The 122,283-nt window shown below is 47.1% G+C and overlaps 1 protein-coding gene across 1 annotated transcript; it reads left to right on the forward strand.

Annotated features, from left to right (window-relative positions):
* The first annotated feature begins 38,261 nt into the window (after window positions 1-38,261).
* Window positions 38,262-99,248, forward strand: COL13A1 (collagen type XIII alpha 1 chain). Its single transcript, XM_086467308.1, has 43 exons — window positions 38,262-38,282; window positions 38,911-38,937; window positions 40,696-40,746; window positions 44,780-44,815; window positions 46,253-46,279; window positions 47,374-47,400; window positions 48,495-48,521; window positions 48,626-48,652; window positions 48,938-48,964; window positions 51,077-51,133; window positions 52,835-52,900; window positions 56,521-56,637; window positions 57,123-57,164; window positions 58,014-58,040; window positions 58,770-58,805; window positions 60,153-60,215; window positions 60,845-60,871; window positions 64,740-64,784; window positions 66,520-66,552; window positions 67,368-67,394; window positions 67,998-68,060; window positions 70,109-70,162; window positions 71,256-71,342; window positions 72,290-72,352; window positions 72,550-72,594; window positions 73,226-73,294; window positions 73,807-73,830; window positions 74,894-74,947; window positions 75,465-75,509; window positions 75,843-75,995; window positions 76,838-76,936; window positions 77,340-77,384; window positions 78,211-78,252; window positions 78,780-78,806; window positions 80,603-80,683; window positions 83,192-83,227; window positions 85,751-85,804; window positions 86,096-86,149; window positions 86,948-86,983; window positions 91,124-91,210; window positions 92,158-92,235; window positions 98,448-98,486; window positions 99,135-99,248. Exons 1-43 carry the CDS (start codon window positions 38,262-38,264, stop codon window positions 99,246-99,248), a joined length of 2,259 nt encoding a protein of 752 aa, XP_086323434.1.
* Window positions 99,249-122,283: the final 23,035 nt, after the last annotated feature.

Below are 122,283 nucleotides of genomic sequence, written 5' to 3' on the forward strand. Positions count from 1 at the left end.
GCTCTGACCGAACCTCTGTAGGAGCTGCTGGTGGCCGGGCTGCGCTCCTTCCCCTGGCGCAGCTCAGCTCTGCTCAGTTGTTCTCACAGAGCTCTGGGGGCAGGTTCCCACCACTGTGGCTGCAATGAAGCTGGTTTGGCTTTTATGGGAGTGAGGCAACAATGAACTTGGACATTTTAGAGTTATGAAAATATAAAGCCCCAACCAGATACTACTAGCTTTGCTTCTTCCTTTCTGCCCTTGCTGTTGTCAAGGCTAGGAGTTTATATTGTGCAGTGAGCTCTTTTGTTTTGTAGGAGACCAAGTGATTGAAAACAGCCATGATATTACTATGCGTGGACAGTACATTTTTTCCATGTATTTTCATAACCCTTTTCCCAAAGGATCAAATGTGTCTTTATTCTATAACTCCACAATGGGTTAGAGCAGCTCCTCAGGCAGGAATTGTTCTGCTCCATAGGCTACTTAATACTTCCTATAAACAACTGCCAAATTAGGTAGGTAATACTCAATATTCCTGACCTGACCAGCAAAGTATTTGTAGCTGCGTATCAGAGGAGAGGCGGGGCTGGAGATGTCAGAGGTGAACCTGGAGTTAAAGACGACAAAATACTGGTTGGTGGGTGGTTTGTTTTGGTTTTTTTTTTTTTAAAAAAGCAAGCGTATGTGTGTTGGTGCAACTGCATTTCCCTTAAAAGAAATGCAGATTTCAGACCTCTCTTGTACTGTAGGCATCTCTGGCACCTAAGCCAAAGTGTATCTAGTTGAGAATGGAGTTTCACCAATAATGTCATGGGATATATTTTTAAGTATGCATGGGCCTGCTTGCCTTTTGTCCCCAGTAACACTATGTAATTCTCTAAATCTTCTTTAAACTTGAGTTATGGCATCATTGAGACTCCAAGTCAGAGCAGGACCCCTTGGTCCTTCACAGTCCTCAAGATGGGAGGTTTCCACCCCACTAGCCCTTTGGCCGTTCCTCAGAAGGGCCCTGAAAGCAGACATGATTTTTTTTTCTACTGCCCTATTTCTGTTTCTCTCAAATGTGTCCCCCTGAGATGTCCTGCTCTTGCTGCCTTGTCTAGGAGGGATGTGGCTGCACCAGCCTCGCCCTTCGCAATGCTCCTTCTAAGCAGCATTTTGCAAAGGGATTGTCTGTAGACCCATGCACTTCCATTTCAAGAGTCCTTCCCCTGGCCCCCTTGGTTTTTTTTCCTCTCCTCCCTCCTCTCCTTTGCACTCAGAAAACATCTGTTTCCAGATGTTGTTCTTGAGTCTAATAAATGCAGCGAAAGGCCTTGAGTTAATATTTTTACAATAGCTGGAGATATCGGCTGCTAGTTAATGGCTCATTTGAGCACATCAAGACCCCCACATTTCCTGAGACAGGGGAAAAAAAAAGAACAGAAAGAACAAGAGAAGTGGGGTGGGGTTTTTCTCCCTAGTAATGGCCTAAAAAGCAGAAGGTGTTCTCAGGCAGTTTTGGAGATGTTACTGGTGGGAATGAGTGCATGGCCATCTCCATGCCGTTGGTGTCAACTTCCAGTTAGTGACAGGAATGGCACTTTTTTTAATGAAAGGCTCCAAGTGAAGGAAAGTGAGGAAGGCCTGCTGCTGTTGCCCACCCTCTTCAAGCCCAAATGAAGACCTGCTGTAGATATCTTGCTGTCTTGAGCCATGCACGTAGAAGTCAGAACCTCATCCATGCCTGGCTCTTCCATTTCTGGCCTGCGGCATGGAGTGGTTCATACCCAAGGTACCTGTCCGTGCTCAGAGAGGGTTTCTGGTCTCTTGCAATGAGACCGCATTGAGCCCTGTGAGGAATCCCCACACACATCATGCCCCTTTGTGAGCATTGCGTGTCTGTTGCAGAGCAGCACTGGGCAACCTCTCTGTAAGGCATTTCGCCTGCGTACAAATGCGCCCGAGAAGGACAAAGTGTCAGTACCAGCTACAGGCTGACAAACCTGGAGGCTTGCATACCTGTATGTAGCCATGTCCAGCACGTCAATTGACCCAATGCCACATGCCAGACGCGAAATGCTTTCTTTCATTGTACAAAGGGGTTCAGCTGCTTTGGGAGGTATCTATTGTGTTATATTTGCTTCAGATTTCATTTCATGTTTGTGCTGAGGTCCATAACTGCCCCAGAGGACCTGTTAGAAGCAGTGGGAGCATGTGGTTACTGTCCTTGTAAGGAATTGCATCAACCTCCCTGAGGAGAGAGGGATATAGCCTCAATCTTGGCGTATCAAGGGCAGTCTAGCGTGCTCCAAGAGTCACTGGTCACTGAAATCACTCCCTTTGATTGCAACTGAGCATCTGCTTCTACTTGACTAGCCTCAAGAGCCACAAACTTGCAGGAGGACTGGTTTCAGGCCAGCACCCACCTCCTCTGAGGCTGCTGAGAGAGCTGAAGGGTCATGCTCAACTCAAGGAGCGATAAGATGACTCCACGTGCTGGGGCCCGTCTCTGGAGGCAGCTTGTTTGACGAGCAGTACCGCAGACTTGACATGCGCAGTTGGCTCAGGTTTGTGGCTAAATTAGACCATTTGTATTGGCATGGGATGAATGGACTCCTTAATGCCTCCCAGATAGAAAAATTACCCTCCTGCACATCTGCAGCTAAAGCTTCTGCATGAAACTCGGCTGAGTGTGGCTCCCCAGCCTGCAGCAGCTATGACATACCCACTAAATGAACTGATCAGCTGGAGAGGGGCTGGCAGGGAGGCAGGAAAAGGCACTTATAGAGTCATTCAGGCGATGCTTGTGTCTGGACAGCAGGATCTCTATCACAAATCAGAGCGAAAGAGCAGAGAGCTCTCCCCAGTCAGTGTGGGGAAATGAAATGTAGACACCCAGCAAATTTCCGTTTTCAGCTTAGAGGGTGCATTTTTATCATTTTAATGCTTGGGCTGGTGTAAAGGAGAAGAGAGAGAGAGCCCTTGGTGAAACTGGTGTAATGCAGGCAGGTAGCTTCAGTCATCAGTATTTCAACCCCAGTCTTTAAGTAGTGCACTTCAGACTCTCTAGGATGCCCAGCATCGCAGTTGCCAACTGTTATTTCCCTGCATAGGTCTCCACTTTCCAAACACCATATCATCATCTGCTATGCACGTCTCCTTCATCTCTCACTGTCTGCTTATTTGCTGTGATGGCAGATGGCATCTTGGGTAACTCCATGGACTTCTCTGGCAGAGAAGCCACAGCCTCAAAGACTCCTTTTCCTTTTGCCAAGAAATAGGCTGCTAACACAGGCATAGCTGGGAGGAGACCAAGCAAGGGATAGGAGACTGGGGCGGCTGTGCCTTCCAAACAGACACCCTGTGTGCTCTGGGTCTGCGGGTTACATGGCTCTGCCCTGCTCATATGAGAAACTGTTGAAAGGCTGCAGCCATCAGAGGGGTGTTTTCCATGCATGCCAGAGCAGCAACAAGAATTTGAACAGTAAGATGACAAGAAACCTGCTAAAAGAAATAAATAAAGGATTTCCTGCCTTGCAGACGCCAAAACCCCATTTCGGGAAACCAGTGGCTGTGAAAGGCACGAGGCCATTCAAAGAATTGGGGCTGTGTGCTACCGGGCCCTCCGAGGCTTTGTCCAGTGGCGAAGAAACAGCTCGTGCTTGCTTTAACCTGCTCCCACAAGGTCTATTTCTTCCAGCCCTCTGAAACGGAGACCAGGCGAGAGATGAATATGAGTGTTCTCTGACAGTAATTTCCAGCGCAGACTGCACGCAAAATCTTCATTTAAAACGTGTAAATGACAGCGAAAGAGCCACAAGGGAGCCAGATTTTAAGAGACCAATTTGCTGCCCAGGTTTTGATGACTGCACCACAGCGGGCCCTGTGCTGCTTTGCCGCTGTGTGTGCTAAAGAAGGGGATCAAAGGACAGACAGACAGATGGACAGGCAGGGGCTCAGCAGAGGCTCAGCAGAGCCTGCATGTCACCCTGGAGGATAAAATATTGTATGTCATGCTCAGAAAAATTGGAAGAGGTGGGCCTCTTGCTCCTGAAGAACAGAAAGAGGCTTTGTTTCCCAGATGCGTGGCTCGGAGCTGCCCTACAGCACATATTGGGGAGACTGCTCCTTACCAAGGGGGTTTTCTGTCCAGTGCCTTGTGCCCAGCTGGACACGGAGGAGGTGATGGGAAGCTCTGCTTCACTAGAGGGCCTCATCAGATTAGTCACTTTGAATGCCCTTGGTGCTCCCCAGGCTTGGCAGGTTGTATGCCCAAATGGAGCCACTAAGGTTCCCCCTCGCACTGCAGCTTGCCCGCCTGGGATGTTGCTCTCTGCTGCCCTTTTCTTGTTTTTTGCAGAGCCCTCAGCTGCCAGCTGTTGTTTCCAGATGTTTCTCTCTGGTTATCACCCTGCCTGGCTGCTCTTCTCAAAATATCAGGGTCAAAATCCCCCACCTCTGGTGCCTCAGGGCAGCCCCAGGGTCTGCGCCGGGGATGCAACAGCCCATTTGTACCACCCTGTGGAGTGCCCTTTGGCTGCGGGGAGGAAAGAAATGCAGGCTGGTGTGAGCCCAGCCTCTGCTTTACAATCTCTTTCCTGCCACTATAAATAACCCCGTCGAGAATCACTTCAAAGGGAAGGGCTGGCGGCGGAGAGGTGGTTTGGGGACCCAGCGGGACAGGGGCGTCCCACTGCCCGATCCCACCCCAGTGCTTTGCATAAATAAATAAATCATGCAGCAAGGGAGAGGTGGAGAGAGAGGGCGAGCAGAGGAGGTTACTTTGGGAAGCCGTGTAGCTCTCTCATCCCAGCCCCGTAGTTCGAAGGCAGTGTGTCATGTTACAGGGGAGCTACGATCAGCCAGAGCACAACGTCGCCGGAGCAGCTGAGAATTATCTCTTTCTAATGGGGACTTTCATGTGCGAGCTCCTGGCCGGTCTGCAAAGGAACTGAAACTGGCAGCTTAGAAGGAAACAAAAACCTACCAGGGAACCAAAAAGACTGAAACGTAGAAGAAAAGAAAAAAATCCTGATCAAAATCCCCCCCCCCCCCCCCCGCCCTTTGCTGCAGTTGGATCCTTTTTTTTCTGCACCCCTTTCATGTGTGTGTAGTTTGGTTTTATTTTTTAAAGAACTCCCCCCATCCACTTTTGCCATTATTGCTGTTATTTGTCATTTGCTGGCACTGGGATCCTCTTGGATGCTCTTTTTCTATGCCTTCTGGATTGTGCTTTTTGGAGTAGGAGTGAGGCTTTATTTATTCTATTTATTTATTTATTGTTTCTCAGGACAGGGAGGGAATGTTGGAGGAGAAGAGCTGGAAAGGCGTCGGTGAAGCAGCTTTTGACAGGGGGTGTGTGGCTCCCCCCAGGACCGGCGACGGAGAGAGATGCTGCCGCCTCCCTCTCCTGCTGGGCTCAGGGCTGCCCGGCATCTCCCTGCTTTCTCTGGTGCTGAGCCTCCTGCTGTACTTTCGGACCTCCGATCTGCAGTCCCGGGTGTCCCATTTGGAAGCGGACAGACCCACACAGCTCCCTGCCTGGCTTTCAGCAGACCAAATGGAGACAGCTATTTTGGGAAGAGTTGACCAACTGCTTGATGAGGTCAGTTGCATGTGTAGTTTGCAGCACTATAGATTTTAGGCACATGCATGCTTTCATAGTCATGTTATCCATGCTTTTTCCTCCCTTAAAAATGTATTTCTGTACAAGTGATGCTGCTAGGTTGAATTTCCATGCCTTTGGGTCCCTCCCACCTCTCAAACCTACCTGGCATTTACTTCCCTCTGTCCCAGCCCATGCTGTGGCTGAGCCCCAGCACTTTGTAAAGGGGGAAACCTCATCCCTGCTCCTGGCAAGGAGGGAAAAGCCTCCAGTCCTCTCTGTTTGGTGACTGCTGGCATTGTCTGCCAAAAGAGCTAGAGCTAGAGCTTAAACTTGGGAATTCAGTGTGGGTTTGAGCCCTGGGAGAGGGACAGGCAAGGCACACCACAGCTGGCGTGGCTATGGGAGGAGGTAACTCTGAACACACCGATGTTGTGATGGGCTGGCTTTGCCACTGTGCCAGCCCTGACCCTTTCCATGGCTCCTGGCTCAGGAAAATGAGACATGCTGGTACTGCCAGGTAGTTTCTGGTACTGCCAGAGCATCAGAGGAGAGCGTATGGCTGTGCTATACGTGCTTGATCCCCATCCAAACTGTAGTGGAGCCAGTGGGCTCTTCCTCTGAGGATGCGGGAGAGCTGCTGCTGAAGATGCCTGAGCTTCAGCAGGTCAATAAAGAGGGGCTAAAAGTGAAGATTTTTGTTTCTGACACCTTCTACTTTGCTGTGCTGATGCTGCTGGGGGCTGCCTGGGCTCCTCTGCCCTGGGCGGGATGGGTACCCTGCAGGATTCCCCACCTTGTCGGGCCTTTGAGGCATGTGTCAGGGAGCAGACAGTGGCTCACATCTCTGAACTCTCCAGGCAGGACCACACTGACCTGTTCCCACAGCTCTAGGGGAGGCTCAGGGCTGAGATTCAGGATTGGGGATGTTTCCACCCCCTTCTCCTTTTCTCTGTTTACTCCAGCCTTGGCTTGAGACAGGCTGGAGAGATCCCTGGGGCTAGCCGAAAAACTGTTTGTGTCTGAAAAAATCTCATGTGCTGCTTTTTTTTGCCAAATGAGGCAAGGAATGGGATGATCAGAGTGGTAGCTATTGGGACCTGCCTCGAGGCAGTGCTGCTTGGCACCCAGGGGGACCTGAGGACATGCCCCCCCCCCATGCTTTCTGGGAGCAGTGAAGGTCTGTGGTAAGGAGTTTAAACATACAGCTGACAGGCTCAGCTACCATTTACAGGTCCGTGGGATCAGTCCCTGGATTGTCTGGGGTTTGCAGCCAAAAGCTGTAAACCTCGAGTTAGCAAACACCATAGGAGCTGAAGGATGTGATTTTGAGTGGCCTCTTTGGACGAGGAATGAGGGGGAGACAAGGTCCATGGGGCGATGCCACACAGACAGAAGATTTTTGGGGAAGCAGAAGTGTTCCAAGTGGCTGGATCTGTGCCCCGCAGTTGCACCCTTGTGCAGGGACTCCTTCCCCAGTACTGCCAGGGAATAACATCCCCTCGTTGCTGATGGCACAAGTCTCATGGGAAGTCACAGTTTATCTCTACCAAGTGATTTGAGACGTGCCACAGGACGCCTCCCTGGGAGCGGTGCCCGGGACCGGATGGCCCCCTCTGTCCTGCTGGCTCTGCTGGCTGCAGCGTCTTGCCACCTTTTTATAGCCTGGCTTAGCAAGGAAATGGGGCTTTCATGATGCCCACATGCCCAGCAGCACCCCTGTTTTCTGAGCAGCCCGTACTGAGCCCCTGGGTGTGGCCCCAGTCCCCCTTGCAGCCGGTGTGGGGAGTGGCTGTGGGACAGGAGCCGTTGCTTGAGGGGCCAGCACTTGCTTCCTGATACCACCAGGGTTACCAGCTCCCCACTGGGCCACAGCTTCAAAAATAACTTAGAGAAAGGTGCTGGAGCCTATGGAGGAGCAGGGATGCCTGGCCCAGTTCTCCTGTCCCTTTACACCTGGGAAAGTCTCCTGCCCACAGGAGGAGGAGGGCTCTGCCCCCTGGGGAGGAGACCCTCTGTGGCTCTGCTGCCCCGTTCAGCTAAGCTCCTAAAACAGCTACTTCAGACCTGTGGCCGAAGGTGCAGGGCAGGAGTCTGCTGGTGGACAGATGGTGGGGTGGCATATGGGGCTTTTGCTTAGGAAAGAAAAACAAATCCCCCTGGTCCTCCTTTTCATTAGGTCTGAAGTGGGGCTAAGTTGAATGAGTTTCCCAGACTGGCTGGTGAGGCACAAGAAGGACAGAGAAAAACAGGGAAGATAAAGGGGAGCAGGGAAAGGATGGGAGAAGAAAAATGAGGAAAACAAGAGACAGTGCCAGCGTGACTGGGGGAGAGGGGCTGTGGCTGAGCTTGCTGTGATGGACATGAAAGCGGAATATTCATTCCCCCCTGCTCAGACCCTCACTGCCACGTCCTTACAGAATTTCCTGGTGTTTTGACCTTAATGGGTTTCACAGCTGCCAGCTCAGTGTTATGCATCACAAAATAAAATAGCAAAGCTTTAAAGAAACCATGGCTTTGGAAAGAGCTGGTCTGAGCCTGGCAGGGAGGTGGGGGATGAGGAGAGCCACGGGCACAGGAGTACGTTACCAGCTCTGGTGGTTGTGAAGATCAGCTGGAAGGATGTTAAGAAGCAAAGTCAGTGAGGGCTGATAGAGGAGCTCTAACGTTATGCTCAAAACCCATACTGCTCTGTGCTCCAAGCTGGAGCGTGTGGTGCCTTCCAGACTGTGGCACATTTGTGCCCAGGTCTGTCCCAGAGGTTCCCGAGGGTTTGCAAGCAGCCATGGAGTCACTGTACAGATTGCACTGAAAAGTGCAAAATGCCAAAGGCCTGTTAGGTGCCCTTCTTCCAGACAAGCGAAAATCAAGCAATCTGGCAGGGAAAGAAGCAGCGTTGCTCTGTTTAAAACATTAATTTTAAGCCAGCTGGTGGGGATGTTTTCCTGCTCTTGGAGCCCAGTTTTGGAGCACCCGTGGCTGGCTGTTGGCAATGTTTCCATCTCAGTTCAGGATGAGCAAGGAGAGGGTGGCAGATGCTTTTCCAGAAGCAGCCCGACCAGTACTGCTTCACTTGCTACTGTGTAAACCTCTGCCTGGCGTTTGTGAATACCAGAGGGGAATTTTCTACCAGACACAAATTGACTAAGATTTCCCACAAAAACACCTGTGCAGAATGGGCCAGGTAGTTCAGGGAGAACTTCAGCTCCACGTAGGAATTCCTCTGCATTTATGTGACTTCATAAAATCATACAAAGAACAAAAATAAACTCACTACTGGCATTTGCAGAAGAGGCAAAGCTTTCCAAAGAAGAAAACAAGGTTCTTTCGCATGCTGGGTAACATTTGGTACTATTTCCTTTGCCAAAAGCTCATCAGAGTGGAGAGCAGGATGGATTCAGTGATGCTGCTGGGAAAAAAAAAAAACATAGAATTTGTGTGCTTGTAGAGATAGAAGAGTGTCTGTGTGTAACATAACAGCGGTTACCCTGTAAAGCCTGGGGGAAGATCAGCTGCCCCTCTGCACCACGATGAGTGCGCTCGGCCTCTCAGGGGCTTGTGTTGAAGGTATTTGTTGTGTCTTTAGTGATGCTGAAGGGATTCAGGTGCTGTGGCGTGGATGGGGAGGGAGCATTGATCGTCACTGCTTTCCTGGTGGGCTCATTTCCCTGGCACTTTCCTTACTTATGCGAGCAAATGAAAGACACCTGAAAATTCCCTTTCCCTCCTGGCTTAAAGCTTTTTTTCCTCCTTTTGCTTCAATGTCTCAAAGCATACTGTTCAATTCTGCTTCCCAGGGCCAGCAAGATTGCTCCAATCATCCCCTGCCTTGAACTTTAGCTTAGTGTTTTCCACCCCAAAATCACGCAATCTTTTTTTTTCTTTCCAGTTTCTCTGGTAGCTAAGTCCCACTTCCTTTCAGCTGCTTGCGATCCTTGAATCTAGATGGTATTATTTCCAAGCTCTTTGCTCCATCTGGGGGGGCTTGCTGCTTGCTTTTGCTGTATGCCATATGGTCCTGCAATTACAAGAGCTGGGCCTTTAAGAAGAAACAGCGAAATTGGAGATAAAACAATAAGAGTTAACAAAACCACCCGCCCTTGAAATCCTCCTGATGGTTGTAATAGATTATCTATTTGAGACATGTTTCTTTTAGCTGTTGGAGATAGTGGTGGGAAATGATTTCACCTCCCCGGGTGACTGCAAACAACTACGTCTGCTAAAGAGCTATTAATCTGCCCCCTTTGAAGAAGTGCCCTCTCTTTCACCTAATCTCAAGTGCCCATCCAAAATAGACAGGCACTTGCAAGGTTTAGGAGGCCACAGCCATGGTCCTTTAACGTCAGAATAGGTCTTGCTTTCACTGCTCTGTCCACCCAAGCCAGCCCTGTCCAGTCGCACTAGCAGTGAGTTAACAAAAGCCCCTTTCTGACTTTATTGCCCATTTCCAGCACGTGTTTCAGCCCAACACTCCTGGCCTTGCCCTCTTGCAGAGGGTTTTTCTGCTTTCCTCTGCACTGAGCGGCGTGCAATGGCTCCCTAAATACACACAGGTGCACAGTCCCTATGTTGGAGCCATTCAGCTGTGGCCTCAGTGCTGGCAAAGGCTTTTTCAGCCACTTTCACATGCATAGGGGGAAGGTGCAGCTGTTGTGTCACCAGAAAACATGACAGGCAAGAGCAAGGAGGCTGTGCTGACAAGCCAATTCTCTCTCTAAGAAGTATTTTCAGCTTTTCTGCCATGGCAAGAGGTAGCCAGTTGCTGCTCTGATGTTTCATGTTCTAGGTGTCCCCCAGGTGGAAAAGCAAACCCCAGATCCCAGAAGGGAGATCACAAATGTTAGATTCCCAGAGACAATATTCTTTTACTTTTGCTTACAGAAGTCAACCTTGCCCTGAAACCGAATGGTTTTCTGTTGCTGGGAATGGAAGTTTTGTCTTGGAAAGGCCAGTTTTAGAGGAAAGCTCTTTCTTTTTTGCTCTCCTGAGCAAAGCCGACTTCTCGTGTTGGACCAGGTGGTATTTTGCACAGTGGGGGAATGAGGGAAGCAGAAAAGGCCAGGAGTTCATTTTGTTTTGCCATCTCAACCCAAAGTTGAACTGAGGTCTTCAGAAGCCAAGGATCTTTTCTGTTGCAGTCAGTGCTTGTTTAATAGATTGTGCAGGAAACAACTCCAGGCGCTCCTAAATTCCTGGTAGGTTTTGCCTCACGCTGAAGGGGGGCAATCCCATGGCATCACTGCCCTTTGCATTCCCCAGGGATGTGCAGAAACTCCCCCTGGGTTTCAGGGAGACACTGTGATGGTCAGGGATGGGGAAAATGTCTAGCGCCTGATGGCTGCACAGTACCGGTGCTTGGTCTCAGCCCTGGCCAGCAGCACCTGCACCTCCCTCCCAAGGGGCCCCTGTCCTTCAGAAGGCTATTTCAGTTGTCCCAGGTGTTTCTGCTACGCAGACCCCACAAATAAAGTCGTGGTGAAATGCTATCACTCCTGTTCCTCTCATGGTCACACTCAAGTCCTGCTGAGTCATCGCTTCCTTGACAATCCAATTATGCTGCTCTTCTCCTTATGCGCTGGCAGAACAGCCTAGCCAAGGCTTCTTGCAGCAAGTCCTAACTCAGCTTTGCCCCCCAGCTGTTTCCCCTTGACCCCTGGGATGTCTCTGCACTTGGTGGGGCAGGGATCTGTTGCATGTTTCCTTGCAGATTTCTGGCCTATAAAGGGCCCTGCTGCAGTCAGGGTATTCAGACCCTCACTGGTTAGGAAATGACCTTCTGCTCCTGTTTGCATGAACTACCACCCCTCCCCTGTGCTAAGCCCAATTCCCAAATGTGGGAACACCACCCGAATGTGGCAGTCTTGTGTTCAGACATTTTGGTTGGCACATGTGTAGATGGAAATGGGAACGCATATGTCTACATACCAGTCTGAGTATCCAAATAAAGGCTCTGCTGTTGTATTTGTGCCCATGTTTGACCATTAGCACAAAGTGTTTGAAGCCAGGCAGCACTGCAGAGCAGATCCATGCCATCTGGGGGTGGCAGCTAGATGGGAATGTGCCCAAATGTGAAGATTCACATATCTGTGCTTTTAAACTGAGAAGGTAAACACAGATAAAATGCTGTATGGGAACTGGCAATTCTTGCGTGAAACCCCCTTCTCACCCTCATAGCAAATCAACTCACTATTAAAACACTTCAGTCTATCATGCAAAAAAACCCTCTGAAAATATTCAGTTTCTAGTCAGTCACAACAACCCTTATAGATTTTGACTTGCAATAAGGAAGGCAGTCCTTTCAAAGTGAAAAATGGAAGTGTTCCAGCCAGTTCTGCCTTCCTTCATCCCAGGCAGAAATATGTTGCTTTATTTATTTTCCTCTCTAAAAGAAATTTCCCTAAACTGATGCATCCTTGCAGGAAGGTGCTCATTTACTTGTGAAAATAAAGTCATTTCTGTATGATCCTGGGCATGAGCCCAACGTAAGGCTATTTCTTTCAAAATGTTGGCCCCAGTTATGAAGTAGGTTGATCAATAAGAAGGTGCAACCAGGATGAACAGCTGTGCTTGAGGGTTAGAAAGGAAGAGGGAATGACTCATTCGCACAGGCACCCCAGCAGCTCAGTCTTGTCAAATCTGAAATCATTAACCAAGTGTGGTTTACAGGCATTAATGAATAACTTATTTGGATTGATTTGCATTTTCTTCACTGAATCAGTTATTTTAATGAAGTCTATAATGGGTGGTGTGAATGCTGTCCCTAAAGTACATTTCGCTCAGGACATGGGTCAATTTTAATGACATTTACAGTGAAGGAAGGTGCGGTGGCCTCAGATGGACACTACTGATCCTTTAAGAGATACACAGATGGGGCCAGAAAGTAGGAGACTGACATGCTGGCACTATTAGAATCCACACTCATTGGGAATTAACATTTTGACATGATTCCACCTTGTGGAAGCTCTTAATAGGTTTTGTCTTGTTCTGCCATTGGAGAAGAATTAAGCTTCACAGCCTCTGAAGGTTTCAGAAAATGCTGCTGCTGTTTTCAGGCCACTTTCAGCTGCAATTTTTCACTGGGATCCTTCCATCCATCCAGGTGTCTCCATGAGCGGAGAGAGACTGCTGCAGGGGGCAATAGTACCTGCTTCAGATCTCCATTTTTCATTTGCTGAGTGGGTCTTCTGAGAAATGCAGCTTTCTCATGAGGACACAGTCACCTCTTTATTCGCCACTGCTGGGTCTTGATTTTGTAATGCCTGTCAGGAGGACCACATTTGGAGGCCATTACGAAACTCCCTCAGCCTGCTTCCAATCAAACCCCACATTTCTAGTTAAACACTATGAACTTTAATGCCTTTCTTTGCTCCCAAACTGTTCTGCTCTGTCTCTCCCATCTCTACTTGGGCAGCATCCCCCAGTCCCACTCTTCCAAGGATTCAAGGTTTTGGTTTCAATGGTATTAATTAATTATTTTGCTCTTTTTCCTCCCTTGACAGAAACTAAAGTTTCACTTGCCGAGACATCGAGAAGTTCGAGACACACACCAGCGATGCAACTGCCCGGCAGGTAGGGATTTGGGATAGCTAGCACTTTGGAAAGGCCTTTTTCATCTACATTTTGTTGAAAGCTTTTTTAATGCCATGTGGTATATGAATGCAAAGTAATGCATACTTGTGTAGCAGTGTTCTTTTGAAGTATAGGAAATCAATATGAAGATGTGTGTCACAAGTCAGGAACATATGTAAATACTAACTCCGTGTATGTCAGAAACAGCCGGAAAAGTAGACATCTAGGTAGTCAATAAAGAGAGAAAGTTACATCTATAGGATGAATGTTCCCATTCATTTTAGACGTTTTGAAGTGGGCAGAATGGCTCTTGGGTGCTGAATCTTTCTTGTCTGATTTGAGAAGGTTTGAGACACATAGCCTAGACCCAACTCCAAAGCTGAACAGCTAAATTTTGGTGAGCCAAAATGCCTGTGGGGTGAGAAGATTTGAATTCCTTGGTGTTATACAACTATCTGAGGCATCTTGCAGAGTAACAGCCTTCTGTTAAAAGCGGCCATTTATCAGGAGGTTGAATGAAGCGGTCACTCAAGGTCCTGTTCATTTAACATACAGAAATATTATGGGGTTGCTTAACTGCATTATGTTTTTAATCATGCTAATATCAAAAGGCTCTTTGAGACACATCTTCTGAAGTGGTTTCAATACAATAAGTGACAAATTGCTATGGAAAAAACATTTGTGAATGGCATTTCATTCCATTACTATGAATCATCCAGCTGTCCTCATTGTCTTTTGATGCATTTGACTGTGTAGAAAAAAATAGAGACGTGCCAGCTACTACTCACATCCAAAGACAAAGTTTTGGGAGAGTATCAATGTGTATGTCCAAACTGAGTAGCTGAAGCTCATCTTGAAAAGAAAGAGGCAGGGAAAGTTGTGTCTGGATGAGCATCTGAAAGCTGCATTTCCATTTTCTGTGGTTTCTTCTTTGGTTCTCTTTGGCGCCCAATGTGAGGTGTTTGACAGTGTCTGGTAGTATCCATACCAGTGTATTTAAGTATGGTCAACAGTGGGATAATGGTGGATGAAATGACAAAGGGAAATGTGTTTGCTGTAGGTAATGCTGTCTTGAAATCAGTGTATTTAGACCTGTGTACAGATACAGGAAGTAGTCTCTTGTCAGATTAAAATGTATTTGTAAGGTAGCAGCTCATAAAAGCAAGAGGTAAATCTATACAGGTTTGTGATGGAAAATAACTAAAATCCAGGATCCAGACTTGTAGAACATTGAAAAATGCCTGATTTGATTAGTCCAAATCAGGACTGTTGGACTTTATTTTTAGTCCTAGAAAGAAACAACAGGGACTACTTTGGTTTAAATGTAAAAGACAATACAAATTAAATGTTTTCTAAGTATCTTTTCTCCAATGATCAGATCAAAACTGAGTTAGACTGTTTTTAAATTTCAACATTTTCCCTTCAATGGGAACAGAAATCATAGCACTACTCCATTTTCAAGTTCCTGCCTAGACTTGACATATAAATGCCATAAAACCACAGGAATGAATATCCTCCTGGTGTTTCTGAGCCAGCTTGGAGAAGGAAACTCAGAACTTGAATGCAGAACAGAGCAAAAAGAAATTCACTGATTTTTGAGACCATCTGAATGTGACCCCCTACACCATGTGTGTGATAGATGAATCTCCCAAATGTTTCAGCATCAAGGTCATAATACTTGGTTACAGGTACCCACACCCCTTGTGAAGCCTCAGCGGCAGTCGGTGCTGGATTTCTCATAACACTTAGGTATCCGTTCATTCTCTTAGGTTCATAGTATTTTTGAAGGACAGCTTTGATTCAGGACAACAATAATAATAAATGTCTCATAAAGGTTCAGGCTTCCTTTTTACCTGTCGAAACTTGCTTGTCTCCATCAAATATCCTATGGATGCAGAAACTATTTGTAAAAATTTCTCCGATCCTGCCAGCTAATCTGTTGAGGGAAATGAATCTATGGTCCAAAGCTGATGTTGTGGTAGGTGAAGTCTTCATGAGCTTTGGGCAGTGCAGAAATGAAGGCACTTTCAGCCAACCCTTATCTCATCTGAGACCCTTTGCTCTGGGGTGTTTCGCTTTGGTCTCCAGGCTGATGCAATGCAGGACACCTGAAAGCACTGCCGTACTGTTTCAACATGGTCTCCCTTCCAGCCTGAGACCTTGGTAATTCTTTTCCCCAGTGCATTTTTTTCCCCGGTGTTTAAAATGCCCTAAGGACCAGATAAAGTGACCCTTGTGGGAGACCAAGGTATTCAGAAGCACTGAGAAGTATCAAGATGTTGCAAGACTTGGTGCATGCCTGTTGCTTCTCATTGGCCCACTCCACTGCCTATAAACACATCATGTTCCTCACCAGAAATAACTGTTCATAAGAAGTGACATTTGAATTCATCCCTAACTGTGAGCCCACTCCCTGCATGGCAAAGAAGGGGAAAAGGAAGAAAAGTTCATTTGCTGACCTGTTCAGTATGAATGTGGAGGCCCTGGGCAGGGTCACCCATTGCCATAGAAGAGCTTTAGGACACAGGGGGTTGTGAACCTAAATGGTTTGGAAAAGCTCGGAATAGGGGAGCAAGAAGACTGAAGTGTGTGACTGTGATGTAGCTATCTGAGCGTGTGAGATAAGGACCATAGGAATAACACAGTCAGGAAAACAGCACAGTTGTATTTATAACAAATGATAAGGAAATATAAGTTTCCTTCGGCTGGGAAGCTGCTACTTCAAATCACTTGGGCTGGGGCTGGGTGTGACTACCTGTGAGCGAGATGTTGCTCCTTGGCATTATGTTTTTTCAGCTCAGAGGTCGCTATAGTCTTCTCTAGGGTGTCTCAATAGGGAGGACACAACTCCCAAGGTTAGCACAACCTTCCTGGGTAATTGATGATTCAGTTCCCTTCATCTGATAGTTAACGTATGTGATTCCTTCTGTTGCCACTGTCTGCCAGACTGATCTGGAACAGCCTCATAGAGGTTGGGAAAGGGCCCCAAAGCTGCAAGAGCAGCAATGACTGCACTATACCAGGGCCCAGTGTGGAGAGGGAGCTCAGCACAGGTTTTGATCTGAGGTCACTGCTTGCTAGGATGAGACTCGGGGAGTTTTTCTGGGGCTGAGCAGATGCTGATGGGACCATGGGTCTGATTTCTAGAAGTGAGCCTCCCCTCATGACTTGCTCCGATGAGGGCAATGTTTCTTTTACGTGTGGGATCTGGATATGGCTGATAGCTCAGGAGAGCTACCTGAGGCTGGAGGATCCTCTCATGGCCAACCAATCTCCCTTGATTTCTGCCACGTAATAACAAAATGCTGCAAGGAAAAAGCATTGTGTTTCAGGTTGACAGGACGAAAACCTAAGCTTTCTTGGTCTAATAGAGAATCAGTTACATATCCAGACCCTGTCTGCCTGGACAGTCTCAAACAGCCAGAGATTACCACCAAAACCCCGTCCCACAGCCTTCCTGGTAGAAGTGGGGGCTTGTGTATTTTTTATACTGTGATTCTCTTTATTACACCTTTCCCATCTTCCACTCTTCAGCTCCTATTTTCACAGTCCCCATGTGGTTGTTTTTCATTCTACTGGCTCTCTGTTTCAGTCTTCAATATCCCTTACAAAAAAAAAAAAAAAAGGCTGGCTCCTTTCCCTCTGCCCCCGCAATGCTTGTTTTGGTCCGGTTTCTCCTTGAGCATGTTGGGAACCCACAGTGCTGGAGGCCGTCAGCCATGCAAGTAGGGAAGAGGCTAGGAGCGATGCTGAATGGCTTTTCCATCCCTCCCTGTGGCAGCACTTGGGGGCAGAGGAGGGAGCTGGGCTGCGGGACGAGGCAGCTCCAGCCCCGTGAGGTCCTGGTCAGAGGGAGATTGCACAACCCTGCCACAAACCAATATGCCTTCTGCCGTTACAGGGGCTTGGAGGCTGGTGTGGGGCAGCTGCAAGGATTTTGGCATTGGTCAGGAGCTGGGGTCCTCTTGGGAATGTCTTTGAGGGTTTGCAAGGGAATGTCCCCTGGGCATTTCTTCTTTACAAAACCTCACTCAATGTCCTCTATCTGCCCCAGCCTGGGGCACAGGGAAAGCCACTTGGCCGCTCTCTTCAGCTCTGATTGACCTTACAGAAATACCAGCAGGAGCTGCCACAACTCAAAAACGTTGCTGCTGTTTCCGTTCTTGTAGGGTGGCCCATGAGAGCAAAGGTGCAGCAGTGGCCCCAGTTGCACCCCGGGGTGTGGGCCACATGGTGTGCACACTCAGTCCAGGCATCCTGCTTGCACCTGTACCCCTCCTGTTCAGGCTGGACCCCTCTGCACAGCAGCAACTGCTGGAGGAGGCGAGCAAGAAAAGGCGCGGGGCTGCCCTGGGGCTTTGGCTCCTACCCGGGATGTGTCACCCAGAGCCAGCAGGGCCAGATGGCGGGAGGCAGCAGGATTTCCCACATCCCGACCCCTGCCTGGCCCCACAAGCAGCTGCAGGGAGAGGAAACATGGGGAAGGGCAGAACCTGGGCTGGAGGACAAGGGGGTGGCGGAAATGGCTGCAGCAGAGGCAGGCCCCTGGGTAGTGCAGGCTGAGCCCTGGCCCCACAGCACCCAGGCAGGATATTGCATCCAAGCGGATGCATCCATTTCTGCCTTGGGATTCTTATCATCTTCCCAGATGCTTCTAGGGAGGTGAGACAAAAAGGGGCCCAGTGCCCGAGTCCTGCCCCGAGTTGCTGGGGTGCTCTGCCTCTTGCCAGGTTGTTTTTGCAGCTTTTATGTTTTCTTGCTATCGTTTTTAATGTGATCCTTCTCCAGGTTGCTGGGGCTTCTCGGACAGATCCGAGGGCTCCTGTGAGATTAAAAGCCTAAACACACTGGTGAGCCCCGAGAGGTGGAGTAGATGTTTGGGATCCCTGGCATGGGGCGAGGGTGTGGAAAGGTCATGCCGGCTATTTAAATGCCAGCAGCCACGAGCCGTGTCTGTGGCTCTGGCTGAGAGCCATGAGGAACATGAGGTGGGAATGTACAATGAAACACCTGTCCCTCTGGCCCTCCTGACAGGAGGTGCATTGAACTAATTGAAATGCTATGGTTTTGCTTTTGACCCCTTTTCAGGATGATAAGTCAGCATAGTTTTCTGTGCTGACTGTGAAAAGATTGTGTTCTGCTTTAAAAGTGTCTAAATGCAGCATTTTGACCAAAAAAATCAGAAAAAAAAAAGACGTTTGTCTCAAGCAGCCACTCCTTGCCGAAAGCTTTGAGCTTTCTAAATTGCCTTTTTCCCTTGAATGCACTGGCGAAGCCCTTGTGGCTGGGCTAGCTGGACAGCCGAGCCCTGGAGGGAGCAGTGCCTGGGCTGCTGCGGGCGGGCATCCGGCACCACTGCAGCCAGACCAGCACGTTGCCGTGTCAGAAAATGTGATTCGCTGACATGGCATCCCCAAGGCATGGCACATCTGGAAGAAAAATTGCAGCATAATCATTGCTTAAATACTTCTTCTCCTTCCCCTGCCCCCCCCCCCCGCAAGAAATCTCTAGGGGAATTCTATTATTCCCTGAAATTTAAATATGTTCTCCCCATCCACATTTTTTGGGCCCTCCAGAGTATACACACACTTCAGCCTCAAAGGTTGCTCATGCGCCCTGGCCTACTGGCTGTATTTTGGGTTGGGGTTTGTTTGGTTTAGACATACTGTTGTTTCATTTGTTTTGAAGATGCAAACCACACAACGAATTCCACAAATTCTGTGAGCAGTTATGAATAGACGGGGATGAACAATTCAGGAAAAAAAGAAACAGTTTGTTTGGTCGCTTAACTCTCTTTCTCTGAACATGTAGGCAGCTGTCTTATACAACTGCCCGGAGCAGCTCAAGGAGTCACCCCTGTCTTGGCTTTTGTCACCTGGAGGTTGCCACATCCATGAGTAAGGGATGGTAAAAGGGAGCAAAGATGCTCCTTATACCTCTAAGTATCAACTCATCCGGCTTAGTCTGTATTTGGGATTAAAACTGACTTTATTAAGGAGTATTTAATTGATTTTAATGAAGCTGCTGTTGTTGTCAAAGTGCAAACTAGGAGGGCTCACGTAAGCCATTAATACAGCTGTGAGCGCTGCCCAGAATGCAAAATGGCTTGAGGGCTAACGCATCCTTATGGTGCTACCATGCCGATAGAGTTAGGAAGGCAAAAACCTCTCCCTTTCCCTCTTTATCCAACATATGGTTAGAAACAGTCAACGCATTAAAAAGAGGAGATGCTGAGGCATGATAATGGGCACAAGCGGTCTGCAAGAGGGTGGCCTGTTTATTTACGCCCGTCTGCTTGTTTGTGTAATTCCTTCTTGCCATGTCCAGGCCTGTCCCCTGGACACTCTGGGCTCCTCTCTTTGTCCTTTGATGTACTGTCTTATTTTAAACTTTTTATTTTAAGCTTTTTTTATTTTAAACTGGCTGGAAGGTGGAAGGAAATTCCCCCAAACACACATAATTGCTGCAGGTCTTTTTCTCTGGAGGCTGAGCTCTCCCCAAAGGTGCAAAGAAGTGAGCATTTGTGTCCTGGTGGCACAAGCATTAACGTTACTCGTTCTTATATATTACATCTCAAATGTTATATCCCAGCCATGGATAAGCCTTGGCTGTTTGGTACAGGCATCCTCCATCCGAAACAGGGATAAACTAACCTCTTCCCCAAACAAGAGTATGGTGCAGAGAAAGATGTTGAGGGTTAAATGTGTGGGAAAGACAGCAACTTTGGAGGGAGGAACAGATGCACAGCACTGCATAGGAGCAGATACCCGCCATGGCAGACGCCAGCCCGAAGCACAGATTGACACAGGAGAAAAGCATTGTGGCTGTGTTGATTTATATCAGGTAACGATCCCACCATGACCTTTACTGTCCCTGCCAGTCTGCATCCGAATAACAGGTCCAGTGGCGAATGGCACCCTGCATGCAGACTGGGGCCTGACAGGTTGCCTGTGGGGTGCCTGGGATGCATGTCGAGGGCTGCAGCAGGGAGCTTCTGCGTATTTGATGGGTTTGTGTACAGATGTTTGGTAGAAGTGTTTACACCATTGCGTGCCTGTGCTTACAATGTATATGGTACATATGGGCATAAATCAGCGCCTTGACAAAGCAAGGCAAAAACATCCCAGCTGGCTGGGGAAATCCGAAGAGCACATTGCACTGCTACTGTATGGCGACGGCTTTGATTCAGTGCGAGCGTGCTACCGGGGTGGAGGATTTTTCCCAGGCCTGGGCTGTGTGCACATGGCCGGGCTGGTTTGCGTCAGCTGCTGACGCACGTCCGGGCCCTGCGACGTGGGTCTTGCGTGTGCTGCCCATCCTGGCAGCTTTGCGGCAGCTGGAAGAATGAGGGCGAGTTGCACCAGCCGCCAGGCTCAACGGTGGGGCATGGTGCCCAGCAGCGTCCAAGCCCCTTGCGCAAAAGCATGGGCGCCCGCCAGCCGGCGAAGAGCACCAAAAATACCCAGGACGGGCCAAGGGAGATGCTGCAGGTGCCAAGTGGCTCGCTTCAAAGCTGTTTGCAAGGGAACTTTGCTCTGGTGCTAAAGTTAACTGCTGCCGTGTGCTCAAGGGCAACAGGGAGGTAAAAAGCAGGCTGCTGGCCCAGCCAATGGCAGGAATGGCTCTCTTTGGTGTCTCTGCAGTGGGGTGAAGAGTGGGGGTTAGCAGCAGGGCTGCAGAGGCCCAGCAGGAGCCTTCTTCTCTGGAGCATTGGGTTTCGGTGTGGTGATACCTGATTCCCTCTTGGCTCTTCCGGGCTTCTGCCCACACAGTCGCCCCGTGGGGACCAAGGGCCAGGCTGATCCACTGGTGCTCAAAGGGTGTCCCAGGGTGCAGATCAACAGGAAGAGCAGAGGGGCATCTTTCCTCCGCCCAGATCACCTTTCAGCCCCTATGCCAGGCTGGGGCCATAGGTACAGCTGATGGGACAGGGGGAGAGGCAGCGGTTTAAAAAGGAGAGGTTGCATCATGTGGGGCTGGGCAGGCTTCGGGAGGCAGAAACCTCATCTGTTAAACACATACCACCCGCCCCACACCCCCGCTAGGGAACATTCAATCCTCTCTTTGATGGACGTCCAAGAAAATACTTCTTCCACATCCTAAACTTGTTAGCACCAGTTAATCATCTTAACCTTCTTCCCCTCTGAACACACACTCCAATGAGTTTCCCATCACTAGTAGCCATTAAAGGTGCAGCAACGCTTTTCATGCTGGCCTTTGCAGGCAAGCATACAGCCATTAATTATTAAACATCCTGGCTGTCTCCCAGGTGGGAGAACTGAAACCCACGTCTCATGCTGAAGCTGCTTCAAAGTGACTGTCCAGTGAGTTGCTTTGAGGGTGGATGCACTTGACGCAGCTCTCCCCTTCCAGGAGCTGGACCAGGTCTCTCCCCCTCTCTGCACTGCCTCTTTGACATTCATAAGCATCGTGAAACCTAAACCCTGGAAAATATTTGCCTGCATTGGAGTGATGCTCCAATGCATCCCAGATTAACATTGCAAAATGCCAGTGGCATGACAATCGAAGGGCTGGACAGATGTGTTCACATGCGGGGTATGTGCTGTGCAGCAGGTGATGGGAGGGGGCTGTGGCTTGCCTGCTAACTGAGCATCTCCATTTCATCTGGCTATTTTTCTCCTCTCCTATCTGGAAACCCCCTTGTTGCTCCTTGCACTTCTTTGATGTGTTTCCCCCAAAATAAGTTTGTGTTTCAAATAGGAGAAGGGCAACTCCTTGATACATCCATCCCCTCTGCAGTGCCCATGGCTCTGGTAGGGCCATGATATGCCCTTTGATGCTATCTACCTCTGGTACATACGGGTTTGGGAGGCAGCCTGCTTGTACAGCCTCCCCAGACCATTTCATGCCTTTGCTTCCCCAACCAGGGCCGGGGTGATTCCTGCTCTTCTTGGCAATCCCATTCCAACCTGGCTGCTGAGGCTCAGTGTCTGTTTTCTTCCTCATGTGATGTCTTGGGTGAACAGCATTGCAGCCGGACTGTGCAAGCAGGAGGTAATTAAATCAGCGTATTCCCCAGGCGGGCAGCTGATTAACAGCACATTTTCCCCACACCGGGGGGCTGAGACACACATGGGCAGTATCAATCTGTTGCTTGCCTCACTCCTCTCCCTTAGGATGTCTGTTTTTTTCTTTTTGCTTTTCTTTTTCCTTTCTTTCAAAGGGAAGATGAAGATTATATCAACTGAACTGGAATCTGAACTGACAGAGCTTTGTGAGAGGGACTTGTTTATTATGATTTGGTATTGCTTGGGGCAGCATGTGCACTACGCTGGGGACCACCCAGCAATCCCATCTACACCAGGCTCCCGTTGCTGTGCAACTTGGCCAGCAGCAGGTAGAGGACTGCAGGGCCACGGACTGTGCTTTGCCTTTGGGAGGGGGTCTTCCTGAGGCCAAACCTGATACTGGGATGTGGCGCTGGGTGGATGCGGCTGGATCCCAGTGGCTGCCCTTTGCTTCTCCGCCTCCTCTATTGGCAGCCACTGCTGTCCAAGGGAAGAGATGCTGCTAGAGCCGACGGCAGCTGCTGGGAGTTTTGTGTTGGCCTTATCCCTAATGGAGCTGAAGCACACAATGGGCTGGGATTTTTTTTTTTTTTAATTTAGTTTCTTAATATTAGCTCCTTATTAGAGGGATTTGGGCAGCAAAGAGGGAATAGTTATGTCTCCCAAAATGGCAGCCACTGCCTATGGATTAACTCCCCCTTAAACCCTACTATGTACAAGTGCAACAGATGAAAGAGGGGTTGAAACCTGAAAAACACCCCACAGAGCTTATGGGTCTGTGGCACAGCTATGGCCACACATCTCAGCCCTCTGCTCACCAGGGAGTGATGTACCTGGCCCCGACCTGTCCGAAACCTAGGAAGAAGCTGTGGTATTGTGAGGCTGTTTGGAATCCCCTGTGCAATGTGGTTTAACGGGCTTAAAACAGAAGGAAAGGAGTGGGGAAAGAAGTGTAGTTTTTTGAAAGATGTAGCCTTGTGTTTCTTAGTTTACCCACATTCATGTGTGTGGTGATTTCTTGCTTATGGATGACCTGTGTGCTTATAGCAAATGTTTTTTTTTTTTTCTGGGAAAACAACAGATGGGGATTATTGAGTATAGTGGAGAATATGTCTCTTCCTGAATTTCAAAGTCATTCTGGATAGATCCCTATGGCCTGCTATTGCATTAACCTGACTCTCAATGAGCAGGGGTCATGGAGTTTCTAGGGACAGTAATGGGAAGCGGCTCTCAGGCTCTTTAGGAAGGGAAGCTACAAACATGTGACTCTTGGATTGAGGGCTGGTGTGGGGCATGTGCTGTCTCCGTCCCCTTGTGGTTTGACATGCATTCAGACATCGCCGCCTCCTTCTCCACATGGGTTTTTCCACATGCCTTTCCCATGCAGCAAACTGCTGCAGACCTCATCCCTCTTTCCTCCTCTTTGCTCTTTTTTGCCTAGAACAGCAAGGGCTTGCTGTCTTGGTAGGGCTTGGGGCTCTTTAGCAGTGGCTGAGCAGCTCCAACAACTTTTTGCCAGGTGTGCATCCCTGCAACACATGCTCACCACCCACCCCATGTACTTCGGAGAAGTTTCTCTCTAAATATAAGGCCCTTGTGCCCTCAGGGCATTTCCTTTTGGCTGGGACGAAGAGCTTCAGAGGAACTAGTTTCTAAACTTGGTTGGTTTTCCTCCAAGTTGTTTTTTCTGTTCTGGGGCCAGGGAAAAATATCTCTTTTTCCATCTTCATTGCACTCTCTTTTCTTCTTGAGATTATCATGGGATCTCTCACTACCTTAGAAAATAATGACCTGGATCCCTAAATAAGAAGAATCTTTCAGTCACAAACAAGGCGGAGGTCCTGACAGAGTTTAGCAAATTCATTCATGAAGTCAAATTTGCCACAGTGAGAAGACAAGAGGATACAGGTGCTTTCCAGACCATGCTCAACAGGGTGGCAGCAGTTGGTTGGGGTTATATTTTCCTTTCAAGTCTGATGGCTCTCTAGTGTATCCTGTGCAAAGTGTCTGGTTTGGGCACCAGAGGTGACAAGGAAGGGATCTGCACACTCAGTTCATTCTAGGTAAGGAAAGCCAGGAATCCTTTTATCCCTGTTAGCCAACATGGGTTGTCTCCATACGTGCATGCTGCCCCAGCCTGGCTCCTACTGGGCAGAGCCCTGCGTGGGGGTAACCAAGCTAAGCAAACCTCTTGGAGGTCAAGACATGTTAAGAAAGCATCAGCTAGATTTGGATGAATGAATGTATACTCTCTCCTTCCTGTGCAGTAAAACATGCTGAGCAAACCCACTTGGGCTCAGAAACCCCATCGCATTTTTCCTTTTGAAAGGACTAGCATTGGCCCTCGTCTCCTCCACATGCACTACTTGGAAACAAGGCAGTGCATTAGGCAAGAGCCTGAAGGAAGAGTTTATGGTGTCTCTAATTAGTCAGTTTGTTCCATCCTTGAAGAAGAGGATAACGAGCGACAGGGATGCATTCCTGGCCTCTGGAGGAAGAGCACTGTGGCTAGGCTTATGTCCAACTGCTGATAGGGTAATTAGTGGTAACTGGGAGCTATCAATCATCGCTGGTGGAAAAATGTCTCGGTTAAAGGAAAGACCCTCCCAAACATTTTCATAACTCAAAAGGGTGTGAGACGGGGTCTGGAAGACAGTACTGGCAGTCCATGAAGTATTTGAGGAAGGAGTCTATTAAAAGATAAATTGAACACAATGGTCTTTTGTTCCTCCCTGGGTAGGTGACAGAATTTGCTGTCATAAAAGTTGCGAAGTATTTTGGAAGAAGGAAGGAAGGAGAAAGGAAGAAGAAAAGAGTTAACAGATGGAAAAGAGGGAAGAACAACAAGAATCAGGGGGGAGAAAAAGGAACTCCACTAGATATTAAAATCAGCTGCTAATTGCAAATGTTACATAGGAAGAAAATGAACCTATGCGATTTGGCAAGTGAGTGAAATGCATGGTTTGCATTTTAAGTGCACAATCAGGTTATTTATTTAAATAATCATTAGCTATGGAAAGTTCTAATTTCTACTTTTCACAAACAACAGTATTATGAGAGGGACTGGAATTTTCAGCAGGAAGTAAAAGTGCTGTGGATTTTGGGGAGGGGTTTTTTGGGTTTTTGTTTGGTTGTGGTTTTATTTGCTTTACTCAGACATAATTTACTTTGGCCAGTCTTTCCCTGTGGTTGCTTCCTAATTCTGCAGCTCTCTGAGGAACAGTACTTGTGCAGGGCCTGACTGAGTGCTGAAGAAGCGGTCAGCTCCTTAATGGAGGAATGTCAGACCTCATGAATAACCAGCTGCAGTACTCAAACCAGTTTGGATCTCCAGAGCTTTCAGACACCACCTTCCATATTCCTGGCATGGAAAAGGATGTGTTAGAGGGTGTAGGGTGGGAGCTGCAGAGAGACTATCAAATGTCTACTCTGCTAAGAGTAGGGTTTTATTGGAGTGGTAGCTTGTTGCATTGGCATGTGTGTCTTCAGACTAAGAGTTGCAAGGTTCTTGTGGAAATGTCCAGTTGTTTGAGGTGGACTTCAAAAACACAGAAGGAGCTGGAGAATTAGTGGGGTACTGGCCCTGGAAAGCAAGAGCTGGGGAAGAATTTGAGGCAACTTGGCAGTCTGGCAGGGAAACTCTGTTAAAGGCATGAGCTTAAACCATCACAGTGCAAAGGAGTTATAGGAAGGGATCAACTAAAGATCTTAGCGAGCTGAAATTCGAGACAGAAGTAAAACTGGAAGGATTTAAAATGAATGACTATGCAAGATGAAAATCTGAAAGCCTAGGATGAGGTGGGACTATCAAAGACACCAAGAAAATGCTGAAGAAATTAATTGCGAGTAAGGAGGAGACCTTCCTCCTTGCTGGAGTGTGACAGCCAGTCACACCAGAGAACAAGGACACCAGCTTCTTAGAGAAATGCTGCGAGAAATCTCCAAGTCTTTGAGGGCTTGTGGAGGACAAGAGACACTTTAGAAAATATGGGCAAGGCAGAGGTGGTGACAGGGAGGAACTCAGTTTCCCTTTGTGATTAAGACCCTGTGGATAAGGTAAATAGACACCATGTCTTCTGCCTTCAGCAAGTGGTCTGCTCTTGACTCATACAGTGAGCTGGAGAGCAGGTTGCTATTTGAGAACTACACTTCAGGAGGCAAACAGGCTGCTGAGGGGGAGCGATGAGAACAACCAGAGGTCCAGAAAACACAGTCTCTGCAGAAAGACTGGAAGAATTAGGTTTTGTTTAGTCTAAAGACAAGAGGAGACTGTGGGGAACGGGACAGCAGACTTCAAATTCGTAAAAGGTAACCGCAAAAAGGGAAGAAATAAAAAAAAGCTGTTCTTCAAGTTTGCTGTGCATCAGAGGTCATTGACTGACTTAAACAACAACACTGGAAATTTTGGGTAGTCTCCAAGAAAGATAATAAATATGGCCTTATGAGTCAGGGCATGGGTATCGCCTGGGCCGGATCACTAGAGAAGAGTACAGTGTCTCCATCCCCACAGGACAGCAACAGGTTAGAGAAATATTTGCCCAAATGGGCTAGGTAGAGACGTTTTTTTCCTCTGATTGCTTTGAAGATGTTCCCTCCTCAATTTCATGTCCCTCTCATTCCCCAGGAATCCTTTAATCCCTGTTTGGTTTGCTCAGGGGAGGCAGAAGGGGAAGAGAAAGGGGATCATAAAGAGCAGTGGTTTTCAGCATAAGCCTGGGGACATGCTCGCTCTTTGGCAGAAGGTGGTGGAGCAGAGTGAGCTGGCCACCATTCGGTTTCAATTTACCATCCTGGGGACTGCACTGCTACTGGAAAACCCTGAGGAGGCCTCCAGATCCAAAGCGTGAAAACCCACTGGGCAAGCTGACCCCAGAGGCCTTTCCCAGGACTGTTTTCTCTGCTTTCTGTGATAAGTGCTTCGGCATGGTAGGGACAAATGCAATTATTTGCTGCTTGGAAAGAACTTGCTGACCCATGGATGTCTGCCTGAAACGAGCATTGTTGTGTCCTGTGTCAGCCGTCCCACCATCTCTGCCCCAGCGGTGACAGAGGTGCTATGTTCGTCCCAGGGGCAGCTGGCACAGTGTGGGCCATCTGCTCTTGGCCCTTTCTTGCTCTTTGTTTTCACAGGGGGCTCTCCCAAATGTTTGTCAGAATATTTCTGTTTGTCTGTAGTTGAACCCTTGTCTTCAAGCACTTTAATGTGCCTAACAGGCTTGCTGTGATTATGCCAATGGCCCAGATTTTCCTCATCAGATTCCTCTGCCTCCAGAGGCTGACTGGCTCCTGTTATCCTTATAGACGCTTCTTGAAAGAAGTGGGTGCTTGGAGATGCGGTTAGAGTCTGTGGCTTAACTCCACTATCAGACCCTCTATTTTATTTTTAAGACTGCTGGTTAATCATGTTAATTTTTCTGTGAGGCTCCTCCTCCTTGTTCGCTTTGGGCATGTCTTCCCATGGACTTCTCTTGGTTCTTTGCTTAAGGCCTTCTCCTTGGCAGGGGCTGATGGTGGTGCGCTGGGATGCTCAGAGTGCCTGAACAGTGACTTTTATCCTCAACAGCTGCTGATATTAACTGCCAAGTCTCGGTGATGTCATGGGTTTGATTTCGGAGGCGAGATTGAGTGATTGACATAACCTGGTGCCTCAGCTTAGTGTTAATCACACTTTTTGGCAGTGAAATCCTGATAGCCTTTTCACTGTCCAACATTTCTGTGATTCTTTGAAGAACGTCTCGCCACTCTGCAAGGGTATAGCTGAGAGGTGGAAGTTTTGGGGACAGAGGGGCCTGGCCTTTGCAAGAGGCTCGTCCTCTTGGCGGGGAGTTATGCACTCAGATTGTCTACTATTGCTGACAAGACCTGAAGCAAAATTTCTGGAGAGTGTCTTTTGGGTAATCGCTGTTGTTTAAAATTTTTCTTACTATTTTGAAGATTTCTGTTGTCTTTAATTTCACCTACAGCTAATAATATTGAATTATGGCAAGGCGCATAGCATTTTTGCCTTTTTGTTTGCAGCTCTCTGAGTTAATGCTCCTTCCACCTCCCATTGTATCATTTATTCCCTGATGGAGGTAGGGAAGATGTCTCTAAAAGACTATGAGTACTCTGGATCTGTTGTGTGAAACTGCAGCATGGCCAGTCTTTAAAAAAGGCTAAACACAGCATCTGGGCTCCACGGACCCAACGGGGGTCTGCCTGCTCTGAAATGGGGCCACACTGCACAGTACGCCTGTGGGGGCTGCGAGCAAGGGGATCCCTACCACCCTGGGTATGGTTATGCTTGGGCTGCTGACATTTTGATCAGCATTTCATAACTAATTTCCTGGCCATAGCTATCTTATCAATTAACGTAGTCCTGAATGTCAGGAAGTAACTGTATCTCTCTAACTCGCTAAGGCTGCCTTCTGGGTCTGTGAAATGGCTGGATTTCCTCACAGGGATGGATTACATGTTTACATCTCCCCTTCTGTTGGAGTGTGCAGTGAGGATGACCCAAGGAAACAACAATAACGTCTTTATGCTCCCTCTCTGTCCTCCTTGTCCTGTGTATGCTGTAGAGCAGAAAAAAAATCCCTTGTATGTGAGCGTTCGGAGCGGGCTGGAAGACACCCACATTGCAGACACTGGTCTGCCTGAATCCAAGAAGTTAGAGAAAAAAAAAAATAAGCAACAGCATTTGAGAGCCTTTTAAGAACGGATACTTTTCCAGATGTCAGGAAATGCCCTTAAATGGATGGGATCGTTTCAATGATCCTATCAGTCCAGAGAGCATTGCTGTCTCTGAAGCTGGAGGATATCTCTGCCATCAGCAGAAGGTCTCGCACCACACTGACCTGCTCTAATACTGTCCAGTTTTTAAGATCTGATATTCTGGGACGTGGGACTTTCCAGATTAGGATAAATATGACCCACTTACAAAACCAAGCATCCCCTCTTCTGAGCCCAAAGAGGCTACAGCGTGGAGGGTGGCTTTTTCTCTCTTCATGTGGGTGAGGGAAAAGAGGTCATTGCAGTTCTGTTTTAGATAGTCACTGGTTGAGTGAGCCACAGGGAAGGACAAGTGAGCAGAGGGCTCTGTGGCATGGCCGTGCTGGTCGTGTGTGCACCCTCTATATATGGAATAAAGTGGACTCATCCTGTCTGCAGACCGTGGCTGCTCATTTGCTCACTTGGGCTACAGGAAAGGCAGAGCTTCTTTAAGGAAATTTTCTACCTGCAAAAAGCCAGAGCAGCTGAGAAGGAACAGTGCAGATGGTGCTAATTTCCAGAGGCCATATGTTTAGAGGGACCCCAGGAACCCCCCCAACAATTCTTTGTTTTCTCAATGTTCATTTTCAAAGGTGCTCTGGGGGCCTCCTCTTTGCAGGAGGCTGCTGCTTCCTCCCACTCATCCACTCCCAGCACATTTGCTCTGTCCCCTCCTCCGTCCCCCGCTGCTCAACAAGCCCCGCAGCTGGATAAACAGCGATCACAGTTGCTTACAGCCCTCCAGTGCCTTTCAGTGAGACTCTGTCATGGAGAGATGCTTCCTGAGCTGCCCGTCGTGGGTGGACAGTCGTGCTGCAGCCCGCATGCCAGCACCAACATTGTTCTGGTTCCTAGCAAGATCATGTTCAAAACACAGGATTTGGAGGTGCTAATTACAAATGTGGGCTCCCTGTCCTGTGTAAGGCTGAGGAATTTGGTGATCTGGGAGCTCTGGATCTGTCTGCTGGCTCGGCTTAGCTATGAAACGGGCTTAGAAATGTTCACAGTAGCTTTGATCCCTGCTCTGTTGACTCGTCATCCCCTCTCTGTGGGCTGTTTATGGAAAGAGGATCTAGCTCATCTCCTAAGCAGCACTGCCTCTGTCTCACCCCAAAACAGCCTGCTGTGAACATGGGAGAGGAGGAACAGCCATAGGTGCAATTTGCACTTGTGGCTCTTGAGGTGGTTGGCTCTTGGCTGTTTGTGAAGCTCTTTGGAGTTCACCACCATCAAGGCCTGGCCCACCCAGGTACAATCAGGCCTCTTTCTACATGGCTGCCCCAGTCTGTCTGGGACTGCAGGAGCTAGGGAGCATGGGGAACAGCAGGCAGCAGTGGTGTTGTGGTGACTCTGTTGCAGTACATGTTGCTCTCATGAAGGGTCCCATGCAGCCTGGTCAACTTGTAGGCTTGCTCCCTTGGCTTACAGGGCTGCCAGCATTCCTGAGCAGGCCAGGGCAGCTCTACCAGACCCCTGGCCAGGGGCAAGCCCGGTGCATTGCACACGGTGTGGCCGGTGATGCTCGGAAGACGTTGGCTCAGCCTGGCTGCTAGCAGTTGGAGTGGTTGAGAGCAGAGGCTCCTTTGCCTGCTCTTTCCCCTAATGTGCGTTAGATTACTTCTTGTTATATTAAAGACTGAGCCTCTTTAGAAGCTCTGCTTGGCCTTCTCATTAATCACCATGACAGAACATGACAAATCTACTTTGCTGAAGCATTATTTCACTTTGTAAAATCCCCAGTGCTTTGCAACAGCTTATCCAGCAGCACCTCCTCCCTCCCCACTGTCCTTGGGGCATCTTCCCTCCTCCTCCAGCCCTTGCAAGATGATGTTGCTTTTAGAAGTGACTGTATGTGAGGGCTTTGCTTTCTCCTGGGTCACATGGACGGTCCCAGAATCTGAAGCCCAGTCCCTGGATGGGACTTAGAGCAGCCAAGACTGTGTCCCAGCAGCTGACTGATGTGTGTTTACACAAGACTGCGCAACCCCCCCTTCACATAACCATTAATTTTATAGAGGGCATATAACAAAGATGGGCCTCCAATATGCCTCCTGCCTTTGATCTGTGTGGGGTGTGCAGCCTGATGGGCCCAGAGCTGCCGGCATTGCTGATTTACACTGCTCTGCGGACATAGCTTCTGGAGCAAACAAAAGCTTATGTTTTTTCTCAGCGGTATTGCAATACCATTACAGGCTGTGCTGCTGTCTGGTTGTGTTTGGTCTGGAAGGGCAGGGATGGTTCAGGATTTGCTTGCCTTTAAATATTTCTTTCAATGTCAGCTAAACTGTTTTGTTCATGCAGTCCACAAGTGCCCTAAACCTGTGCAGACGGGTAGGCATGTTATTAAGGGTCTATAGTGTTGCTGATGGAAATAAAGTCCGTGTGTTGGCAAGCTATAAGCATTGACCTTGTGACAGGGCACTCACTCTGAAACAAAATCTCTCCAAAACAGTTCTCTCACAGAACTTTATTGTCATCCAAGCCAGATTCAGAAAACTTTATTTTTTTTCCTCCTAGTTTGGTGTAAATTAGTATTCTTGGATCTGAGTCTGACCTTGCCCTCCAACATGAACTCTCCGATCAGAAGCTCTTTTGTTATTTAGACTTGGCGTACCAAGTAGGATAGCAACCGCAACACCAACACCGGTGGTGGGCAATTGACAAATAAATCTGGGTTCCCCCTGAGCTCCTGTCCTAATTTTAGGTGGAGTTGTTCTGAGTTGTTGAGCCTTCTGGCTGTGAATGTTGACCTTATCTCTGTCTGTCAGTCACCATGAAGGTGCTAAACTTTAAATTTTTTTTTTTGTTTTAACCAAAAGGTACCCTTTAGAAGTAGCCTTTTTTGATCAACTGTGATGAAAGCTGAGCAAAAATCTAAGAGGCATTTGACAGTGCAATTTTAAGTCACTGAAGCTTAATAGACAAACCATTTGCCAAATGGTATGAAAGAGTCATGCTGAGAGATTTCCAGTGCGGAAAATATTTGTTCATCCAAAGTCTCTGATTTCTTTTATGGACTTTCAGCCAGGGGCATTTTCAGGATGACGATGTATTCTGTAGGTGCTCACTGTGACTTCCGCCTCCCATGCAAAGAGAGGTTGCTGCCTGTTATCTGTCAGCTTGCCTGTTATACTGCTTAGTCTTTACTTCTTGGCTCTTAATGTAAAGAAAAAAAAAAGAAACAAAACAGAGTGTCTATGAAGTATGGAAAATGTAGAAACCCCTGACAGTTGTATGGTGTGTCTTGCTTCTCCCACAGAGAGGAAACCACAAAATAGTGAGTCCAGGGGTTTCTTTCCCCAAACACAATATCTGTCAGGATTTTGAGGAATTTTCTGGGAACTGATGAAAGAAATGTGCTGTTTAAGCCCTGATATATACTGTACAGCAGTTCTGTACAAGGGAAATGCAGTGCTCCACACTGGCAGGTTCCAAAAAGCTTTCCAAAATTAAAGAAACCCAAAGGATTTCGGGGGATTCCTTCCAAGAGGGCAGATTGGCTCCTATGGGAGCAGAGGCAGAAGCAAAGGGGAAAATTAGCTTGTACTGAAGAGAAAAGGTACTTAATGTGTTTAGTATTGTAGTTTCCTTGTTAGCCTTTTCACGCCTTTGCAAGGTCACCGTTGCTGGTGGAAAATGTGTAGGCATTTTAGCGGTAAAGGGGCTCCCACCTCTCCAGATTCAATTTTCTCAACCCAAAGGGGTGGGTAGGATGTGAGGGGGAGTCACACAAGTAACGAGTCCCCCGTGCCCAACGGTGTCATGCTCATGGAGGAAAGCCCTGTGTGCTAAAGGAACAAAAATGAGAGCAACAGTGTCAAAAGCCTGACTTATGTGGCCTTCCCAACACAGAGCTTTCAGAGGCTGCCCTGCACTCGTGGTGACCGTAAGCAGTGTTGCTAATGGTAGAGATACCTTAATTAATGAGCAGGGAGTTGGTCAAAGTGCATCAGCAAATGGGAGCAGCAACAAGATCAACGCCAAAAGATGGTACACTGTGTTTGTCTAGCCCTTCTTGTTAGGATTCGTTGCATTAAAAAAATTAATTATTGTTTATTTTTCTTTTCTCTTTCAGGTCCACCTGTAAGTACCATACCTCTATGGTTTTAGAAGGTGTTGAAACAGAGTTTGCGGGGTATGAACTAGCAAAGTCTCCTGTCTGTCGTGCTGGTGTGGTAGCTGCCTTTGCAGTCATGGCATGCTAGGATCTCGCAAACAGCAAGTACTGCGGGTGCTCAGGACCCGTATCTGGGTAGGATTGCTCTTGGCTGCATTGCAGCTTCTGAGGTTGAGACCGAGGGAGTGTGGGGATAGGGGCATGGCAAACGTGAGGGGTACAGATATCTGTGTGTTACCAGTTGGCCCCACATACGCCAGGGGAATCGGCTGTATGCGCTTCACATGTGTTGGATGCCACACGCTGAACGAGACGTCTTTGTGAAAAAGCATGGCTAACATATGGCGGGAGCTGAGCTGTAGGGACTTGTTCCCTGCTACTCACCCGGGTTTACTGAACTGTTGGGCCTTCAAGTATCACTGCACAACCATCAATTTCAGAGGAAAAATTGTGTTGACAGCTTCCTTTTCAAATATTAGCTAATGCAAAACCTCAGCGCAGACGATTTAGGCTTCAGAAAAATAGCTAGGTTATTGCAGAAGTTTTCTTACAGCTATTAAGAGACCCATAGTGAACCAGAAGGAGCAATGCAAAGAATGAGGCCACGTATCGACATCTCTCAGGATTATAAAGAAACGTTATTTTGTCTCTAGCAGTTCTTCCAGAGGAAATGGTTTATATTCGTGTACAATAGAATAACTGTGCTGGGTTTCTGAGAAGCAACATGAGAAGTTAAACATACGGTAGTCATCTTTTGTCTGTTCACACAAAAATGTCTTAAACAGTTTGCAGATGACGTTCTGAGGAGAAGTAGTTGCTGCACAACCTATTTTCCCCTTTCATCAAGTTGAAATGCTATAGACTGAACTCCCACAGATATATGAGCACAGCCTGATTTAATGACAACAAACTTCCAAAAAGTTGCACCTTCCAGGCCAAAAGGTCTGAAAGCATTTTACAGCTGGAAACCCTGATCCACACAAACCTTCAGTGATAACTTATCCCAGGGGCTTTCAGGACTGGCCGCTGAAGTGGCTGTATTTCAGTGTTAGTTTTGGGTTATTGGGAGGAAAGCACTGATCTGGAGGGGGCTGCAAGCGGAGTCCATTCAGGGCTGTCCCTGCCTCTCCACCTGAGGCAGGCATATGTTGGCGTGAAACAGATGGGGCGGGTAAAAAATTCGTGATGGTGTTGGCATTTCTGTTATTGCTGTGACACAGGTCAACACAGACATCTCCCAGAAAGCAGTCTTTGCCTTTGCAGGATGAGGAAGACACGTGCTCCAGGCTTTCTCTGCAGCAATAAGGGTTAGAAACTTAATATTGTAATGAAAGATTGAAGCCTGGCAGAAACACATGGGACCACCAGAGAAGTGCTGACAATATATGCTACCGTATCCTAGCTTGGTGCGCCCCCTGAACTTGTCTCCCACACACAGACTTTCAGGGCAAGCAGGGAGGAATGCTACAGCCAATGGAAATAACAAGAGGAAGTCAGGCAGACTGAGTGTCATTAGCCAAAGTGGAATTTGTCTTGGGCTAACAGCACCCTCATCTCATCAGGACCTCTGGGGTTTCTGATCAGCTGGCAAGCGAGAGCGGTTCAGTCACCGCGAGCAAAAGTTCACTGCTGAGGAGTCAAGCAGAGTCCTCCATGTTGCCATAGGAAATATTTTCCCCCTTCATATTTCTTATGATTAAAACCGCATGGAAACTCAAGTTTATGAGCAATAGACCTGGGGTCCTGCCTGGCTGGTTGTCATACACATCGTTCTGGATAGTGACACCAAAGTGCTGATGACCTTATATCTCTCTTCTGGATTTCTTTCCCAGCTTGCAAAATAACATACTGGGCAGCAGGGCCAAGCCCCTGGTGTTGGCTTGAGTGTGGGGATGGGCAGCAACATGCGTTGGAAATGTACTGAGCCCTGCTTGTCGTCTAGATCGACCAGGAGAAAAACCAGTGAAATGGATAAGCAATACCCCAGCAGCAAAAGAGGCCTTCATGCTCTCCTCTTGCCCAACAGATGCTCCCACTCTTATTCTTGAAGTCAGTCGAGGCTTTGGTGAAGGCAAGGGCAACCCGCGGTCATGTAAGAAATTTAGTGAGATTGGCACTAAAAGGGGCAAAGGAAGGGAGGAAATGATGAAATCGTGCAATAGTCCTGAGATTCCTGGACTCTTTTGCCGTCTGGACCACATCCAAAGGAAAAGATCCTCTCGCGTTTTTTCTCCCGTTTCTGAACATGCAACATTTCTGTGGCAACTGCAGCAATTCCATACATGAAAAAGTAATATTTAGCAGATGGAAACTAAGGAAGAAAATCAGAGCCCTGTAATTAGCTCATTCTCTGTGGACTTGCAGACACCTTCAGAACCCATGTGGAGAGCTGTGGGTAGAGCCATGCCAAAATGAGAGAAAACGTCACAAACAGGAGATTAGGAAACTGAAGAAATCAGAGCTGATGGTCAAGGGGCTGTGGAGAGTTTTTTAACCACTCTGTTTCTTAAACCCTTACATGTGATTTCATCTCTTTATCAAGCCCTCCTTTCAGAGTTTGAAGCTAACTTTCGCCGTTTCAGTGTATTTTGTTTCAGGGCCTTACAGGAAGACTGGGGCTCCTGGTAAATACTTCATTCTTTCTCTTTCATTCCCTTGTGCTCTCTGTCTGGCAGTACTTTCATCAGTAGGACTCCAGGGTTTGTAAGCTGGGAGGAGGTAGCGATCTCTTATAGCAAACCTGATGTGGAATAGCGTATTGCAAACAGGACGTGGCTCGTAACAGAGTAGGGACCACAGGAGCTTTGTAGGACCAAACTTGAGGTAACATAATCCCTATGAATCCTCCTGCATGTGGGAAAGACACTACTTTTGAAGATGCCTTTGTCATCGTGAAAGTCTGGATGAAGAGGCACAGCATACAGTATTCTTGCTGATAGGGCTTGCTAATTGCAGCAGGATTTAAAAGGCTTAAGTCGCTCTGGGACAAATGCAGAAGTCCGTAATAACAGTATCTGCATCTGAGATAGATAGTCATGAAGGAGGAGCGTGGGTTTTGGGGTTACAGCTGCGTGCTTTTCTGGCAATGGCTCCCTGATCCCCAGACTGCTGCTCACCTGGAGACTGCAACAACCATAACGGGTAGTTTCCTAATGAACAAAATGCAAACTGTGCTTCTGGCTCTCCCCCTGACTCAAGAAAGAGGCTGCTTGTTGCCTTTCATGCTCCTCTAGCTTCAAAGTGGGAGCTGCAGGCAGCTTTACATGACTTCGTAACTAACCTACATGGTATCATCCACCTGTGAGTGCTCTTTCCTGCCTCCCTGTCACAGACAACCTTTCCTTATAAACATCTGGCATTTATTTGCTGTCCTACCGGGAGCTCCCCCTCTGCTATTATTGCTTGGAGGGCTGTTACACTGCGCTGTCAAATACCAGACATGGTGCCGTCATGTACCACTACAACACCAGGTGCTCGCTGGAGACCTGACATGGCTCAGCCTGAACCTCGGCCTCTTCCTGCTCGGGCACCAGCCACAGCAGAACCAGGAGGAACAAAATCAGATTTTACCTCAAACCATGAGTGAGATCAGCCTGAGCTCATCTCTGGAGGAAAGCAACAATTAAGGGACTAAAAGCATGGGAAAACTCAGCATTATGTTCTCCAGCAGCCACAAAGTAATCCCAGGGTAAGATGTTGACACTTTGTGCTGCACACAAAGATAGGCAAATATTAGCAGGACTGAAAACCCACCTAAAACAGCAGAAGAAAGCAGTTTCCCATAATATATCATCTAAAAAATTTAAAATCAAGCAGCTGTTTAGCATTTAATCCATCTGCAAGGGATGCTTTTGCAAAGCATATATTGCTTTTCAATTTATCAAAACATGCGCTGCATGGAAAGGAATGCCCTCAATACTGAAAGGCCCTCCAGCTCTGCAGAGGGAAGCTCCTAAACTTTCACCCAGGCAATAATGTCCGAGTTTGGCATGCACAGCCAAAGGAGCCTCTGTGTACACCTGGCAAAATAAATAGAGTTAAGTGCATTCGCCTTCCAGAGATTTCAGACTACATTCACACATGTTGGGACTGAACATGGGGGAAGGCACAAAGATGTGGCACCGACAGGGCTGGTGTCTCCAGCTGAAGAAACAAGAAAACCAGGTTTACATCTACAGACACAGGCAGCCAGGGGCAGGGATGCTCTGTTTTACATAAGGAAACCCCAAACATTGCTGGAAACAGAACCGAGAGATTATTATCACATAATTTTTGCAAAATATAGAGCAAAAGCTACATGACTGCTGAAGCCATAATCATCAAGATCCTTTAGCAATCAGCTGCTGTCTTCCAAATCTGCACAACCTTCAGTTTTGGTGACCAGGAATGCAGCAGGGAGGGGGGTATGTGTGTGTGTGTTTGTTCTTTCTTCCTTTTTTTTTAAATTGTGTTGTTAAATTTAACTGTAAGAGACAGAAAACTGCCTTGTAGGTAAGTGGCTGAAGAAAATTGCCACCGGTTTTGTGTTCATGGGTTTACAAGGCTCTGTTCAGTGTTGCCTGACCTAAAGTCATTCCCAAAAATACTGTTAGGATCGTTCACACCCGAACAAGGCACTGGGAACTATCTCAGAGGAGTAGAGGACACTGAACACAGCTGCTCATATGTCTTCTTCCAGACATGCTTTTTCCTGTGTCAGCTTGTTTTTCCACATTTTTCTCTTGCTTCTGGACAGGACCGTATTTTCAAGTCTAAGAGAATCCTGTTTTAAAGTGATAACTCTATGAATAAATAGCTAACACCTAGATGACTTTGGTAAAGAAAGAGAAAAATGTGACTGTTGGCTACTGCAGGAAGCCAGTTCCCAGGAACTGGATTTTATGAAGTGTTGGAAATTGGGATTATACTTTGTTACGCTGAAAACTCTTGCCCTTGTTTTGCTGCCTAAATCACTGTGTGTAATTTCTGTGAGATGTGCTGGTATGTCATATGAACAAGTGAACTGGTGGCTTACGCATATTCTTAAAGATGGGTTTGGGCACACGCAAACACACTTTCATCTCTCTCTAACTTGCTTTCTCCCTCTCTCAAAATTGCTGGACACTTGCACCACAGTGCGAAGCCACATCCGTGGCACAGCTCATTTGTGCTATTTTATAACCTTGCTTTTTGGCCAGTTTCCAATTGCCTCTGATTTTGCCTTAATTGCCAGGGAGACAAAGGCGCAATGGGGATCCCTGGGCGGCCGGTAAGTCGAAAACCTCTTGCATATGCCTTGTCCTTCCTATCCTCTTCCAACCCCCAAGATTTTGGGGGGTTTTCAGGATGATCCTTGGCAGGTGCTAGTATGAGCAAAGCCACCCTCCCTGAGCCCCACGCCTGAGGGGCTCTCGTTGTTGCACCAGGGTAGCCAGCCCTTGAAACTGCATACATGCCGGGGGCGGGGTGTGTTTCCATCCCCTCTGCTGTATCACTCAGGCCCTCCTCTGGTTCAGCATCAGTTGGGTGCCTCCTGCTGCCACCTTATGCGCCAGCTGGGCTTGTTAACCAGGGGCTTGCTAACATGCACCCCTGCCTGCCATCGGCAGCTGCCCTTTCCAAATAACTCTGCCCTGAACAAAGAGGGCCATCCCCTGCCTGGCTGAGCGCTGTGTTTTGGAACTGCTCCTTGCTCGGGCATCCCAGGGTGAGGATGGGGAAGAGGGCTGGGGCAGGAGCTGAGGCCACCCTAATCATCCCAGCTGTATAGCCAGTGTTTTGGGCCAGGGGAGCGTGCCCTTGCTGCTGACGCTTGTGTTTGTGTCTCTTTCTCTCTCTCTCTCCCTCTCTCCCCTGCACCCTCTTGCATGTGACTGTGATGGGTGCCACTGACCCAGGGACTAAAAGGGCAACCTGGAGAGAAGGTGAGTCAGCTCCTCGCAGCCCATAGCATCCCTGACTGTCATCCTCTAGGGCCAGCCCAAGCCCCTTGCTCACAGTCATGGACACTGCAGCCATGTTTGGGCTTTCACTCCCTCAGGCTTCCCCCTGTTCCCCATCAGTGTCAGTTTATCTCCCAAATTCCTTCTAAGCTACTCAGCCTCCAAAGACACTGTGTTTCTTGTTTGTGACAGTTTACTAACAGCATAAGAGCCAGTGGGCACACGCAGGGCTCCCCTCGAGGCTCCCTGGGTTTTAACTGTTGAGTTTCTTCCCCACTGGCAGCTCTGCTTGCCCTAATCAACCTGCAGCTCCACTTCACCTCCCACATTAGCCCGATCCCTGGTGCAAGCCACAACAAGGAAGAAAATGGCATGGCATGGTCCTGTTTCTGACATGGTAGGACCTCTTGCTCCTAAGGAAAACTGATGGTGTAGTTTAAGTCTGTGGGATGCCACCTTGCAAACTGTTTGCTGTTTGCAGTGAATTGGTGTTTTGTACCTGCAAAGAAGTGGTAGTTTGCAAAGCATCCTACTGCTGGCCCCTGTGTTTTGAAGTGTTTGACATTTCAGTGTTACTGTATTTTCCACAGAGAGGTGAGTACCTCCCACCTGTGAGAACAGTGAAATGGATGTGTTTAGGGTCTGTGAATAACTGAATGACAACGTGTAGAAACTAGGAAAGAGATGAGTATTCAACTGATAGAGGAATCATCCCTGCACTGCCAAACCAGGCTCATTTGCTCCTCTTCATAGGAGACAGAGAGAAAAACAGAGAAAGGAAAGGCAAGGTACAACAGATTCTCCTTCCTTGTTTTCAAGATACTGCTTGCTCGTTGGAGCCAACCAACATTATCTAACAGACCAAGATTTCACTGCCTGAAGCCATCCTGCTTTTTCACTGTGTGTCTTTGCACTTCTCTCTGACCAAAGCTTTCAACATGAAAGGACAGCAGATAGATACAAACAAACAAGGGAAAAAATCACTCGTGGTTGCCCATGTTTTCCCAAAGACCTTCGTGAGAGTCCTAGGTCCTCGGCAGGCCCTGGCTTTGTTTTGCAGAGAGCTCTGCTTGCTCACAGGCTGCTTGGTTTATGGGATGCTCCATCCCAAAACTCCCCAGCCCTGGGCACTTCGGGAGCTGCCTCTCAGGAATACACCATGTTTTCCAAAGACAGGGACATGTCCTGCCCATCGCACATTGTGGGTGGCTAGGAGCTGGAGAGGCAGCTGTTTTCTTTTCCAGCAAGGACTTTACTGTTTTTATCCACATCCCAAGTGAGTTTGAGAAGCACACAAGTGAGGCATTTCTGGAGGCAGCCAGTGAGCTGCCCGCAGATCCCATTTCCCTATAGCCCAGCACATCGCTCCTTTTCTTTCTTTTGCTGGATGCAGTCCTCCTGGACTTGCAGGAAGGGAACGGCAAGGGTTTCAGGCCATCTTTCACATGTGTAATGGGGCAGAATCTCTGTTTTGCCAGAAAGTGTTTTATGTGTTTATAGTTTTCCTTGCTGTGCAGCTTCCATGTTCTGGCATATCTGAGTAGCCCCAAATGACATCTTTTCTCCCAAACTGTGGGGTAAGAGCTGGGGGAGGCCAGACCAGCAGCTGCCCCATAAGCCCTGAAGGTCTCACACTTTGAGCACCCTCATTTAACCCCGATCTTGATGGAGATATAATTGTCTTTGTATTTTCCTCTCCTCCTTTTCTCACCGCTTTTCCTCTCCCTTGTGTCTCTTCAGGGTGCTCCAGGAGAAGCAGGCATGTCTATCATTGGGCCCCGTGGTCCACCTGTAAGTGGCTTTTCTCTCTGTTTTTGACTGATGCAGGATGTGGGCAAGTTACAGGGAAAGACTTAGGAGGGGCGGTAAGACAAAGCATCAGCTGGAGAGAGCAAAAACCCTTATAATGTGGTTCCCATGCTGAGCCAGGCTTGGTTTTATACTAGTATTATGTACTATATATAATGAAAATACAGCTCATACTCCACAACAAATGAGGAAACCCTTTCCCTTGCAAGGAAACAATATTCCTGTGTTCAAAAGGAAGAGGCGTATTTCCTTCTTGCAACAGGGCTGCTACTGCTTTTGGAGAAAATACGCTCTTTGCCTGGCTGATCTCAGTCTTTGGTTTTATTAGCAGAGGACAAACCCCCTGATTTTGCAGAAGAGTGGGATCAGAGCTAGGCTGGTGACTGGGGAACTCACAAAGATGAATAGTTCAGAGTTGTTCAGAGGTCCTTGTCAAGTACCCCAAATCTTGGAAACTCTTCAACAGCCCAGTTACTTCTGTCTGAAAAGTCCCTTAGCTGGCTGGGGAGCTGAGGAAAGCGTAGGCAGGATTTTGCACCCTCTTCCAGCAAAAGTGTCTCTGCAACATGCAATGAGTCAGCCAGGCAAAGCTTTTTGCAAGGATAGGGTCATAAAAAAAAGACCAACATGAAGGGTTGGAGCATTTACGTGCCCTAAATGCTCAATGTTTCTTGCACTATGGATTCAGCCATCAAGCCTCTGCTTTTGTCCAGATGCAGCCTGTCCTCTCCACTCCATCCCTGCACAGCCTCCACTGGAGATTTCCATGAAAAAAGACCCGGAGGCTCAATTCTTTCCCTCCCAGTGGGCACTTCCGATTTTGATTAACCTGTGAAGAGCGCCGTCCTTGACCTGCAGAGAGGATGGGCTGCCGGCAACTTTTGTTTCACAGTGGAGGTCAAGAGAGAGAGACCTAGGCAGTGCAAACACTTGGCGACATCTGGCTTTCCAATTAACTTTCCAAAAGCCCCATGATAAGTGTTTCTAATAAGAAACAGCTTTGCTGGTTCCCAGGCCCACCTGCCTGGCACGCTGGAGTTTGAGAAGTGAGAGAACTGAAGCCCATGGGGGCTGAAGCTACAAATGGGTCTCCTCAAGTGCTTTATACCCAGCAGATGGTCCCTGGCCATGTCGTCAGGTGAGGAGGAAGGGCTGGCAGGTGTCTCCATGCCAAGCTCTGAGCGAGACCACCCTGCTCCAAAACCAGCAGATTTTGGAGGGTAAATGCTCCATTGCTTTTGCTGTTTCTCACAAGCTGCAGCTCTCGGCATTCTGGATAGTGTGGTTATAGGAATTGGAGAGAAAAGCCATCAGTCCCTGTCACTGTAGGTCCTGCAGGGAGAGGCACCACTCTTTTTTTGAAGGACACATGTGTGGTCTGCGGGACAATTTTTAATGCCTGCTTTGGTGCTGCTGCTTTGCCTCATTGCCTTTGCTGCTGTTCGGGAAAGTGCAGAACATGTTGCATCTCCAAAGCAGCAGAAAACCTAGATGGCAAATGATATTTAAAATTTGCCTACACTACTCAAAGCCCCGAGGTGCCAGGGCTGGCATAACTCCACACTTCCACCCCCAAAGCCTACTGTGAAGACAATCCAGTTTCCCGGGGAGCTGGTGATAGGTCAAAAGGATGGCTGAGCACTGAGGACAGACACGGAAACCCTAGCCAAGGGGCCACTCAGAAAGATGTGGGATGACAAATAGTTTCCAGATTTTTGTTTGGAGGTTAAAGTTTTCACTTGAGCTCAGAGCTGCTTGACTTCTGGCCAGAGAGGGACAGTGTGCTGATAGTGGCAGAAACAGACAGTCTCCATGATTTGGCAGCTCCCAGGATTACATACTTCATACAATCAACATTTTAAAAAGAAGACAAGGAAAACCAGCCACCCAACAAAAACAGTCTCTTGGAATCACTCACTGCTGAACTGTTGTTTTGGCCTGATACCATGCAAATCACTCTGCCGTCCTCCAAGGAGAAAGAGGCAGGAGTCTGTAGTCTACAGAGGAAGCCAAATTGCACTATTTCCAGGTTTTCTCCCTAATTCTTTTTTTAGCGCTTCTTGTCCAGGGAAGTGTCCAACAGGGAACTAAAATTAATGAGTTGTGGCTAGGCTCTTCTTGGTTCTTGCCTTTTCAGAAACTGGCAGTGGGCAGATCCATTAATTTATAGCCTATCTTCCCTGCTGGTCACTGGCCAACAGGACCAGGTGGTTTTATATGTATCTTACAAAGCAAAGCTGACCAAGTTCAACTTTGCAGAACTAAAAAAAACCAGTGCAAATGTGATTAGGTCCTGCTAGTATTGTGTATAAAACCAGAACTGTTCAGTGCAACATGAGGGATTTTGTGGTGGGGGCATTCCTCAAACTCTGCAAAGAGGTTATTTGGCCCCGTATTCTGAAGGGGTAAACCTTCACTGAGTCTCTGCAGGCAGAGGGAAGCTGGAGGAGACATAACCTGAAGGTGAAGGTTTTCACTGCCAACGTTGCTTTGAGCTTTCTCCCAAGGGATTATCTTTGCTTCACTGTGGTAAACTTCAGCCTTGCAGCCCAGCAGGCCCATCCCCTTCTTCCCCTCCCCTCCCCTCCCTTCCCCTCCCTTCCCCTCCCTTCCCCTTCCCCTTCCCCTTCCCCTTCCCCTTCCCCTTCCCCTTCCCCTTCCCCTTCCCCTTCCCCTTCCCCTTCCCCTTCCCCTTCCCCTTCCCCTTCCCCTTCCCCTTCCCCTTCCCCTTCCCCTTCCCCTTCCCCTTCCCCTTCCCCTTCCCCTTCCCCTTCCCCTTCCCCTTCCCCTTCCCCTTCCCCTTCCCCTTCCCCTTCCCCTTCCCCTTCCCTTTTTTTTTTTGGAAGCAAATACTTGTTTATACTCAGCTCTTTCCTAGGAAACCTATGTGGGACTTGAACAGTCTGGCCATGGTATCTCAAATTGCCTAAGAAAGCATTTTCTTTCCCAAAATGAAGCATGAGAACACATAAGAAATCTAGGCTTTTTGGCATCATAGCATGGCTTTCAGGGAAGCAAGATGCCACAGTGGTCACTTGATGAGCATGGTACAGGGTTACCTCATCCTGCTGTTTCCGTCTGCATAGGTGTGCTTCCAGACCTGCTGAAGTCTGGTCCATATTGCTTTCTGACCTGGCTCACACATTTTTTGGGAAATTGAGATTAAAACATCCATGATTAAAGTGGTATGTTTACTGCATATCCATAAATCTAGGCTAACTGTGATCTGGGGTGTCACAGGTCCCAGAAACAGAAGAACTATGAAAAATTAACAGCCAGGACATTTTTTTTTCCCAGTATTTTTAAGTGGATGAAGAAGCTGTCAAACACATCCCAAGCCAGTGTTTGCTGCACCTGATCCCAAACTGGTAGCCAACGCTGGCTAGCCAGAAAGAGGCGGGGCAAAAGACTTGGTGCTTTTGTTCCTCTCATCACACTACCTAATTCTCCTTTGTCTCTCAGCTCTGAGAGGAAGAAAACAGAAAAAAAAAAAAAAAACATTCATCCCTTCTCCAGGATTATTTGTGAGGAAAATGAATGCACTGGGACATGAGATTAGGGGAGGAGGAGAAGTGGGCTGTCTGTATTTAGACACCAGTGATCTGCAAGGTTTGTCTTGCACAGAATAGCACCCTGCATTAAACGCCTCTGGTTTATGACAGCAAGAATTGCCATAAAGTGAGCTCAGACTCTGGAATATACTCCAAAAGCCTAGCATATGGGCTAGGGACACCCATTTAATTAATGTAGAAACTTCAAGGAAACTGCTTGCAGTCCAAATTGGACCTGCTCCAGCATTTTCTTGGCCCTGTACAAACTGTAGTGGGGATGAGAGATTTCCCCTCCTTCCCAAGATGCTTTCCCCTTGGAGGGGAATTTGGTCTTGGGTAACTCTTCAGAGAGTTGCAGGTTAAATGGGCAGAGGCTGGAAGAAAGGCTCCATAGAGAGGACTCAGGGTCCATCAAAATCCACTTCAGCACCTCTAAACTGTTGTCTCTGTTTTGTCCTTCCCAGGGACAACCTGGAACAAGAGGTTTTCCTGGATTCCCAGTAAGTGTAACTGCTAATTTATGAGGTATGGGTATGCGATATTACTAGGAAGCCTCATTAGTGCTTGCTATATCTCATCCTTTCTGTCTGAAACCAAGGACCTGATCTGATATCACTGGAAAAAGTAATTTTTTCTTCATTTGCTTTTCTTCTTCTTTTTTTTTCTTTTAAATGATACTTCAGGAAAAAAAGAGCAAACCACACAATTCCAAAAGGAAATTAATTTTTAAAAAACCCCTAAGTGTTAAAATAACATAGTTGCAGTCAGATCTGTTCAGTAAAAGAAAAACATCCTAAGAAATACACCAAACAAAGATAATAAACCCTAGGTAGGTGAAATTCCAACCTTAATTGAGCCTTTAGGTGATATTGCAATAGCAGCAAGTGTCTGTGATCCAAATGGGGCCCTGTGCGATGCAGGTCAGCTGGGGACCATGCTAGGCTGAACACCCTGGTCATGCCAACGGAAAGGACAAAAAGTATGAGGGGGGATTCTTCTCCAGCACTGTTTCAGATGGGCAAGGGAATGGAAAACAAGCCGAAGAGAGGACAAAGCAAATTTCATTTCAGTTCTACAGTTGCTGGCAATACTCTCTGAAGCATTGAGGCTGCTGGAGAACTCAGCAGTTGCTATTTATTCTTATGCACTTATCCTGGATGACTAGAAAGCCTAAGGCAAACACAAACACCCCCTGCATCCCCGCTCCCACCAGGCAGCTCAGCTGCTCCTCCAGGACACGCGATGTGCCAGAGCAGGTCTGCGGGGAAGACTCTTATGCCTGGAAAATGGGAGGAATTGGCAGCCTCCGAGCCCTCTGACCAGGCTTTGTGGCTCTGCCCTTTGCAGAAAGGGGGGCCGTGAGCTGCTCCTGGACTGAGGAGAAGCAGATCTCTCCAGGCCTTTGTGGTCTTTGGCTTTCGGAGGAGCAGAAAACAAATCAGCCCAGTTCATGAGAAACTGCTGGGTGGGACAGCGCTCTGTGGAGCCTGTTTCTCATCAAATAGTACCTTCAACACGTTGCTAAGCTGTATGTCACCTCTTCCCTGGGACACTTTTATTATTCTATCGTTTGCAAAAATTCCTCTTCCCCCAAAAGTGGGTGCCTTTTAAAATCAAAGTCTTGAGAAAACTGCTGATTTTCAACTAGTTTACAGGACGCTGCAAAATTTGAAATGCTGAGGGTTTTTGCAAATTGCCCATGAATCATTCCTCCCTTCCCTTCTTGCGTCCATTGTTGCTGCTGAAAAAGGCTGACAGTGAGCAGGTCCCTGCAGAAGCAATCAAGAAGCTGGGCTGGTACCCAGTGGGCCAAGGACCAGCCAGGTGGGATCCTTTTCCCCGGTCCAGGCAATCTTGTGACACACAGTGCTTGCTGGGGCAGATGGACAGACACCCTAGTGAAAGCATTTCCCATCATTTCTCCTTTTTTATTTCAGGGCCCTATTGGCTTGGACGGCAAACCGGTAAGCGAATAGCTTCTCTGAAGGCTTTCTGCCCTGCCTACTGCTAGATCCCACTGTCCTGCCAGCCTGCATGTTATAGAGTGTGTTTTTAAGAGTATTATTTTGCAGTGTCATATACATGCATGGATTAAAAGAAAATTAGAAGGTTGGCAGGCAGGAGGATACCACAGATACCTTGGGGGAGATGCAGGAGTCACGAGATTAGGGAAGGCAGAGTGTAGCTGCTTCCTTTCTAGGCAAATCTATAAAATAGCACTTCACAAGTCCAACAGCCTGGCTGCTGCAGGGAAAGCCTTAGCAGGCACTCCCACCCGGAATCAGACAGACAGAACAGGTCCCCTAGGCACCGGCCTTCTGCCTTAGACGTCTGACAGCTTCATTTGAAATTGACCCTTCAGCTTCTTTCTCTTTGCTGCTGTGCTGCAAAGAGTTGCAGCAGCAGAAGAAAGGACCCTGAAGACCTCCATGCTGTCCTTAGGCCTCCTTATAATCCAGCTTTGTAGTAGAGAGAGAGAGACCTAAGTTATTCCCATCCTTCAGAGAGCTAGGCAGAAATATAGGTACTTCCCTGTGAAGCCAGCTGACATGAAACACATAGCTCCAGGCATTCACTTAGCCGAAGTTCCCCACCACACTTCCTCTAGCCATGCTGTAGTGGAGAAGGAGCTGGTAGCACATACCTCTGGCACCTAATTGCCCACAGCAGGACCCTGTTTTTGCCATGAGGAACATCACCCTCAAGAGAGACCCAGCAGCATCTCTCTTGTACTACTCTAGGGACACACACACACACGAGCCCCAGCAAGGCGTGGCACACTGCACTCAGCTGAAGCTGCCCTGCCAACCCGAGAGGGGCTTAACCATGTCTCAGCCATGCCCCGCAGAGCCTTTGCACCCCATATTCATCCTCCAGAGCTTTGTCCTCAGCATTTTGGGTAGCAGGGAGTGGTGTCCTATTAGGTGTGTGAGCAAAGCTCCCTTGGCAAGATGTAGTACCTGTGGGCACCTCTTGAGGCAAGGGGTAAGTGGGTTAAGTCAACATCTTCTAGAGACTGCAGTGGCCAAAGCTGATACATGTTTTCTTTCTTTTGCAGGGTCATCCTGGACAGAAGGGGGAGATGGTAAAAAAAAACATATGTTTGTCTGTGGGTGACATCTCGGTTTGAAATTACGTTGCCTCTCAGCTGGAAACAAGCTCATAGGCAGGGTGGCGATCTTAGTTCAGCTAATGCACTAGCTGGGTCCCTAATTCTGTAACTTCATAATGGCAGCACTGGGATGCACGTCTGTAATTTTTACATAATGGCTATCAGAATCACCATGTCACAACAGCAACTCTCTAGTTACGCATGAGATATGTTTTCCTTGCAATTAGCAATTATGTTCTTTAAATATACTCTGGCAGCTCACATTTTTTGTGGTTGGCCTCATAGCAGAAGTAAAAGTTGATGGAAAGATTTCTTAAAACCCATCTGGCAGCTTTCAACTTATCTAACAACAACAAAAATAGCATATTTTTTGTATTAAATGTGCCGCCCCCCCCCCCCCCGAAGCTCTGTTTCATGTGTGCATCGTACTAAAATGCTTTTCGTTGAAAATTATAAACTTAAGCTGCACTTGATGGAAATCCAAATGAGATCTTGTTCCCCTCGACATCTCTGATAATGAAATCCCAAACCAAGAGTATACCAAGCTAGCAGCTCTGTAGTCACCTTCGTTCACTGAAGTGCTGAATGTTTTCTTCTGCTAATTTTGGTTTTTGAGCTTGAGTGTCCATATAACCCTCTGGCAAGCACATGTTGAAGATCCCCCCTCCCTGCTCCTCAGTGGAGGGGTGAGCTGACATTCCCCTGTTGCACAACTCTAGCTCAGGCAGTTGCAGCTCAGGCTTCAGTCCTGGCTGCTTCTGGTTTGATCCCAGCACCTCGACCGAGGAGACGTGCTGTCAACTGAGGTCCTGGGAACAATAAGGGTGTGTTTTCCTGATGATTTTTTTCCCTTTCCTTTTAATAATCCCCCCCCCAGTGCATCCAGAACATGTGTGCATTTTCACTCCTCCAGAGTGACAAAGGGAACCCAGATCTCTCTTGGGAATTTTCTCCACAATTGTTTTTAAAAAGCTGAGTTTCCACCTACTCCATACACTGAGTGTTTTTGTCTTCTTGTCACTGTAAACGGCAATCCATCTTGCATTCATGACTGTGTTTCTTTAAAGGGTGCTTCGGGTCCCAGGGGAGAACCCGTAAGTATCCCATCTCTTGTGATCACACCTCCTCCTAATCTCTTTCCCCTTGCTTGCACTGAACTTCATTTGCTGAGGGCTTTTTTGTCACTTTTCTTTTATAGGGACCCCCAGGACAAAAAGGAGAAAAGGTAATTTTAATGGGAGACGTGTTGAAAATTAAATGTAAAAAGTGAGCAGGGAAGGGACTTGGTGGATTTGCTGCTGCTCTAACTTTGAGTGGCTGAGAAATACAACAAGAACAGAGGGCTCTGGGGATAGGGGACAGGGTGCTCGTCGGGTGTAAATTGCTGTAGCTGCACTGGGTTCAATATAGTCACAGTGACTTACACTTTCTGGATCTGACTCCGTGTGTCTATTTTGGTCCTCTCTGTTCATGGTTTAAACTCTTTCCTTTTAATCCCCTTATTTCACAGGGTCAGTGTGTAGAGTACCCACACAGGGTAAGTCATTGGTGTTATTATCATCTGTCCCATGCCTTCCTGCATGTTAATCCTCCTTCGTTTGAATGGCTTTTTGTTGGAAATATGGATCGTTTCATTAACAAGATGCGTCATCTGGGCTCCAAGGGCAGCGCTCAGCTGATTGATGTGTTTCGCAGAAAAGCAGCAGATAAGGTTTTCCAGGAGGGATGTTGGTTCTCCGGTCTGTTCCTGTCCACCAGGGCTGACCCCCAGCTAAATGCTGTCACTGCTGCTTCCTAGAGACCCTCCCATGCTCTATGCTGGAGCAGGAAATGTCCATGTCCTCACCCCAAAACCAACTAAACCTGAGGTTTCTGGAGGAGTAGAGATCACCCACTCACACCTTGTGCTGCTGCACCAGCTCTGTCCTGCTCCCCCAGCCTCCACTGCAGTTGCATGGCCAGGAGCAGTGTAGGATTTGCAGACCTTGGGGAAACTCTATCGTCATTCCTCCCTTCTTCTCCCTTGTGCTGGTCTCATCCCCACATAGAGACAAGGGGAAGGGTTGTGCTCCCTGCCCAAAAGTAACCCTGACCAACCCTGGCCGTGGTGTTCTGGCTGGGCACTGGTGAGCTGGTCCCCATGCTGGTCCCTCAGCCTGGTGAGCTTTCTGCCCACGAAGAAGCAGAGAGAGAGGGTTGATTCCAGCAACTGTTTAATGAAAGCCAGGATGTTGCCCCACTTGCCTTTCTGTCCTGGCCTGGCTGGCATGTACCATAGCCAAGAGAGGAGAGAGTACATCATGGGGTTTGAGGGTATTACAGCGGCAAAATTTAACCAGCTCTAAAAACAACCAGAGTGCTGAAAATCCACTCGAAAGGCATTGGAACAACATCATATGAAGTGGCTGGAATTTATAATCTGGGTGTACAGGGAGACAGGCTTAAGGGATTTCTGTTTGTTTTTGACGGGCCTCTAGACAATTAGCTGGGCTCTGGTCCTTGGCCCCGAGGGAGCAGGTTCCTGGATGCTCTGCACAGCAGAGGCAGGAGAGAGAGCTGGGCTGGCAGCAAGGGACAAGGGGGCCGGCGGTATGTGCCAGTCTCCGCACAATAATAGTCAGCCAGCTGCGTTTATTTAGACGAGCTGGCTCACTAGATTGTTATGTTAAAAAGAAGCTAACAACAGTGTTCACCCGAGCGATGTCCTGGGTTCCTGTTACAACCCTTGGCTCCGACTGTCCTCAGCGCTCAAGGTGAAAAGCAGCAGGAGGACCTGCAGCAACACTGGGAATCAGAGATGCAGATTGTGCATCACTGGGAGCAGCCTGGGCTCAGACCTAGGGGCAAAGGCACACTGGTTTGGTGTGTCAGGGTTGTAGGCACCCCAGGGGTGACACACTGCATGACTGTGACAGCAGGGAAAGGGAGGGCGCAAAGCCTCACATCCCAGCAAAGCCTAGCGATGTTTCCTTGGCTCTCATGGAGGTACTTCTGGTCTCATGAGGGCAGCAAGTTCGACGTTTTAAAACGCCCATGAGTCATTCCAGTGAAGAAACATGCTCATGGAAAGAGTGACTGTCCTCAGATCAGCTCAAGGGTGGGCTGTCTTGAAGCATCTGGTTACAGACTACAAGTTCAGGGGGCTGGAAGCACAAATCAGCCAACAGAGGTGCAGTTGTCTCTCTTCCTTCCAAAAAGAAAATTAGGATGAGCCTTATAAAAATGCTACACATTTGACTGAATTGCAGTTTGCTTTTGCTTTACTCGTTGACAAGATCCTTTGTCAGACACTCTGGGAGAGAAAATGAAAACCAGTATCCTGAAAAAACAGAGATATTGTTTCAGTTTTGTTCATCTTTGTTTTCTTAGGAAGGAAATGTAAGGTTGGGATGTATGCCTTGTCTCATGTTGTAGTTTCTGATTTTTTTTTCTGTATGAGTCTGTATGGCCTGCAGTGCTGTGAGGGACAAGCTCAGGTGTGGGGCTACTCATTTGGTGTGAGCTGGCTGTTTGAGCTGTTCCAAAATGCTGCCCTGGGGAAGGGCACTCAGCTCAGAGAAGGGGGGGACCAGCCGTGCTCCGTCTGCTCTCAGAAATGCCACGTGTCTAACTGACCCCGTTTGTGTCATGTGTCTTCACTGTCCCATAGGAATACCTAAGTACCACCCTTGCAGCCCTGCGCTCTAACCAGATCCTTACGCTGAAGGTTTGTGTGGGTAACCATCTGACTGGGACCCAGTTCTGATGCAAAAAGCACGAAGATGTGGATCCAATATTGCATTCTGCCTTCTGAAAAAAACTTGCCATTGGGACACAGAGGGGGCAAGGGCAGGATCTGGATGGAAAAGCCTTCAGGTTTTTTCTCTAAACTCCCACTTGCACCTGAATCCATTGCTGGGTCTTGTCCTCTCTCTGCTTCCTTGCAAGCTGCATAATTTCAGATACGCTTCAGCACTTGAGGAGCCAGGCAAAGCCAGCTCAGCTGGGTCTGGGTCACTCATACAGACATGCTAAGTACAACTAGTGTGTGGATTTACAGCAACATCCCTCTTGAGAAGATCAGTGCAGTCTCCTGAGCTATGAGGCCTCCTGCACTGTCTTTTAGAAAGAGAAGGATTTCCTTCAGATAAAATCAGCCTAGCTGATTTTCCAGCAGCCCTGCTTTTGTTGCGATAGCTTGTGGCTGTCTGGATCAGTGCATCCGAATACAACTGCCTGATCACAGGGTGGCGATGCCGCAGTATTGGGTTGCGACTTCCCTTTGCAACAGGACTGGATCCTTGCTTTCACTGCAAACATGAAGACCAAAGCTTAAAGGGATTGAAGTGTGCTGGTTGGATGTGTACAGTTATTGTGGTGGGAGACCTATGGGCACATCTCTCAGATCTGAGCACACAGCTCACATGGGGAAATGTTGCACACGGGGGCACATTTTTGCGTCTGAGCACAGAAAGCCTCTTTCTCTTCTCCTTGTGTAAATCAAGAGCAGCTTCAATGGAAAACTGATAGGAACAGGAAGGTGGATCAGGCCAGAGGAGCATTCCTGGGCCTGGAGCCGGCACAGTGGGTGCCAGGGTGACAGCAGCGTGCATGCAAGTGGAAACTGGATACAGCAGAAGGGTGAACAAATGCTCCTGAGCTTTAGTGCATTTGATTTCTGTGTGTCCGGGTCAGCTTTGTGCCCTAAGGCAGCATTCCTGGCTATAAGCAGTCAGAGGCTGATGTTACTGTTAAACAAGGAAAAGCAAAGCACAGGTCTTCTCCCTAGGCCATGATGGTTGTGCCTACCTAACTAAATGAACCACACCAGGACCTCTTATCTGGCCCTGATGCCTGCTGCTGACCCCAGCTAGCCTCTCTCCACTCCCTTCCATACCCCAAGGAAGGATGAGGCCCAGAGATACACTGTGTTTCTTGTAAGGGAAGATGGATAGAACTAGGAAACTGCACTTGGAGAAAATTGTCATTTTGATAGTTGCCTCAAATCTGGTGATGAATAGCAGTCCTGTCACCAGAGAGCTTAGCAGAGGTAGTGGGGGGATGTCTTGCAGTATATATTGCCTGAGGAGATCAGTGGAGCTGAGTCAAAAATTCCCCCGGGTGAATTTTATTTCCGAGCAGAGAAAGTGGTAAAAGCTCTGTGCAGTGCAAACATCAGGTTGGCGAGTGGCCACCCTGCCCATGCCGTGGCACGTCCCCCTGTGAGCAACGCACAGTGCAGAGGAGCTCAAAGGTCTGCCGACAGGTACCTGTGCTGCGCATCCTCCATGTGCAGCTCTCACATGGGGGTTTATTTTCATGGCAATCTCTCTGTTCCCCTCTTCTCTGTTCTGTACCCTGGCTGCTCTCTGACTCTCGGTGCCCTAACGGCCTCCTTTGCCCTGCGACCTTCTGGTTTGATCTTCAGCTGTTACCTCTCCTCAATTCAGTACGGCTGGCTCCACCTCCGGTCATAAAGAGACGCACTTTCCAGGTAGACTTCTCCTTATTGCCTGTTTCTAAGCTTACCCCAATGCTTGCAATTAATCAGCTTGCTACCTGTCTTTCTTCCCCCACAAAGGGGTTTCCAAGAGGTTTGGGCAGAGCTGAGGGACTTTCTTAGAAGTGGAGGAAATCTTTGATGTGATAATGTGGCTAAAAAGAAATGCAGCTAAACCAGTTTTTTAAACTAAAAGAATTGAGAAATGAAACTGTTCTCAGTACTGTCAATAAGCAGTCTCCTACCTTAAGGAATCAGTTCCTGCATATTCAATCTCCAGAAGAGGTTAGAAACCTCTTGCTGAAATGCAGCTACTGCCTGTGAAATTTAACTGAGATGAATGACTAGGCAAATGCTTCTTCTAAGGACTAGTCACTTGGGAAAATGTGTTTGAATAAGCTCTTATAATGGTTTAATTAAATTGCATTAAATCTTTGTGTAAACACATTTATTTTGGTTTCCAGGACCATAATTCGTGTTTAGTTTAGTTTAGTTTGGGAATGAATTCATAAAAGGAATTATGGACATATGAATAGTGAGTAAGAGTGTCCATAATCAGAGTTCACGTGGCTTTTAATGAGCCCACTTTAAGCTCCCTCATTCCATCACTTGGGACTAACTTTCCCGTGTGGATGAACTGCTGTAATTACTGTAAAAGTGTGCTGGGCACCCTCTATTAAGTGGCAGGGTTTTGTCACCCTGCTGCCTGTCTAGACAGTTAGATGCTAGCAGGGAACTGCAGTCTGCACTACAGACCTTTACCATGAGGTGCCTGGTCCTTGCCCAGTGCTGGCAAAATCCTGAACTTATCACTGGAGCCCGTGGTCTCAATTCAGTTTCTATCGATTCAGCATTTGCAGCACACAAAGCCCCACAGCTTGCACTGGTTGCCCTTCAAAGTGACAGTCTGGAGAGCGAGGCCAAGGACTGACCTCTTGAGAAGGATTTGAAAGCTGAAGTTTGTATCCAGGATGAAGTGGGAAACTTGAATATCTGCCCTGTGTCTTGTCGTCAGCCAGGGCTGCAAATTCCCTCTGTCCCCGGAGGCTAACTTCACCAGAGAATTTTGCCATGATTGGTTTTGCCGTTGCTGTATTCACTCTCTAAGTGCAACAAAGTGCAATCCACTCCTACAGATCTGCCAGCACCAGGCAATTCCAGGAGCCCAGCGTATGAATGAATACTGAGAAAAAACATGAGGCTGCAAAATAAATGTTAGCACCAGCGCCTGAGAGAGGAAAAGCCTGCTGCAGCCTCTGAGCACATCAGCAAGAGCACTTTGCCCAAGGGCTTGGGCTTAGCAGAGACATGGGTTGAGCGGAGACCTGTGTTAGGTGGCTGAACAAGCATTGCATTCCTGGGGCACAGTCAGGGTGGCTAACTGGTGTTTAAAAGAACTGAAAAATTAGCTCCAGTCAACAGCTAAAAATACAGAATGACATCTGATGAAAATGACACCTGATCTCCAACTTACCGTATCCACTTACTGTTCAGTTAGATCTGTGGGGGTCTTTTTGTGCTGAACGCATTAATAAGACAATAATGATGTGATAATAACATTTTGCATGTTTAGGGATCTGCATGGATGGGCGTTCGCTTAGACAAAGCACTCTCTGTCCAAGGCAGCAAAGCGGAGGCAATGCGAATGGGAATTTGGATGAACTCCTTCCAGCCACTCCCCATGCTGGGGCAGGGCTTCTGCTCTCCCCATCTCCCTGTCCCCTGCTGGGGTGCCAGCACCCATTCCCTGCACCATGCTGCATTTTAGTGCCCTAAATCTGGGGCGCGGACTGGGGTGACAGAGAGAAGCTGAGGTGGCAATAGAGGAGGGAGAGACAAAGGGAGACAGGCAAAGACCCCTTTGCCTTCTCATGGTGTGCCCATGGTAGGAGTGCTGTAAGATGCAATGGGAGGGAAGTCTCTGAAGCTGGGCTGAGAGGTCAGGGCAAGAGGAAATCTAGAAATATACTCCAGTGTCCTCCAAACCTGTTGTCTTCATTGGGTCCAAATTCCCTCCCAAATTTAAAAGCTATGAGACCATTTACAGGATGGTTAAATAGCACTGATTATGGAGGACAGGGAAGCTCAGGAAGGATCCTGTGTTACCTTGCACGGGCTACAGGGTGAGCCAGGATCCACTTGCAAAATGGGGAAAAGGGAGGGAACCTTCCCTGCCTGGCCCAGCAGGCTTTCCAGTGTGGGCTGCCAGTCAGGCGGCGAGGTGGTGGCTCTCTTGAGGAGAAGGGCTCTTTCTCCGCACATGACTGAGCTTCCTGTGAGCCTGGCCCGCATGTTGGAAATTTTCTTTTAAATAGCGCTCATGGCAGAAGGGATGAAAGTTGCAGCTTATTACTTTCATTTATTATTCTAAATAAAGCAAACATCCCTCTATCTGCATGTTTTACTGAAGGCAGACAGGATAAACAGCAAACTTGGTAGGAACACATGCAGGGGCCAGATTTTGTGCATTCTCCTGCACACACAAGTGTGTGAGAGCAGACTTAGTTTTAGCCAGCAGCAGTGTATACGGCTGTACAGAGGATAAATGCAGCAGAGACCCAAATGCACACTGATTTATAATTGAGAAATGACTATGTTTGATTTCTACCTTCCTGTGAATTCACCAAGGAGAGTTTTTCAAATTTAAATAATTGGGTTGCTGACAGTAGGATGTCATGATATTTTATCTAGGGAGAGGGAATGTGAGGGGAGCCCATGAGACTAACAGCTTAGCGTGGGTGCCACGGCACCTAAGGAGTTTGCTGGATTCATCAATTATATATCAGCAGTCTGGTATTCAAACATGGTGCTTCCAACCCACTGTCTCCTCAGCGCTGCTTGGTCCCAAGTCCAGGTCCTCTGGGCCAGATGACATTGCTGAGGCATGAGCCACAGCTGCCGAATGGCTACTGAGGGGCCTGGGGAGGAACCGGCTGAAACGGCTTCGTTCAGAGAGCTTAAAATGGCAGGTGGCTCCGCACGCACCAGCTTGTTAAATCTTGCAAAAGCAGGCTCTGCCTGGCGTACATAGGCCTGTTTTGGGTGGGCTCCAGAAATGCCATGATGATCGTGTTATTTTCTTTCAGTTTTGTGGCGTTTCTACTTTTGGTCCGTGGCAAAACAGAGGGAGTGTTGTCCAACAAATATAGCAGAGGGGAAAAAATAGGCTGAGGTAATACACTGTGGCTCTGCCTGGAAGCGCCAGTGTGGTCACAGGAGGCTTCACTTCACATATGACTGTCAAGTGCTTTGGAAAGCCTCCTCAGAAGCTCAGGAGATGTTGGTGCTTGACATATAAATTGTACTTCTCTGACTCACGAAGAAAAAGATCTCTTTCAACTGCTCAGTCATCTGTAGATCCCTTTTAAAGAGAGCTCTGACAAGGTGGCCTCAGATGACTTTGCAAACTGCGGGGTGCTGGCTCCTGCTGCCCAGGCAGCCCAGTCATCCTCAGCAGGGCTCTGCCTCACTCTTGGAAACCTCTCCTGGCACTAACCTGGGACTTGCTTCTACCTCTTCTGCTTCAGCCAGGCTGATCTGCCTTCAGCCTTTGGGGTGGTGGTGTGAAGGGTTTGCTCTGCCCGTCGACAACCCCTTGTTTTAATGAACCCCAGGGTGAACAAGGACAAGCGGGAATCCAAGGTCCCCCGGGGCCCCCTGGCCCACCAGGGCCCACTGGACCAGCTGGACCTGAAGGAACCCCAGGACAGCCTGGGCCAACTGGGCCACCTGTAAGTCCGATTACAAAAAAACCCTTCTGCTTCCTCTTTCTCTAGGGCACATTTTCCTCTGGCCTTTGTTGCCTCTTCTGAAGCCACGATAGCCACAGACAGGAGATTTGCAGGGGATGTGTATGTGTGGGGAGGAAGAAGTTCCCAGGAAGGAGGGGAGCGGGAGGGACGTGCGCCTGCGTTGTTGCTATCAGGACACTCACATGTGAGTGGGTGACAGCATGCCCATTTCCTCCTCCTTAGCCTCTGTAGACAGCCACGGGGAGGAAGTAGCACACAGGGTGTAATTGTCCTGCTCACAGCAGAAACCTGACTGATAAGAATCCCTGCGACCCCTTTGAAGTCTTGCCCACGTCCTGTACTCAGGCTGGCAGCAAGCAGCCAAGAAGGGTGAAAACAGAAACACCATTTAAAATAATAACATTGCTAAATGTCAGGGGACAGGGCAGAAAATCCTGTTAATGTACCTCTCTCTTTTGCAACAGGGCAGAGCGGGAGAACCTGGGAAGCCTGGCAGAGATGGAAAGGTGGGTACTAGAAACCAGCTCCATTCCTGGGAGCTACAGGGAGAAACACAGCACGCTGGTCCTGCTGCAGGACCATCTCCAAGAGTTTTCAAGGCCTGCTAGCAGGACAAGCAAGCCTTGCCCCCTGAGGCAAAAGCACCTCTCCACACATGATAGAGGGGTCAGTTGGGTGTCCTGCCAGCATCCTCATCTCTCTTTGAGCTCTGAAGAGCCAAGGATGCGATGACTAAGCATTTGAATTACCATAAGCAGGCAACATCAAGGGTGGTATAGATATCAGAGCGTGTCTAGAGTAGTTTTCTCCTGTCTGCTCACATCAGGAAGGCAGCTCCTGCATGGATATTTGTGTATGTAAATATAAGTAAGCGACATATCTGGTATGCTTCATGGTTCATATCAGGTAAATTGTTTGGTTATTTCTCATTTAGAAATACAAGTGGTTTGTTTGTTAATATATTCTCTCTATTTAGCTTGTCAGAGGAAGCTGCAAATGCCTGATTTACTTCAGAGCTGCACAGTGGGCTGGGAACAAGTTTCCTAAGCAAAGCCAGAGAAACAGAAAAGATTCTGGAGCACAATAAAGCAAAACAGCTTTTTGGTCTTCACAGTCAGCAAGACCAGACCTAGGGGCATGGAGTGCTATGGGCATGTATTTCTTTGGGTGTGGGGGTTAAGATAGCATTCATCTATATGAAGAATAGATCAGGGTTATTTTTGCTCACCAGTGCAAATTGTCTCTGTAAAGGGGCATTTCAAACCAAAGCAGCCAGCATCTCCCATCACCTTGCAGTGCATGTAATGTTGTCTACATTTGCCAACTCCAGTGTCTGTTTTGATTTTTGTCTACAGGGTTCACCTGGGCCTCCTGGACCAAAGGTGAGACATCTTGCCTCACTTAGAGGTAGCAAGGTGATAAACAGAGGTGGACACTCCTGGCAAGGAGAGATGTGTACCTTTTGACAGGTAGAGGAGGGGGAAAGGAGGTTACATCAAATAGCTGAGAAAGATTTCTAATGCAGCTCAGTATTGCCTTTGGGGCCTGGCCCATGTGCTGACTCATGGGTTTTGTCCAGGCGACATGTCTGAGTTGCATCTTGACTGAGCAAGGCACGCCTCATCAGCCCCTCTTGCAAAATTCTTTGCCACACACAGCTTTATTGGCTTCTTCCATTCTCAAAGCATTTACCAGCGCTTCAGGAACTGATTTTGCAATGCTATTGTTAAGTCCACCGCAGTTTCCCATTTACTCACTTGCCAAAGTGTGAGTAGGGGAGTGGTTGTTGTTGTTGTTGTTTTTCAGCTGCAACCACCCACCTCCATTTGTTTTTATTTGAGGTATGTAGCCAGGGTGAGGAGATAGGAGCCGCAGAGCTGGCATGCATTATCCAGCTGCTAGTGCTTATTGCACCTTTCCTGCTAGGGCTCAGTCCAGTGCAGGTAACAGTGACCCATGGGCCTGAAGGGTCAGGAACTCAGTGGAATCACTGAGCAAAAGGCGGATTTTCCCCGTGGAATGTCCTTCATTCCCAGCATCGCTCCAAGGAAAAGTGCAGGGATTTGTCCTTCTCACATCAAGTCTCACTTTTGTCTTTTTGCCTTTTTCAGGGAGACCCTGGGATTCAGGGATACCCTGGCAGAAAGGTAAGTAGGGATGCTTCTGTATTGTTAAATGAATTAAGCTGCACGGAAGCCTTGTGGGATCTCAGCTGCAAATCTGTGGACTCCTCTGGAGCCCTCTGCTGAGCTCTGCTCTCGCCCAACATGGGGCTTCGACAGGCCCACAGATCCCCTGCCATCACCCGCAAAAGGAGAGGCTGGACCCAGAGATACCTTTATCTCTCGAGTAGCTATGGTACAGACATCTCCCCAGTCTGTGTGCCTCTCTACACCCATTTCCAGGTTGAAATATACCTCTTGCGCATCCAGACCTGAACAGGAGGGTGGAAAGGGCCAAATCTCTGGCTATGTATTGCTGTCTGGAATAAAGCAGAAAAGAGTCAATCCTGCTCCAGGTTAAAAGGCAGAAGCTGGCAATGTCCGAATGCCTTCAGCAGCAGCTAGTTAACAGCAGGGTTGTCAAGCCCGGAGGGTGTAATGAGGAGACAGAAAGAGAGAGAGGGGAAAGACACAAAGCAAGATCAAAGGGGAGAGAGGGAATGAGGAGATACTGCTAAAGAGATGTCAACTGGAGAAGGGGAAGGCAGACGTTCCCAGCAGGCAGGAGCCCTATGTCCCGCGTTATCCCCACATTGCTTTATGGGTGCTCTGCAAGCAAAATGGCAAGACCTGAGAGCTTTTTAATTAGTTCTGTATAAACTGAGGAGTTTTTGTTGTGTCAGGAAGTGGAAATTATAGCCCCCGTGGACCACAGCCCACTCCTGCAGACAGATGCAATTTATTGCCTCTTCTTCCAGTGAACTGTCGGTTTTTCCATTAAGAGCCCATCCTGTTCTGTGTGCGCCGGGCGGGTGGCTCTCAGCATGCAGGAGCAGTGAGGGGGTCCCTGCAATGACCTCGCAGTGAGGGCCTCTCCTACAAGCTCCTCTTACATGAAACAACTTGTCTGACTAATTTACTTACCAAGCAAAGAGCCTGCACTGATCTCCGAGGAATGAGCCTGAGGTTGTGACCTTTCTCTGGGAAAGGTGGACAGAATGGATGAAAGTTGGGGAGAAAATCCTCCCTGGAGAGTGGGTCAGGGGAAAGGGAAAAGAGGGCAAAGAGTTAAGCAAAGATATTAGCTCTGATATGATACAGAATCTTGGGACTGCTCCCTTCAATCCTTTGTATCCTGAATATCTTTCTTGATGCAGAATGGTGCTCCTCTCCCAGAGGAGAGACCCAGATGGTAGATTGGTGCGTGGTTGGCACCTCTGTGCGGGACATCCCTCTCACATCTTTGCTGACCTTTCAGGCAACCCCCAGGCTCCTTTTCTTGCTGCTCACTGTGTTTCCTTCTTCCTCCATTTTCTTTCCTCTCTTCCTTAGGGTGAGGTGGGCGAGTCAGGCCTGCCCGGTGCACATGGCCTCCCTGGAGCTACTGGCCCCAAGGTAACCCTTAAACTCAGAGTCAGTGGGGCCATCTCCCAAGGGCAGATAATTGGTACCCAAGCCTAAGATGCGCTAAAGGAATACAGACGGTGAGGTGCAGGAGGCAGTTCTAAAGTCTGGTATAAGCCATGTAAACAGAAAAACTCACTCCTCTGTAAAGGGCTTGGGCAATTTTTGGCCAGAGTGATTCCTTGCTGTCCTGAACCAGGGCCCAGTGCAGCCCTGCACAGGCCCCCATTAAAGCATAAAACTAGCTCAGCTTATAGAGGCTTTTGCATTAAGGCTGGGAGTATGAGAGTACTCTGGTCCATGAAACAGTTTGATGGTTTGTCTACACCCAAAACATGTGGGAAAGCATCAGTACGGGCGACCTCCAGCATCCACTCCAGTGAAATAAACTGCCTTGTATTCCCAGGGAGGGGTGGGCTGCAGGCAGTGTTCAGGCTGGTACCATGTTATTATCAGGAGCCATTCCTCTCTGGAGGCCTGGGCTTGCATTTATCTTGCACTCCCTCTTTTGGCTAATTTCTGTTTGGCCCTTGCTGTTATGATTGTACTGCTTGCTCGATTTCTCTTTACATTCACTGTTCCTCTCTCTGTTCCCCCCCCCTCTCTCCTTTGCTGGGCAGGGTGAAAAAGGGGACACTGGCATAAAGGTAGGCATGAGAAATATGTTTTTTTAATGCAGTAGATCATCTGGGAGATGCTGCTCCTTGGGCTGATGGATTGTAAGAGGAAGTTGGGTCTGAGGCAGCTCTGTGGGGTATTTAATGGAGTACACATCTGTGCTCTGATTAACCACAGACAGACACTCCCAGCTCAGGCAATAAAAGCAGCCTTTATCCATTTGGTGGAATTTGATTCTTACCAAAGGCATTTCTCTGACTATGAATCTGGCTAATGATTTGTTACATCTCTCCATTTGATGGGATAGGTTGGGGTTTCCTTATAAAATCTGGTTAGCTGACACATCAAATCCACTCAAACCCTGCAACTCAGGCTGAGGTTTGGCACCAGGCTTTTCTGTCTGTTTCTGGACATGTTACAGGCTCATATGGTCTATTCCCAGATGTTACCTATTTGACTGAAAATTACTGTACCCATATATTTAAAGTGTATTACTCAATGTAGGCTGAGCTTAAAACATTACAACATTGGCAAGTGTTCATGACAGTCAGAGCATACTCTGTCATGCCATACATCTTAAACATCGTGAGAAAAGACTGGTCCTGTAATATTTTAAAAGGCATTAACAGTGACACATACATTTCAAGTATTTAGTATGTGGCATGCATCTCATTTATCGTACAGCATATACAATTTCTATATTTTTTCCATCTGGGTAGATTACTGTTTAAAGGGAGAAAAGGCCCCTTCAGAACTTAACATAGATGCGTTACATCGAGTTTAAAGAAATATTCTTGGGGAATGCAGGCTCTGGGTTAACAGTTGAATAGAACAGCAGCAATTATCTTCCTACGGGAAAACGATCCCTCCTCAGAAATACTGCGGTGCATGTAAAGTCCAAAGGTTCCCCTGTGTCCGTCTTCACATGAGTGTAATTCTGTCAAGCACAAAGGCATCACTTCTGGTTTGTGCCAGTGTAAATGAAAACGGAATTGCACCCAGAAATAATGTGTTTTGGGGGCTAGGAGATTGTTTGCTGCTGTCTTAACAGCCAGGTGCTCTCCTATTAAGCTGAACTGGAGGACTGAAGTTAGAGCATGGCCTGGGAGGAGAAGCTGTGTTCCACCCCTGCATATACTCCCATATTTCACAGCTAGCAGACGCCTGCTCTGCTTTCTTGAAGGACTAACCAGCCCTTCATTTGGGCTCTGGTAGAGGGGAAGTCTCCAAGTCTTCCAGTGTTGTCTCAGGGTCATCCGCAGGCAAGAGCCTTCCCTGTTCTGTGTTAGAGAGCAATGACTTAGGGCAACCCTGGAGACGTGCTCTTGCTACTTGGGCCCTTATTCATCCCACTTCATAAAGAGCGGAGATGAAACCCGCTGTGCTTTTTGTGGTACTGCAGTTCCAAAGGGGCACCTCCCCAGTCCCAAAATGACCTCTTCTTTCACACACAGGCTTCATTTGTTATTGCCAGGATCACTTTTCTCTCAACCTTCTTTCTTCTTTGCTCAGAGGAATTGAAAGAGAAGTGCAGAGGTACCCGTAAATCGGCAGCCAGACATCACCCAGTAGCAGCTCCTGAACATACAACAGCATATACATTTGTTGTGTTTGGAAACTGCTTCTTTCTGTTATCCTCCCGCCTAGGAGGGTTGTTTGGGACTCTGGAAGACTTTTAATGCTTCTACCTTTGGATCCAGTTACCTGGGCTAGATTCTACCCTCTCCTTGTTTTGAGGAGCCCCGGGCAAACACTGTGATTCATAATTTAGCTGTAGTGACCAATTTTGCATAGCATATCACTGCTTTTGCTGTCAGTGAAGAACATTTCAGGCCTGAAAAGGCTTGCTGGTTTCACACAGACCCCTTGTTCATTTAATAAGCTCTCCCTACCTAGTGACAGATGCAGCACAACATAGATTCTCTCTTAACTATTTTCTTTTGTGGCCACCAAATGGTGGTACTTTGATCACCTTGAGACCTATATCTGTGTCCCATGAAGATCATTAGACAACCAGTGAATGTGATCACTTGGGCCATTGGAGTAAGCATTTGAATCACTGCCCCCTAGCCTAGCCACCACATTCAGCCTTACTGATGTTTTCTTTCTTTTTTTGAAAAATCTTTAGGATAAGGCTTTTTCTCATGCTCTGAGGAAAGAGCAATAAAGAAATTGCCCACGGACTTGCTCAATAACCCCCTCATAAGCTGCCTTTCACAGCAAGGAGCAAAAAAGGAAAGATCTCTGTTTTAATCAGCAGCCCATAGCCAATACTGCTAACGAGCTGAGCAGCATAGGGCATTCTTTGTCATGATTGGCACCCAGTGGGTATAAAGCTGCTCACACCAGGTGTAGGGGAAGAGAGTATGAGGGTCTCTTCTGTGTTAGAGGGGAGGGGTGTAGTCTAACTCTTCTGGAGAGACTGGGGATGTATTTCCTAAATCAGTATGAAGCTCTGGAGAGCTGGGAGGTGCTGCTGACCACCTTCCTGGAGCCCACTGGGGACCTGTGCTGGGGGTTTTGCTTTCGTATCTGCAGTTGGTGATGTTTCCCAGCTTCTGGCTTGGCTGCACCATTCCAGTGCTGGTTTGGGTGGGCTGCTGCTGCCTGGCTCTGACACCTTGTGCAGCCCAGAGAGCACCGGGGGATCATGAAGGGATCAGCCCAGTGGGTACTTACTGTATTACAATGGCTTTCAAATGCATAAGAGTTTAAAGATGTTCTGAAGGGTTGTTTTTCCTGCTTATTCTCTGGCTTTGGCTCTGGGGTTTTTTTCTGCTCTTTTAATAGTGTGGTGTGGTGTTTGTTGCTCCTGCTCTTTAATTAGCTCTAGTGCCTGTGTGATCCTGCCAGTGCTAGTGGGGGCTGCGCAAGAGAGCTGAGGCCATCATCAGAAAATGCAGGATAGGGTGGTTGCTCTGTAACTTGCCCCCTGTAAGGGGCTACCTTGCTCCCTCTCACTGTGGTGGCTTTGCTTTTGCAGGGCTAAATAATTAAACAGCTTTTCAGGAAGGTCTCTGGGATAGGGAATTACTTTCACATGCAGGGCCTGCTCTGTGGGGGTAGCCCCTGCAAAAGGTGTGGGTGCCTCTCAGCAGAAAGCATTGGTCTTCTCTGCTTGGTCTCATTTAAGGAAAACAAAACCAAACAAAAACCCAAAACCCCAGGGAGTGCAGTTGGGAAGGAGGGAGGGAGAGTGGTACCCACTTCTCCAGTACAAAGCATTTGTAATTATTGTTTTATTTTTCTTGCATCTGAAAATACTGTAAGCTGCATAGGGTGGGAGGTGCCCACACTGCCTAGGTCATGTATGTTATGGTATTAAACAGTATTTTACAAAATATAATTCACAGGATGCCACAATTACAAAAAGTGCTTTTAAAAAAGCATATACATACATCCCTGCTGAACAGTCCTTCCAAGCAAGGACTAAACACCCAGAACAAAATAACAGCAGTATGCAGATTGTCTGAAGATGTTTTATTTTCCAGTTATCGCCAGATAGAATTCAGGCTAACGATGCAAGGCAACTGTTGGATTCTCTGTTTCTCCGGATAAGTTTGTTCATACCATAGTCATGGCAGGCTGAGCAGTTCTGCTCTGCAGAACACCATGGCATGGGATGTGGAAGCAGGATACCAAGACTGACTTTGTTCCCAGCACTGTTGCTGTGGGTCAGTCCTGCTGTACACAACAGGCTTGAGAGGTACCGCTGATGGGAAACGGCCCTGGCTAGGGCAGTCAGCATGGTGAGAGTCAGGTGGGGAAATAGGTTGTGACCCATCTCACCTGGGAGGCTTCCTCAACGCCTGTGCCCTGGGCACTTCTCACAGAGCCTCAGGAAGACTCATCTCTGTCTCTTGCTCTCTTTCTCTCTGTTTCTTGCTCTGCTTCTAGGGGGAGAGAGGCATGCCAGGGCTGCCAGGAAGACATGGCACTAAGGTACCTTGTAAACAGTGGAGTGACGCTTGTCTGCCTGGTCTCACCCGTACCACTCGACTGTCCCTGATGGAGATGTGTGTGTGTCTGTTAGTCAATGACTATCATCAGCTGAATTCTTTCTGCTTCTAAATTGCAAAATATAGGGCCTAATTTATGATGGAAATGGTGGAGGAAGAAATGTTTTACAAAGCAAATGGCATGCCCAGTCCGATGCTGTCTTGCAACATCAGGATCTTAATGCTTTATGCTAGTGAGAGTGGCCAATTGCTGATGTTTCTAGGGAATTAGCATTTTGTAAATTGGGGGCCCCAAGGGACCGCTGCAACCTTCAGCACTGTGCGTTAGCCCACTGCCATCAATGGGGTTATGCAAGTGTGAACCTGGACTAAGGCAGCGATGAATCAGGGTCAGTGCGTGAGCAAGCCTGCATGTGTGTGCATTGCAGTTTTAGGATAAATACTAGAAAATAACATCGTCTACATTCACTGCCATTTAAAGGCCAAAGAGTGAGGAACAGGCATCCCAAAAGCACTGTGAAAGCCTAACCCAAGCCACTTGCTGCATGTAATCCCTTTCATGACTCTAGCCTGTAATCACGAAAACTTACTGATCCCTGAGACAATCTGGAATGCTTTTTTCCCCCCATTTATTGCATAGAATCCCTGATCTCCATCTTCTGTCCTTGTGTTTTTTAGCTTTGTCCCTGATTTCTGTTTCAGAAAGCTGAGAGGTATGATCCTGCTGCTCTCTGGCTCGCCACTCCTCCTTGTTTGAACTTTTCCAAGCTCTTTTCACTTTGAACTTGGCTCTCGATCCTCTTCTCTGCCTTATGTGCTACATCCCAACCTCTCTCATTTCCCAACTTCTAACACCGCTTCACCTCCTTCCCTCTCCTTTGACCTCCGTAATCCCTCATATTTGCTTTTGTAACTGGACCTTTTCATCAGGACCTAACTAATACTAACACAGGGCATACAGAGATTTTGGAGCAGAGGGTTGATAGGGAAGATCTGCTTTTTGCAGCAGTGCTGTTGAAGGAAATGACTGTCCCTGTGGGAGCAGCTGCCTCCTGGGGTTTTGAACCATCTGTCTTGGATTGCAGAGGAGGCTGGACTCTGTGGTCTCATGGTGGTGGCTTGCTCTGTGCTGCAGAATGACGCCTGAATTGCAGGGCTTGCAAGTCTTTTTTTTTTTTTTTTCCCCTAAGGTGGCTGGCTTCAGAGCTCTCCTGAAAACATTTTACTGCAGGGTTTGTCTTCTGTGATAAAAACAGAATGCGGGGAAAGAGCAAGACCAAGGCTCTGGGATATGAGCTGGCCTTTCTTGGGATGCTTGAGCTGAAATAGCTGGAGTCAAGTGCTGAACTGGATGTTTGGTCCTCCATCTGTCTTTGCATTCCTCAGTTATTTGACACTGCTGTGCTTGTTGGCCTTTGCTTCACCTGCAGGACTAAAACGAGGGGGGTAGAAATCTGGTTGTCTTGACTGGGTTGTGCTCATGACATCTGCCTTTGGAGGAGCTTTCTGGAAAGCAGAGCCACTGCCATAGGTGAAAGACCCGCACAGGGAAGGAGGATGTGTACTGTGTGGTGTTACAGCATTACTTCTGAGTTTTGGAAAGGAAAAGACATGGATTTTGCCTTTTTAGTTCCACCTGGTTGATACTGGTTTGCTTTTAAAAGTTTGTGTCTGATTCATCTCAAACAAGGTGCTCCTGTCTTTCCTTTCTCTGCCAGGGCTCTCCTGGGATGGCCACCGCAGGAATGAAGGTCAGTTTTACACTACACGGCAATGGTTTGAGTAGGGCACGCTTGGGGGCAAGGGCTGGAGTTCGGAGAGCACAAGGCACAGGAAAATTGTCGGACAGCTCCCGCTAAAGGGGAATATCAGAACTGCCGTTGCTTTGGGCAGAGATACTAGACCCGTCTCCAGCAGCACTCCTGCTCCTCCCCAACTCGTCATACTCCACAGCAGTGTCGGGATGGCAACAAAGCAAAGGGCCAGGTGCAGATTTAGGGGACTAGAAGATGCTCGGGGATCCAAGATGCACAATGAGACAATGACCTGTTGTCCTGATTCCTTCCAGCTTCTGGGGAAAAAAAATCCACAAATACAGAATTTATCTCCAGGGCTGGTGGGGAGGTTTCTTCCTCCTTGATGGCACATTGATCCTTATCAACACAGCCTACCCCCAAACCCAGTTGCAACAGCAGCCTTGCTCTGTTCCTGTGCACACAGAGCTAGGAGTAGGCAAATTCCTTAATGCCAGATGAGTCTTGTCTTATTATGCTCTCTTGTATCTGGTAAACTTTCTCCCAAGATACTGCGAAGTGGTTACTCAGTTTTATAAAAGCCACTTGTCTGATGCTTACTGGTTTCTAACAGCAGCCTAGGAGCTAGCTAATGAAGAAAAAACAAGCTCCAGGCACAAATACTGATATGCATTTAAAGCATCCTCATGCCCCTATTTACAAGCCCAAGGCCTCCATAGAGGAATGTTCTTTCCTCTACTCTGATAGCTTTAGGAGGATTTGTACTCTCTTCTCTTGTTTTTCACTTTATTTTCCTGTCTCTTTCTCACCAGGGCGAGCCCGGGACTCCAGGAGAAAAGGTACTCTCAGAAGGTTTTGCTCTGAGCCTGCACTTCTGGTTTGTTTGTGTATTTTTTTCCCTTCTCAGAGCAGCTGAGGGAGCTGAGGAATGACTATTTCCCAGTGCCCAAATGCACCTGCCTGTGTCAGCAAAATGGTAGTAGCATACAGTGATGCCGAGAGAGGGACCATACTGTAAACAGATTCCTTCCCTCCTGCTCATGTCTGTGTTGATGGGAATACCCTCCAGCTGCCTTCCTCCTTTCCTCCCTACTCCACAAAACATGCACAGCACATTTTGTTTAGCAAGTATGCTCCCTCTTCTCCTTCTCTTGTCCCCTTTTGCCTCCCAGTACTTCTGTCTCCACCAGAAGTTACTGTGGTAGTGCAGGGGGCTGTTCTTCTATTATGCACCCTATGAAATGCCCTGCACAGCCTCCCCTGTCTCGGTGTAGCGTGACCTGGTTTGAGTTCCTGTGGCGGGCATGGTACAAAAATACCACTCTCCATCACTAAGCAGCCGGCTAGGTTTCTGAACAGCTGGCTCCTCTTGTGTGAGGCTCACTGGGTTATGTTACAGCTTGTAACAGACACATTCTCTATCTCTTTTCTTCCCCACAAAGGGAGATCCTGGAGTCCCAGGGAGGATGGGCCCCCCAGGTTTGCCAGGGAAGAGGGGGCAGCGGGTAGGACATTGTGTGTTTGGGCTTGGTGTCCTGGCAGGGCTGCGCTGTGTTCCCTGTGAGCGGGAGCTGGCAGGAGCCTGCTTTGTGTTGCATTGTCATGCTTGTGGGGGATTATGTGTCCTTTTCTGGCTTTTGCCCCCTTGGTGAAGTGTCCTTGCGTGTTCCTGCTTGCAAGAGGTGGGGGGCTGAGGGCAGGCAGGTCAGCGTAAGATGCCTGGGATGTAGTCTTGTCCTGGGAACAATTAAGGACAATGCTGCATCTCTTGACTCTAGAAATAAAACCCTAAACAGGGATTCAGTAATCTGACCCTCTTCCTCAAGAAATCTGCTTTTTTACACCATTGTTCAGGCAGCACAGGATGTTTTCAGTAGCCCTTATGGGCATGTGTATTGAAAACTAGTCCTTGAATGAAAAGTAGGATACCAGAAATGGAGCAAGGCAGAATCAGGGATTCGAAGAGGCCTGAGACAGGATTTGAGATTATATCCTTATAAAAACCCCAAAGGCCAAACTTTTTCTGTAGGTATGAGGTCCTGCAAATGTTTTCCTTCTTTCCAGGGAGAGAAGTGTTGGTTTACAGCAGCAATGTACATGATCTGTCAGGGAAGGATGGGGGGCTTACAGATGACTGAGAGCCAAATTACCTAGGAGAAGGGGGTCACTGCACTATAGAATTGCCTAAAAAAATAAGATAGCTGCTAGTTAATTGTTTCCATGGAGCCACCACTGCATGTCTGTTCCCAGAGCATTGATCCAAGTCCCCTGCATGTCAGATGTGTGCCCTTGAGCTCTGATGAGACTGGCACACAGCACCAGCCTCTGCAGGCAACAGCATGGCGCCAAGAGGAACTCTTTGCTAGCCTTACTGATCTGGGGTGCTGCTGTTGTGGAGAGAGCTGGGGACCTGCTGGGGGAAAGGGGATTTGATTTGTTCTTTGTAATCTGTAAAAGTTGTTAGGTCTTGGAGGTGTGATGATCGCAGGTAAGAACACGTCTTTTTCTGATGATGCGTTTGAAACTTCTCTTCATGGTAGCAGAAACCTCTGATACCACATTCTGGCCTGGCAAACCACAGACTCCTGAACAGGACACTGTAGCTAGAACCCATGGGTTTAGCAGCTGGATGGAATGGGCTGAATAGAACTTAACTTCAACATAAAGACCGGTAACTGATCTCCAGTATTCAAAAGACGACCCAGATGTCATGGTGAACTAAGCAAAGTCACTTCAAGTGAATGCTGGGTGCCCTCCATTGCTTGCTGCCCTGTGGCATCCTCCATACTCCATGGTGCCTCGTGCAGCTCCACCTACAGATCTTGCTCTCCAGGCATCGTTTTACGCCATCACCTTCTGTCTTTGACATTTTTGCCACTCCTGTTTTCACTGCTTTTCATGACCAGTATGTGTCACAGAGCTCGGCTGCTAACTGAGACACTGCACTGCTTTTTTTTTTTTTTTCAAGGGCATAATGAGACTGGGAGTTCCCTAACTGGAGGTAGTGAACAGGAGCAGGAAATGCCCCTTGGGAGATGTGTGGGAATGTTGGTTGTGAGATCTTTGCCAAAGCGAAGGAGTGTAATGAGGAGGTGTGAAAAATGGGATGGACTCAAGCAGTGGGCAGTTTCTGTGAAAAGAGCTGAACTCTGTCAGGGCACGGAGAAAGTCCTTCACTCCAGCTAGAACTTGCCCTGGGCAACAACTTCTCTGGGTATACGGAATGGGGAGAGCCTGTGCTGAAGGACTGACAGGGAAAAGGGTTTAGCAGATCACAGTGTAAGGAAGATGCACAGGGGGGATCCTGGATGCTTTTCCCACTCTCCTTTTTTTGGAGAGAAATGGCAATGATGTGCATAGACAGTAAAAAAGAACAGGAGAAGATGTTCACTGTCCTGAGCAAGTCCTGCCAGAGGATGCCATGTCTATGCCTAAAATAAAATCCCCTGGGGAAGGGAAAGAGGCTTTGAAACCAGGAGCAGCTCATCCTTTGGCTGCTCCTCCAGGACAGAGAGCCTGCAGAGTTAGCCCTGACTGTCTGTTTTGCCAACAGGGTGAGAAGGGACGAGCTGGTGACCCTGGGCTTCCTGGACTCCCTGGCGTGAAGGTTTGTATCTTTTATGACTTTGGGGGGGGCTATGCTCATCCCCTTTCCTTCCTCCCTCCTGTGCACAGTTCATGCACTTTTAAGTCACTGTTGCACCGTACAGCAGCATGTTCTGCAGAGCTTAGCTGGATGTCAGCCCCAGCCAGGGATGTGATGGGGTCACACAAAGGATGCCTTTTTGTGAGGAAATGCAGTGATGGGGAGGCTGCTGTGGTCCTGGAAACGTGACCACGGAATTGTGTTCCAGTAGTTTCCCTTTGAAAGCGTGACCTCAGATGTAACGTGGCATTTCAGTGTCTCTCCTGCTCCAAGATCCACGTGTGAGGAGGTGATGGGCTTTTTGGGAGCTGTAGTGCTGTGCTCTGAGCTGGAAGAGCAGCCTTGCGCTCAGAGAGACCCAGGGCAGGTCAGCCAAAACTAAGCTCTGAAACTTGGCGGCAACTGTGAAACTCTGAAACTCCCTGTGCTCTGAGATGTGGATAGAAATCACACCTTTCAAGTTATACTTTCAGAGGGTGCTTTTCCTTTGGGACATGCACTGAATGACAGTGGCTGTTTCAGGAAAGGATGAGGGTGTAATGGCAACTCAGTGCAAGCAAAGCTTTCCTGTTACTGCTTTTGTACCTGCTCTGTGCGAAGGATATGGTCTGCAGGGCTGACTATCTGGTTGATGACTACAGCTCTAGAGGAAGATATACCAAAAAAAGCCGTTATCAGGTGGTTTTATCAGCTCAGTTTCAACAGTAGAAGAAAATGATTGTGTTCAAACTGGAGGCCGGGGAATGAGGTCTGTCCACAAGCAGCTTTATATGGCCCTGGGGAACAAGGGCTGAGCAGCAGCACTGCAGCCAAAGGGATGATGAGAGACCTGTAACTGCTGGCAGGGCTCTAGGTGGAGCCCCCAGGTAGAACAATATCAGCCTGGTTCCTGGACAGCTGGTGGCTCTGGAGTAGGATGTTTATGGGCTATAAAAAGGCCAGCTGATGGACCTTATCTTGGGCCCTGTCTCTCTAAGCCAATAGTTTGGCGAGTGAAATTATGGAGATGGAGGGACTGAACTGTGACACATGGCTTGTTTTTCCTTGCAAACAGGGTGAGAAGGGAAATGCTGAGAATGCCTTGGTGGGAGGTAAAGGAGAACCTGGCCCTCCAGGTCTGCCTGGGCCCCCTGGACCAAAGGTGAGTGGGTTTTTTCCTCCAGTGAGTTGTGAGTTGTGAGGGATTGTGCCCAGCATGTGATTTCCTGCTGAAGGGATATTAGGTTCTGCAAGAAGTTTTAGTTCTGTTGTTTTAAACCCTGAAGGTGAGAGAATTTGTGGACTATGTTTCTGAGAGGAAAATACCCTCCTTGTGCTCAAATAACTCCCTTCTAGGCTCTGTGAGAAACCAGTTGCTCAGAATCCATGACAGGCTCTAGTCCCTGTGGTACCTGAAGCAGGGTGAACATGGGGAGGCAGGATGCAGGCCCTCCAATTCTTCTCTTCCCTCCCTCTTCTACGTGCTCAAGGAGCAGCAGTAGTAAAATCCCACCCCTTGGCAAAGGACACCAAAACCACTTAAATCTGAGGTCAAATCTCAGGTGTACTTGGAACAGCCCTCCTGTGCACTTACTTTGGGTCTGAATGTGGTGCGGTTGACACACTGGAGGGAAGGGAGGCCATCCAGAGGGACCTGGACAGGCTGGAGAGGTGGGCCTGTGCAAACCTCATGAAGTTCAACAAGGCCAAGCACAAGGTCCTGCACCTGGATCTGGGCAATCCCAAGCACAGATACAGGCTGGGGGATGAGTGGATTGAGAGCAGCCCTGGGGAGGACTTGGGGGTGCTGGTGGATGGTAGGATGAACATGAGCCAACGGTGTGCGCTCGCAGCCCAAAAAGCCAACTGTATCCTGGGCTGCATTCAGAGCAGCATGGCCAGCAGGTCGAGGGAGGGGATTCTCCCTCTCTGCTCATCTCTGGTGAGACCCCACCTGCAGTGCTGTGTCCAGCTCTAGGGCCCCCAGCACAAGAAAGACATGGACCTGCTTGAGCGGATCCAGAGGAGGGCCTCCTGGAAATGCAAAGTCAGCAGTGGGGTCACACGCCCTCCACACAATACAAACTCATCGCTTTCTTTTTCTCTCAGGGAGAAGCTGGTGACATTGGCCAGCCTGGTGCTGTAGGGTCACTGAGCGGGAAAAGGTATAGAGTGCTTCTGCACAATCCCGCCCCAGGTTCAGTAGCTGCAAATTTGTTCCTACATGTACAAAACTTAGCTGAAAAGGAGCACTTTAAAATAATGCTGTCTAGTCCCAGACTGTTTCTGACGACTAGCAGAGATCAATGATTCCTGGAGTTTGAGCAAGTGATGGGATAGGCTTTGCTAACAGCATATTCTTGTTACAGGGGGAATCTGGTTTGCCAGGAGACCAGGGACCCATGGGCCCAAGGGTAAGTGTCCCTTCACTAACACTTGAAGAGTTTTGGCCCTTCAGAGGGGTCCACACCAACAGTCTAGATTAGGCCTCTGCTTTCTTGACAGATGTTCTCACCATCACTAGAAGTGCTTATAGCCTGGCAATGGCGAAGTTTGGGGCAGACCGTTTCTCTACTCCATACCCTCATCAGAACACACCCCCACCTTAGGTGGGGGAAAAGTCTTTCGAGCCACTTCAGGGTGAATGCTCAGCTCATTTGTAGAAGGAGGTGGGTTTGGACATCCCAGTCTGAACTCAGGCCCTTGGCATATCATCAGCAAAGGGCAGCAGGAGGGTGTTCGGTGTGTGCCCGAGTCTGACAATTGCTTGGACAATCCAGTTCCTGGATTCTGGCTTCAACTTTACCACTTCCCAGACCTGCCAGCTTTGATGGTCATGGCATAGTGATCTGGGCTTGTCTGGCTATGCTTCTGTAGTGTTTCCTCTATAAAACATGCTTCTAAGAGCTTTGTTTAGTAAATGAAAAACTGGAGGCTCATGAAACAGGCTTCTCCGAGACACTTTTTTTGGGGTGAACCACAGCTCTGAGTACCCTATGGGAAGGGTAATCCCCAGGTCCTGGCTAAAAACCTGGTATTTTGCAGGGCCCCAAAGGAGAGCCTGGGAAGGATGAAATGATGGACTATGATGGTAACATCAGTGAAGCTCTCCAGGTGAGCAACTGCCTTCCTGTCCCATGAGGGTACTTTATTTTTTCCCAGGGGGTGCAGACAAATGGGGACAATGTAGATTTGCATCCTTGGCAGTAGCAGCAAAGAGAAGTACTTTATTGTTCCATAGCCCCCTTCATCCCACACCTTGTTTAGTTGATATATTCACACTGGTAGATGTAGAGGTCATGTGAATCCCCTCAAGAGCAGCCCGTGACTTGGGGTAGGTGGTGAATAAAAGGACTGCAAGTCTTCCTCAGTAATGTGCACTGATGGTCTGTGGTGAGTGAGTAGCTGTGCCCAGCTCTGGATTAGACTGGGTTCTACTTGGAAAAAGGGAAAATCATAGACTTCGTGGGACTTGGAGCTAGTTATTCCCTTTTGTTAATTTTGTAGGCTCCTTGTTCATTTGGGCCAGTGTTACATTAGTGGAGAACAAACCACCTTCAGGAAAAAGCTTAGTGTTCCAATGGCTGTTTTCCTTTTTGATTTTTTTTTTTAAACTTTTTTTCTAGGAAATACGAACTTTGGCCTTGATGGTGAGTTCCTAGATTTGATGTGCGGTTTTAAAGAAGTAGCCATATGTGCATCCTGAGCAGATGGCCTGACAATTTAGGTGCACCTAAAACATTTGGCCTTTGCTGTTGGGACCTAAAGTTGGGGCAGCTGACAGCTGAAGGAACAGCTCATCCTGCCTTCTGATCTTGGCACTTGAGTACTAATCAGGCCCTTTATTTCTCTGCTTTAAGAGGTAATACGTGCTGCTCAGAAAAGGGAGTGCTCAGAAAGCAGGCTGGAACAAGCAGGGCTGACCAAAGTAGAGAAAAAGGAAGCCTTGGGTGTCTTGCAAGAGAGCTTATACTGGAGGTCTGTGGTGGACACTTCCTGTGATGGGAGGACGTATTTTCACCATTGATAAGTATAACTTGAAGTAATAGTCCTGTACAAAACTGATCATTTAAAACAGCAGTGACTACAAGCCCTTTGAAGACAGAGGCAGGCAAGGTGGTTATTTTGAGACAAAATAAGGGAAAACATTTCCCTGTATTTTGCTCCTCAAGACAAGAAACCTGGTTAGGAAAAAAGATGGATTTTTAAAATGCAGTATGTCAGGGCAGCACAGGTAGCATCAGTAGCATCCCTTGCTTGGCCAAACAGCTCCCTAGGTCTCCTTAAATTGGTGACTGCCAAGACTAACCAGGAATCTGCTCAAAATCCTAGGGCCATTCAGGTCTGCATAAGCCGTGCTTGGGATCTTAGTAGTACAATGTTTCCTATGATCTCTACTCTAAAAATAAACTTCTGTAGATAGGAAGGGAAAACTTTAAGTTCATCTCAGTTTCATGAACGGGTAGCTGTGGTCATTTTTGTTTTCTTCCACGAAAATGTAAACAAACACATACATATCTGCAGCTCACTTTGGACTGGCCTGCTGCTCACTCGGGACTTTCCATTGCTCGGCTTCTCAAGCAAATACAATTTTAGTAGTCCTTGGGAAAATTCCCCCACAATTTCCCTGTAGACTCAGAGGAGCTGTTTCGTTTGAAAACATGAAAATAAAAGCCCTGTTGGTAACCTGAAAATTAATTTTTCTTTATCTAGGGACCCCCAGGACTTCCAGGTGTTGCTGGACCTCCAGGGCCACCAGGACAGAAGGTATTTGCTCAGTTCAGCACTTGTAGAGCTAAGGAAAACACAGGAGCAGTCCAGGCAGAATTCCCCCATGCAGCCCTCCCCAATGCTTTTATTCTCCCTGTCCAGCACTATCAGACCGTCCTGCTGGCTTCTGCCACTCCTCCTCATTGACAATATCCTGAAAATCTCTTTTCCCACAGTGATAATGCCTTATCTGAAAGATGAAGGATCCTTTCTACTCGCCCTCCCCTTTAGGAAGCAGCTTATGGGAACTGATCTCTGTGCAGGGATTGTGTTGGTTAGGGACTATGTTGTAGCACTGGGGCTGTGAACGGTCAGTCAGGACAAACAAGGCTGGTGAAATTCTTAGGCAGTCACACGATGTATTGTTTCAGCAGATGTTTCCGTGCTTTTTTTTCTGTGACTGTTAGTTACCAGAGTCCCTTCAGATTATTTCTGTAATGCCCAGCCTTCATCATCATTGTGCTATGCAGAATAGCTGCTTTCAAACTGCCAAAGTAACAATTCTGTGTTTCAGGGTGAAATTGGCTTGCCAGGTCCTCCAGGCCATGATGGAGAAAAGGTAAGACACAGTGCCTCTGTGGATTGCTCTTTCCTTCAGTGGTTTTATCTGGAGTTAGTATGTTCCATCTCTGTCACCAACATTGCGCAGTTGCTTTTCCCACAGGGGAAAAAAGTATTTTACTTCACAAAAATGAGCATTAATGGTTTATCAAAGTCCTAACTTAAAAGGAGTGGTTGGGATGGCACGGCAAATCTACTTTGTCCTGCCCGTGACTCCTCAAAGGGTGTTACTGTCAGTGCATTCAGAGCAGTGAAAGAGGCTCTGGGCCAGGGGGTTGCTCTGCAGGTGTAACTTTGTGTAAATGTTTCATTTTGTGTGGATTACTTTTAGGGACCACGTGGTAAGCCTGGAGAAGTGGGCCCTCCTGGTCCTCATGGTCTGCCAGGAAAGGATGGACTACCTGGAGTAAAGGGAGAGACAGGTCATATCGGGGTCACAGGAGAAAAGGGCGATAAAGGAGAGCCAGGACAAGCCGGCTCACCGGTGAGTAAATTGAAGCCTCCCAGAGCACTGCTGGCTACCCAGGTTAAGGGGCAAGGCTGTGGGACTTCTTGGATACCTCGGAGCCCTTCCAACATGGGTGCTGGAGGCACGTCATCGCTGCTATATGAAGTGTGCCAATACAGAAGTGAGGTCTTTGCTCCCTGGCAGATGTGTTGTCCATCTGGGTAGAGTGGCTGTCCCCAGCTGCCTGCCCTGCTCTCTGGGCACTGTGTCACTTCCTCAGCTTGCTTCCCAGCATATTGCTTAAACTGAAATGCCACTGTAAGCAAGTGGACCTGACTGTGAGCAAGGCAGCTGAGGTACCAGCACACGCGCCTTCCTATCAGGGCAACTGCATGGGGTAACCCCTTACATCCCTGCCATTAACTGGGGCAGAGTGCCTAGTCTCGCAGCTTCAGACTGCCACAACTTCTGTGTCCCCAGCTCTAGTCAAGAGGGTTTTATGCAATGAGTTTCTGCCTCTCTACAAGATTGCTAGGATAAAACTCTTGCTGTCAAAACAGCTGGCTATTGGGGAGTGGTTTCTAGCATAGACTCCAGCAAACTGTATAAACATGAGCAGAGCTTGGAGGCAGGAAAGCAGTACCCAATCCCCATTCTGGGGACTGGCACATCCACAACAACAGGAGGATGTTCAAGTGTTCACACATCCAGTTTCCACACTAGTGAAGCCCTGCATTTCACTGGGCACCTGATGGTTGCCTGGCATTTTCAGTATATTCTTGGGATGACCAGAGCCAGTCTCAGATCTTGCAATGATATCTCATATGTCCAACTGATTTAGTCTTGCAAAAAATCCACAAACCTTTCTTGATCCATAGGGTCTTGATGGCCCCACTGGAGAGAAAGGCGAACAAGGTGACCAAGGGATGCCAGGACCATCAGGATTGCCGGGTCCCATTGGACTTCCAGGATTGACAGTAAGCTCCCCACAGAGCCTGTATGGCTAAGTCAGCAGAAATGCCTCATTTGCTGGCAGCATGGCACCGTTACTGACCTGCTTGCCATGCTCCCTCCTTAGAGGCTGTAGTGCAGCGGAGAGGCATCAGGCCACTCTTGGGGAAAGGCAAGCAAAGTCCTGTGCTGCTCACCTTGCACAGCCATGAGGTACCACTCCCGGAGGCCTCCCTGTTTGTAGGGTGTCTCCTCTGGAAGCAGAGGTGCAGGAGAGCTTTTTGTGAAATACATGGTATGTTCCCACTCCTTCTTTGGGGAACTGCTTCTTGCCAGCACACGGGTGGTTCACAGATGGCTTCTGATGGAGTGGGGCTCTAGAATGCAGCTGGTGGTGACAGGGTCTGTTGTTGTGTGCAGGGAGAGAAGGGTGAGCCTGGGGAGCGTGGAGACAAAGGCAATCTGGGAGAATCGGTAGGTCACTTTCCTCATTTTCCTTCCGCAATCTCGGCAGTAGGGGAGGGGTGATTTGGCAGCAGTGCTGCTGAAAAACAGCACATCCCACCCTCTTCTGACACACCATTCATTGAGGATAGCAAGCCTCATCTTGTGGGACTGAATTGCCAGCCACCTCTAACTCCCGATGCCCTACTTTTTCTTTACACAACAACAATCTAGCTCACGACAAGCACTCAATAATGAATGCCTAAGGAAGAACAGAAGATTGTGGAAAACATAACAAATATTTTCCTCTGCATTTGCCGTGAAGGGATTTCCTGAACAATACTTGCACGTATCTACGTATATATATTTTTCAATAGATTTTGTTCTTGAATTTATCTGTTCTCCCCTCAAAGCTCACCCCTAGCTTTTGTAGCACCCTGCAGCAAGGAGTCCTGCAGGCTATTGATACACTCTTCTCTCTGTGTCTGTGTGTGTGTGTGTGTGTAGCCGGCCACCTTATTTCCTATCTTTTGAAACGGCTGTTAGCTGTTGACCTTGTGCCTTCTTGCAGGAACAGTGGTAGAGTAGTGGAAGTGGACATTTTTCTGGAGAAAACTCACTGCTTTCCCTCCTCCTAAATATCTGCAATTGCTGCATAACCCTCCCCAGATTCCTGCTGCTACTTCTCAGCCCCTCTGTCCTGGATTGCTGCCACTTCCCAACAAAGTCCTTAGAGGAAGTCCAGGTTTCCAAGCCTGGTAGAGCTCTGCTGCACCCTGTGCCCTGCCTGCCCTCTGAGCAGTTCCCTTTCACCTGCTGAGATTATGACAGTGATTTCTCTTGCATTGCTTTCTAGATATCTGGCCCCCCTGGACCACAAGGCCCACCAGGACCTCCTGTAAGTTTTGAGTAATTCACCTGAGGAGCAAGGCACTGGGAATGAGGATAGAGGGGGAAGTGGCTGGGGAGGATTCTGGGCAGAGAAAACAGCCAGAAACCCTGCAGCATTGAATCAGGAACATGCTTAGTATCACTTCCAAAACCACCCCTCAGGGTAGGTCAGAGCTACGATGGACTGGGTAGGTAAAGAGAGAAGGTTATGTTAGTCCGAGATGAAAGGGAAGACGGTAGCAAGATGGGATGGATAGGATTAAAAGGATCAACTGCAGAAATGGTCTTAATAGCAAGCCTGGCCCACTGCCAGGTTGTTCTTGGCAAGAGCCCCCTCATGACCAGATGAGAACAGTACGTGAAGTGCCCTTCACACAAATGAAGAGGCCTTCAGGCTAAGCGTTTGTGCCAAGCGTTTGTGCCCTCCGTGTGACAGAAAGTGAAAGCTCTATACTGCGCACTGAACCATGATACCTGGATTTTAAAGCTCATCCTTAAACATTACTCATATTTTGTCTCTCATCCCAAATACAGGGTCTTCAGGGCCTCCCAGGACCAAAGGTAAGGCTGCAAAACATCACATCCTGAAATTTTACTAGAGCTGTACTAGGTGCATGAATTCCCTTCAGTAACTTCCTAGCTTTCAAATGTTACTTTCTTCCATCTTGGTAAAAGGACAAATACTTCTGGATATTTTGTTGAAGGAAATGAATTAGCAGCTCTCACTTTAGGACCCAGAAAACTGGTCATTCTCTCCAGTTTTCACCCAGAGAAGCGGGAAGTCGTTTGCCCTTGGAAATCTTCTTATGAGAACATAGTTGAAATCTTTGTCTGAAGGGTGAAGGTCTGTACAGCGGGATGAACAGCCTGCCATACAATCCTAAGTAACTGAGCTCTATCTTAAAATTAGCCAGGTCCTATACCCTGTAATTTCTGCTTTGAAGCCACTCAAGAACTTCACTGTTCTTGGTGATGTTCTAATCTCCTCCTAAATGTGTTTATGCTCAGCCTGCACCATTGGTTTGCCTGCCATAAAACAGTACCTAGATGAAAAAATACTTGAGTGGAAATGTTCAAGGAGAGCTGCATTTTTCCTCTGACATTCTTGGCAAAGACTGAAAACCAGGAAAGTGTCTTAATTCTGCTGGTTATGCTTAGTATTTGGCTACCAGTGCTATGTGGGTGCTAAATGGGATGATATATTTATCCTAATTCGTCTTTCCTCCTAGTGTTGATTACAGATTCAGTTATTTGCCTTGTTTTTCTGTAACTCACTAGCCATTGCTATCAAGTGTCTGGGAAACTTCCATAAGATGCAGTCATCTTTGGGGTATGTGCCAAACAAATGCAGGTGAAAGTCTGGCACAGCACAGACTGGTTTATAGGCAGAGGAAATACTGCACCAGTCTCTCCTTGAACAGAGGATCCACATAGGCTTACATAGCAGGTGCAACGCGTTGTCCTGAGTGTGGAAGGTTTTGTTCCAGCCCTGCAACCTGTAATAGGTCTTTTTGTAATGAGGCTTTCAGTAGTGGAGAGGAAGAGCATTTTATATCCCTTGCAGACCTGTCAGAAATAAGTAACTCTTACATGTATGGGCACAAGCCAAATAGTGTTGCAGAGCAGTGACGCAATGAGGTGTCCTGTAATTGTAGAAGACTACAGCAAGCAGGCTTACTGTTTCTGGGCAAACTTGGTTCTTCTGACATTTCTGTTTCAAAATGCAGCCAAGATAATGTTTTAAATGCCTTATGAACAGGAGTGGAGGGGGGGAAAGCTTTGGGCTGCATTTTGAATTTGTGAAAAAGGAGTGTTTTGTTTGATATTGCTTTATAGTTTATAATACAGAATTTGAAAAATACAGTTGGAAAAGGAATGATGAAATTAATTTTCCCTAAATTTTGAAAATGATGCCTTTGCATCTACAAAAGTCTTTCCAAAAAAGATTTCAGTATGACTTTTCTTCAAAGCTTATAGACACCTGTCGTTCACTTTCAATGGATCTACATCTTAAAATGTAAAACCATCCTATCAGATGACTTCTGGTTGCTCATATTTACCTGACACTCCCTGCAATAGCAGGGAGAGCAACACAGAATTGAGCTCAGTTCCCCTTTGACCATCTTTACCCACTAGGCCTGAATCTCCTCTTAGTGCTGTTGCCTTAAAACAAGTGCTCACACAGAGGTCATTCAACTGCTACTGGTTTTCTTCAGATTGGGCTGAGAATCAGGCTAAAGCATTGCTCTGCTGCCTTTTGTACTCTCTCTGCTGCTTCGGTACTCTCTGAAGGGAGGAATGTTTGTTATATAAGTGGTGTTACGGTGGGTTTATTTTCTGCTTCATCCTTCCTTTAGGGGGAAGCGGGGATTGATGGAATGAAAGGAGAGAAGGGTGCCCAGGGTGAAAAAGGAGACAGAGGGCCACTGGGATTACCTGTAAGTATCCAGGAAGCAAGCAGCACTTTATAAGCCAAACTTATATCAGCTGTAAAGAGATCCCTCAATAGGAGATGCATGCAGGGATTTGATATGTAAAGTCAAAGAAAGAGATTATCTATAAATAGCTGTGCCTTTGCTTTTTAAAATTAATGTCTGAATTTCTGTACAAAACCATCATCTTTTTAGATCTGTTAAATAGATCAGCGGTCACTTTAATTCTTCCTGCTTCTGGCAGGATTGGGAAAAACAGACAGTAGCTTTCCTGTGTTCTTTGCACTTCAGGGCAGTGGGGCAAGACCAGAAACAGAAGTCAAAAAAAAAATGTGGAAAAGGAAACACCTTCCCAGCCATTTGTCACCTGGGCCAAGCTCTGAACAAAAGCTTGGTTGTTCTGAATGCATCCAGCGTCTTCACAGCCAGTACTTTCCGATAACTTCTGCAATGGAGTCAATGCTTTCCCTGACATGGTAGAAGTGTGTTGTGCTCCTGCTGTATGTGAACTCAGTCACATTAGGGTAGTGTTAGTGCCATGCTTAGCTTAGCAAGGAGGAATTGTGGCAGAAGTTACAGGAACTTTAGATATGAACCTGAAGACTTTGTGAAGCTCTTAGCTCACACCTGCTAAAAGCCTCTTCACCCGCTGCCTGAGCTGACAGCTGATTATGAATTAGTGGTAACTTAGTCCCACCCAGTTTCTCTGACAGCCCCCAAGTTCTTGGCTCATAGAAAGCACTGCTGGCAGAGCACACCCTCTCCCTTTGCTGAACTTACTACCTGGAAACGAGCACTGCAAAGCGCATCTTGTGTACTGTGTGAGTTCATCGGCCGGTGTTCAGTCATCCAGATCCCTTGTCCCTGACTTTGGCTGAAATGTGCTTGTCGTTGTAAAATGTTTTCTTCTTTTAGTTCTGCTATATAGCAGTTACCTTCTAGGGCCTGGATGCATCTTGTCTAACTCAAGTGAGCTCATTATGAGTGTATTCACTGTGGCTCTATGCAGAGCCAGTGGGGGGAAAGCAATGCTTTCGGAAGGCTCAAATGCAAAGGATTGTGCCTCAATAAAGCAGTGAGGAGTAGAAACCTAGTCCCCATTTTGCCCTGAGAAATCCAAATGGAAGCTTTCTGTGTAAACAGTTATTCCCTCAAGCCTGTGTGGTATGAGGACAGGGGAAGGAGGTCCTTGTGACAGTCTGAGCAGAAGATGCCCCAGCAGTTATCCTGACAAGCTCCTCAGTGTAGCAGGGAATATGCTGGCTGGTTCTCCTACAGCAGTGAGCCCCATGAGAAACCAGTGTCTTTTGGCTTTTAACTCTTCCTGAGCTGTGGAGGGGGCAAGACTGGCTCAGAAGTGTCCTCTTAGAAATGTGGTTGGATCAACAGTATCAGCTGGCCAACCAGGAAGCACAGTTACTGAGCTGTTAGTAAGGTCAGAGAGATACTGTGGACCTTGTATCCCTCCTCAGAGCTACCTAAGTCTCTTCATAAGCTTTTTGATGCCTGATCCAGTGTGTTTTCAGCCTGTCAAACTACATGCAGTTGTACTAATAAGTGCCAAACAGGTACTGAAGTATTTCAAAGACAGACTGTAAAATCCCACAGCTGCATCTGCTGCCTTTTCGTGTGTGTCTTGGGGCTTGACATCATGCCAGAATTTCAGCACTGATTGTCTGTAGTAGCCTTGGGCTTCTCTGTATGGCCGACAAGCTGAGGAATTTGTCATACTCAAGTGGAGGAAGATGCAGTATTTGATACTTATATTCTACCTAAGCTTTCTCTCCTGGCCACTGTCAGAGCCAAGACACTGGGCTAGATGGGCCTCAGGCAGAACCACTGTTGCTAGGTCTTATGGATGAGGAAATTCAGGGCAAGAGCCAAGTGACAGAAGAATGCCACTTAATCTCAATGTGGTGTAAATCTGCACTGGTGACACGAGAAGATGAGCTACCTGTTTTACAAACCTCCAAACAACTGGTTCCTCATATCTTCCTCTGGCCAAGAGATGTAGAGCAGAGTGAGCCTGCAGCTGAATGTGCACCTACAGGACCTAGGTTTCTTGGTAGAAACTTGAATGGCTGATGGCTCTGCACAGCTTGTAAATGCCTCCGTGACCACAGGCCTCTAAGCCTCTGAGCCACCTGGGTTGCCCAGCCTGTCACAAAAGCAGTGTGGGTTTTGACTCCACTGTCACATTGTCCTTCTCATCACCTGTCACAGAACAGCTTCTTCCTCAGGGGTTTTCTTGGTGGCACCGGGAGGGAAATTTGCGTTCTTAAAGGGAATCTGAAAGTTACAGGTTAACCTTGTACGTATTCAGTGTTTCTATGTTTTTGTTAGTTTGCCTGTAAGTACCATCATCTGTCCTTGAGATCTTAATTTTTGTTTATTGCAAGCATATGTTTGTCTCAAGTCACTGCTTCACTCACCTCTCCCTTCCCCTCCTTTCCCCCTCACCCTCCTCCCCTCTCCTCTTGCCTTGTTTTTGTTAACCCTCCCCCGTCTGTTCAGGGTGCTTCAGGTTTAGACGGCAGGCCTGGACCACCGGTGAGTTCCATTTCTCCATTACCCTACGTTCCTCCTCCCCAGTATTGTGATTTGTCTTGTCTCTTCCACCAGAGTCTTGTTTACACCAGGAATAACCTTCTTTTCTCCAAAGCAGGCTTGGGAGGGGGGTTAAATTTGGACTGAGAAGCGATGTCACACAGCTTGTCTTTTTTGATGTTATGTGTCTGTCTGGATCCGGGGATCACAGCCTACTTGTTTCACTTTACCTGAATAACAAGATGAATGAAACCTCTGCATGGTTCCATGATGCTTTGTTCTCCTGTCCTCTTTATTGTGAGGGGTCTCCATCCTGTCGTTCTGTGTGGTAGCCTTGCTTGCTGACTTTTCAGGACAGTAGCTCTTTGGTTTTTGTCTAGGCATATTAATGCCAGCGTGCTTTTTCCTGTAAGCAAAAAGCTGTGTGTGTTGTTTTCACACACAGCACTTAAGGCTGCATTGCCACAGCTGCAGGTGTGCTTACAGGTCTCTCTCCGTAGCCTGGTAAGCATCTCGCCATGAGGAGATGTTGCATCTCAAAGACCTTCTGCAAGCAGGACTAGTCCTCACCTCTCAGCAGCAGAATGCCATGCAACTTCAGCAGCTCTACACATGCTTTCCTTAGTCCTAGATACCTGGAGGTGGGGGCGGTGGGGTGTGTTCTGGTCTAGCGTGTACATCTGAGAGGTAGCAGCATCTAACAGGGGAGCAGGAAGATGCAAGATTCCCACCTCTTGTTGCTAACTCAGTGTGCGATGTGAAGGAAATAAACTCCTTGTGCCTAATTCAGAATGAGACAAGTAATGCTAACCTGGTTCTGCAAGCCATTCTGCTATTACTGGGTAACAGGTGTTAAATAAGGGCCAAATATTTTTAACCCCTTTTGGGAAATCACGCATTACCCATGTACAATCCATTTGGCTATTTAAAAAGAAAACGCAATTTCTTCTCCTCAGCGTAACTGGAAATAATTCAGCTGCTCTAACTTTTGAAGAGAATCTGAATGGCAGCTTATACACTTGTTTTGGGAAATTGTAGTTTTAATTTTATAAACGTGCCGGTGAGATCTCAATGTATTTCATGGCACTAAATGATCTTGAAATGATGCATATGTGCAGGCAATTAAGATTTCCATGATGTGAACTCCTGTGCATGAATCTAAGGAGAGCCTGATTTTTCTCACTTCCTTCACTGCGTTGGAGTTGTATGCTGCATGAACTACTTTTCCACTTATATTCTGCAGATCTTAACCTGTCTGAAAAGCTCTTTTGATCTACCTGAGCCATCCTGCTCACATCGGAGGGGTTACTTTAGTGACTAAGGACTGACACTAAAAAATGCAAGGCCCTTTTTCTTAAGGCATTTAGAAACTGACTTCCCTGTTCTGGAAGCTTCCTCCTTTGTTCTTCCTAGGAGTCAGGTAATGGCCCTCAAAAGTCTCCCTGTATTGAGGCTCCATGAATTGTAGATCAATACTTAAAGGGTTAGCAAAGTTCTTGCCAAGAAGAACTAAAAATATGTGATGTAGGGTTAGCAAGGTAAACACTCACCTGTACTATATGGTTAGGTGGGTGTACTGCACACTGCAAATTTGAAGGCTATACTTTATCTAGATGGGGGAGTTGTAAGAAACCCTCCAACAGGGAATACTCCACAACAAGTTCAAGGAGTCCATACAGTGTTGAAAGTGCCTGAAGCTTGTTTTTAGCCAGAAGGACTGTTGCCTAACTGCTGTATTGCCCGCATGAAAGACAAGCTTTGATTGGGTTAATTTCCCAAGGCCCAAGCAAGTCTCAGCAGCACTGGGAAGTAAGTTTAGTCTGCAATGGGAGATGGTGCCTGAGTCAAAGGGTTAGCAAAAAGACTGGGTTTCCCTGTTAGCATGATCAAGAGCCTGGTGGAGTGACATAAATGGCAAAAAGGGACCAGAGGGACTGGGACCAAATGATACCCCTCTTGGTTTGCATCTGTGTATATGTGCATCTGCATTCATCTCTGCAGCACGGTGTCTTTCAGCTTGCATGACTGACTGGCTGCCTGCCACCAAGTAACCAAACTCTTTCGGTTTTGCTCAGCTCAACTGACTCCAGGTGGAGAAAAAGAAAACAAGGGAATAAAATAAAATAAAATAGAAAATTGCTTATCATATATCTAAATGGCCTTTCTTCTGCTACAGCTTTCAGCCTTGTCTGATACAAACTAGAGAGAAAAAATTCCCTCCTGTGGAACTGGTGGAAATACCTGCTGTAAATTGTCAAGAGATAGCTTCAAAATTAAAAATAAGGCTCTGTAAAATGGTGCTGGTGTGATCTAGCGTAGCAGTTCCCATGTTCTTCAAATTGCTGATGACATCTACTTCAAATCCATCACCACCAACACTGAAAGCTGTAGTGGTGCTAGATGCCTTCCACCACCAGACTGTCCTTCCTGGCTGTGCTTTTCCCTAAAGGAGCAGCAGTGTCTCCTGGCTTTAATGAGGCCCTAGAATAAAAATGTCATGATGTGTTTTCCTTCCTACAACTACAGGGTACTCCAGGACCAATTGGGGTTTCGGGACCAGCAGGACCAAAAGGAGAAAGGGTGAGTTTCCTTAAGAACTGACCAATGCTCTGTAACTACTTTGAAGATGCCACAGTGCCCTGGGATAGAGAAGCTCTAGGTTTTTCTAGAGCTGGAGCTGCTCTCTCCTTGTGCCTATAAGACCCTCAGCTGGTCCTCTTTGATTTTGGAGTTTCCCATCCTTGGAGGTTTTAGGTGCTTTGAAACACATCCTTTACTTTTCTGTTATAGTGCTGCTGTAGCCACTGCTGTGCTGCCTGTTTGTACTGAATAGGAATGTAACAATTTCCACTCTTTTTGTCCCCATTTCAGGGCAGTAAAGGAGATCCTGGAGTTGTAGGACCAATGGGGCCAGCAGGGCTTCCTGTAAGTATGGGAGTACTAGGGATTTGTTATCTACAGTGCCTGTTTCCTTGCTGCGGTTGATAGCTTAAGATGCTGCTGCAATATAGCATTTGCAATTTCAGCTAGGTTAGGTATTAAAGACCCAAAACCACAAGCTTGTGTACGCTACAGGAGCAACAGAAACAGCTCTGTAGCTTCAGAGCAATGATTCAGAATGAGGTGGATGTAGCTCAAGGGAAACTGTTAATTCACCTTGATCCTCAAACTACCAAAAGAAGCTGCATGGGACTCCCAGGATACGTACCTTAGTCCAAAATGCTGCTTTTGAGCACATCTGCTCTGTTTACCTTTCCCCAAGTTGGGTGCCTGCCTTCTACCTGTCTGAGAGGGCCCTGTCTTGTCACTGCAGTGAAAAAACCTGCCTTGAGTGAGGTTAACTCTGCTGTTAGGGAGTACTTTTTGCAAAATGGGGCCTGTATTGAAACTCTAGTTTTATGTAATCATGGAGCTGCTTTGTTGTTTAACACAAAAAAGGAAGTTTGCTGCTTTTTTTCAGGGGCTGCATTCTCTAAATTAGTTTGGTTTTTATCTGAAGAACCCTTGGAGGAGGAGTAGCGGTGTTACAACCTGAATGGTCTAATGGAGGTGAAGAGGAGGTTGTTTGCTGCGAAACCTTTATTTTGTCTTGTTGTTTTACCTTAGAGGAGTTGGTACAAATGGAAAAAAATGAGCTCCTGGACACACGTTCTTCTTTTTGAGTGGGAATACAATGGGGCCTACTTGTTTTAAAACATTTCTTTTTGTGTTGATGTATTTCAGGGTTTACAAGGTCTACCTGGTGACAAAGGAATCCGGGTAAGTTACCAGGCAAGCTTCTTATTATTTAGTTACTAACTTCTTCACAGTGATAGACAGGTTAACTCCTGAGCAACCCCAAATAGCTGGCATGTAATTCTGTCTGCTAGACCGTCATACAAATAACTTTACAAACTTGTGGTTTAGAAGGTGATACCTGTAGCTCGTGCAATCACCTGAGGCATTGTGGTACATCTATAGGAGAGATTTTCTAATGTGTTCATTGTTGTCATAGCTCTGTTCTCACTGAAGCACCAGTCTTCATGTGTAGTAGAGTTAGGCCAACATGGCATGCTTTAGGAAATCCTGCTTATCTGTTTACTGATGTGTGTAGGGATTCCCGTGAGAAATAACTGAGGCGGAGCCAGAAAACTTTGTTATGTTACTTTTAAATTCCCCCTGAAGCATGAAAAAGCATCTTGCTCTCCAGCAAACAATCCTCCAGAGAATTTGGAAGATGGAAATTTGGAAAAGATAAATTAAACTCGCCTACATTAAAGAAGCAGACATGAAGTCTCCTCAGGCATTGTCCTGAATGGATGTGATAGTGAAGAGCTGGGTCAAAACCAGTAACATGAATGGCTGCTTTTCTGTCATACCACTTGTGTTATAGAAAGATAAACATTACTGAGAAGTGCGTGTTGAGTAGCTCCTTGGTTTTTCATCAGGTTTTCCACAACGTAAGGAATCTCTTGCCTGTTAAGGCTCCGAATCTTTTTGATAAAAACAGTTGAGAGCTATAGTTGAATATAATTTATAGTTAGAAATATAAATGACTTCTAGATTAGTCATTGAAAGATTAAAGTTGTATAAATGTCAAGCAGTTCAATATAGTACACGTGTGTATGTATGCATGTACTCACACATACACCTTTTCTTCATAAGACTCTGGTATCACCTAAGTTTATCTGAAAATGTAAAGTTTTATAGTGCATGTGCCCATGCGGTGATCTCATTATATGAATTTGCTTTTGTTACATAGCGAGTGTTCTTTATCTGCAATGTATTTCTGACCTTACTCTGCACAGAATGGGCAGGTTTGGAAAGCAGTAGCCAATTGGCATCTTAAACTAGGGGAGAAAGGTCCAAGTTTCATGGGAGCTCCAAAGTTCTCCCCTTTTTTAATCATTGCATTTCTGGCTTTGCTTCTCAACTTCCTCTTCAGTAAGATGCATTTTGTTTTGTTTGTGTGGCTTTTAAACAAAAAATAACTAATGGAATTTCTAGACTTTTTCAGTTGGTTTTTAAACTGGGTATTTTGTTTTAAAAAGGATCTTTTATTAGCTGTAGATAGGATTTCTCCGAGCTCTCACATAAAAGCAGATGAAAACTGGGAGAAACTGCACCTCCTTGTAGAGGATGAGTAGTGAAGTTTTGCTGGCCCCTTGAAGCATGCATGCACTTTGCCTCACTGCAACCAGTAGTTTGAAATGAAAAAGCATGAGAAACTTGAGACTGTCAACAGGCAAGTGCAATATCTTTGCAGGTGGGATCCTAGAAATTACCACTTTCCCCACTGAGTCTTTGTACAGGGGTTTCCCCTCACTTCTGCCCCTCTTAAAAAATTGTGAACAGGACACTACTACTTATAGGAGTTAAGCAGCACAGTTTTGGTGAGGCCCCTTTGTACAGCTGTTTTGTCTGGATGCCTCCATCCCTTTGAAGTCATTAGAGACATCTGACAAGTACCATTTAGCAGAACTGGCTGCAGCACCGGTCACTCAGGATTTGCTCTGCAGCCCCATATCCCCAGCTGAGCGCTAGGTCTCCCCTGCAGAGGGACACACGGCTTTGGCATCAGATCCTTCTCAGAAGTGCAGAACAGTCTCTCCCAACTGCTGGCAAAACAATGGCGGCAGTTCAGCCAGGAGACTTCAAAACGAACAAGAAGAAAACTGTGAAGTGAGAAAGAGAAGGCAACATTCCACTTTTGACCTGTTCCACAGGGGTCTGGGATGCAACACCTGCCTCTTTGGAAGTGGGAGGTGCGTTCGTTTGAAATGCCTCTCTCTCTTTTAGACAGCAGCAGTATTCATAGCACTTTAATACGAAGATTTTTCAGTCTTGAGCACATTAAAAATGAGGATCCACGTTGTTAAGCTCCCAAATAGTCTGCCAAAATCCTCAATGTTACTTTAGGCAGAGCAGTGCTTTTTAAAGCCCAGAAACACTCCTGCTGCCCTTTGATCGGAGCAGGAGATCAGCGTAGCTGCCCCTGCGGACAGGCAGAGACAGTGTTGTGGCACTAGGTAGCAGTGGGAACAGATGGCCTTTCCAGTAACCCAGCTGAAAAAGTGGAAACCCTGAACATGTGCTACCAAGCTGATATCTTCACTGTTATTGTAATTCCTGTGTGTTTTTTCTTGGGTGTATGTGCATCTTCCTTGCTCCTACAGGCCCACCTTTGTCCCCTTTATCCCTTCCTCCTCTTCTGCCTTTCTTCCTGGTTCCTTCTTCCTTCCTCCAGAGCAACCCATGCCGTATTTTCCTGGATTATCCTCTCTGTTCCAGTGCTTGGTTCTGGGTGACTTCTCCCCATTGCCTCTCCTCTCCCATCCATTTCTATTGCCAGCTTTGGGTTTAACACTTTTTTTTTTTTTTTTTGTTAAAGAAGAAACAGCAACCTGTGCTGTCTGATTTTTATCCCTTAATTCCTTTAACCTTTCCCACAAGGACCCTGAATTCAATTCCCTGTGCAGCAGTCCCTTCCTCTGTTTTACATTCAGCAGCTTTGAGAATTTCCTCTGTAATACAGAAAGATTTGGTATAGACATAACTGTCAAATACCCATGCTATACCCTGCCTTGGCTGACCTGCTATGGGTGGGATGTATCCTCCCTTGGTGAGGAGGGGCAACAGGGCATCTCGGCACTCCCTCAGCCCCTTTTGTGGCTGGCTTTCATTGATCCATGCTGCTCCTTCTCCACAAGAGATTTTTTTAATTCGTTTTCCTCCTGTCCTGGCTCTGGTGTAACTCAATCTAGAGCCTCTGGAGAAATTGTAATATCAAAACACTGTGAGACTTGCACCATCCTGGGGTATGTCTGTGCTGCTAAAGAAGAGGGCCAGGGACCAGTCACTGCCCTGTGGCTGTGCTGCTCAGAACTAGTCCCTTGTCTAACAGGTTTTTCTAGGGGAGCACTACTCAGAGCATCCTAGAGGACAACCAGGCTGTGCAGGCTGTCAGGGCTGAGTACTTCCTTTGTTTTCGGCTTCTTTTCTGTTTAGCAATGTTGACCCACCCCAGTGCACAAACCTCTGTAAGACTCAGGCAAGCACACCCATTCAAGTTAAAGCTTTGCTGCTCTGGGGTATGGAAGTAATTTTAAATCTTAAAAAATCCCCAACGCAACCCCTCCCAGCTTTTAAGGAAAAGCTAGCAACCCCTGGTGGCAACCTAGAGGCTCTAGATTGAGTTACACCAGAGCCAGGACAGGAGGAAACAGTTGAACAGAAAGCTTCTAAAAACACTCCCATGTGTAAGAACTTCTTTTAAGAACAAGAACTTGCAGTAGCAAGGAGATTACAATCAGCACAGGGAGTCTGGGCCAGCAATGCCTTCCTGCTACAGCAGGAGAGCCTGCTTTGGGTCTGCCGCAGGTCCTGTCACCCAAGGTGCTAGGCATCCAGGTGATACCCTGGAGCTCCTGTGGCAGAGGAGGGACCCTCCTGGGCAGCTGGAGCTTGAGATGAGGTGGAACACTGCTGGCCAGAGGAGTGTTTTCCTGTCTTGTGAGTCTAAGGTCTGCCAGTTCTCAGAAGGCTCTTCTCTCTCTGAGTGTAGAGGAAGCCCAGAGACATAGCCTCCTAATGACGGTACTGATGGAGGAGGAGTTGTGTTCCGCTGGCTGACTGTAGGCCTGTCCGTAAGGTTCACAGACACTTGTAATCCCTTCAATGCCAGGCCCTTACAGTTTATCTGTGTGGGATTTTAGCAATGGCCAATGTGCTTATGCAGCTAAGTAATGGTTAGTAGCCCCACAGGTTTTTTTTTCACTTAAAATCTCAAAGGGAGATTTCTTTTAAAATGTTCCCTAAATGTTTATCCTTTGTTTAAACTATCACTGACATTTGTTTAAAATGGATGATCCTAAAGCTTTTGTGTATTCTTTTTTTCTTGGACTGAACTATTATTTACAGGGGGAGAGGGGCAAGAAAGGCTCTAGAGGGTCTAAAGGGGATAAGGGAGACCAAGGAGCGCCTGGATTAGATGCACCCTGTCCGTTGGTATGTTCTGTTTCATCAAATGTATTGTTTTAAGATTTGCTGATGGGGAAGAAAGAAGGAAATCATAACGTAAATAATGGTCTTGCAAAAGCACAACACTGGGATAAGACCCAGCCTGTCTTGCACTGCAGTCTATGGCAAAGCTGCTTTCTTCATGGGAAACTACTGATCCTGCAAGCAATCAGGCTGTTGAGTGACCATGGTTATATATTCCTTCCTCTTCCAGAGCTCACAAAGGTTTGGGGTACGTGAGGGCTTTCTCCTTTGTGGATAGAGCCCTGTGTCTCCTTTGCTGCTAGTTATAGTTCTTCTCTGGAGATGTTTGATGTCATAGCGTGTACATAATGGCAAAACCTGACTGCTGTTTTTCCTGCCTTGGAATAACGGCCAGCTGATGTGATCGCCTGAGAGTGACACAGGGCACTTGAGCTGCATTACCCAGAGGGAAACAAAATCTCAGTTATTTTAAATGGGATATGTTCCTGTCAAAATATATTCTCTATAAATCTAGACAAATTAATAAATATAGTAATACGTAAACATTTTCATCTAAACTCATATGCTACAGCATGCACTGCCAAAAATCTGTGGTACTGCCATAAATCCCAAGAGTACTTGTGGATCACGCATCCAGAAATCCAGTTGCTGGATTTCCTAGTGAGGATAGGAAGAATGGATGATTTCAGAACAGAGGAAAGACCGTTCCCATCCTCTCAGATTTGACTCAGAGAGGTATCTCCTGACTCTTAGATTACAGAAAAGCAAAAAGGAAGCTGCTACTACTGATTATGCAGACAAAACTAAAACTGAAAACACGGGCCATCATGTTCTGGGTATGCAGCAGAATGCCCTGTGACAGTCCTGGTGGGAGACTCGGCCTCTCCTCCTGTGAGATGGAGGTGACTGGCATTCACTGAAATAACAATAGTGGTTGATTTCATAAACAGGGTCTCCGAGGTTTTAAAGGCGAGAAGGGTGAGCCGGGGTTACCTGGGCTGGACGGCCTGGATGCCCCATGCCCATTGGTATGGCGTACCTTCCCTTTCCTGCATGCTCGTTTGCTTTTTGTATCTTGGTTGTTTTTTTCTGATACCTCTGAATGGCTGCATGCCCTAGAAACACCTGGCAATTCCTTCCTTACCTACCTCCATCCTACCTTCCTCATGCTGCTGTTGTCAGAAACAGGCCCTTCCCTTCCTACTGTGATTCACAGCTGCTGTCAGCATTACTCTGTGGCATAAGGAAAAATGTAGTGGGAATGCGAATTTGTTTACAACTGTTTCAATTCTTCCTTTGCCTTCGCTTTGAGAGCTTTCAGTAGACTAATGTATGAAGGCCTGCCTCTGCACTGGCTTGGCTAGCAAGGAGCTGCAGTGCTCATGTTCTTCATTAACTCTATTTTTAAATAAAGGGCTTGTATGGGGCTAGCACAGCCTGATGCTGCCATACATTAAGATGACTGAAAAAAGTAGTTACCCTGTTAGCAAGCCCATGTGAAACATACTAACTGGATGCTTACCTCCCCCGATTCCTGCTAGATAATTCCCATTTGTGACTCTCCCCAGAGGTCCAAATGGTACCCATAGCATCCAAGAAATTTGAATTTGGAATTGCCTGTTTCCTGATATCCATCTTATTCAAATATTAAACAATAATTATTAGTGCTTCATCTAACCCAGCTATTGTAGGACAAAGGTATTCGGGAACTCTTAAACTCAACGGATCTCTAAGTATCCCATTAAACATCACCAATCTACTTAGTCTGAGATTTTCTGGAAATGCAGCATTCAGGGCAGGTTTTTGCTCCCTACAGCAGTCTAAACAACTCCATAATATATTGAAACTTGCAGTCCCCTGCCCTTCCAGCCCTCATTTGGCATGACTAGGTTTGCTTGAGGATGGTCATTCAAAGCTTTGTGCTCACTTAAAAATATTTGATGCCATTTACACAGGATGGGATATCGGTCCAACTAGCTGGAAAAATGTGTCCCAAAGAAAAAAGCCATGTTTAGTTTGCAAGGTTTTCTTAGTTTCCTGAGGAAACTAGCCCTGAAATTGCCCTTGAAAGCCTTTGTTGTTTGGCCTTTTTGGAGAGCTAACACTAGGCTTCCTCCCAGCATTTTCTCCTTCGGGCACTGCCATTTGCCTCTTTGAGGCAGTGACTGTAACAGTGACCACTTATGAAGTCTCAGTTGCTGCGCTGTAAATTCTGGGTAGTGGAAAGAAACTCTTCAGCCAATCCTAGAGGTGAAATCACACCTGCCCAGAACAGTCCACAAAGGAGAAAAAACACCGAGCTATGTGTTTTACCTCCTACTGATAATAGCCAGGTTTCTATGGAATAAGTTTTGGCTGAATAAAACACCCAATTATACAGGTGCAAGGATTCTACCAGTGCCCTGGTAGACTTTCTTTTTTCATCTCTGCTCTCAGTTAGGATTCACCTCGCATGGTCATGTTAGAACATACACTTCTTTTCATACCTATTTTTAAGGGAAACTTGCCAGAAAATCTGGTGAAATACAGATACCATTATTTTTTATATATATAGTGTTCTGGCATGCAAGCTAGCTTGGGAACGTGAATAAGCATGTTTTTTGATCCAACTAGGTTAAAAGCTTAGCATCCAGATGACACATCCATGTGTGTGACTTATGGAGGCCGTGAACTAATGCTTTACAGATCTGAGCTATGTGGAAGGAGATACGTGGTACTACTAATAAGCACGTCGTGTTTCCTTTCTCAGCAAATTCGCCTGCAACAAACACTTCCTTGTGACCCTGGTCTTCCTTTGATCCCTAAGCTGTAACTCTCCAGCCTCCCATTCCTTCATACACCTAACTTTCCATCTCCTCCTGCAACGCACTACACCAGTCATTCCTACCACCACCAGTGTACCAATGGGAACGCCACAATTTACCCAGTAATTAACCTGTAACTCAGTATTTCCACATAGTGGAGGGGAGGGGGAGGAATACCACAAGGAGACCACAGTCTAAAAAATGCTTTTGAAAAGCAATATGGTTATAGCATCGTGGCATCCTTTGCTTCATCCCTCTCTTGAAAGTGCATCTCCTTTAAATAGATTATTTCTCAATATACTACTGTGCATTTGCTTTTCTGTTTGTTTTTTTTTTTCCTTTCCCCTTGTCAAATGGGACGATGTGCACTGCAGATTTCTCACACAGTATTTGAAGAAGTGAGAACTGAGTCATTTGAATGAAGAAATGTGCCTGCATCATGCGTTGTACAATTTCACTCCCTGCTCTAGAGTTTTCCTGGGAAACAGCAATGGCCCATGAACCTGACACGCAGCAGAATTGTTTGACTTCTCATGTCAGAGGGTAGCTCCTTACATCTGCTTTTATCTTCTGCTCAAGAGCACCTTATCATTGACATAATTTCCTGTTTTCTCACATCAAGTAGGGCTGTGCTATGGGATATGTAGCCCAAGACTTGGCTGTGGAAGTGCCAGGGGAGTTTTGCAGAAATCTCACTGACTTTATTGAGGCAAAAGCCCCCTCTCAGGGAGTCAGCTGGGACATCCTCAACCAGCACAGGGCCTGCCCAGCTGCTTGTCTTAATTTCCCTGGAGCAGGATCTTCTTGGAGGCAAGAGGGGACAGCTGGGCAATCTCCCATGTGACAAAGCAAACCCTTTAACAAACAGGGCAGAAAGGAAATGGAGGGTTTTTTCAAACCCTCCGCAGGACCCAAGGTTAGTACTGCCTCTGGGGTTTGCTTACACCTTCAGCTTTATGGAGCCAAGCTAACTAGACTTGAAGGGTGATAATATCAGACTTGCCTGTGACAAGCTGTGGGATGACACGCCATGGTTAGAGGGACGGAGTGCCTGTCACTCTGAGGCGTGCTGGGTATGCTGCAGCACACTTGAAGTCTTACGGAGGTGAGCCAGGGCCTCCTGAGGTAACACCGGTGAAATCCCTCGGAGAAATTAAGGGGTGTTCCTCTAAGAAGGTGACACAGCCGACAGCCTAGCTGTGGTGCCTCTACACCAGTGCATGCAGCATGGACAACAAACAGGAGGAGCTGGAAGCCATCATGCTGCTAGAAAGCTATGACCTGGTTGCTATCACTGAAACTTTGTGGGATGAATCCCATGGCTGGAGTGCAGCTATCGATGGCTGCAGGCTGATCAGGAGGGACAGTTGATGAAGAAGGGGTGGAGATGTTGCTCTCTACATCAAGAAATGGATGGAGTGTGAAGAGCTGTCTCTGAAGAATACCCATGAGCAGGCTGGAAGCTTATGGGTAAGAATTAGAGACCAAGGCTACAAATGGAGCCTTGTGGTTGGTGTCTACTACAGGCTGCCCAATCAAGGGGAGTCTATGGATGAAGTTGTTCTTACTCCAGCTCTAGGAGGCTTTGCACCTGCAGGCTCTTGTCCTGCTGGGTGACTTCAACCAACCCCATCTGCTGGGAAAGCAGCACGGTGAGCTGTAGGGTATCCAGGAGACTCCTGGAGTCCATGGAGGAGAACTTTTTAAGCCAGGTAATAGACAGCCCTACCAGAGGGGATGCCATACTGGACCTGATCGTCACCAATGCAAGTGAGCTAATTGGTGACCTCAAGCTTGGAGGCAACCTGGGCTGCAGTGATCATGCACTGGTGGAGTTCACAGCCCTGAGGGATGTGGATCAGGCAAACAGTAGAATCAGGACCCTGAACTTCAGGAAAGCAAACTTCCAGCTCTGCAAGGAGTTAGTCAGTAGGAGCCCCTGGGAATCTGCCCCTGGGGACAAGGGCACAGAGCAGAGCTGACAGATCTTTAAGGGCGCTTTCCATAGGGTGCAAGAGCTCTCGATCCCCAGGTGTAAGAAATGAGGAAAGCAAGGCAAGAGACTGGCGTGGCTGAGTCGAGTCCTGCTGGTCAAACTAATGGGCAAGAAAGAAATGCCCAGGCAGTGGAAGCCAGGATAGGTATCCTGGGAAGAGTACAGGGATGCTGCGTGGTTGTGTAGGGATGGGGTGAGGAAGGCCAAGGTGCGGCTGGAGCTGAGCTTGGTGAGGGATGCAAAGAATAGCAAGAAGGGCTCCTGCGGGTATGTCAACCAGAAAAGGAAGGTTAAAGAAAGCACAGCTCCTGTGTTAAGCAAGACTGGCAAGCTGGTCAACAGACGAGGAGAAGGCTGAGGTACTCAACAACTTTTTTGTCTCAGTCTTCACTGGCAACATCTCTTCCCACGCCTCTCAAGTGGATGGGCTGCAAGATGGGTACTGAGGGAGCAAAGTCGCTCCCACTGCAAGAAAAGATCAAGTTCGTGACCACCTGAGGAACCTGAACATACCTAAGTCTATGAGACCTGACAAGATGCATCCCAGAGTCCTGAGGGAATTGGCTGATGCAGCTGCCAAGCCACTCTCCATGATATTTGATAAGTCCATGGCAGTCAGGTGAAGTTCCTGGTGGCTGAAAAAGGGAAATGTTGCACCCGTTTTTAAAAAGGGTAGAAAGGAGCATCCCGAGAACTACCGATCTTCCAGCCTCCCCTCTGTGTCTGGGAAGATCATGGAACAGATCCTCCCAGAAGCTGAGCTAAGGCACATGGAGGACAGGGAGGTGATTCAAGACAGCTAGCATGGCTTCACCAAGGGCAAGTCCTGACCAACCTCGTGGCCTTCCATGATGGAGTGAATACATCAGTGGACAAGGGAAGAACCATGGATGTCATCTATCTGGAATTCTGTGAGGCCTTTGACATTGTCCCCCACAACATCATTCTCTCTAAATTGGAGAGAGGTGGATTTGATGGGTGGACTTTTTGGTGGGTGAGGAATCGGTTGGGTGGTTGCATCCAGAGGGTAGTGGTCAACAGTTTGAAGTCCAGATGGAGATCAGTGACAATTGGTATCCCTCAGGGGTCTGTACTGGGACCAGTGCTGTTTAGTATCTTCATCAATGACATAGACGGTGGGATCGAGTGCACCCTCAGCAAGTTTGGAGATGACACCAAGCTGAATGGTGCAGTTGACACACCTGAGGGATGGGATGCCATCCTGGACGAACTTGAGAAGTGGACCCAGGTGAACCTCATGATGTTCAACAAGGCCAAGTGCAAGGTCCTGCACCTGGGTCGGGGCAATCCCCGGTACCAACATAGGCTGGGGGATGAAGGGATTCAGAGCAGCTCTGCCGAGAAGGACTTGGGGGGACAGGTGGATGAAAAGCTGTACATGACCCAGCAATGTGCGCTCGCAGCCCAGAAAGCAAATTGCACCCTGGGCTGCATCAAGAGCAGTGTGGCCAACAGGTTGAGGGAGGGGATTCTCCCCCTCTGCTCTGCTCTGGTGAGACCCCAACTGTAGTGCTGTGTCCAGCTCTGGAGCCCCCAGCGCAAGACATCAACCTGCTTGAGCAGGTCCAGAGGAGGGCCATGAAGATGATGAAGGGGCTGGAGCACCTCCCCTGTGAGGACAGGCTGAGAGAGGTGAGGTTGTTCAGCCTGGAGATGAGAAGGCTCCAGGGAGACCTTCTAGCGGCCTGCCAGTGCTTAAAGGGGGCCTGCAGGAAAGATGTGGGCAATCTTTTTAGCAGGGCCTGTTGTGATAGGACAAGGAGTAATGGGTTTAGGCTAAAAGAGGGCAGATTTAGACTAGATATAAGGAAGGAATTTTTTTACAATGACGGTGATGAGGCACCGGTGCAGGCTGCCCAGAGAGGTGGTAGAAGCCCCATCCCTGGAAACATTCAAGGTCAGGTTGGACGGGGCTCTGAGCAACCTGATGTAGCTAAAGGTGTCCCTGCTCACTGCAGGGGGATTGGACTAGATGGCCTTTAAATGTCTCTTCCAACCCAAACTACTCTGTAATTCTATGACATAGACCAGTCACCTACTCTTTCCACTGCCAACTTCCTGCAGTATTTTTCTGGCTGAATGGGACCTCCTGTGTTCCCGCCTTCCTTCAGGGAAGCCTGGCTAAACACTTTCCTCAGTCAGGAATGAGAACAAGCCTATGGACCTTGTGTACATAAGTTCCTTGAGTAGTGTGTGGGCAACCCCCCTCTTCAGCCCCAGCCCTTGCTTCAAGCTACACTGGTTATGTCAGCTAGAAGTCTGGGTCACTCAAATGGGTGAGGAATATCTTTCAGACTATTCCTCCAGCCCTGGTTCAGACTGTTTGTTGCAGCTGTAAGAGTTAACCCACTCCTCCTTTCCTTGATCTCTGCACTATTTTCTGTGTCCTAAACTGGTGTTTTGTCCGTCTCTTTTGCAGGGGGAAGACGGCCTTCCAGTTCAAGGCTGCTGGAATAAGGTAAAATAATCCTGGAAATGTGACTGTGCTGAGCTGGCAGTGCTCCAGGTTTTGCTGATGTTTTTCAATTAATCTGGCTAAGAGCAAAAGAGGTGTGGAGGCACGCACGGGGTTTCCAGGACCATGCCCCTGAAAAGCAGCAAGCAAACCTCTCCCTTGCTGGTATATTGCAGTGTAGCTTTATGTGCTAAACAGGAGAGAATTGTGTTTGTGGCCTTTGAGCTGCCTGGCCTTGAAGTGTTCTGATGCTTGCATAAAGATTGGATTTCCACCTAGCCAACTCTGTGGCCAGAGACTGGGAGCTGGCCTACCCCAGGTAACCTGGGTGCCACGGGAGGGTGGTGGGAGCTGGGCAGAGGTTCACAGCTTGCCTTCAGCAGAGTGAATGAGCTGCGGCTTAGTGACCCTGCACGGCCCCGCCGGGCTCCCAGCACCAGACCCTGCAATGCTGCCACTGAGGGGTGGCCTGGCAGCTGGGCTGCAGCGCTGGGCTTAGGGCAGACCCTGCACTAAGGGAACAGGCTCGTTTGCTTCATTCTGGGCTAGCACGGAAAAGGGGGGTGTAAGCACCTCTCCTCTTGTTTCTGATGGCTCAGCTGCCTTAGGAGTCCCTTCTAAGGTTCCCATAGCCCCTCTGCCACTCCTCAGGGTCTAGCCCACCTTCAGTACCTGCTGTGGGCCTTAATGCCAGGTACTCAAGCCACGGTGGTAGGGAGAAAGTGGAGCCAGAGTCTGCCCGGGTCGGCCCTCCCATCCTCATAGCCCAGGGAAGTGAAAGGGGTCTCTGCTGAGACCCAGCACTGTTTCTTTTCCTCCTGGAGACCCTGGAGCCAGCTTCCCTAATGCTGTCCCACTGTCCTGCCATCCCGTGAGGCTGAACTTGCCCCTGCTGAGCTGTTACTAACAGCTGTTAGTGAATTATCACTAACACTCATTTATGTTTTCTTTTGCAGTGATGATTCTAACCCTGGACTGACCTGTGTGTGTTATTGTACATAGAATATTTATTTTTATACAGTGTTGTTCTCTGAAATGCCAAAAGCTACGCATTTTTACAATTTATCAAAAAGCTGCATATTTTTTTGTACAGAAAATACTAGATCTGTTTTCTTCACCGTTTGTCAGTTCTGTCTGCATTATGCTTGTTTTGTCATGGAGTACAGCTGTAATATTTACATGATATTTGTGCACACATGATGAATATAGGAACTTAATAAATTATTGCATTAAAAGTGCCCAGAGGAAGTGCCCTTTATAGACTTAAAGGTAATTTTCATTTTTTCAAGCTGGAATCATTCAAGACTATTTAAAAATATTGTGTATTTTTAATTAAAGTCAAATATTAACAATTTTGTTGTGACTAAACTAAGGTGTTGCTGAAAGACCTCACAGTAGCCACTGTACGTTGGGAACGTAGAGATTCCATGATTGATAATTATCAAACAAGGTCTGTTTCTTGATCAGATTCAGCCAGCCAAGTGCAGCCCCCACCAGCTTGAAGCTGCTCCTTGGCCATGCAGGAATGGTAACACCTTCTTCACGAGCTGTGGAGTTAGCCTGTGCAAAGAGAATCTCTTGGTCTCTTGCTTCTGGCTAAAATGGAGCACCTCCCATGAGCTGGAATAACCCTGTTGACAATGAGCCTTGGTCAGCAAGAAGTTCTAATATCTTTCTAAATTGCAGGCCTGCAAGTAGCTTAATTAAAGCCTCATTTAAAATTAAGCATATGGCAGAATACTTCAATGCTATCCTAATGAATGTTTATTAGAGAAATCAATTCACATGGGTTTTTTAAATGTTAACCGAAGGTTGCATGCACATTTAGAGAGTGTGTCATTATAATTTGCATATGTGCATCTTAATTATCCTTCTTGATCTACCTTTGTTAATGTCTCAATTCTAAGCTACCCGTTGAGAAAAATGATACTGTCAGACTAAAGTGAACTCCACAATATCCTTTTCTTAGAAAATGAGCAAAGGAGTGGAAACCTAAGCCTATTCCCTAACACACGTCTGCTTTCCTTGTTCCTTCATGTAAGGGGGAAAGACAGTTTGCAACCCCAAAGTCTCAGGGGGATAGAGAGAAGCTCTTAGTATTTAAGGATCCCAGTGGAGAAACACAAGTGGTAATTCCTTAGTTAGACAGGTCCTCCGAAGTCCTGCTCTTCACATAGTGCTGCCACCAGACATGGAGTCAGCACCCTCTCCCACAGCTTGGGCGCTGGGTGGTTTTTACCACCAGAGTTCCTGCGGTGCTGCATGTATGGACCAAGGGCTGTGTTCACCACAGCTTCCACTGGCTACAGCTCTGCCAGATGAAGCAGTCACCACCACCTCCTAAACTCGGCTATTCAACCCCTGTGCTCAACTATCCCCCTATTTACAAGCTATTTATGAGTTATTTTTTCCAACTGATTCCACACAGCCTTTTAGCACCATCAGAGTAAAACAACAGAGCAAGAAATATGCTTCTCTTGTGTGCAGAGGAAAAGGCCTGCCAGGGACTGCCCAAGGAGCCAAGCCCAGCCCCTGGCTGTTGCAACCCATTTGTCATCTAGCCCTTTCAGAAATCTATTGAACTTCATCTAAAAACCGGTGAGGTTCCTACCACCCGGTGTCCCTTGCCTCCCCATCCTGCAGGCTGTTCCAACTCAGATTGATCTTGCAGTTAGGAAACTCCTCACAACTTTCAACCTAAACTAATTCATGATATTTACAACCATTTTTTCTCATGCCAGCATTGTCCTTCAGATGAAATTTTTCCATGCATGAGATGCTCGGGGTACTGGAGCTGAAATGGCACAGAAAGAAAATGAACTGCAGAGCAGTGAGGGGTTCTTGTTTGTTTTCTCAGTACTATATCTCATTAACATGAGACCCAGCTCCCTGTTATAAGGCTTTGCAGCTGTGAAGCTTAGCTAATTGGAACAGCGCTGATTTAAACGAAGGCCACACACCTCTGGTGTTTTAATTGCACACCTGTTAAATCAGTTACTAAAGACCCAACTAGGTATGCGGATAGTGCCTTGGTTTTGGAAGGTCATAATAGTAGCAGCAGTGAATTTCTACTCTGGTCTTGTAGCACTCGGCCCACAATGTAGGTAGTTTGAATGCTTTGGTTCCCTCCTAAAAGTGCCAGCTATGTTTAATTCTCAAAAACTTACAGATCCCTGGAAGAACCTGCCAGCATTTCCTGTTCCCTTTGTCGTCTGTAGCGTATTTTTCTTTTGTAACTGCTATTTGTGGTTGCACTGCATGGGATTGTCTTTGCTTGGGTTTGTTTGATCTAGACACGAACAAAGCATACATCCACTACCTTGTCATGACATGGCTACTGAAAGGCAAAGGACTCTCGAGATGATACTGTATCTGTTTCGTTTCTTGGACTATTTTTTGACTGATACATTTGTGAAAAAGCTTTTGCCTGAGGCACAGGGGACCTTGAAATGCAATTGCCAGAACTCTTGAAAGTACTGGGCTTGTGTTAGCAAAGAGGCAGGGGAGGAGGGATAGTCTGAGCAAAAGACGTTTGGTTTTCTTTACCTCCAGCTTTGCCGCAGTGTAATTCTTCTGTTATCAGTGGAGATGCTCCTGACTTTCACCAGTGCACGCCACAAGAGGCTTTGCTGCTGCAGCTTCCATAGTACTCAGCTACTTTCTGTCAGCAAAACACAGACACACCCACAGAGTGTCAACGTGTGCTCCCATCCTCATTACCTTTTTCTTCCTCATTCTCTCCAATCATTCTGGTCACAGAATTGGTTTGGCTTCAAATTAGCCGTGGGTCTCTAAAGGTGCTTTTTGTGGTCAGCAGAATTCATGACTTTGAGGTTTGTCTAATGCTTTCTTTGGAGTACCCTTAAAAAGCTGAACTTAATTCAGCAAAAAGCATTTTAAAACCTTTCTGAGAATATTTCGGAGGTGAGACTACTGACTTGAAATTTTGTTTAATTTTTACTTTCCCTTGCAAACCAGCAGCTCCTTTTACATCCTGGCAAAAGGGATTAACAGACTTCAGCTGTGAAGAAAACTCAGCTCTTAGACCTAATTCTCAAGGACACTGAGGTAGCCCATTCCCACAGGTTTCTCTAGTAAGCAGGCACCTGAGTAGGAGTGGCACACCTCAATGCTTTGGTGAGCTCAGCCCGTGATGCTAAACACGGGCAGCCGGTGTCGACTGCATCTGGGTGTTTTGGTAATCCCACAGTGCCCCTCCGTAAGTTTTGCCTCCATTAGGCATTGAGTCATGAGAGTCTTGCGCAGCTGACTGCCATGGAAACACAGCACCTCCTGTGGCATGTGCGCAGAGAGAGGGCAAGGACCCAGGATTATTTGCAGCAGTTGCTCTAAAGCATAGAAGACGAAGACAACTGATCTAGCACTGGGGAAAAAGAACGTGTAAGATAACTGCTCACCTGTCATAAAGGTTGGAAAATGGTGACAAATGTTCCCTGTGGCTGCCGCAGACCACAGCCCGGGGTTTTTTAACTGGATTAGGTAACCATTTGAGGTGCTGTTCCTCCAATCCCTGATATTGATAGAATCTCATCAGCCGCTGGGGATAAACCAGAGGCTGCAAACCAGTGAAATTGTACTGATCAGTTGATCTTCCTAAACGTAAGGGCCTTGCATTTCAAGAAAAACCCAAACGGTAGGAGCTGGGTTTGCACCACCCTTAATCAGACATCTGAGTGTCAGGGTCTGTCCCTACTAAAACCTGTAACTGGGCTGCTGTCGCTGTTGATGACTGTTACTTCTGCTTGACTGTTTTCATGTGAAACTCTTTGTCTGCCGCTTCAAGGGTCAGACGCCTTGGCTGATAGCCAAAAAGTGAGACAAGCCTGAGGGTGGTGAATCTCGGGAAATGAAAGGAGAAGAAGGACCTTCCTGAAGGTTTGCTGGAGATGTTTTGCAAGTTCCCTCCCTGGAGCCTGGGAAGAGTTCTTCCACTGCACACAAGGAATCTGTGCCCAGATGCTGCCCGCTGGGGCTGCAGGAGCTCAGCGTGCCAACGCTTTCTGCTTTGCTTTCTGTCTTCTCCCAGAGGCTGGTGGCAGGGCTTGAAAATGACACCATTTATATTCTTTTTCTTTGGTCATTTTCACTTCTTTCTATTATTGTGGTCAGACTCTTCAGATGAAGAATTAGGCTTGTTTTCCAGCAGCTGCTGTATAAATGAGTGCAAGACATAGGCAATGTTTCTGTGGGGGGATCCTTTGATCCAAGAAAGAAATCCTTGAACAATCATCTTTAGAAAATCAGTGAAGGTCCCCCCCATGCTCAGTTCAGAGTGCTGCTCAGACAGAACATGCCAAACTTTTTGCTACTGTTTCTAGTTACCAGATGACAAACTTCCACCTATATCGTTGATGATTCCATCTTTAACCTTTTCATCACAAACTTTCTTCTCTGATTAAGTTATAAAGAAATGACTTTTTTTTTTTTTTTTTTTTTTTTTTTTTCTGAAAAGGGAAAACCATACAGGAGTTTGAAGGCATGAAATATTTTGTCAGAGGAGGAAAATGTGGAGTGTGGAAAAAATCTGGTTTCACTGAATTTTGCTTCCTGCATTTCTGCTTTGGTCTCCACCACACACACTGGCCGTATTTTGTCTGGAGCCCTCCAGAAATATTATTCTGCCGGCCCACTGAGGCCCTTTTTGTGGGTACCTCTCAAGAGATGTACTACCAGGTGGAAAATAAGGATCGCAAGGGTTAAATTCCACTGTTACATGTTTTAATACATTCACTGCAGGGAAATATAGACTTGGCAAAGTGCTGAGGGGTGCAGAGGAGCGTTTCCCCACTGCCTGAAGGGCAGAATGTACAACTCTGGATACTTGGTACCAACTGCCACGCAAATCTGGCACCCCTGACGCAGCTCCTGTTGATGAAGGTTAAATGCTGTTCACCTGTAAGTGATTGTGTCTTTCTACCACAGCTCTTGCAATTCATTAAAATATTAAGTATGTATCTTACAAACATGACTCAACACTTCTAGTTCATTAAGTGCACTGGGAATCCCATTTGTCCAAGCGCTAAAACACGTTTAACTTTAAGCATGTGATTCCCGTTGGCCTAAATGATGCAATTTGCATATTTAAGTACTCTGGTGAATCAGGGCCATTATTATTAGAGTTAATGGATGCTATTATCTCAATCATTAGGCAGAGCTAAATGATAAGCAATTCACATTACTGTTCAGAGAGAAACTGCTGGTTCCAAGTTCAAAGCAATGTCTCTTAACTCAGAGCAAGTCCCAGAAAGGCAGTAACTTCCGTTCAAACGTCCTTTGCCAACTCAGCTGGAATAATCCTGACCTTCGGATCAGGATGCCTGTACCCAGCATCCATCTCCTCTTGCCAGTGCAGGGAAAGTGTACGGTTAAAATAATTCCAGGATTACAAAGAGCTACTTTAAGTTTTTTCTGGAGAACTGCAGTTTTTCCTTAAGACATCTAACAGAGTTATTCAGTCAATAGAGGAGCAGGGGAAGAAATCGTTTCAGTTAGGAACCAGGCTGATGAAAGGGTTAATTTATTTTAGTTGTATTTTTTATTTTTACTTTTTTTGTTTGTTTGTTTGTGGAGGGGAAGAGGGAGAACCTGACCAGAACTGCAGGCGGTAGGTGTGCTTTTTTTCTTTTTTTTTTAAATGAAAATATTATATATAGTTTGATAAAGTTACTTTTACTTTTTATTAATGATTTTTTGGGGCAATTTTTTTGCTCTTTTCTATTTTCTTGTGTTTTCTTCTAGATACATTTTTACTGGGCTTTTGGAATAAGTTTGTAAAAGTTCCTCACCCAAAATGTCCTAAGGACATTCCTATTGTGTTTGTTCTCCCTAAGTTCAGTAGTATAATGGTGCTTTCCATAGGCAAACCAGTTCTTAGTGGGGATAAACATATCCACACAGGCCACGCCTAGGGACCAGGTACCAGTGACTTCTCCCAGACAAAGTGGTCTCTCCAAAACTGTTCCTTTGCATTTACAAAATTCAAAAGGGCTATGTTAGGGACCAGCTGATTGAAAATGGTCTTTTCTGATCTTTGATGGTCTGCCGTAAAGCAATTGGTCTGGCAAGAGTCACTGTGCCCTCTTCAGCAGTACTCTACAGCCCAAAAACTCAGGCTTAGCTAGAAAGCTCTGAAATAGTGATTAAAAGAAACATGTTTTCTTGCAAACAGCAAGATCTTGGTAGGTACCTACTAAAGTATTGTTGTCTTTGCTATTGGTTTCCCTCTAAATCCGGCAATGCACTCACGTTCGAGCCTGTCTTTAGGCTTTGTTTCACACTGAGCTGACATGAAAGTGCTTTGCTGGACGAGGGTGTCCCCTTCTTTTACATTTTCTTTGTTTGTTTGTTTTTTCCTGCCCTGTTTTTGTCCCTGTTGCTTCCAGATGTCTTTGTCCCAGACAAAATGGCTACTTTCTTTTCCACATTTTCAGAAAATCGCTGTTGATTACATTTTGATCACTTTCCCTCCCTCCCTTCTTGTACCCCTTCCTTGTCAAGCACTTCAATTTGATGAAAACATCATGGCAAAACATGAATTAAGATTGCAGATGTTTGATATTTTCTGGAGTTGATGGTAAAGCTTCTACTATTTAAAATGCTGGGCGGCAAGACCAGTTTAGCTTTGTAGCTTTCTTATGACGTTGTTTGCTTGCTGAAGTTATTAAATAAAGTTGTTCTTTTTTAAAGAGACTCAGAATTAGTCAGAACATTGCAGGTTGTTTTTTTTTTTTAATTAAAAACCTGCTAAACTTTTGTGGGTTTCTGCAAAACCTGACTTTATTGAACTGCTGTCACAGGGCTGAGTAGGTTAGACATGTTAATGGTAGGTATGAGAGGACTGGTTGTGAAACTTGTGGAGCAGAACTTGTATTCTTGCTTTCCATTGCACGCTGTTTGTTAGTCTGTTGTCTCTGGCAGGGGTTTGCTGGGAGCATGAAATTCCATTTTGTGATAATTCCACTGTTTTTTCACAGTAATGTTTCAAAATATTGCTTCAGTAAATCTTCCCTGCTACTCTCCTGCAAAGATTTGCTTTCACCCTGATGTTGCACACTGCCAGCAGTGCCACAGACCAAGCAGCTTCACCCTTTTGAGGAGTCTCCCAAAGGAAGCATGCTGTCTCCAGAGTGTGTGTGGACTGTGGGTCTGTGACCGCACCAGAGGCAGAGGTACCCAAGCGGGTGTGGAGGAGGGAGGTGGAGCAGAGGCAGTGAACAAGGCACCACAGCAGAGGCCTCCAGTGGCCTCATCCAGACTGCTGCTCAGCTGCTGCGTATGCTTACCCTCCATTATTCTTTCCACTTCTCTAGCCAAACAGGATCATGCTGTTATTCCTTCTAGTTCCTCGCCATTTTAAATTTAAAGATGAGGTAAACTGGGGCAGAGCACTGCCATTGTTGCATTTCCCCTCCACCCCAATAGACGGAGGACTGAGGGCACCCCTTTGATGCAGGGTGGAATGGCCTGACTCCATGACATTCTCATAGTTTTTAATGATGCAAAATTGACTCCAGATGTTGAACAGCCCAGCAATGGGAGGGATTTTCTGATTTATGGGGAAAGCCTGCAGATGCCACGGGCCCTTCAGTGGCACAACTCGCAGTGCCCGAGTTACAGGCCATAGCTGCATTACCAATCACTGTGGTGTGAGGAGAGTAGGTCTGAAGAACAAAACAGGTCCTGTCAAGGAAACATCTTGTTTCAGGAGGCTTAATTTTTGACTGCTCTAGTCTGGCGTCGTGGTTGGTGAACCACTAACCACTGCCATGAGTGGTTTGGGCACATGAGGCGCACTGCTGGAGCTCAGCTGCTGGTTCAGTTCATCTAGCGGGAATCCAGCTTGCGTACTCAGAGACTGCTTTGTGCTGTGAGGCAAAGCACAGCGTGTGGGCATGGTCGAGAGATTTGCTTTGAGGGACCACCTTTGATCTAGAATGTGGCATCACGCAACGCACCAGGCTACAGCCTGAACTGTGCCGTGTGGAGGTATTGCTCGCAGTGCCTGACCTGCGAGGTGGGTGGGAGGGTGTCCCCTGTCCAGCTGAGTTAGCTCTACCAAGAATGCTGTGTGGTGGCAAGTAGATACCCCTGTGGCATCCGGAGTCCTCACAGCAACAGAAAAACGCCTCCCTGAGGTACTTTCCCCACTCCTGGAATGCTTGTGTCATTGGCGCTTCTCCTCTTTATATAATTTGGACACCAAATTCTTTGGTATTGGGACACTTTCTGTCAAAGATCTGATCATCAGCCAACATCAGCCAAACATTAACGACCTAATCCCTGCAGGAGAATGATTTCTGAAGCAATTGGTTGTTGTTACATATCTGGTTTCCTTGAATTTTACAAGAGAGATTTTACTTTTTTTTTCCCTTCTTTTGTGGCGTATAATGTACAATATTTAACATACCTGTAGTAAAGTGATGAGTTATAAGTAGACAGGGCATTGTTTCTGTGTATCTCATATAAACGCTGATTGATTTAAATCTGAATACACTTTTTACACTTTTTTTTTTATATTGAACTTTTCAGCCTGTGTATTAAACACCCAATGTTATTTGGCATTCATTAATGTAAGTGCTGTAATATACTTTTGTGTTACCAGCAATAATGACGGTCATTGTGCTGATTCTAAGATGTTATTTCAACTCCTTTTGATGTAGTTTAGCTACTTGGAATTTTTTGGCCTTCAAGAAAATTCCCTCTAAATAATTGCTAGAACTAAGAGAACAAAGGGCTGCTCTTTCCCACCATCTTTTCAACCTCAGTAGGAGCTTCTTCAGCCAAAATGAGCATTTGCTTTTTCTTTGGTGGTTTTTCCTTGGTAATACGATAACATTGATTTGCTTTGTCTTTTAATCCTGGAAATTCTGAACCCTGTGTCAACCATTTCTAGCAGTATTTTAGAACAGCAGAGATAGCTGTGCCAGAAGGAGTAACTGATGATAACAGAACTGAAATATTGTCATTATTTTGTTTTTCTTTACAAATACTTTTCCACTATTAAGTTTTTAAGCAAAGTTTTTCTAAGTGTGATTAAAAATTGAAGACATTAAAGGATTAAACACTTCACATATACAAGGAAAAGGATTCAGTTAAATGATTTCCATCCGTGAGAATAAAACTTATGAATTTTTACGCCAGAACGAACCCTGTGCCTCAGTTACCTATTTCCTGTGCCCATTGACTAATCCAGTGATTTCAGTGAAACTGCACCTGTCCTTGAAACTAGGGGTACACTTAAAGAACTCGCTAGCTCACTGCTCAGTAGTAAATCAAGTTCAGTTTTGTAAAAGTAAGCTGCTGCTTAGTTATAGTGCCTTTAAAGCATTTCTACTTTCTTGTGAAAGATGGATACTTGGTGATCGACATACAAAATTTCCATTTATCAGATAAATAGTGCTTATCTTATTTGGAGGTGCTGGTTCGTATTATGCTGAAAAGTGCTATGCAAGAGCTGTACCTTGGCCTATTCACTGCATCAACATGAGAATATAGATGAGAGATTCCAGGAGGAAGTTAGTTTGGGGAATGGACTTTTGGAAAACCAAAGGAGGGCTATAAAAACCAGGCAGGAGGAAATGAAAAATGTCTTGGGCTGGACAGTTGTTGCGATGGTGAATATGACACCATGTTTAAAGTGTCATTCTGTCATTTTCCAAGAGTCATCTGATGAATTCCCTGTGCCTTGTGTTGAAGCTTTACTCCTTTGTGTCAATGTTGTAGTGAGGTTTCTATTTTAATTTGTGTGCCATATGTATTCTAATACAATCTGCATTTGTTATGTACGATGTACATACTTTCTTCTCCCTTTTATAAAAATACCTGTTTACTTACACACGGTTTCTGTCTTTTGTAAGCTCATGCAAATAGTAAACCATAAATTCACTTACTTCTTTCTTACGGAAATCTTTCCGTTTGGGATGGCTTTTCGCTAACATCCTAAGGCAGTCACGCCATCTGCTGTTCGCCCGTCAGCCCTGCCAACTGCCGAACTACGCGGCAAGTGGGACCGAAGTCTCAAAAATACTGTTATCACCCACTGTGTGAAAACAGACGGCTGGATCGAGGGCAGAGTCCTGCTCAGTGCCTGTGCTAAGGGTAGGGCAGCAACACCGTATTACTGGACACTGGGGAAGCTGCACGGGAGAAAGAGAGCCTGAACACTCCCACCAAACGAATAGCCTTATTGGAGCTCTCTCAAGACGTGAATGAATCAGTCATAAAATACAAAGCTACATAAATCGTGGAACTGAGGGAGCAAGTGCAAACACAGGGAATGGAGCCAAGACCAGAGGAAAGTAGAGACTGACACTATGCCCATGCTGAAATGATCATGATTATCAGCTTTGTGCATTGTCTTTCTTCCCTCAAAATTATGAGAGAATCAATAATGAGGCGTATGTCTATCTCAAAATCCAAGGGTCGGCAGCTGTTGGCTAAGGCATCCTACCTAAAGTAAAATGTTTGCTTGGTTTCTGAGAATCCCTGCTAATTCAGGGGAAAAAACCAAACCAAACCAAACCCAAAAAAACACCCCAACCCCCCCAAATCAGATGACTGAGCCTTTGGCAAATGGTCTGGGGACAGCAGAATCTGTCCTGTTGACCTGGTTTTGGCAAGGCATGGTAATAAGGGAGAAGGTGCCTTTGGCTTCAAATGCCACAATAGCCATTACGATGATTGCACTACACCCCACAGTGATGTATTCCTCTCAACTCACTTTAGACACCTGAAAATTGGACATCTACACTACAGCATGTTTCCCTTGGCCCCTTTTGCAAAGGGGAGAAACAGGCAGCTCCAGGAACACTCATCTGTCCCTCCCGCTCTGCACAGGGACTGCTCTTTACTCCTCCTCTCCCACACACTTGGTTTGTCTCTGTGTTAGCCCAGAGGGAACATACACACTGCTGCAGTGGTGATGCCTTGAAATGAAAGTGATTTGCTGAAAAACCTTTAGCTCTCGAGTTGCCAGACAGCAAAAGCTAGTGTGTCGCTCCTGACCTCCTCTGGGTACAAATATAATGAGCCTTGGATCGCAAGGCGGAAATCCTCAAGGATCTGGACGTTTAACGGTGACTGATGCATTAAGTTATATAGAAAAACGAACATGTTTGGGTACTCCAATTTGGAAAGGAGAATGTGTTTGAAACATGATTTCTATCATTCCTTAAGGCTTTAAGGTCACTTTTGCATTATAAAAATGATGGCTCCTGGATGTATATTGTTATACCTTGGGAGAGCAGTAAAATTTTGCACTTGTGCAATAAATAAATGTTTTGGAGGTTTGCTGAGTACTGCCTTGGGCAGACATGAGACCCAAAGGTAAGGTAGGCTTTTTTCAGTGCATCTTCATTTATCTATAGGTGACAGTTTGAGATTATTCCGCCCCCGCCCCCCCCCCCAAGGGCTCTGTAGTTAGCAGGAAAATAGTTAATTTTAAAGATGTAATTTGACTGTTTTAAATCAAACTGAGGAACAATTATGAAAGCAGACAAATGAGCAGTGCTGTCCTGTCCTGTGAAGTTTCTCTGAAAAGAACTTGGAGCGTAATGGTCCCATCCAGGAGACGATGTGCTTATAAACGTCACTGGAGGAGAAAGGACACGTGTGTTACAGCTCCAAATGATATGAAGAGTGCAAATGCAAAGGGATAAACATCTCTACTAGCACAGGAAATATGATCAGAAATAACTACAAAAAAATCCCTTTGCGAAATCATGAGAATGTGAGATGTCAGTTTCCTAAAAAAGTAACCTCCAGTACCGATCTGGCGTGATCTGTAGATGAGTGACTTGATGATCAAACGGCGCAATGACAGCGAGCTACATCTTTGCTGCTCTAACAAAGAAATGTAGTTCTACAAATGCCAAAACGAAAATGTAATTGCATCAGAAGTCAACAGACACCTGCTGGGATGTGTCACCTTCACTAAAAACCGTTACCCACTGCCATAATATATACAAACATCAACTTTGATCGTATTGGGTTATCCTGATGACACAACAACATTTACACTGATTTGATAAAATCCCTGGATTATATACACCCGTAAGACAGCTTTCAGAGTACTTGACATTACTGTACTGCCAGGAGGACCCTGGATTCCTGCCAGCCTACGCAAGAATAAAGCCGTATCGCTTGGTTCTGAGCTATGAAATATTCATTACAACGTTTGCGATATAACAGCTTCTGTCCAAAAGTGAGAGTGCCACAAACAGGCTGTTTTTCCAAGAGCTGGAGTGTCAGGCAGTCAGCAGTCTATAAACGCTCCATCAATAGATATGTTGTTTATTTTGACAAAGTAACAGATTGTATTTGCACTCGGAAGTCAACTGGCAGATGGTCTTTGCACAACCCAGGGAGGGCAGACTCTGCTCCCGCTGAGCGGGGAAAGCTCTCTCTTAATCCAGCATTGCAAAATTTTGTCTTGAAGCACGCTAGTTAATAACTGTTCTTCCCTGAACAACTAGATCTAAATGGCCAGCACACACAGCTGCCATGGCCAAAAATCTCAGACTTTCAGTCATCTCCTGCATTTCAGGACTTGTAAAGCTGTCCGCCCCGCCAATTCCTCACTGCATGGTTTAGGTGACCTACTGCTTATCGCTTTTCTGTTGCAGCCTTAGTGCTCCCTGCTGAACTCAGGGGTGGAGAGAAAACCCCTTGCATCTCAGCTGCTCTGAAAACACAGAGTTCACTTTTTTCAGTTCCAAAAGTGCAGTTACTGCAGAACAACTCACACGTGGCAGCTCTCTGTTCAAATGCTGCCAGTAGCACAGCGACTTGCTCAGGAGTGCGACTACTCCTGGGCTGTGCTGTTCTCACCGACCATGTGAAAACTGGTAGCAAGCTGGTGTGGGTGATAGAGCAGAAACTGAGGGAATTGGATTCTTATTTCAGGGAACACAAAAGCCGTATTAGGAAGCCGGAGCCCTGCACTCACTGGATGCGACAAGCCTCTTCTAAAGCTGTGACATTTGGTGACCACATTATACTGTGAAAAGCAAATGTGACAAGGAGCCCCACCCTTACATCAGTTTATCTCACCTGACCTCTCCAAATGGCACATACCTACGTGGTGGATGTGAAAACCACAAAATTAAAGCCAAAAATATGCCTGAAGGTAAGGAGAATGTTGTTTATAAACAGAAAAATGTTTTTGTAAACAGAATGAGTTGTCCTGATATTTAAAATTTGTCTCACATAGAAGATACAATGATTTTTCCCTTAAAGACCTCCTACACATTTCTGTTGTTATTGCACAGCAAATATTTGATGTTAATCTGTAACAAACTGGGAATGTTTTCAAAAATTTCTGATGCTTATTTTGTCTCCTCAAATTATTTTTAATTACAAAGCTCTGTACCACATGCATGACTGCTAGGATTACTGGATGCAATTATTTGTACCTGGAAACAGGAAAATGTAAATGCTCTTCCTCCTTTTTCACATGGGCTTTACATTGCCTTTCATTTTTATGCTTAGTACTTGAAAATCTTCTTCCTATTCCTCATACCCTCCCAATATTGTTCAGTACACTTACAACTCCACAGGTATCTGTTTCCTTTGCTAAGTTCAAAGTCTCAAGAGGGAAGATCCAAGTAAGATCTCCCCTTATGTGTAAAATAATTCAAATTCATACATATGAGTTTTTCTTCTATGGTTCCAAAGAATTTTGACCATGATTTCAAGAAGAAATGGGAAAGGTAACAGACTCCAAAGCACTAATCCACAGAAGTGCGCTAGATCTCATTGAATGGCTTGCTTAAAAAAAAAAAAAAAAAGACAGACATCTTTATTTCTATTTTAGTGACAGTCAAAATACAGTCATGTTTAGTGAAATGCTCTACCCAGGATCACAGAGCAGCTGAGAAACCCACAGGTTCTCAATTCACACCCTTTTCAGGAGATGCTGTGGTCCACAATCAGCATAACCTGAAGGAACACATCATCGCTTTTTCCCCTATCAAATGCAAGTCTATACAGACACCTAAGTTTATTTTGGCAGAGCCAAAAACAAACTCTGGGAAGCCAGTGAATCCTTATGATTTTTTTACAGTGGTAAAGGGAAACGTGAAAGCACGGATGCCTCTTTATCACTCTTTCTGTTGTTCCCAGCCACCCTCCTAAAATAAGGTTGCACGTCAGTTGGAGAGGTCTGCATTAATGCTGTGTCTCCTAGTGCGTTACAATAGCCCCCAAATATCTTTCAGGTGAAATCAGTGTAATGATGCAAGATACTTGGAATGACAATATAAACCAAATTTCACGGTAATATATCCCCGAGATCAGTTTAAAGAGGTGTAGCCCTGCACTCTTCTTCTGTTTGTGTCAGTCTGTGATCACACAATTGGCGCTGCCAAAAGGCGTACTCCGAGACTCACTAATACAACCACGTAATGCACATCTTGGAGCTCAAGCTCCTGAATCCATGCAACTGCAGGGGAAAAAAAAACCCTCAGCTTTCCTTTAGAAAGCAATTTCAGTTCGCAGCCCTCGTGGACGAGTTGAAAAGCTTGTGAACGCCTTAAATGCTCCAACGCAACAAGACACAAAGAGCTGCCGGTACTCTTTGTTACGGCCGTTTCAAGCCAGTTTGGGGATGCTGGAACATTTCAACTAGACACACCACACCAAGCCACAGAGGTCACCTTGCCTAAGGGATATAGGGATGGACAGCTCCCTTCCTAAGAAAAACCGGGCAGGGTAGGCGGACGACACCTCAAAACCTATCCTCGAGCATTATCCCAAGCTGGGACTCCCTTGAGACCTCTACGTCTCTGAACTCCTTCATCCTGCGACCAGGAAAAGGATGGGAAACTGGTCTTTCTTCCTTTATGCTCCCGACTAATACAAGCCCAGCAGCCCCCGGGGCCCGGGGTCAGGGGAGCTTTCTCTCCTGAGCGTGCGCGGGGCTGGGGAGTGATGGAAGAGGCGGGGAGGGGGTGCCTGTGGGAAGGCGGCAGCAGCAGCAGCAGCCCTGGGGCCCGGGCAAGGAGGAGCGGCACGATGTCTAGGAGGGCGGCAGCGATAGGGGGGTTGTTGCAGGCCCGGGCTGCAGTGACTCCTCCTAGAGGCGGTATGCGGAGCAGGAGGAAACCCCTTCCACCCCCCTCAAGAGGAGCAGCCGCCATCGCCATTGAAACATACAATACGGGAAGAGAGCCGGCGGCTGAGGCGGAGCGAGAGTGCGGGCGGGGGGGTGGGTAGCCAAAAAGGAAGGGGGGGGAGGAGAAGGGGGGCAAGGAGCGGAGGAAAAGAGGGGGAGAAAAAGGAAAAAAAAAAAAAAAAGAAGGGAAGAGAAGAAGGAGGCGGCAGCGGGCGCCGGCAGGTGAGGGGAGCGGCGGCGCGGGGGCTCCGGGGCCGCGGCGAGGCCTGCTCCTCTCCTTCCCTCTTCCCGCTCCCGGCCGCCTGACCCACCTCCTCCTCTTCCCGCCACTGCTGCCTTTCTCCGCAGCCGCCCGGGAGGGCCCGGCCATGGCCGGGGCGGGGGCAGCGGCCGGCCGCCGTGACGGGAAGAGGGGGGCGGGGGGCGCTGCTGTGGGGAGGAACTGCCGCAGGCGACGGTTGGGGCGCGAGGCGGCGGCGCGCGCGGGGCCGGGCGCGGGAAGCTTGGAGGGGGGGAAGCGGGGGGGGCGCGAGGCCTCCCTGAGGCCTGCGCGAGGATGCCGCGCGCCTGCGGCTCTCGCTCGCCGCCTCCCTCCCCCTCCGCCCCGCAGACGCGGTGTTTCCCATTCCGGGGGATGCGCTTCGCGGCAGCCGCCGCCGCCCCTCGGAGGCAGCAGGCGAAGCCTCCGTGACGGCGGGAGCGAGCCCGGGGGGGGGGGGCGGGGGGGGGGGCTTTTGCGCGGGAAAGCCAACGGCCACACCTCCCCTCCGCCGCGCCTGAAGGCGCCTGCGCAGCCGGCAACGGAGCGCGCACGCAGCGCCACCGCCCACCGTTTCCCCAGCCCCTTTCCCGTCGCTCACCGGCTCTCGGCCAATCTGCGCGCTCCCTCCTAGCCCGGGCTCCGCTGGCACCGCCCAGCACGCAGGTTTGGTCGGATCATTGGCCAATCAACAGGTGCGGCGGGGCGCTGCTCGCCGACCTCGGGCTGTGCTCACGGCGCTGCGGGCGGCCAATGGGTGTGGGCGCCGGTGCTTGGAGGGGAGTGGGCGGGGCGGATGTGTCCAGTCAACGGCGGGGCGTGCGCGGGGTGGGGCCGCCGGCCACCGCACTCCACAGCGGGCGGGGCGGAGCGGAGCGGACGGGCTCGGCCGCCGGTTATGGTGGGCCGGGCAGGGCCGGGCCGCCGGGCCCTCGGCTGGCTCCAGGGGCCTGGCGGTGACCTGGCTGTCCCCCGCGAGCTCGTCAGCTCTCAGCAAGGTCAAGAGACGACTCGGTCTGAGTCAGTACCGAGGCCCAGCCCCGTCAGCCCGCGAGCCGTGCGGTGCCGCGCGGTCAGGCGCTGCAGCGTGTGAGGGGAAGCGGCCTCTACAAGGACCCCTGGGTTTTTCAGGCTTCGATGTGCCCGTTGAAGCTTCTTTCGGTAGGAACGCGCTCTTATGTCTGTCAGTTTGGAGTAGATTGAGTCCAGGAGACATCCTGCTTGCCCACTGAATAGTTGCACCTTGGTCGTGCCTTACTGATAACAAGCTTCTGCCTTAGGTCTTACGAGTTATTTTCATAAAGTGGCGTTTGTATAGGAGTGTGCGGTCCAGGTTGACCTCTAGGTACAACGGTTTTGGATTGCTTGTTGATTCCTAACTGTTCGAATAGGTCTTAAGCTGGAGGTGAGGAAAGCCCAGGTGTGTTGATAGTCCTGCATGTCCTTGGTTTCAGTCTTTGCCTGCTGACTTCAAGTTTTCTCAATATTTGGAATTCAAGACTCCAAGCTCACGTGAACCATCTGGTAAATGCTGTTCAGCACATCTTTGGTGAATAAATTTGGTAGAAACGGCTCCAGTACAAAGCCTTGCAGCGACTTGGTATTAGTTCTGCGAGCCAGGACAGTGAGGTCAGCATCCAGCTGTGCCTGGGCATTTTGGCTCCTGGTGTAGCTCCCAGTGTAATGGCTGCTTCTGAACATCTAATTGCCACAGCTGTCTGAGGGAGGGCACTTGGCATGCTGTGCTAAACTTTAGTCTGCCTCATGATGTTGTAGTTACCTGTAAAGTCCAGATGGATAAGCTGCAATGCCAGCTGTTTTAACCTGACCAGGAGTTTACCTAATCACTGCTCAAATATTTAGTGATAAGTAGTTGCTATTGTGCATTTTGTATTTGGTGCAGCTGTTATCTTAGCCTGCCTCTGTCTTGTGTGTGATCTGGGATGTGAAGATGAACAACCAGAATTTACTTTTCTCTACCGGTGTTGCAACAGTTTTGGTGCTACATTGTGCAAACTAAGCTTTCTTTTTTTTTTTTTTTTTTTTTTTTTTACTGTTTTCTGTGATTTTCCTTAGAGAAAAATTTAGATTTGATGTATCTTAGGTTATTTTGTACCCCACTGAACTTGCTGATGTGCATCCATGCTTTCTTGCCAGATCATGATCTCTGAAATTGTTTTCTGGACAGCTTTTCAAGTTGAGGCTTACTTGGAGGTTGCAGTCTGTTTCTGTGTCTGCAGGTTGTTCTTACTTTTCTAAAAATTTGTGTCCTTACGACCTAAAGATGTTTATGAGATTTTGTGCTTCTGAGTGTCCATGTAGGAAGGACTGGAAAGTGGTTTTAAGGCTGCTTTGGTAAAACCTGATCCATCAGGATGAGGTCTGGGATGCAAACTGCACAAGGGTGAGAGGAATGTTCCAGGGCAGTCTGTTCTAGTGTCCTCTTGCAGGAGTCATCACCCTCTGCAGGTAACCATGGTGAACTAAAATGGAGTGCTAGGGTCTGTAGTGGCAGGACCCTCCTGAGGGTGGTAAGGAGTTAGAGCTCTTTTTCTATCAGGCAGAAGGAAAATACTGCTTGTTGTTTTGGGCTCGGAAGAACATTTAATTCACAGAGGAAGGCCCAGCTTGCAAAAATCTACCCTTTTCGTCAAATTGTAGAGAGCTTCAGGAGTTCTGGTAGCTGCTAAATCCCCCATAGCAACACAGGGATGTTGGAGTCATGGCAGAGTAGGAGTGTGCCGTGACCAATTAAGGGATTGGAAAAAATAATTGCTTTAAATTGCCCAAGCCTCACGATGTCGTGGTAGCCAGATATAGCTGCAGCTCTTCTAACTCGGTGAGGATGGACTTCACGTAAATGGCATGGCTGTATTTTTTAATGGAGACAGTAGTTTATAAGGGCAGATGTAGAGATGATGAGTCAGCTGGCAGTGAGGGAACTAATGTGGGTGGACTCAAGAGCTTTTCAACTCATCAGCCCTTGATGCTTAGCTTTATCACCCAAGGAGAGCAATTAGGGCAGTGGTGCTCAACTTCTAGCTCTTCAGCTCTTGCAGCTTTGGAGCAGTTCAGGTGAGTGCATCACATAACTGTGTCGGGGCTGAGCTGATGCACATCCTCCAAGGTAAACCAAACCCCTGCTTGTGGGGGGAATGCCCCCACAGGGCCTGAACACCTGGGGCCTCACTGCAGACCAGGCATAGCTCTTCTGTGCAAGAGTGCTTTGAGATCCCAAGGACTGACAGTCACCTGAGCCTGTGAACCATTCCCTTAGTGTCCACCCTCCAAGGTGCCTAGTGTAGATAGCTGGCAACCCCAGCATACCACATTTCTTCCTCTAGGTCCACAGGAGTTGTTTTCTAGTAGATGTGACTATGCCATATCTTGCTTTTCCTACCGAGAGTCGCCTCCCATTGGAGACAAGACAAGAACATGCTGTTGTGTATCTCACTCCCCAGTACACCCTGGTCCACAGAAGTTGCACAGGGGAGAGAGAGACAATGTTAGCAGAGTTTTAAAACCCTTTTTGTAGTTAGGCTCTCACAAAATTCCACAGACATACCTGATCTGTTACCTGCAAAATATTTGGAAAAATATTTTGGGATTCCAAAGGTTGCCTTAGCAGCAGGGGAAGAAATGGCTGAGACTTCCTGTGAGAGAAGGGAAAAATAAAGGGGGTAGACAGGGGTGGAAAGTTCAGTGAGGCAACAGAAGAATGAGCCAGGAGTGATTAATTAAACAGAAATTTATATAAAGCAACAATATGCCCCAGAGCAGTGTGCTTAGTTGTACAAATATGTTTTGATTTTCTATTACAGAGATCAAGTGCAACCACAGTATTTTCTGTGGATATAATCTCATGATGTTCGCTTTTTTTTTTTTCCCATTGATTTACACACAATTGGGATTTGGAACTATAGGAGCAACTATATGGGAGATTAAGTTAGTGTGAATTTGATACATGGTTGTTTGTAGTGTACTCTTTCAGCATGGCTTTCTGTAGGAATTTTGGCACAGGACTGAACTCTCAGATGGTGAAACTGTCCTGCCAGTATTGCAGGAATCAGATTGTAGCCTAGTGCATGTATTTATTAAGTTACACCTTTACATGAGTTATTGCTGCTCATATTACTCATAAGAGAAGGTTGTTCCACAAGTTCCCTCTTCTGATGGTGAGAAACCTAATTCTCAGCCTATGTTTATTCATAAATCTGAATGTCAGTTATCGCAAACTGAAAAGGACACTTTGTAAAGGTTATTAAGTAGCATAATAAGAAATTGAAAGTTTATAAAGTGTTTGTCACAAATCGCAAGTTTCTTTGAACAACAGGGCTGGATGAATGGACCTCGAGGGATCACCTTGTCCAGCCTCCTGTCCCAAGGCAGATCAAATGCTGCCTGTGCCATTTCTGACATATATTCTCTAACTGTTTTAAAGTTGTCCTGGCAGGAAGATTTTGCCACCTCCCTGTCTGACCGCGTCCAGTGCTCTGCTCTCCTCCCTGCTACACAGCTTTTGTAAGAGTCCTCTTCTTCTCCTGTCACTTCTATAGGGAACACTTAGTCCCTCCACCTTCAAAGCAGCTTTGTAACAGCTTTGTATGTCTCGAAAGACCATGATTATGTCTCCCTGCTTCTTTTTTGCCTTTTGTTGTGAAAACGGGGAAGTCAATCCGGTCTTGTGCGGCTGGTGGCGAATATGCAACAGACACAAATCGGGAGACAAATAGTAATCGTTTATTTACAGCAACATTTACAGGTTCTTTTGGGTTGCCGGTGATAAATTAGAAGCTACAGGTATAACACAAGGTTTATCACTAATATAACAACACCACCACACACCATATGCACATGTACACGCTAACAACAATAACAACTTGCCCACTGTAGGCCCGGCCGCTTGGCAAATAGACAAGCCCGTCCAACAGAGATACAGTGGAACAAGAGACAGTAAAGTGGCGACAAACTAGAATCAAGGATACACTCAGGGAAGCATAGAAATGCACCTGAGGAGAAAATGTGAAATACACCCAGGGAGGAAGAGTATCTCTCAGCATGAGCTGAGGTAAATAGTATTACCCACATGGCGTCCCAAGTAGGGGGGATAGAGAAGGAGCGAATTTGTCAATCTGTCTGGTCGCCGGTATGGTTCCGAGTTGATCCTGTCCCGATTTTTGGGCCGAAATTGGGGTGATACTTATATTCAAATTTTTACATTATGTCACCAGGGTATATGTGTGGGTGGGGATGACTATAGACAATCGTTTATGTTAATGCCACAAAGTCAGTTCATGGGTGGAGGTAGTGGCTCCTTTTGTTTAGGGCAAAGAGAATGGGGGACTGGGACCTCGGGGCTTCCACCCTGGCTCACACTCCTCCAGGCATCCACATAACACCAGGTATCGATCTAGTGGTGGCTGCCCCCTGCCCAGTGCTTGCCACTTCGCCCAATGCTGAATTTCATGCTTCCAGGCATGCAGCTACATGGTGTATGTGACTTGGACTTGGTGATTAACTTCGTGCTCTCTCTACACCTTTCCTTTTAGTTTTGTGTCAGATGTCCAATTGTTCTTGTCAGCCTCCTCTGGATTCTCATTGCTCTGCGTGCCTGAAGCACGGTATCTGCAGTTGGACATTGCTCCTCAGCTCAGCGCTGGCTGTCCTCTTGCTTATACATCTTGCTGCAAGGTTTGCCTTTTTACAACAGCTCTTCTTCTTCCCCCCCGCCCTGTAACCTGCTGGTCCTAATCAGCGGAGCTGCTTCCTAGCAATTGTTCCCTGTCCTGCACAACTGCTTACTCCTGCATCAATGCAATTAATGGATTGATTGGGAATTTTTTCCACTCGTGTTTGAAGTGGCCATGGCCTTTATTCCACACTTGCAAGCAGCAGTTTATGAGCTCCTTTACCACCATTTGTGATTCCAGGCTGGCAGTTTGCAGGGAACTCGAAGTGGGATGATGAACAACATCTATTTTGAGGTATCCGTGTCTGATAGGTTTACTGGTTTAATCTTTCCCAACTTTTTTTATCATGCCCCCATAATACATTGCGCGCAGAAAGAAAAAAAGTACCTGGCTGTTAGACAAGGGCCTGCCAGGGTTTTATAGATCCCTGCAGATCCTGTGATGATTTTATTGCCTTGATATCATAAGTGAAATCAGTGTTCAAGTCAGATTATTGTAGAACCCAACCCTTGACTTTGGCTGTTACGCATGAGCTGCTTTCTGTGAATGTCTGGCTTTGCATGAGGCAGGTGACCCTCTTTGTATATGCACTTGATTTGTAATAAGCAGGATAAGAATGAATCACAGATTTCTGTGCCCTCCTCAGATGAATGTTGATTGTTCCCAAGGGCTTGCAGTGGTGTCGAACGACCTTTTTTTTTTTTTTTTCTTCTTCTTGGAAGGCTATTTAAAATGCAGATTGTAATCTGTGATAATTAATTTTGTCCCAAACCAGGTTTTTAAACAAAGTTTCCAATTTATTAAGTGAATAGAGATAAGCAAACAGCGCTGGGTGCGCCGGGAGTCTCTGCTTTACCAGGATGCACACCATGAAAAACAAAGCAACTTCTTTTATAGTCTAGCATTAATTACATATTCATAATAGGCGTGTTCTTTTCCAACGGGCTAGCAAGACACATCGGTTCATATACACAAAAATCACACACATTAATCAGACCTCCTGAGAAGGGCAGTCCCACGGTGATAAGTTCCCGGGATTCACCCACACCTCTGGTGATTGGTGATAAGTTCCCGGGATTCATTTACACCTCCGATGATCGCTCTTAATCTTCCTTGCATTAGTTGAATCTTCCTCCCTGAGCACAAGCCAGGGCCCCTTTTCTGATGCAAATTCCTCTTGTAAGGAGCAATCCTGTAGATGTGTCCTGGGCGTGTAGATGTGTTTCCTTGATATCTGGAGCTTTGTCTCCTCGGCCTTAGGCAAGATGTTATCTATTTACCAATTTTGATCATCAAATGGCTAAAACATCCTTGTCGGGGAAGGAAAACTCAGGGGAACAAAGACAAACACGAATCAGATAAGCACATTTCACAGATCAAAATTTAACAGTGTCACCTAAAGTCATCAAGTTTTTTCAAATTAGGTCCCTTCTTTTGTTTTCTTGTTTCATTGAGGGAATTAAGTAGCTGTACCTTCACTGACAGAAATACCATCTGTGGCAGACATGCTCTTCGTTTACTTCAGAGGAGTAACCAGGATCGTAATTAGGCCATGAGGGCAGCTATCAAAATGGAGTTAAAAACAATTTTTAAAAAGAGTTAAAACTTCCCCATTATTTGACTGAGAGTGAGAACTAGGGTTGTAACTACGACCATGTGCACGCTTTGAAGTGGAGTGGCTCACACCAGGGTTGGTCGTCCATTTACCTGCAATCTCAG

This window comes from Leptosomus discolor, chromosome 6 (genome assembly GCF_034619465.1).
Source record: "Leptosomus discolor isolate bLepDis1 chromosome 6, bLepDis1.hap2, whole genome shotgun sequence".
In the NCBI taxonomy this organism is placed as follows: domain Eukaryota; kingdom Metazoa; phylum Chordata; class Aves; order Leptosomiformes; family Leptosomidae; genus Leptosomus; species Leptosomus discolor.

Bases quoted from the DNA above. Each gene is read 5' to 3' on its own strand.
- COL13A1 (XM_086467308.1), top strand. From the start codon at position 38,262: ATGGGGATCCCTGGGCGGCCG. The intron at 64,785-66,519 runs GTACCTTGTAAA...TTTCTCTGCCAG, and splicing joins CAGGAAGACATGGCACTAAG to GGCTCTCCTGGGATGGCCAC. The intron at 75,510-75,842 runs GTAAGACACAGT...GATTACTTTTAG, and splicing joins CAGGCCATGATGGAGAAAAG to GGACCACGTGGTAAGCCTGG.